Here is a 144,179-nt window from a genome sequence, read left to right as displayed (position 1 = left end):
TCAACCCTCCTCTGACAGTCCCCCCACCCTAGTTCTGCTCTCCACCAGTGAGCATGGTTACGAGTTTCTTATGTACCATTCCTAACATTTTTATGCATAGACAATACATATATACATATATATAGTGTTTTGATACCATACAAATCAAATTACAATATGCATTTTCGTCTTTTTTTAAATTTTCCAGATCACAAGTAAAGGGATCTTAGTTTTTTTCAAACACATGCATGTGCCATCATATTTATGTGACATAAAGAATACTGTGATCCTTGATAACTGACACACCAGCATTTCTGGTTTTCACCATAACAAATCCTGCTGTAGCAAACTTCCTTGCACAAGTATGTTTACACATTTGACTGAATATATCAAATTGTGAAATTGACATTGCCTGCCCCAAAGAGTACATAAGTTTGATTGCACCTTTTAAAGCATTGCTTCTGATCTGAATAATTGGGACACAGTGTGTTGACCAGATGCTGTGAAGCCACAGACAAGAAGGACTGCGTAGATACTGTGCTTACAGTGGTGAAGTTTGTTTCCCATGGAGATACCCTCCCATGGAGATACCGCTTAGATTCTGAAACTACTTTATGTACATTCTGGGGCTGAGCAAATAAATATATTATGAGAGTCAAGTTTTTGGAGAAAGAAGTTACAAATAGGCAAGGGTACAAGCTAGAATATATATGGATTACTGTTAGATATCAGTATAATTCAATTATCATCACCATCATCATCATCATCATTGAGGTTATGGATGGATAAACAGATAATAGATGGAAGTATTCATGGGTTCATTGGAGTTAATACACACACACACACACACATTCCTAGCTCCATCTGCTGAGAGGTCTTAGCATCAATGGCGTCCCAATAGCCAGGTGCACCCCTGGTAGGCAGATCTTTGTTTCTAAGCATCATTCTCCAATAAAAAGAAGCAGGGCTCCTTGGAGAAATGGCTGGGGTTAGGAGAATACATGATGAACTCAGAATATGTCACGGTACCCAAAAGTAAGGAAGTGCTCAAAAAAGTGCTGAGGGCATGTGAAAGGACATGTGCCGCCCTGAAAGTGTTCTCAATACAATTGCATTGAATTATAGCCCAATGAGCAAAATAAATATCTATCATTCCATGCCGCAGTCTCTGGCTGGGCACAAATCACGAGTCTCCACACAGCTTATAGATTCAAACAGCAATTCTTTATTCCCGAACTTACACCGGCAGTCTACAAACACGCTCTGGGGGAATCCACGTTCTCTGCCCAAATCCACACTCCCAAATCCACTACTCTGCCCAAATCCACTCCGCATGGGCTTCTGTCTCCCCAAATATACTGTCTGACCCTAAGAACTCAAGAGGAACTCAGCAGCAGGATACGCCCTATTCTAAAGGGGGAACACCCTAATCTCCTATTATGCTAAACTGCCCTATTCTAAAGGGGGAACACCCTAATCTCCTATTATGCTAAACTGCCCTATTCTAAAGGGGGAACACCCTAAACACGGATCCTGCCCTGGTCCTTGAGCAAGGTCACCTTTCAGAAGTCCTTCCACTAGACAGCATGGGAGTAAGCTGGCAAGGAGATTGTCATACCTACTTGGCTGATGGCTCCCAGCAATTCCAAACTGATATAAATAAACTATCAAATACATAAGATGGAACGACTCTTCCTAAGACTTCCAACCAATAAATGCAGAATGGCTGAGGGAGATAGAAGAACACTATTAGAGCATCACAAGAGCAATTTTTGTGGACAGGATCCACTAGTACATGCTCAAGTTCATGGGTAAAAGTTTAAGGAGAAATGGGAGACAGCTTCAAAACAGCTGCCTCAAAACATTCATCAATCAGCCTGGTGGAACATGTTCATGAATTCTCTGAGGCTTTTCTCTCCAGAGGATGGAATTTAATTCTCCTTCTTTTGAATGCCAGCTGGACTCGAGGACTGTCTTCTAACATACAGGGTAAAGAGAGAAAAACACTGGCTTTGTAGTGGAGAAACCTGGCAGACACCACCTTCACCAAGCCACCAAGACACACCAACATCACATACTCACTGATGAGAACCACTCATCGCCTCTGGTCTTCCTCCCCACATCTCTACCCACAGAAAGCATCTCAAGAACCCAAGTTGAGGATGGTACAAAATATCAGAGGAATATTCCTCGAAAATTCCTCGAATATTCCTTGAAAATTTCAAGGTCACAAAAGGCAAGAAAGATTGGGGAACTGTCACAGTTTGATGGCAACTAAGATAGAGGTGGAGGTTGAAGCAACATTGGTGCCCTGGACTGGATCCTGGAACAGAAAAAGGATGTTAGTACAGAACCTGGCAAAATCCAAATGAGGGCTACATTTCAACAAAATATTAACCAATGTCAAGCTCTTATTTTGGATCATTGCACAGTAGAAATGCAAGATGTCGGTGTTAACAGACACTAGACAAAGGCTATATTAGAAACTCCCTGTATTGTTTTAGTAACTCTTCTGTAAAAATAAATTATTTCACAATAAAAAATGTTTTTGTTAAGAGTTGCTCCAGTTTAGACCTCCACCAAGAGCAGACAGGAATGCTCATCTCCGCATATCCTCACCAACACTGAGAACCATCAAGCTTCCAATCTCTGCCCAGTGGGTGGGATTTTGATTCCCGATTAATTCATTGAGAGAGAACCTGAGCATCGTGTCATGTGCCCTTTACCCTTTTGCTTCTCTGTTTCTGGGAGCTGCCTTTTCAGTTCATTATTTCTCAATCTAGAGCATTCCTGCACGGTAAATATTTTAATTCCCATTTTACAGCTAGAAAACTGAAGCTCAAGATGGCTAGCGTGCCCACTAATGATGGAGTGAGCTCAAGCCAGCGAGGCCCAAAGCCCACACCTGTCCAACACCCAGGGCAAGCTGGGAATTTGTCAGGTAGCCAGCTCCTCTCTGCTTCCTGCTGCTTCCCAGATAAAAAGGAACCAAATGACAGAGAATCCTCAGGCTGGTCCCGTTATTTTGATTAAAGATGAGGAAATGAAAGAAGTGATTAAAGTCACCAGAGTCACCCAGGGTGGGGAGAAGCTAAAGCCCAAGTCCATTGGCTCCCAGCCCAGGGTTCTCTCCACCAAACCACGGGACCATTAGGGGGCATGGGTCTGTCCTCGAATGCCCAGAGGTGAAAATTCATAGATATGATATTCCCAGCCTCCTATTTCCTAGTCAGGCATCCAGTAGAATTGAAGCAAATCAGCGAGGTTTGTATTCATTTTATTTTTCCACGATGAAAGTGTTATAGTTAAAGCTTCGTCCCAGGGTTTCATAAACTGACTTCCAGATCACTCACCTATAATCGAATCAAGCCTTTCTTGAAGCACACCGGTGGCGGCTGACCAGAACATAAAGCTGTTCCCCTGATCAGCCCCAAACAATTGCAAGGGCACTCCCTATAAGCCTGAAAACCGCAAAAGGGATGTTCAGGGGGTCTAGCCAATGCAAGCAAGCCAGGTTACAGAAGCGGGACAGTGGGAAGCCTAACCAATCACAGTTAGCCCAGTCACCCCAGTTACAGAAACAGAGCCCCGTTACCCTAGTTACAGAAACAATACCCCATTAGGTAGTTCCATGTTCTTAAAGGTTTCTATAGCAAAAGGAAAAGAACATCTTGCTCCAGTCATGACTCTTCTACTTGGCATGGTTGTTTTACAGGATGAAGTCATAAAACAAAATGGAGTCACATTTGTTCCTACTATCACAAAAGTTATCTGTTTTGAGTCAAGTATTGGAGACAAAATATGATTTTAATGAAGGCCTTCATTAACCTCTGAATGTATGGGAAAATAGATGCAGTCGTTTCTGTCCCTCCCCTGGTCATGTGACGTCCTCCTCCTTGAGATGACAGTTCAAGGCCACCTGATGTAGGACAACTTCCATTTTCAACTTGCCAGTACGTGCCAGGACGGTCCTTGATTGGTTTGCATTTCCTCGTCGAGTATGGCTTCTGTGTCTGACAGAGTGCTGCCCAGGGGCACATGTCCCATTAAGACATGAAACTCTAGGGCGTCCATACAGTTACTCCTCTCCACAGAGCTCGGCACCAGGCTCTCAGCACTGCCCTGCTGTGTGCTCAAGTAAGACGTAACAAGAATAACGAAAGCCACCATTTATTGCACTTCATGTGCACCAGACAGGGTTCAGTACTTTATGTGTAATTTGCCATTGAATCCTCCCAACGACATCTTCAAACTCCATTTTACAGATGAGATTCTGAACTCAAGAGAGGTAGGGTAATTTGCCCAAGGTCACACAGCTAGTAATTGAAGGAGCCAGAAATTGAATCCAGGGAGTCTGGTTTCAGAGCTCATCATGCTATTTAACTGTGATGCTTGGTCTGTGGGAGTCTTTATTGAATTAGTGCTTTGAGGAGTCAGGAAGCCCCATTACAAGAATACTTTGAATCATCCAAAACAAGAGCCATAAATATTGGAGGGAGAAATGTTTAGATAGTTCCTTGTGAATCAGCACGATCTGTGGCCTTGTTTTCCAGCCTTTAGTCACCCTCCAGTCACCCTTGATGTCTGCTGTGGCTGACTTAACCTGAGCTCTTAGTCACTTAATATCTTTTAAATGGACTCAATTGTTTTTGCTTAAGCAGATTACTTAAAAAGGAAAGTGACCTCATGTCACTATTGTAAATGGAAAAGAAGTATCATTTACTTTAAGTAAATGGTAACCTAAAAATAAACACCATAGAAACAAAACAATGTCAATAAATTACAGTTAGATGCTGTTGCTACCCAAGACCCTGACACTGAGCAAGTCTAGTTTCTCTCTTTGCTAAAACAGGAGAGATTTATCAAGACTTAAGAGAAGTGCTCATGTCAAACCAAGGCCAAAATGTAATCAGAAGATTGCAAGAAAACTGAAAAAAAAAAAAAAAAAAAAGGAACACTCTTCTGTAATTTAGGATTAGGGCATAGAAACCCTAATGGAGCAGGGGTCTAAAAATATGGATAAACATGTATTTCTACCTTACACAAAAGCCCAGCGGGAGGTAGACCACAGTGTTGTGAAAAAGCACCCCCTATCATGGAGTGCCACCAAGTGTGGCTTACTTGGTCATTTCCAGGCCCAAGACGGATGCTCTAGTACCTGCCATCACATTAGCTTTCCAGAAAGCAGGCAGAAAAAAAAGGGAATATCTTTTCTCTTTTACAAGTTTTCTTACATTGACTTCCATGCCTGGTAGTAAGATAGCACTTAATCAGATGCAGGAGACCAGGAAATAAATGTAGACTTTATGCTGAGTGGACAAGTGGAGAGAGAGAGAGAGAGAGAGAGAGAGAGAGAGAGAGAGAGAGAGAGAGAGAGAGGAAGGAAAGAAAGGAAGGAGAAGGGGGAAATGAGATTTATAAAAAAAAAAAAAAAAAAAGAATTCTGTTACTAGAGAAGAAAAGGAAAAGGGACAGAAACTAGAACTCTCTGTGTTTTTAGGAATCCCTGTGCCATACTTGGGTGCCTCCAGGATTCACCCGTGGGGACCACCCAATCCTAGACCTTCTACGGACCCCTTCTCATGCCTCCAACCTTGGCCTTGACCCTGGCCTTGACCCCGGCCTTGACCCTGGCTCTGCAGGACATGGCTACTTCCCAGCTGGGGAAGCCCTTTCCCACCACACGCATGCTGTGGCATCAGGCCACCCACTGGCCACCCTGCCCTGTGTCCATGACCTCAGGGATGGGGGAACTCCAGCAGTGAGGCAGAGAAGCACGCCCGGGCTGGGGACGCCATCAGACCTGGGTCTGCCCTCCAGGCTGCTGCCCATCCACAGTCCACTGTCTGAGCTTCTTCCTCAGTGAACCTGATACCGCAGCCACAGGCTGGAGGAACCCACAATTCTGCTCTGGCCGGAGAACTCTGTCCCCCTAAGCCAGTGTCAACCTGGAGGTGAAAACGTAGGGCCAGGGATGGTCCCAGCCAAGGCCATCAAGCTGGTCAGGGAAACTGCCATCTCAGGTGACCTTGAATTACAGTCTATGGCTGGAGGGGAACAGCGTTGACAGCCTCAGAGGTGGGGCAGAGATGCTGGGTTACCAGCCAACGAGATCACTGAGATTACAGGGTGCCACCTCAGCGCCCAGCAAGAGTCAGGCTTGTGAGGCAGGAGGTAGGCTGGGCCCCGACTCAGTGGCTCCACCTTCCCTCAACCAAAGACACCAGGGTTGGGTTTCCAGCTCCGTCCATGGCAGAGTGCTTTCCCAGAATGCATGAGGCCCAGGGGTTGGCCAGTACCATAAAATAAATATAAAAATAGATCAAGGTATAGATGTGGCTTAGTGGTAGAGCACTTGGCTAGCATGCTCAAGGCCCTGGGTTTGGCCCCCAGCACGAAAGAAAGAAAGAAAGAAAGAAAGAAAGAAAGAAAGAAAGGAAGGAAGGAAGGAAGGAAGGAAGGAAGGAAGGAAGGAAGGAAGGAAGGGAGGAAGGAAGGAAGGAAGAAAGGAAGAGGAAGGAAGGAAGGAAGGAAGGAAGGAAGGAAGGAAGGAAGGAAGGAAGGAAGACATTTTAATCCATACCCTTCTTGGAGACTTCCATTTTAAGAGTTCCTTGTTGATTAATTACACAAATTAATGTGTTTCCTGTGGTTTTCACCTGAGACTGGCAGAGGCCTGATGTTGGGCAGCCTGCTCAGACACTTGCTGGAGGAAACCCAGCACTTCAGAGGATCTTTTAAAGCATCAAACACAAGCTCCACTCCGGACACACTTTACCATCTTTGCTGCTCTCCAGCTTCCTCCCAGCTCGGAAAGAGCTAATCTCCTCCTCCAAGCGCCTCCCTGTCCTGGTGAGAGATCAGGGTTCTAGAAGGGAGAGCGGCTTAGTCAAGGCCACACAGATGTGGATAGAGAGATGGAGACAGGACTGTGTCATGGTCCCCCACTGGGTGGCCACGGTCCCCTGCTGGTTCTACACACTGCCCACTTCTCAACTTCCAACCCACAGCCCCGACTGGACAGCGTGGAGGCCAGATTGGCACTGTCACAGGGAGGAGAGGGACACCTCCCAGAGAAAGGAGTTTAGACTCGTCCACACCCAAGGATGTAAGGCAAAGGGACTCCAGGATCAGAAGGCCAAGGCCGTGCCAAAATGCCACCGGTGTCATAAATTAAGCAGCCAAACGTGCCCGACTTGTTCTAATTACCCAGCAGGCCGAGAGTGTGTCTGAAGGCGGTAGTCTTTGTGGTGTGACGTGGCAGGGGGGAGTCGGGCTGTTCTGTGATCTCCTGCGGGGGGATAAGTGAAAGTATCGTCTCCCCAGATACCATCTAGGTGGAGTGCAGGCGCAGACCACCCAGGAAGCAGCTGTGACATGTCACATTTAATAGAATAAATTACATGTTTGGATTCCCAGCTCCTAATGAAACACAGACTCCCTCACAGACGGTGTCCAAACACCCTGCGACACTGGCAGAGAACCCAGGTGTTAGTTTGGTGTACTTAGGAGCTACGCGACCTTGAGCAGGCCCCGGTGGACCAGACCAAAGGGGCGGATGTGTCATGAGGCACAGAGGACAGGGCTCTGGAAGGCTGGGGTTCCCCACTCCTGGGCCTTGGCATTTTCCAACTTAGGGGGCCTGGAAGAAGAGGGACGGTGCCGGGGAGCAGAGGCTGGCACCCAGCACAGATGAGCCCCATGGAGTGGGAGGAATCCGTCAGGCCTCACCCTTAGGAGGGACTATGTCATTTTTTTTATTACTTGATTCATTTTATTGGAAAACTTACCAAACAGGCAGATGAGCATAGAAGATACAAATCTACCACCTACCTGGCTTCATCAAATTTCACACTAAGCCTTATTTGCTTTAGATGTTCACTTTTACAAAATGAAACCATGACGGACCTGAAGCCCCCTGCATATTGCTCTTGCCATCTCCCTTCTCCCCAGAAGAAACATTCGTAAGTTTGCTGTTTATCATTCTCAAGCAGGATTTAGAGTTTTAATACATCTTTGTGAATCTACTTTGCTTCATTTTGAAATTTAACTGTCATTTTATTGAGAGGTTGAACCCTTTAAAAGGAGTGTAAGTTATGATAAGAATATGATATGCTATAGATTGAGGCTATCATCCAGGGAGTAGGTTAGTTATGGAAGGAGTGTGTTCCTGAGAGAGGACGAGTGTGGCCTCCATTGTGTCTGATTCACTCGCGCTCAGTGGCCCTTCCTCCACGGTAGGAACCAGCAAGAAGGCCCTTCCAGGTGCAGCCCCTTGATCTTGGACTTCCCAGTCTCCAGAAACACAAGGCAAATAAATATCTGTTACTTGTGAAAGACCCAGTCTGCAATGATCTGTTCTAGCAGGAGAAAGCATCCTAAGAGAACATCCATACACATTTCACAATACTCACCTGTATGTTTTCAAACTATATACAAATGGCATCCTGCTGGTGATTTCTTCAGCAACTTGCTTTTCCCACTCCACATTACATCTTTGAGATACACACACGTTGGTTCGTGTGGCTGTAGTTCATTCATTTTAACTGCTCCATGGAAAAAAGTTTTATGATTATTTTCTGATTTTTTTTTTTTTTTTTTATGTTGCAGGAAGATTCTGTTTGTTCTCTGCAACATGGACATAGAAATGAGGTGACCGGACATGGGGTAGGAGCACCTTCTGCTTTTCCAGCTGTTGCCAAACTTCTCACAAAAATGGTTTCTGCTCATTTGTTCTCCCACCTGTATAAGGTGAGGTGCCACATCCCCGACTACACTTGGTATATTCAAGACTTTACCAAAAAAAAAGATTTTTGCTAAGCTAATGGGTCTGAAGTGGTAGGTTGCCGGGGGGGATTTGCCTTTTCCCGTTCAGCAGCGGAGGTAAACACCTCTCACGACTATTTGGATGACCACCTCCTGAGGTATGTCCCCTCGTGACAGTCACGGGGAGCGCAGACCAGCCACAGGCACTTTGTCCTGGTCCTCAGTGCCTCCCAGAATGCTCCTGAGCCTGGGAAAGAAGTTCGGCTCCCTGAATCGCCTGGGGGTAGAGACGGTGGAGGATGAAGGGAGAGCGGTAAGGCCCCAGCTGGGTTCTGTTGAAGACGGATGGGTGACAGCGAACTAGGAGGTCATTGTACTGTTCTTAATATGTTTGTATGTGTTTGAAATTTTCTAGACTAAAAAGATTTAAAGCAAAAGAGAGTTGCGACACTAGAGTCCCGTAGGCCTCCGGCATCCAGCCATTCGGTGGAGGAGGCAGGAGAAAACTGAAAAGTGGCCCAGGGGCCAAGGAAGAACCATGAAGGCAGGTCCCTGCAGCTAGTGAGAGGGACTGGAGGAGGGGAGGACCAGTGGATCTTTGGAATCTCGTTGGAAATGCCAGTGAAGGGAAGGGAACCATCTCTCTCAAAGCCAGAGGCCACCTCTGAGCGAAAACAAGGCTAGAAGGACTCCAGGCAGTGCCCCAGGGGTGATGAATGTCCCCGAGGCTTGGCAGAGGTGTGAGAATGCCCTAATTCCACAGTGACAAAACCGGAGAAAATTGAAGCCAAGGAGGACAGACACAACTTGACAATTCCACGGTTCATTTTCTGTTTGTTTTGCAAATAAGCATTTTTACCATGTTTTCTTTTTCCATTATATTAATACAATATGGCAGCAGGAAATGGCAGGTGACATTTTTGTTGACTGTTAGTACATATCTCTTACTTTTCTTCCCCTGCTCCCTTTGGTACTAAGGACTGAATCCAAGGGCACTTAACCACTGAGCCACATCCCTAGCCCTTTTTACTATTTTATTTAGAGACAGGATCTTGCTAAATTGCTTAGTCCTCACTAAGTGGCTGAGGCTGACCTTGAATTCATGATCCTCCTGTCTCAGCCTCCAGAACCACTGGGATTACAGGCATTTGCCACCACGCCCAGCTCTCTTGCTTTTTCTTGATTGCTTAAGAAAATTAATCTTGGCTTCACTATTTTTCATTATCTCCCCCATTTAAAGGCTGACATATGTCCTGGCTGGCTGTCTCTTCCCTGGGCTGGCATTGCCCACAGAAGCTCAGGGTTATAATATAAAACATAAATACAGCCACACCCTTGGAGCACCCAGCACTCCCAATGCTGTGTCTGCATCCTCAAGTAATCTGAGCATCACAACAGGCTCCTGCTCCTGGAAGCTGACATGGCATGGTGGCATTTTTAAATTTTTTAAAAATCCCATTTAATAGACAAAGAAACAAGGGGCCAGGGGGGTGTAGTTTGCAAAGACTACCCAGCTTGCAGAAGGCAAGTTCAAGTGGAATCCTCATCTCTGGCTCCCAGGTCAACCTCTGGGAGTCCAGGGTTGGAGTCCCAGGTCCAGAGCGGGGTATGGGAGGTCCAGAGGAGGCCAGCAGGACCCCAGGATGCCCAGCTCAGTCCAGGCCACACAGAAGATTCCTGGTGCGCCCTCTCCTGACATCAGGCCTTGTCAATAAGCACATGAGAGTGTGAACAGGAGGCTCTTCCTCCTGCAGTGACAGTGGCCTCTCTCAGGGCAGAAAGCTGTGAAAAGCACCAGCATTGCCAGAGAACACTGGGCGTGCCAAGCGGGGTCAGCGTTAGACGGGCTCCAGGCCCCAGCAGAACTTGGCTTTGACTAAGTTACAAGCAGAGAGCCAAGGAAAACAACAGTGAGACCCTCCCCCCATGCCCCAGCAACTAGCCCATGCCCCTCACCCGGATAGATAGACGGATGGATGGTGACCAGTCCTGGTGACTCGCTCCTCCCCAGGGAGCAGCCTTTGGAGGAAATGGCCACAGAGAAGCTTTGTATGGATGAACCTCAGGAAGGTCCCTGGTCTCCAGGAAGGAAAACAGCCAGGATTAAAATCACAACAGTTGGCAACAGGGATAGTCTCCAGGGCAGGGGGTGCCTGGTGAGCAACAGGCAGGAAACAGCAGGGAGGGAGGGCGCGTGCTCAACTGGACGCAGGAATCTGCTTTCCCCTGGTCATCCTGGGACACCTCCTTCAATCAGGTGGCAGGAACAAGGATGGAACTGGGGTCAGCTCTCCAGGAGAACAAGATCATACAACCAGTGTGGCCAGAGGTGCTGACCACGGCCACATCCTGAGTGAAGTGCAGTCCACAGGGATGGGTAGAATAATTAAGATATTGCTGTCCTAGGCTATAATTATTATTGTTTGCACCAGGGACTGAACCCAGGGCTGCTCAACCACTGAGCCCATCCACAGCCTTTTTAAATTTTATTTTGAGACAAGGTCTCAGGAAGTTTCTTAGGGCCTCACAAAATTGCTGAGGCTGGCTTTGAACTTGTGATCCTCCTGTCTCAGCCTCCTGAGCTGCTGGGATTACAGGCGTGCACCACCACGCCTGGCTATTTTAGACTTCTTACCAAAACACCAAGACCATCTTTGCAGAAAGTCACACGCTGTGACAACCTAAAGCCAGGAAAAAAATTCAGACATTACTGACAGAGCCCTCCAAACCTCAGTCCCAGGCCTCAAAATTTCTATCCAAACATTTTTGGCCTCTCAGCTCTGGTACAGTCAGGCAGGATGGCATCACGGGGCTCCCAGAAGCTCCCAGGTGGGCTGTTGATGGCAAGAGAGAGGAGAGTCACAGGTAGAGTCATAGAGACCCTTGCTCAGAACTTAAGACTCTGTCCACCTTCCTTGGGCAAGGGGACATTAGTGGACACCAGGCATCAGACACTAGGTGGTACCTTGCACAGGTGCAGAAGTTCACTCATCTCCCCCTTAGTCCACACGTCCCTTCATCCAGTCACTCTATATGTACATGCCAATTGCCTCTGGTGTCCAGTGTGTCGCCGGCAACAGACGTTGTCAGTCACTGTCACATACTATTAGTGCTGTCTTTTACCCAATCTCTCATTCGATATTTGTTGGACCCTCTGTCCAGACCAAGCACCATGCCAAGATGGGGATCCAGAGGCAAAGGAGACGTGGCCCTGTCCTCGAGGTGCTCCTGCGGTGGGTTACTGATCTCCATCTTTTGAGTTTGAATGGGTTGAGTCTGGGGAAATAATACAGGTTTTCTTGAATGAACAAGACACATCCATTCATTCGATATGTATTTCTGGAGAGCCAGCACGGTGTATTAGTCAGCTTCTCGTTGCTGTGATGACATTGCCCCCCCCCCCCCGGCAGGTCAACTTTATAAAGAAAGGAGCTTTATTTAGTTCACAGCTTGCAGGGGGAGGGGGGGTTCAAGGATGCAGAGTGGCATTGCCCAGCTCTGGGGAGGGCCCTCCTTGGCTGTATCACCTCAAGGGCAGGAACAGGTCTGCGAGAAAATGTTCACATCTCCAAACAGGAAGCCAGAGAGAGACAGGAGTCCCACAATCCCTGCTGAAGACACACCCCAATAACCTAAGGACCTCTTTCCAGGCCACCTCTCCTCAAGGTCCCCAGCACCTCCTAATACTGCCACCCAGGGGAATAACTCCCAACACATGACACTCTGGGGAGACATCCAACACCCAAACCATAGCACAGGGAAAGGCCCCTGACCTCTGGAAGTTTGTCCCTGGAGCAGGGAGAGAGATGGCAAAAACAGGCTTGTCCCAGTAGGCTTATCTGCTACATGAGAGCAGATTTAAAGAGACAGAGACACAAAGAGAGTTCCTTTTCATGGTGCTCACTAGAAAAACAAAAGTTCCTGGGAGGGACAGTCCCTGCTGGGTGCGTGGTGACAACACCCATGAGGAGAGCCAGGTTGGGGCTAAAGCAAAGCAGGCAGGATTGTAGCAGGTGGGGCCTGGGACAGAGGAGTGTTGTGGAGTATTCTTGGAGTAAATGAAAGGGGTCTGAGGGGCTGGCTGGTGCCGCAGTCTCTGGCTGGGCACAAATCACGAGTCTCCACACAGCTTGTAGATTCAAACAGCAATTCTTTATTCCCGAACTCACACCGGCCGTCTACAAACACGTTCTGGGGAAATCCACGTTCTCTGCCCAAATCCACACCGCATGGGCTTCTGTCTCCCAAAATATACTGTCTGACCCTAAGCACTCAAGAGGAACTCAGCAGCAGGATACGCCCTATTCTAAAGGGGGAACACCCTAATCTCCTATTATGCTGAACTGCCCTATTCTAAAGGGGGAATACCCTAAACACGGATCCTGCCCTGGTCCTTGAGCAAGGTCACCTTTCAGAAGTCCTTCCACTAGACAGCATGGGAGTAAGCTGGCAAGGAATTTGTCATACCTACTTGGCTGATGGCTCCCAGCAGGCTGGGCTTGAGCCTCACCCCAGATGAAGGGTGGAATCACCTGATTCTAAGACACCCCCTAAGAAAGCACCTGGGTGATCCAAACTAAGGCTTTTTAGAGTGTCACTTTATGTGCACCTCTGCTGGCATCACGGGGATCCCAGAAGCTGGGCAAAGGCTGGGCCTCTCCTTCTCTCTCCCCTCCTGCCCGCTGCTCCTGCTCCCACTCCTCTCCCGTGGCACAGGCGGGTGCTGCCCACTTTGGGCTGCCTGCACCATGCTGGGCTCCAGCGCAGATCCAGGGGGTGATGGGACACATCCTTATCCACAAGTGGCAGGAGAGGCTGTCCCTGCACTGCCAGTGACACCCAGCCTCAGCTCTGACCCTCAAGTCTCTCAGTCTCTGCTCCAACTCCCCGCTCTCCCCACACCCTGCTTGACGTTTCTTCTGCCCCATCTCCACTTGGCAGTGCCCTGAGTCCCTGCCTTGGCGGTTCCAGAAGGCAGAGGTTTCCTCCTGCCCACTGCAGAGTTCTCGGCTCCCTTACAGTGCTTGGCCTGAAGGGTGTTCGGGACCTGGCATCGCAAGAGGGAAGGAAGGGAGGGAAGGCGGGAGGCAGGCATCAGGCCAGGAGGCCAGGGCAGGGGGAGGGCCAGGGTGCTGTGGCCCACCAACATGGGCAGACTTGAGAAGGGCTTCCTGGCTGCCTTAGGGCTGGTCCGCTGGATTCCCAGGGTGGAGAATCGAGGAGCAAACGGTTCCGATGATTGGAAGCTACAAGTCCGGGTGGCTTGGGGCGGTCACAGTGCTGAGTAGGAAGCTTAGAGCAGAGATGCAGGAGGGGAGGCCAGAGAGGCCGGTGGAGACCATTTTTCGAGGGCCTTCAGGCCAGCACAGGTGTCAGGGCTTTGTCCTTGGCTGTGGGGAATCATCAAGAGTTGTTGAGTGGGGAGATGGAGAAGGGGCTGCCGGGCAGGAGGCCATGTGATTCAGCAGCTTTCAGACAGTGCCAGCAGCGCAGGGAGGCAAGGTGAGAGGCCAAGGGTCCCTGAGCACACGAGGGCAGCCCAGGGTGTGGCCTGAGAGACTCTGTGGACAAGGTGACCCCCTGTGCACTCACACAAGAAGGAGGGTGAGCTGGAGCTCAGGTGGGCCCTGGTGCTCTCCATCAGCAGGGGAGGGAGAGGCGACCAGCAGGCCAGCTCCTCCGTCTACACCTCCCCACTCCATGGGGAAACTTGTGTTCAGACAGGGCCCCATCTCCCCCAGGTCACGGCCAGAATGGCCTCCCAGCCACCCACCCCCATCAGCCTTGAGGGTTCTCCAACCCTCTGCCACTGCCTGGTACCATCCCAAGAGCAGAACTGCCCCAGACATGATCCAGTCCCGGCCCCCACCCAGGCTGGGCCCTGCTCCGCTCCTGTTACTTGAGGAGCACCAGGTTTGTTCTCTGGCTTAGCAGGGCCTGGTGGAGAGGAGGGTGCAGGGGCTGGGCCTCCTCCCATCTTCTGCAGCCCTGCCCCCCAGGTGGCATGGCCTTCTCCATTCCACCCCACACTGGAGACTCACCCCAATACTGGGACCACCCGACCCATCTTTTAGGGGGTAGGAGAGGTACGTTATACCTCCACAGCGGTATAATGCTCTTTATAGCCCCAAAGTCACTTTTTGGTGCCAAAATCTAAAATATTTATGTAAGATTTGGTAGCACATTGGACATATTTAGATAATGTTTCAAAAAAGCAAACCAGCCAAACCTTTCCTCCAAATTTCCCAGTTGTTTTCTGTGCCTTCGCGGACCCCGCCCCGCTCTGGGGAGAGGCTGGGTGCGCTCTCCCGCCCACCCCACTGTGGGATGTCAAATTGATTAACTTCATCATGGTCATGAGCTCCCTAATGTTTTTCTTTGAAATGTCTCGGCTCTAAACGATCGTGACCCAAGGCAATTTACAGTTACTTCCATTTTTTTTAATGAAGTCTGATTTAATAGTTGGAATGGTTAATGGCCTCGTCTGTCACACGTAATAAAACAGAGCCTAATTGTGTTTTAAAAAGGCCCTTTTGGTATGAACAGAGGCAACAACTTGATTGAATTGTGAGAGGGCTTTGGTGTGTGCTAAGATGGCTCCCCCAGGGTACCAGGCGCTCTCCCCACAAGTCACCATCCTGCACCCCTCACCCCCAGAGTCCTTTCTTCTAAAGAAATTTCATAACTCCCCGAGCCAGTTAAAGCTCATGACGCTGTGCCAGCTCCTGAGATGCCCCATCCACGGCTCCCAGGGCTCCACACGCCCTCCTGTAATTACAGGCCTCTCGGCCCTCCCACGGCCGCAGAAAGCCCAGATCCATTTCACATCTGGGAAAACTGAGGCTGGCCTGCCCCCAAGTCCCCAGGGCAGTGAGTCAGTGGCTCCGTAGACACTGTTGCCAGCTGACTCTTCCCACTCAGTCAGACGCCCTGCCACCCTCCTCCCTGGGATGGGAGGAGGCTCACGAACCAGGCCAGGCATCCGCGGGCTCCTGTCCTCTCAGAATCACTGTGGTCACTCACTGAATCCAAGTCCAGGGGGAGACTGAGGCACAGAGGAGCAACTCACCCAAGATCCCAGAGCTCCTTCAGAGGGAACTGAGGTTCAGTCTGGGGTCATTGAGCAGATGCCCCCTGTAGGATAACCTGGGAAACCCCCCAAAAGCTGAGCAGGGTCCCTGCCTGTCCCCATGGTCTGCTGACCCTGGCATCCCAGCTCTCCCGAGTGAGCCCAGCATGGAGCCTTGGTGAGCTTTGCCGTAAGCCAGGGCGTGTGACACAGGTGAGGGCCTGAGGCTCTGCTGCAGCTTGGTGAGGTGGCCTGGCTGGCACCACAGTGAAGGCCTACGTGGCTCTGCCTGGGAGTGAGAGACGGGGCTTGGTGTCACAAGGCCCCAGTATGGCCCCTGCCACCACCAGCCATGTGCCCTTGGTGGGCACTGCCGTCTCCAGGGGCCAGCTCTCTGCTGTAAGCACATCCTGGCCTTTCCTGCCACACTGGGCCTTTGTGAGGGTCACTTACCTCAACACTGGAGGAGTCACCTCATCGGATCATGGCGTCTCAGGGGATTGGCCCGCCCCTGCACACCCCCTGGCTGTGAGGTCACCTCATACATTTGGCTTCAGGAGCCTGACCGGGGGTGGGTGAGGGGGGGCCAGGCAAAGCACAGAGCCGGCCTGCAGTGAATCAGGCTCCTGTGGAAGAGAGGCCCAGGACACGGTGGCTCAGGCCCGGCTGGACACCCGCTCTGCAGTCTTGGGAACATGGGCCTCTCTGGATCCTCCCTCCCTTCATCGTGAGCCTTCTCTAAGCACAAGTGCCCTAAGTGGCAAGGGATGAAGGGGCACGAGGGCTGCCATCCAGTGTCTTTGGCCAGAGGCGAGGGTGACTGGGAGAGGCACCACCCCTGAGCCTGGCTGCACATGAGGCCCACAGGCCTGGCCAGGACCTGCAGATAGTCTCTCGGGCAGAGCCCACAGCTGTGCAGGGCTGTCCGGCTTCTCCAATAAGGGGGATGGTCACGAGGAAGGGACCCTTCCAGCCCAGGCAGTAAGGTACATGGGAAGAATCAGGCAGAGCTCCCGTAGTACATGAACTGAACCCTGTCCCTGTGTGGGTGGACATGGAGGATATGGGCAGACCACACAGACCGTCCATACCCAAGCAGGTGGGGGTTCTATAAGGAACAGAAATTCTGCCCCACATCTCTCTCCAAGACGCCCTGGCTGGGCTAGAGGCTTTCCTGATAAAGCAATTACATCATAGCCAAGTGACACACACCTGTAGTCCCAGCTTCTCAGGAGGCCCAGGCAGGAGGATCGTTTGAGCCCAGCCTGAGCAGCATAGAGAGATTCCATCTGAAAAACAAAAACAAGAAAAGTCCTTTTGAATAGAAACTTGGTAACTCTGTCACTAGAAGTTTCAACTGAACTCAGGAACACATTCTCCTCAGGGCGACAAGCAAGGAAATACTGCTCTTGATTGTCTCTGGCGGCCGTCTTACAACCATAAGGCAACTGAACCTCAGGAAGAATCTAGTATTTCCTTCTTCTCTTCTCCCCTAGATCAGCCTCCAGTAAATATACTCCCAATTCCCACCCACCCCCGCCAACCCTGTCCTTCAAAACTCCAGAGCTGGTTAAACCAAGAGTTCATCCTAATGGCTAAACTCCAAAACTCTTATCTTCATGCTGTCTCAAAGTCCTCAACTTCCACTATTTCTTGGCTTAAATCACTCAGGAATTGTATCCATCACCCACAGAAACTACTTTGTGAGTCACCAATGATCTTCATATTGTTAACCTAATGGAACATCAATTCTCATCTTTCCTACCCATCAATAGCACCTGACAGACCATCAGTCTGTCCTCCCTGAAACCAGTCTTAGAGACATCTCTCTCCCTTTGCTCTCTCATATTTCACTGCTCATTTCCACTCAGTCTCCTTACTAGTTTCAACTCATCTTTCCAACCCTCTCTTTGGAGAATCCAAGGCTTAGAGTTTAGACCTCTTTCGATCCAGACTCACTTCTCACTTGGTGCCTCAGTCATGGCATTGACCATCTCTTACCTGTTGATTCCAAACTTCCGTGTCTAACCCCATCATCTCACTGCACTTCCAATTTGTATATCTAGTTGCTGAATCAACAGCTCCACTAAACACATTTAAAACCAAACTTGATTTTAACCCCAAACCTACTAATGTCCTTTTTCTGTCCTCCACCCCCAGTCTCCTGACTCAGTTATTGAGTCCGAAGTTCAAGTCATTCAGGGAAAAAACCTTGTATTTCCAATTCATCGAATGCATCAGCAAGCACCGTGTGCCCATCTTCAAAGTATATCCCAAATCCAACTACTTCTCACTGCTTCACCCTGGTGCAAGACCCCCCTTATTCATTATCTTCCATTATCATCAGCCTTCTGGGATTGCCAGAACCTTTCAACTGAGCTCCCTGCTTCTGTCCTTGCCCTCCCCAAGGATGGAGTGATTCTTTAAAATTCACTTTAAATCAAAATACTCCTCTTCTCCAATGTCCTCTAAGGGCTGGCCATTGCCTGGTAAGATCTAGTATGCTCAAAATGACCCACAAGTCCATGTGATCTGGACCATGGCTGCTATTTCTATGAAAATAGAAATGCTAGTTCTTCTCCCTGGACTACTAAGAGCACCACCCCGATCCCTGGCTCATTCTGTTCCAGGGTCCGGGTCAATGTCAGCCTCCCTCTGGAGAAAAATGGGGAAAGAATAGTAACAGCCATTTCCAGAAGCCCAGCATTTTACCACTGAATCCCCACGTAGGAGAGTGGAGTTTATCTCCTAACACCAATTGTTCTTCTTTCCATTGTTGAACTTCTCTTATATTCATTCTGACTGGGCTTTCTCCCCCAGCCCTCCACCAGCTAAGGTTCTGTTGTGGTTACTGATGACCTCCATGTTGCTAAACCCAGTGATGACGTCTCAGTGGTCATCTAACATGACCTATCAGCATCAACGGTATTCAACAGATTGACCATTGTTTACCCAAAACACCACGCTCGACTGGTCCTCCTACCTCGATGACAGTCCCCTTGACGGGTTCCTCCTCACCTTCCCAACCTTTAGCTACAGGGAAATCCCAAGGCTCAGGCCTGTACCACTTCTCTCTCTACCCATAAGCACTTCCTTGAAGACCTCACCCCTCCCCGGACTTTATATTTACCCACTTACCAGTTCCAGTGTGTGTCATCCCTTTGGACCAGGTATTTTTCCTTTCAACCTGTAAAACCTCCCTGACCATCTTTTGTTGTGTGGGTCTGCTGGCAACAGGCTCTCAGCTTTTGTGCATCTGAAAATGTCTTCACTTCACCTTCATTTTTGAAAGACATTTTTGCAGAATATGGAATTCTAAGTTGACAGAGTTTTTTTTTTTCTTTCTTTCTTTTTCTCTTCCTTTCTTTCAGCATTTCAAAGATCCATGTTCATCGTTTGGTAATTTTCATTGTTCTGATGAGGAGTTAGCTGTCATTCTCACTGGCATGCCCCGCCTCCTGCCCTGACCCCAATGTAATTTGTCCTTTTTTTCCTCTTGTTTTAAAGATTTTTTTCCTTTATCTTTGCTATGTTGGTTTAATGATTTAACTATGTGTATAAGATTTTCTTTGCATTTATCCTGCCTAGGGTTCAGGGATATTCTTGGATCTGTGAGTTGCTATTTTTTGAGGAAACTTGGAAAGTTTTGAGTATTCCTTCAAAGACTTTTTTCTGTCTGATTTACTCTCTTCTCTTTCTGGAATTCCAGTCACACGTGGGTCATACTTCTTGGTATAGGTCAGCGAGGCTCTATTCATTTATTTCAGTGTTTTTTCCTCAGTGTTCTTCATTTGAATGATGACTTCAAGTTCACTGATCCTTTCTTTGATTTGTAACCAACCTATGAGTTTTTTTATGGAATATATTGCCTACTCCAATTCTAGATTTCCCATTGGGTTCTTTTTTACAGTTTCCACATTTCTCCTGAAATTTTTTTTTATATTTTCATTCATTAATAGACCATTCCTATTGATTCTTCAAAATATTTATCAAATATGTTTTAAAACCTAAAATCAAGCCTTCTTGCCTGCTAATCCCAACATTTGCATTACTTCTGTGTCTGATTCTGTGGAGACTGATTTTTCTTTGACTGTGGGTCACATATTCCCTGTAGTTTGCATTTCTTGTAATTCTAGATTGTACATTAGATATTCTGGAGGATCTGTTTTAAAGGCTCCAGATTCTGTTATCTACCTCTAAGGAGGATTATTGGAATAAGCTGTTAGATACTGGCAGACCATCTTGACCTTGAGATGGCTTGATTTTTGGTTCCATTATGATGAGTCTTTTTCAATTTGGTTCTTAATCCTGGGGGTGTGTCCTTACTTTCTCAAGTTTCAGTGGAAAGTCTGAAGTCCTTACTAAGTCCTTCTACCTTGGACTGCGGAGGGAACTAAAATCTCTGCTCAGTTTTTTCAGCGTATTCCAGTTGTTGATTTACCATAGGCCACTTGGAGTTTGACCCCCATGTGCACAGTGAAGGGGCCAGGCAGGGATACAAGGAGAATTTAGGCAGATTTCATGACTCTATGTTCCTTTCTTCCTCAATTTCCAGCTTCTCCTGGGGACTCAGCAGTGTGTTGCAGGGGCTGTGAGAATGCCCTTGGGAAAAAGTCTGCATAAACCTGGATCTCACCCAGGGTGGCTCCTTCCTCTGAGGGGTTGAGCCTCCTCCGGGATGTCTGCTTGAGCCTCCAGAGTTTGCAATTATTAGCGAAAGAATTCGTCTGCTATACACTACTCTATGATTACCAGAAACTGGAGTTTAATCTTTTGGCTGTAGATACTATCTATAATCTCACAGCTCCCAAATGTATATCAGCCCCAATTTCCCTGACATCCAGACTTGTCTACTCAGCAATTCTGGGATTTCAAACAAGGATTTCAGACTAGGTATCAACAGAAATAATGTCTCAATTATTTCTCTCACAAAATTATTCCACTTAAAGTCTTTCCCATCCTCATGAATTATACCTCCACCCTTCACAGCAAATTTGGAGGACATCCTTGATTTCCCCCTTTCTTCCCATCCTACATTCAACCCACCAGCAAATCCTTAAAGACATTTGCGTAAAATAAATGGCAGAAGAAAAAAGGCAGCCACAGAAATGAGACAAAACCAGCCCTGAGCTCACCGCTATTGCTGCTGGACGATGACTACATGGCTACATGTGTGTTCTTCTGTGCTGTTTTGATGTTTGAAATAAATTTCATGTATGTCATGTATCCCCACCCTAGTCCAAATCAACTCCATCTTACCTGGATTATTGCCATGGTCCTTCTTACTAGTCATGTGGCTCCTATCTTTGTCCTACATAGGATGTTCTCAATCTGGGTGTCAGGTTAAAGCAGTCGTTTAAAAATTAAGTCCCCTGGTGTGATTCTCAGCTCAAAACCCATGAATGGCTTCCCTGCTTATTTACTTAAAAAAGACCTTGGTGGTGCAGTCCTGTAATCTCAGGGTCTCGGGAGACTGAGGCAGCAGGATTGTGAGTTCAGAGCCAACCTTAGCAATTTAGCAAGGCCCTAAACAACTTAGTGACACCTTGTCACTATAAAAAATATTTTTTTAAAAAGGGCTGAGGATGTGGCTCAGTGGTTAAGTGCCCCTGGGTTCAATCCCTGATACTACAACAACAATAATTTAAAAAAAAAACCTATAATAGTCTATAAGACTTCTTGTCACATCTTTGCTTTTATCTTACTTATTCTGTATTCCATTATTCATAATAATTTTGTAGTGTAGGATGTCCCAGAATTTGGGTGTTTCTGATGTTTTATCAGGATTGGATTGAGGTCACGCATTTTGGCAGACAACTCACTAAAGTGATTGACATGTGCCCAGGATTTCACATCAGAAGGCACGTGATGTCTACTCATCTCATTGCTGGTGACATTAAATTTGATCACTTTGTGAGGAGGTTTTCAGTATGTCTCTCTACTGTTAAAATTCCCTTTCTCTTCTTTGTAATTGATAAATAATCTATGTGATATCTTGATCCCCGACTAACTTTCACCCACTGCTTTTAGTATCTGGTGATGATTGTTGCCTGAGTTGGTTGTTACCATGGTGCTGCATAGTGCTGATTTCCCCATATTTATTGGTTGGGATTGTCCATAAGGAAGTGTTCTTTTCTCTTCAGGTGGAAACTGTTCTGGGGATTGAGGTTAATGTCAGCTCCTACGAGGTCTGAGATAAGGAGTTTGGGGTAGGGACTAAAGAAGATGATAGACAGAGGGACGGGCAGATACTAACCCCCAGAGATAGGACAAAACTGGTGACTTCAAGGACAAACAAGAAGTTCAGGGAGAGTTGAGCACAGTGGACCCAAGGAGAAGGGTGGGAGGTAAAGTCAGAGATGGGGCTGGTCCACCTCTGATTTGCCTTTTTAAAAGGTTCAATTCTCTCATCATTCTTACCCTCTCAGATTAAATAGTTTGAACAAGTTTAGGAACAAAGAGGTATTTTTCCTAACTACAGGTAGTATACATTGACACAAACTTCATGGAAGGCAATTCTGTAAGAAGTCAAAATTGCAAACTTAATTAGGTTCAGCAATTCTACCCCTGAGAATTTGTCTCATCTGCCTATGTGCAAAATGACATAAGTCCAGAATGACTCATTGCAACATTATTTATAGTAGTAAAATCCTAGCAGTAATACCAGAGCCTACCAGCAGGGGACTAATAGAATATGTTACAGCACATCCATACAGTGGAGTATTATGTCGTTGGAAAAAGGAGAGTGTTCTTTACTAACATAGAATAATTTTCAGCAAATAATAAATGAGAAAATTAAGTCATAGAACAGTGGATTGAATACAGTACCATTTAAGGTGGGATAAATACACATAATTGCTTATATGATCATGAACTATATCCTGGGAGGATATAGGGGAAACCAATAATATCAATTTTCTCTGAAAAGAAAGACAGATACTCTAATAGCCCACGTTTTGAACTTTTTTCAATTTTATACCAAATCAATTTATTTCCTATTCAAAAGTAGGATAAAAAAGAAGAGACTTCTTGGCATCTATGTGGAAAGGGGCCTTTCGGGGGCACACACAGCTGGTGGTGGCAGAGGGAGAAGTGATGTGTCCTCCAGGACTATCCAAGTCCTTTCCACCCTCGCCCCCCTCAGTGTTACCTTCTGAAGAATAAACCATCTCGGGGAAATCGCTGGGCAGCCCAGAGGGACGGTGTGGTGATGAGTGGGCAGGAGACCCAGGCTTCTGAGTCCCTACTTGATGCAGGCCTAGTGCTACCAAGTCCCCTCCACCTGCTGCCCCTCTTTCCAAGCTGCTTTGTCCCCTCCTATGAGGCCACAGGCAGCAGCTGCGGCACAGGGTATGCAACCTGGGAGTCTTTCCTCTCTGCAGCCATTCTGCTTCCCCGCTTTGCCCAGGAACACAGAGATCCCATTTCTCTCAATCTGAGGTCTCTTCCACGCATGCCCACACACGCCTGGGCACACACAGCTAAGCTCTCTCAAGGATCTCCACCATAGTGTCCTGACCAACTGACCCCCAGAGGGACCCTTCAGACCCCAGCCTCTCTCTCATATAGCCACTAACATCCTGTCCCACAAATCAGGCTCAAAGCACACCCACGCGCTGCCCCCATTCCCTGAGTCCTATTGCCAGCTGACACATTATTCACATCAGTCCTACCCTCCCGTCTGCAGCAGCCCGCTGTGCCACCGCTCTGGGGAGCAGCAGCGAGGCACGGACATCAGGGCACAGCACAGGTGCTCCACACTCCTGCCACCGCGGCCCTCTGGACATCAGAGCAGGGCCCAGGTCCTCTGAGCCTGGGCTGGTCATGCTCCCCATTCTTTACTCATATCCAACATTCAAACTAAGAGATCAATGAGCTGCTCCTGCTCTGCCTACGGATATTTGTATGTGACCCGGAGATTTTGCAGGCACTGAAGAGAACAACTAATTGTGGAAATGACTGTCCCTTGGCAGGTAGTTTGGAGAATTTTTTTTTTTTCCTCCTGGGATAGCTTTTGTCTAACTCCAAGGTTACTGTATTCAACATCTCTCCACTCTGTGCCTGGAATGTTACAGGGCCAGAGAGTGGCTCGGGCCGGGGTTTGTACTCTGGGACTTCCTGTGTTGTCTTAGGCTGGCTCATGCACTGACCCCAGGGACAGCACACACAATGGTGAAGAAGTCAAGTGGACAGGCTCAGCGTCAGCAAGGAAGAAACCACAGACCTCAAGCTGGAAACGACTTCCTGTGTGCTCACGGGGGTGGGCCAGGCCCAATGTTTAGTCCTTCATAGGGGAGGGCGGGCCATAAAGTGACATAGGCCAACACACATGATAAATACTTTATTGATAACTCATCATGTGTTCAATGATATTCCATAATGTGCTTACTGTTTTGTTCTTCATCAGCGATGCATAGTTCAGTGTTCTGTGCCAAGAGGCACCAAACATGGCTCCCTAAGGGACCTCATCCACCCGTCCCTCACCACGCCTCTGGGATGCATTGCCTCAAATATCGCGCATTACTGTGCATTTCTGATTTTTACTGAATACACCTGTCCTACAGCATGTCCCAGAGGACATACTCTCAATCTGAAAAAAATGAATGAATAAATAAATATTATCCACACTTTTAAACTTCAGGTCAGTCTTGAGTGTGAGAAGTTCATTTGTAATCATTATCCATTGCTCCTGGTGTTCACCTCTTATCACCTACAGCCCAGGCAGAGAACCCAGGATTTACTACCAAGTGCCCTGAAGACATCAGGGCACACTAAGAACCATACAGACATTACTTCTTCCTCCTCTGAACAAAACCATGGCCAGCTGCTATCATCTCTCACCCGATTTCTTAAAAGGCCCACTAAACAACTCAGTGTTGGTTTGGTGACGTGGGTCCTTAGCATGAGTAATTCCACTTTGGTTTGGTCTACTGGGGCCTAGAGTGGGAGCTCAGTCCAAAGCAATGGCCTCCCATCAATTTTATTTAACAGGTTTTAACATGGTACCTGGCACACTGGCTACACACTTAAGACTACCTACATAGCTTTCTGTGCTCAAAATATTGCTAGACTTCTTCGTAAAGACTGATACCAGAGTTAATTTATGAATCATGTATGAAAAACGATCTCATTGCTTCATTTCCACCTTTATTGCCAACATCAAATAGTACTGGATATGATAATTAATTGAATAAGGTTGTTTCCAACAATCTACTCGCTGGTCCAAGTAAGGGACCAAAGGTGCCCTCCTTGGGGCTCCATTAACATTGTTGACAGCATCGCCAGAGCAAGCCCAGTGCTTGGCGTGCATCTGTGTCAGGATGGAGGTCAACTGGGCTATGATGGAAAGAGGCCGTCCCTGTACTTTGGGGTCAGACTGTCAGCCTCTAGTTTCTCCAGTTTGTTCCCCTCCCCCACTCTTTAAGAAGTTCTTTACGTGGCAGACGGCAGGTGGAGGTAAAGAAATGTCAGTTGCCCAGGCCAGAAGCAGGCAGGGTGAGGCAGGAGGTGGATGGTATTCTATGTCCCTCCATTCTGGAAAGGGAGCCAGATGGAGGTTAAGGAAACCCTCAAGGGGATTGGAAAGTGGACTGGCTGGTAAACATGTGCACACTCAGGAGGAATGGCCTCTCCACCCCCACCCCACCTTCTGCACAGCCACCTAAGGAGCACCCAGAACTGGAAAGAATGAAGCACTCTTGAGTTGGTGCCAGGTCTCCCAGACTCCTCTTCCCTCCAGGTCAGAGCCCAAGAACAGGGCAGTGACTCCAATCTTTTGAGAGCTTCGCTGGATGACAGCCAATGCTCAGCCCTGTCTGTAATTCTCTTTCAGTCTTCCAAGGTTTCCCCATCCCTGAGCTCACCTGCCCTCGCCTTCCATGATGATTAAGCTTGTAGGAAGATGTCACTTTTTTCTTACCACATACCTGTTACTTGGGTGGAGATCGCTTTTCAATTCTCCAAACAAAAAGAGCAAACTACCCACTTCCTTTTGACTCACGGTCTGGGACACACTTGGATATGAAGTTGGGTGGACTTGCTAAGGAAACCTTCTAAAGAGAAGGTAGAGTGTGATTTGAATGTATAATAAGTGTCTACCCCATTTGAAAAGCCATCCCAAAGAGGGCTGATGTGGTCTGTTTGCAAATGCTGATAATTAGAGAGCGGAAACACAGATTCTTTCAGACATGAAGTCAGAGGTTCTGCCATCCTGCTGCCCAGACCGGCTGACCTGGGCATGATCACCAAAGAGCCCTGGCAAATGCTCCAGCCCAGGTAAACAGGGTCTGTGAAATGGCGTCCCATCCTGGAAAGAAATCTCCTGACTCAGGAATACTAAGAACCGTACAAATGTGAGAACAGGTGTTCACCAACCAAGTAAATTTTCCCACTCCAGAACCTTCTGGGCTTTTCTCTTGCCCCTCTGGACTCTTTCCTACTCTTAACTCTTCCTTCTCCTCCTCCCTCCCCACTGTGCTCCTGCTCAGGCTAAGCTCTCAAAGTCAGATGCTGCCCACCCTCCCTGCCCATGCAACTGCTTCCCTTAGGAGACTGTTTTGAACCCTATAATTCCACATGGCCTTGTAATCTGCATTGGTGGCACCCATGAAGCAAATCAAGGTCCTCCCAGTAGAGAAGGCCTTTCTCTTACAGCACACACAGTGCTCAACACTGCTTAAAAAGGCTGACAGACCGACTACCACATTTGGTCTAGAAATGTAATCTTCGTGCATCAGCAAGAATAGCTAGGATCAAACACTCACTCTTGCTCCACCTCGGAACTCATCATCCTTCTCCTTCCACTGTAGGGTGCAAACCCTGCTCTCCTCAGACCCAAACACTTCTGTGTTTATCTTGATGTCTAAGGACAGTAATTATTGACCTACAGGTTTTTCTGTTGGAGTGAGCACTACCGTGTCCCAGGGGAGGAGCGCTGTGGGGCATCCTCAGTACCACACTGCAGTGTCTACAGCTTTTACTGAGACGTTCAGACCTCCAGCCTCTAGCCCTGATGCACAAGGAAGGAGGCAAGAACTACTTGCTGTCTACTTGGTTTCCAGGGACAGGGTGAGAGCCTCAGAGGTCTTGGCCTCCCACATCGAAGGTCAAAGCTGCCTTAAAGAAGCTGACTCTGAAATCCACAGCAGCACCTTAGGGCTCCTCAGCAACTGCTGGACATCTGAGCACTGGATTAGGTGGATTGGCCCCCAACCCCACCTACCCACCCCATCTCTGCTCCAAACACACACACACATTTCTTTATTTAAAAAAAATTAAAATTTTTAGATGGACACAATACCTTTATTTTATTTATTTATGTGGTGCTGAGGATCGAACCCAGTACGCCACACGTGGAAGGCAAGTGTTTTACCAATGAGCCACAACTCCAGCCCCATGTACACACATTGCAAAGTTCAAAGCTCATCAGAACCTTCAATCACAAAAGACAAAAGAGAAAAACGACAGCCATAGATCAAGATGGAATCCTGCAGAAAGGGAAAAAAAAAAAAAAAAAGCAGAGCGAGGTCGGGAGAGAATGCTCTAAGTATTCCAAGCATTTTGAGATTTTTGAGGAAAACAAAAGAAAACTGAGTAAAAAATGAAAAATAAATCCTTTCTCAGGAAAGGAAGGCATTCCAAGAGAATCAATCAATCAGGTCTTTAGAGCACCTGACAGTGGATCAAGAAGTATTTCCGGCATGCCTACTGTGTGTAGGGCCCTGGTGGAGATGGTTTGAAGGAGACCCAAAAATGTAAAAAGAAATGGGGTTGGGGGTGTAACTCAGTGGTAGAGCACATGCTTACCATGAATCAGGCCCCCCAAAAAGCTTGAGAAAAAATGATTTTAGTATCTGACCATCTGACCTTAAGGGGCTTGTTGCCGATGTGGTGCTACTCCATCCTAAAGCCCTCTCCTGAAGGTGCCACACCTAGGAAACCATGGTGCGGCAATGAACTCACTGCATCAAGCCTTCTTTCATATGCCCATCACTGTCTCCCAGAACCTCTTGCACGTGTATCCCATGAATTTCTGAGAGCTGCCCCCAGCCTTTGTTAAGAAAGAGGTGACATTTTCAGCAGTTGACTACAGAAGGCTTCACAGAGATCAAATTTAAACTGGGACTTGAACGTGGGGGAATTTGAAATGCAGAGCAAAGAGCTTCCCAAGGCTTGAAGGAGCTCTGGATTTAGCAAGGAACTTAGAGGCACAACATCCCGATTATAATGTGATGGATGCTCTCACCAGCATGAGCAAGTAACGGTGCTGAGAAGGGGCAGGGAGTCTGGGCAGAATGGGAACAGTTCTTGACAGAGGGCATCACTGAACTGGGCTTTGGGGGGTGAAATTTTCTCTCGGGCCCTGAGAAAAAAGGACACTCAAGGTACTTACAACCAGGAGAGGCAAAGGCCCTGGATCCAGCCCTTATTTGTATTTTATTTAGAGATAAGATCTCACTGAGTTGCTTAGGACTTCACTAGAAGTCTGGAACAAGGCTGTCTAGGTTGGGTCAGTTTGACAATATTGAAGATTTCATTTTCCTTGTATATGTTCCCACGGGAGCTTTCCAAAACAAACAAACAAACAAACAAACAAAAAACATACTATGAGGCTTCACAGGGAAGGATAGGAGTAATAACATTACTTCCCTGTGACCTTCAGAGACTTTTATTATTTTGTGCAATCAGCTTTTGGCATCTCTAGGAAAAATAGTAGTTTTGTTTTTGCCGGGTTGGCGGGCGTGCCAGGGCCTCAGGTGTGCTAGGCAAGCGCCCTACTGCTGAGCTACACCCCCAGCTCATAAGTAGTTTTTCAAGTCAGGCTTTGTTGAGAAGGAGTAAGGGATTTCTAGATTCTAAGAGCTCTATCACATGCCAAAAGCCAAGCTTGGGTGATTGAACATGAGTTTTACTCTAAGCTATAGAGAGGAGAAGCTCAGGATATGGTGTGAGAGGAGACCCTTCATTAGGGAGATGGAGTGATCCCCAGTAATGAGGAGAGAGGCTCAGAGAAAAAGTCTAGGTTGTAAACAACTGCAGTGGTCAAGTCTCAATTATATGTGCACGTGCGTACACGTGGAGCCGGGTGGGAAGGAGGCAGAACTTGCAGGACAGGAATGTGAGTCTTAGCATCAGGGTTAGTGAACTTCTTGCCTAGGTACAATCCAGGGAAGGTCACAAGATGCTCAGAGAGAGCCTGCTTCTGATTTAGAGGCATCCTGGATATGACGGAAACTCTAGTTCAGTGCTAGTGAGGGGAGGTGTACCCTAGTCTGAGAAAGCACTGTTGGCTTCTCAAAGCTTGAGGAAGATGTTAAGGACATCACAAAGTTCCAACATCCTTCTTGCCCCATCCTCAATGCCAAGCGTTTTCAAGGCCCTTATAGAATAACAGAGGCTGCTCAAGTTGGACCAAAGGCAGTGACAGAGTTGTGGACAATAGGGCATGCCGACACGTGAACAAGGGCCAGGGATCCACTTATATCCATAAGCAGATGCAGCAAGAACTGGGGTGCCCAACGGGATCAGCAGGAGGAACGCCAGCTAGAGAACTGCCAAGAACCGGATTACAGGCAACCTGCTTACCATGCCCCTCCCCCAAGGTGACCTCTACCTCCCTTCTCAAGCCACTAAATACCATCTCAGATGGGAAAATAGGAAGAGCCTTTTAAAAAGCTGAACGTTTATTCAAAGATGCAGTTTTGAAGCCTGAATCACAAACATGTTAGCGAGTTTAAAGCCAGGCACCTCCTCCAACACAGAGATAGGGTTCATGAGGCATTTCAAATCATTAATATGAAAGCAAGATAACTAACACTTTCTTTGCATTGTCTGGGTTTTGATGGAGAGGTGGCAAGAGGGAAGAACACTGGTGGGTGTGGCAGGGAGGCCCACGGAGAATATTGTCCTCAATAGTGGTTTAAGTTCTGGCTGGTCATCACCCTGGGTTTCTGAAAATGCAGATCCCTGAGCTCCCATTCCAGGTCAGAGGGTCTGCATTTTAAAAGCTCTCCTTGTGACTCCAATTAGACTTGGACATGACTTTCTCCAAGTTGGAGGAAAGGACAAGGGCAACAGTAGCAACCGGAGAGGTAACAGCAGTAAGGAGGGGTGGACAGAGCGCCCACATGGTTGGTATCAAGCAGTCTTAACATGCTTAGCTTGAACAGCGGCGATGGTCATAGTTATCTGAACTTTGCTGTTGTTCTTATAAAGGGGAATTAGTGAGCCCAAGGAGAAGGTTGGAAGATGCCTACAGAGGGAGGATGTAGTGACAGAATTGAAAATCTCTGTGAAACTGACGGAGCTCTAAAGTTTCGCTGAACTAGCTAGGGTTGGGAGCACATGACTGAATGGCAGGAGACTGTCACAAGGCTATGCCATGACGGAGGGGCTGGAGGGTGGAGGTGTTTGCAGAGTCGTCACCTAAGGGAGAGTAAAGGCACACTGCACCACGGATTTCTTAGGGCCTGGAGAGCAGATCAGCTTTCCTTGAAAATTTCAGGTCCCATTCTACATGTAGACAATACTACCAAAAGGCTTTCTTCAGGGAGGGCAGTGGAAGGGGGCTGAGATGGAAGAAAAAAAAAAAATTAAACAACTGTTCTTATATATTGTTCACAAGTGTTTTTTTTTTTTTTCTTTAAATGAGAGAATGCTGCTCTTAGGTAATCATGTAGCTTTAAAAAATGTATAGTGATTTCTCTAAAAATACTTTTGGATATTTATAAATGGAAAATCTTAAAAGAGCCACATTATGGCCCAATAGCTGTCTAAACAATATATTGAAATATGAACAAGGACATGATCAAAAATGTTTTAATGTAATATCACTAATAGATTAACTTGAGATGTTGGAATATATACATATCCAAAGAATTTTCTGTTTATTATAGCTGAACACTTATTGCTAGTTGATCAATATAATTCTTTGGTTCATTGTACACTTTTATTTTGGGGTACTTGCAATAGACAAGATGTTTGGTCACATACATACTAATTAAGAATACTCAATTTAGGGCATCTAAAAAATCACACATGAAATTCTTATATTTAATTTCAAACACCATATTTAAATAGATCAGCACAGATCTTTTGTGGTCTTCAACACAAATTAATTACATTTCTACATATCCATTATTGCCAACTGAATGGCCTACTGCATTTTAGATTTTTATTTGTAGTAACTTTTTTTATAAGATTGTGTATATGTCATGTAATTTTTTTAATGTCTTTGTTTATTTTTATGTGGTGCTAAGGATGGAACCCAGTGCCTCACATGTGCAAGGAAAGCACTCTATCTTTGAGCCACAACTCCAGCCCCGATTTGTAAAAACTTTGTCTGATTGTGCTGGAAGGGAAGCCTCAAACATTTTCAATTGGATATACAGATATATTTAAAGTAAAGACTTTAAAAACAAACAGTGATTTTCTCTGGCTGTTGGAATCTAGGTGATTTTTTTTTTTTTTTTGGTGCTTTTACATTTCACAAAAATAATGGGTGTATTAGAAAGTTCGGAACCATAAAAATAAAGTTTATAAAAAATGTCCCATCCAACGGCTGCTGGTGAAACACCACAGAATATTTTTGTGTATTTACAGGAATGTGATTATCAGAATTTGTACCTCCATGCAAGATGAGTAGGGGAGCAGGGAAGCCCATTTAAACCTACACCCAAGAATGGTGCTCAGTCCTCTGAAGTCTGCTAAAGGATGCGGGGTGATTCCACACCATAGCTCCACCAAGCGCCTGAAAAGTCTCACCAGTGAGTTCTTACATATCTGTACCTCCTCAGAAGCACTGCTTTATTGACTCTCTAGGCATTTTTGATACTGGTAACACAGAAACAGGATACAGATAATTGTGGACTTAAAAAAAATTCTATGTCAGAGTCAGAATATATCTAGATCAAATTATTGGCCAAAACATTGTGGGTAGAACCGCCTAAAGCACACCTTGCTTCTCAAAGGGGCTAGTGAAGTAAAGCAGGGAGACAGCATCTTGCATTTAAGAAATCCCAGAAAGGTTTTGGAAGGGGTAAAAATGTGTTTATCGCGAAGAAGTTTCTATGAATGACTCATTCTTCCTACCTTGGTTATGAGGCATAACCTAATTCTGTAGAGGCCAGGCTTACAACTCAGAGGTCATCAACACCCATCCATAACATTACAGGGACCTTTCAACAGAAAACATACTGCTTTGGTTTTATCTCCTTTGCTGGATATGTTAAAATAGGCATCTACTCAATGCTCTATGAGGTAAATACACTGAACCAAGTGGCCACTCTATATAGATCCAGCTTGCAATCTCTTGGGTCGCTCCCCATCTTCCTGTTTGCTGGTGAAGAGTAACCCCTCAACACAAAGCAAGGGCATGGCAGGTGGATTCACCCAAGGTGCCAACATTTCATCCTCCTGGTGTCCTCCCCATCTGCTTAACTCTGGGGCTCTCCACTGTGCTAGTCATGTGGCTCTGCTTCTGGCGCATGTTGGTCAGCATGAAGCAATCAGATTTGAAAGGAACTGTGGGATCAGGCATGGTTGTTGCTCGTTGCCACCTTCATGAAAATACTGGGTTAGTGTGATGCAGGGAAAAAAGTCCCTGGAAAAATGTTCTCTCTTCCAGTGTAGGCCAACTCCCCAGAGAGCCAGGCAAGACTAGAACCTCCCTGGATACACCCAGCTGCAATCAGTGGTTGACCTTGGAAACTAAACATTATTGCTCAATAAACATTGTCCCTTTGTGTTTTTTCTGCATTACTTTTGTGGCATTAGACAACTGCCCTATTAGGTCTTAATTTGACATTTCTGAGTTTGAAATCTATTTTGCAACTTTTCTGAGAGCATTTGTTAGGAAAGAAGGTGGCCATCTCCTATTATTTTGGAGACTGCAGCTATCTAATACTGAGCATCTCCTTTGTGCTGAAGGCTCTCAAGTACTCTATCTTCTTAACCACCCTGAAAACTAATTTCCTCATTTTGGAGAATTTGAGAAAATGAGGCACTTTGAAGCTGACTGATGAAATGATTTATCCAAAGTCACACAAATGGGCATAATCAGGGTCCAAGCCCCTAGACCTCTGCGTCCAAGTCCAATTGTAAATTCCATTACATCAGAAATGATAACCAAAGCTTAAAGCTGGTAGGATGTTATTCTGTCCACATCACTGAATAGTGAAAAAAAGTTTGTTTAAAGAAGGCAATTGAGTTACAGTGCTGTTTATTCAAGCTTTCTATCCTTATCACTCTTGGTTAAATAGCTTTTAAGGTATTTTTTCCTGTTGAGAAACAGTCACAAAAACAAGGAGACCAAGTCATGTGTCTCCTCCCCCACTTCCAAGTTTAAATGATTTTAAGTTCGAAACCCCTTCTAGCCAATCACAGATTATATATAAATTGTGAATCTAAAGACTATTCCTTGGTGGCAATACAGGTTAGAAAAGAAAGCACACTGTATAACAGATATAAAATGGAAGATGATGGATACATCATTCTTGTTTAAGGATAATCTTTAAAAAACGAAAGCAAGGGGCTGGGGCTGAGGTAGAGCACTCGCCTAGCATGTGTGAGGCACTGGGTTTGATCCTCAGAACCACAAAAATAATAAAAGATCGTGTCCACCTATAACTAAAAAAACGAAAGCAAGGCAGATTCTTGGGTATTGAATTTCACTGCATAATCCAGGTTTTATGCCAAATTTATTTATTTATTTTGGGCAAAAAAGCGGGGTACTACCCATTATGTGAAGCTTTTATTTAAAAATGTGCTTAAAATCACTTATTACTTAACTGTCTTTGGTGCCATACTAGGATGCATGCTAGTGAATGGATGTTAATGCTGTGGCAAGGGTTATGTGGTGAAATACCGGCTCTTTTTTTGAAAGTTCAGTTCTTAAAAATATAGAAACAAATCAATTCAGTATCCTAAGATAAGGGAGCTTTCTAAAGGTTTAATTGCAGGAGGTTAGGAGTAGACTAGAAAACGGGGGAGAGACATAAGTTGACATTTTGGCAGATAAAAATTGTGCCATATCTTACAAAGAAACTGTTAGAAACTCTGAACACCAAAATCTGCCAAATCTAGCTATACTTTATTAAGTATATTTGATTTTAAGTATCTGGTTATTGGAATAAAAATCAGGAAATTAATGCTTTAGTAAAAAGGTTAAACTTTTACGTGTCACACTTACCTGGGGTTTTCATTTTAGAATTAAAAAAAAAATGTCCCCTTTGCCTCTTACTTCCTTTATGTGTGTAGCTTTTTGCAGAAAATACTTCCTTTAACAACTTCAGGGCAGAGCAAGAAACCACAGTGCTTTGCAGGCCACTAATTCTGTTACAGATGAAAGCATTCAATTATCTCTATAAAATTCAGTTCCTTAGAAAATGTGTTTGTGATTGACTAAGTATGTTCTTAAAATGCGGGTATACCACATTATTCAAGATCTTAATTTAAAAGTTGGAATGAAGTAGTTTGTGGTTCTTGGGTAAAGCAAAGACACTAATCTGCTTTTTTAATATAAAAGGGCAACCTAGACATTCCTATAAAATACTTTATTCCAGATGGTAATCGAGGCTTGTTTAAATCTACATTTGTACCACCGCAACCAAACAATATTTTAAAAATACAACCAGTTAAAAGTGAGCAATCACTTATATTAAAATGTTATTTACATGGCACTGATGTGATCAAATACTGCCAATATCAAGAGTCAATATAGATCTCTCATGCAAAGAACCTTAAGATTTAAAATCAGAGTAAGTGAATTGCCAGTGTAGTTCAAGATGGGTGGTCTCAATACAGAATCCCTATTGGGCAGCTGCTGCAGCCTCTGAAGATTTGCAGCCTCTATCAGAATGACCACTCTGCTTAAAATTTCAGGAGGTTCTCTAGATGAATAAACTTCAGCTGTTATATAGAGTCCATTTATATAGAGTCCAGTATGCTGCAGGTTGCACCTTCCCCACCCTCCCCCCCATCCTCGCCTGGGTCATGGCTGGCACTCTCACTATTGCTGCCAACTGAAAGTTCAGGAGACCAATCTCACTGTAGATTGCAAAACCCAAGGTACAACAATCTACAGCATTTACCTCCCACTCTCTGGCTTTACTCTAAGTGGGCTTAACAGTAGCATCTGCTTGGCTTGTGGTAGTCAGTTTTCTGTTCATCATAGTTCAGTTATGTCTGTTTTTCATGCACCTTCATTCCAAAATCTTTTTTACCACTTCAGAAAGTCCTCTCCACACCTCCAAACTGAATGCATCTTTGTATACTTAACTTACTTTGTCCATGTTCTTCCTGGACTACATTGTTCAGAAGCACCTTCTCCTTCCTCTAATCACATCTCTTCCCTAAACTACTTAAATTTTACAGTAGTCTTATTACCACATAGCATTAAGAAAGGCAGAGACAGCCAATATTAACCACTGAAGACACATTGTAAAAACTGGCAAACAACTTTGTCAAATTTCATTTATGCTATAACCAGCAAGATAATGCAGCTTAACCCGGAGCAGAGTAAGAGTCTACTTTTGGGAAACTCTCCAAGAAGCACACTTGGCCCATTGCTGACTTCTCCTTGAACTTGTTCCTCTGATTCAGTGTTCTTGCCTTCTATTAATGTGGTTGATTTTATGAATAAAACTATCAGTTTAAACTGATTCTCCAAGTATTTAAATACCTACTCATTGCAGCTGCAGAATTTTCATTGTGTGTGTGACATCCCCATTTTTATTCCGTGTCTTATACTGTGAGCTTCTAGTTTTTAGATTGGTCTCACTGGATATTGTGATGAAAAGGACAAGTAGCTCAAAAAGAAAGGTGAACAAGTACGTGGTGAAAGCATGCTTTTGAATAGTAGATGAACACAGTCTTTAGCTCCTGGACATACCTGGTGTTAAAATGCTACTGGATTCCATCAATTTGATATTATGCCTGCTTCCCACACCAAAGGCTTTCAAACTATTGGGAAGCAAATAGGGGGAAAAAGACATACCAAGTAGGGAAACTGCCGAAGAAAGACCTTAGTTGTCATCCCCTACTCTTCCAGCCACTTGATGAGCATGTGGGATGGTAAGACACCAGGGTCATTCGTCTCCCACTGCAGGTAACCAGTGTCCCCAAAGAAAGACACCTAGCAGACGCACTCCCAAGGTAAGGAAACAGTAAAGAAGGATCTCCAGTAGTGGGTTAACTGAAGGGATGTTGTAGCTCAATGTTGAAAAGTGCCTTTTTGGACTATTAACAGTTACCTATTGCAGCAATTTTAGAACTTAGGTTTTTTTTTTTTTCCAAATAAAAAACTGATGAAACTATGCTCATCTCTGGGCTGCTCAATGCCAAACAGGACAATGTGTTTTAGTTTTCTGAGGTCCCCTTTTCATTGTACCCTAAAGCAAGTTTTGTCTAAAATTATTTGAAGGAGCAGCCTGCTAACCGGAAAAACACTCATCTACTCACAACCTGAGCTCTTTTAAAGTACAGAGAGATTCTAGCTGATCTAAAAAGTTCCCTGAGTTTTTCAATTATCTTATTACTAGTTATGAGATTATGTCCACTATTTTTCAATGGGGCCTTTGAAAAACAGGATTTGCGCTTTTTTTTTTTCTTGTGCTGAGTGTATTTTGACAGTAAACCTGAAGTTCACCTTCTAATTTGTGTACAACTAGATCTTGTCTATTAGAACACTCATTTGGCACAAGCAAGCTATGAAATAAGCTAAAAATGCATAACTAGGACTGTGTGGCGTGTGCGGTGTTTGTTCTTATAAAGCAGTACCTACCTGAGAGAGAGAAGGGACAGTCTTTTTGTGTTAACACTGAATTTAAAAAACAAAAAAGATCCACTCTTAAAGAGCATACATATACGAAGTACATACAACAACAATTTTGTATTCATATAGTTTAGGCAGTGGATACGAAAATGTAATACCCTTTGTAAAAAGATCATTTTAAACCAAAATCAATTAAAACATTAAAAACCAGTCCCATAACATGATCAACAACTCAAATGGCTTTCTTTTTAATGCTAGGATAACCGTCCACCTTTCAATGGCAACAGTACTGTTAACACAGGTAAAAGTAAACAACGTAAAAAGTGAAAGCACACACAGTTGCACACAAATATATATATAAAAACTGACCAGAAATCACAGGACATTTAAGCAATGTATTCTTAAGCAGAACTATTTTTTTAATACTTTAAATAGACTAAAATATTTGGTGTGGGCGGGGGAAGGAAATCAGTATGTCACAATTTCAACTTGAAAACCAGATGTAATAAAGCCTCAGCTCATTGTGTTCAATTAAAAAAAAAAAAAAAAAAAAAAAAAAAAAGGAACCACATCATTTTTCTGACAACCATAGGAGAAAAGCTTACAAAGAACACACTTAAGTCTCCATCGCGGTGCACGGAGGATGCAGCCAGAGGACCAGCAGAGAGGAGCAAGGAGTTCACATCCATCGTACTGCAGCACAGTGATGCTGCCTCAGAAAACCTCAGCTCACATGCTCAGAGTTCAGCTGGGAAGCACCTAAGGAGTCGGAGGACTTATGATTGGAGAGCAGATAGGTCAGTCTACAACCAGGACACCCAATCCTTCGCCTGTCATTTGCTGATGGTGTTTAATAATTTCAATACACAACATTCACCAAAAATAAAATACCACATTCTGGTTTCATGAGAGGAGACTACAAGATGTGAGAGAGGTCAGAGCATCAAAGGCCATATATTCCCTCTGAGAGAAATCCACAACCACACGCAAGTTTTTGTTTACTGTGAAAAATTTAAATTTCACATTAAATTTAACCCCCGAAAGAAACATGATTTGTACTGAATATACACATATTCTCAAGAACTTGGCTGTCTAGTTGTCCCCTCTATATACCACTTTTCACCCAGTTACCATTCCTGGGTCACCCTTATCTCATCATTTTGGTGCTTTTAGCTATTATTGGTTATAAATCTCAAGTTCCATTCACAATAAATAATAAGTGCCTAGAGAATACATACCTTAGAATTAGAAACATTGACAACCATAGTAGCAACCATAACTAGGTCAGGGAGTAAGGGTTCATCACAGGAACACCTGAGGTAGTCACCTCTTTCTGGGTCTTGCCTAGGTCTAGTACTGAGAGTCCTGCATCCAGGAAACCCCTCAGTCCAGGCACATGAGGGCAGCTGGTCACCCTAAGGATACCTCCCTTAACATCACTAACAAAAAGTTAAGAATTTCTCAAAGTATAAGGCTACTTTTAAGGACATCAGCCCCCCAAATGTTTTTAGCTCACTTGCTAAAATGGCTAGTTCCTCAAACTTACTAAAAGGTTAGAAGTTCAGAATTGCCTTACTTAATTAATGGTGTGAAATATAAAAACATTTGTGAGTACCCAATTTAGTGAGCAGTTTAATCAAAATTCACCCATGAAAACTGTTTCCAGACAAACCTTCCAAAGGTTCTTCTGGCTTTGTCCAGTTATATAGTATTTGACTGTATGTTTTCTAGATTTTTCAGAGCTAAGTGCATAATCCAGTTCTGTATGCCTTTTCATACTCTTTTTAGGTGAAAACATTCAATGCCAGCTATTGCCCACATTCTTGCTTTACAGATTGAAAAGAAGACTGCCAACTGCAGGGTATTTCCAAAAACCCAGAATTATGTTACTTTTAACTGTGCTCTACCAGAAAATCTGGCCTCAGGGCAAAATTGCAAAAAATATACTCGGATATGAACATTTTTATTTTGCCTACAATGCTGTGACTGCAGTTCAAAGACTGCAGAAGTGCTTTCAACTTAATCTCTGCAGTTTTTCTTGTATTACCCTCTTACACAAAATGTTTAGTGTCACAGCATCACTATCACCAATAAAGACACATAAATATTTATGCCTTAAAGTCAGGGTCAAAAAAAGCAAACATGAAGCCTGAGGTAATGTGGCCTAAAAAAAAATGCCCAATCAGAATTCTGCATTTTGCCAAGAAATATTTGATTAAAAATGCATGCATGTTACTTAATTGCTACATATAATTATTTCTCCTGATTTAAAGTAGTCTGTGAGCATATGAGTTATATAAAGCAACAAAATGACTACATTCTTAAGGCAATGACATAAATTTACAAGGAAAGAACCCTATCCTTTCTCCCCAAATTTCTTTTCAGCTTGAACAATCCAATGTGAATAAGAAAGACAAACGGCTATTTTCTGAGGAAAAACACTGGAAGAAGTAAGACTCTTGTTCCTATAGACAAACGGTAAGAACCAACTTTTTGCTACAACACTGTGAAGGGCAGAACTTAATATAGAACTAGAAATATGGCAAGTTACCTAGTGACTAACATTGTAAAATAGCCAAAAATGTAAAAGCCATAGGGAGAAAGAATAGTCAATTGTGAAATGGAAAATATATAATACTTAAGTATTTTTATAATTCTAAAATTTGTCCTTAAAAATCAATATATTATGAATTTTGTTGTTTAATAACTTATCTTTAATTACAAATAAAAGCAAATCCCTGCTTCCCATCCCAAAAGAGCAAACTGGGAAGTTTGGAAAAGAATTCTTATTTTTCTGGAAGATAGACTAATGTCCTATTTCTTGAAATTTTATTAAAACAAACAAACAAAAAAAAAAAACCTCAAAGCCCTCCGTGTGGAGTTAATGAATCCTTGTCACCTCTATCATCAGCTGCATTATTTTTCCAAGGAATCTTTACATCTCAATAGTGAAATTTTGGTACTATTCTGGACCTCATGGCAGCAAGCCAACTAATATTGATGTTAATGTGGGTTAATACACCCTGGCCAGGTCCTCTCTGGTCAGGGACAGTCCCAAGAAACATCCAAAAATCCATTTCTGTGAGTACAGCTAAGAAAATAGGCCAGAACCACCTTCAAGCTATCACTAGATAACGGAAGGTCTTTCTCATGGTGGTACCTTCCAGGCATCTCAGGCAGCAATCTTTTGATTGCTGAGCCATATCCCTAGCCCTATTTTGTATTTTATTTAGACATAGGGTCTCTCACTGAGTTGCTCAGAGCGTTGCTTTGCTGAGGCTGGCTTTGAACTCGCCATCCTCCTGCCTCAGCCTCCCGAGCCACTGGGATTACAGGTGTGCGCCACCATGCCCGGTTCAAGCAGAATCTAAAGGGGACAGAAAGGAACTAAGTGGGGAGCAACTTAACAAAAAAGTTAATACTAGGTCCGTACATTCCAGAGACTACTAGATGTATAATAACTTGGTGAAGGGGTATATGACAAAGCTTTATTTGACATTAATGAATTCCATTTATTACTGTTGTCAAGCTGCCTAAAAAATGACGTGCTAAGCTGCCAAATTAGGACTTTGGCAGGTATGGTGGTATGGGCCTGCAATGCCAGCACCTCAGGCGGCTAAGGCAGCAGGATTTCAAGTTCAAGGTCAGCTTCAGCAAGTTAGCAAGACTCGGTGTCAATAAAAGAGCTGGGAACATCTCTCAGTGGTACAGCACTCCGGGGTTCAATCCTCAGTATTGCCTGACTCCCACCTCTAATTATGCTAATGAAAACTACACTGATGGTTATCCATGGAATGAAAATGTCTACAAGCAAGTGAAGAACTTTTTCCTGGGATCTGAGATTTAAACAGTGAATCACTCATCATTGTTAAAATGACCCCAACTGATAATTTTTCTTTGAGTGTATGTGTATTTAAATTTGTATGCTTTACTTCCTACTAAAAAGTGTGAGGCAGTTCTGCTATAATGTAAAGGTAGCTATAATATCCAAGATAGAACATTCCCTACTCAAGAAATTACATGAACACTTGAGAGAAGTTCCTATTATAAAGGCAGTCACAAGACTAGTATAGCTCACATTTCCCAGCTGTTGAGGCTCAAAACTCAGCGATTGTACTCCCAAAAGATAATTTGCCCCTCAATCCCAGCACACAAAAGGTAGTCCAAACAGAATATTCATGAAAATTTGAATAGGAAGGTAGAGAAGGAACTCAATAGCAGGATTCTGACTCTGGAGACCACACACCATTGTCTTCCTGATCCGTACTAAATAACAACAATCCAGTGCTCTGAGATAGAAGAAGGCTGGTATGAAAGGGAAATTACTGGCTGCAAGTGGCAGAAAAGTCCATAATCTTAAATATAACTTAAAATAGAATCTGATAATTTGCTACTTGACAGTCACAAAGGCATTTAACTGGACAGAATTTCAGAGTCATTTGTAAGATTAAAGCAGTGTACCAATTTTAGTACTAACATTCTTGGTTTAAAAAAAAAATGAAGACAGCATATGAAAGCACCCTCCTTTTCTGGATTACAGTAAAATTCAAAGGAGAGAGACATTCTGATTTTGCAGATAAATACAAATTGACAGGGGAAAGAACAATCAGCAAGTACCACTTGGATACATGTTGTCAGAGGGTAAAAAAAATAAAATTCAGTTGAGGAATATAAAGGATTTAGCAAAGTAAAGCACATGAAGAAAATGGGCAATAATTTGATGGATTTAAACATCAATGCCTTAGATCAGAGTTAGGAAAGATCCCTGGTTGCTTATACCCATGGATTAGTGAGTTATCTAGAGATACTCTGGAGGCTGGGGCTCAGTGGTAGAGTGCTTACCTAGTGTGCAAAAGGCCCTGGGTCTCTCCCCCACTGGGGTGGCGGGGGGGTGGGGGAATACTTGGGGAGATGGCTCAGAAGGGGATAAACAGGAATGTTCATCTTTAAACCAAAGACTGTACATAAAGACAAATTTTAAGCATAGTGAAGATTGTCTTGTGTTACTTTGTATCTATAAGATCAAAAGGATGCCTAATACAGAATAAATGCTCAAACTATTTAGTAATTTTTTAAAATGATAGATTTTCAAGATCTATATGGGCAGCTTTTGGAAGAGGTAGAAAATCAACTGGGTATATACTTTCTTTTATTTGATTTCAACCAGCAAGAGACTAGACTGATTGTTTTTCACTTTCAAAGTCTTAGTCTTAACCAAAACTTACAACAAAGGTATAAATAAAGTGAAATTAAAATAATTTTAACAAAGGAGAAAATTTGAAGATGTTCAAAGATGGATCAAATAAAATAGCATATGGTTTAAGGTAAAAAATATAACTAGATATTAAATAATTTGCAAATATAGACTCAGAATACAGAGTAAGAGTACATAAATGGAATACTTAGCATTTAAGAAAAATCAGGCAGATTTTTTTCTGGCAAAGTGACAGGTCCTGAGAGCAACTAAGCCCCACACATTAAGCCCAATTGGAGGCCAGAACCATATCCTAATTATCTTTTTATTATTCAATATCTGTCACAGTGGCTGGATAAACATAGGTATCAATAAGTGTTCACTGACTGAATGTATACTATAATTGGCATGGTTTAGACCTTACCAGGAAAGCTTCTTTAAACAGGATGAAAGAGCACAATTCAGTGGTATTCCAAAAGACTGGCCCAAATCCAGATTTATTTTCTAACTTGGGTATAAAGACTTTTCAAATTTTATTCTTAAAAAAGCAATCAAACTCTTTTTTGAAATCTCAGACAGAACTCCAATATAAAATAAGCTGCCACTGATTGAACCAAAGTCAGTGGGAACAGCATTAGCCTCTACACCCTAAGCCAGCCTCACAGCGTCTTTGTGGAGCTGCTGGGAAAATCCCAACTCATTTTAGAACTGGGTTAGCAGCATGGCGATCCAGTTCCCAGGGTGTTACAGTGCAGATACCACCAGTACCATGGAGAATAAATTCTAAATAATATTGCTGATTAAATAAGGACAATTCAAAAGAGGAGACCCTATCATTTGGAATAAAAACCATCACTATAAAGTGAAAAAAAAAAAGCAACAAAAATTAGGCCACAGTAGAAAAAATATAATGCAAAAATCAGTATCTCATTAAAAAGCAAATATGATCATTAAACATTCATACAAAAGAAATCACTGTGCTGAAGTTGAATGCTCAATAGTATAACTGCTCAATACAATAGGTGTCTCTAGAGTTCAGTCCCAGTTCCATGCTGTACAGAAAAAAATCCCACCTGAAATATGGAGATGTGCCCCACTATTGAAATGCCATAGTTGGCACTACTTCATTTTACTACACATCAATGCAAGATCAACTGTCAGGACCTTCTACCACATTCAAAGTTGTTCTCAGCTTCCAGATCTGTTGCCTAACATTAGTACAAGTCCTCCTGCATGTAAAAACTTCCCAAAAGGGTAGACGCTCCACAGACATTACCTCCAGCAGGCCTGACAGTGGTTAATAACTGGGACATTTACTCTAATCACAAGATAGGCCAAAGTAATAATTAGCTGGCAGTTGGAAGTCTGAAAACAAGCAGCAGGTCACTATGTTGGTGAAAATTGCAAAGAAAGCATTGGTGGATTAAGTGGTATTGACCTGATGCAAACAAGATTTTTATAGCAAGATTTGAGAAAGCAGATGTAAGTGATAATGACACAAAGCAGTCTATCACAAAATAAGGCCACCTTCAACATATTATAAACTGTAGAACCATTCTGATCTTCAAGTTTGGATTTGTGTAGAGGTTTCTGTATAAAGAATTAACACCTAAGAGTGAGTCTCCTTTAGAATGAGCCTTTGCACTTGATGGTGTTCTCTTCACCAGGAGTGCTTATCTCCCTTGATTCTTCACATGGTTTGGTCCTTCTAGGTCAGGTGCTAGCTTGAACATCACTTCCTTAGAGGCCTTCCCGATGTCCTACCTGAAGCATCCCATCTGTTATTCTCTAGCACAGTACCCTGTTTATCTCCTTCATAGACAGGATGATTACAGGTTAGAATAACTGCTGTCTCAGCAAAGGCAGGAACTGTAGCTGTCTTGTTCACCTTTACTCAAAGGCTAAGAAAGTTCCTGGCACATAACAGGTGAACAATAAATATTTGTTGAATGAATAAAAAAATTACTATAGCAAATTTTACATGAACACATACATATACACAAATATATAGGAAAATGGGGGAGTATCCAATAGAAAACAACCAAATGCTGAAAGTATCGAAAACAATACCTGTACATACAGGTGAATATGGTCTCAAAGAACAAGTACCAAAGGTATCTATCTTCAAAAATATGAAAATTTACGAAAAAAGGATCAGGAGTGGTATTTTCCATTTCTATTAAGATGCAAACAAGAAGAAATGTTTACATTGCAATGAGTCAACATTAGACATAATAATAACTTGCTGCAGAATGGACTCCCAACAGAGCTGCTGGAATCTCCTCTCACTGTAGAGCATAAAATATGGTCAACCACATACCCAGGATTAGTTAAGATCAGCTCAGACTGCAGGTAATTATAAGCTAAAAAACTTGCTAAACAGTTTCTCCCCCAATTTTAAAAATTCTGAATTTGTAATTATGTAAAATAACATTCAATTTATAAATTGAATACAACATACTTTAAAAACAGATGGCCCTTAACTGCTGATCATACCTCAGCATCACTTTTCTAGGTATTTTGCAGAAGCAATTACATTTACAAAAGGTCCGTTTCATAATACAATCTGGTAAGTAAGTCAAATGAAGCTACTTAAATCAAAGAGCAGAAGGCCTGCTGCTGAAATATTTTAAAATACCTTTTAAAAAATGGTATTTATATTTATAGATTGGCTTTAAAAAGGATAAATATACTGAAGTAATTCTAGCATATCCCTGAAAACAATTATACTGCCACTTGTGCATTCGTTATGAGAATACGGAAGGTTAAATCAATACACTGATAGGTTACACAAGTCAATTATTATCTGTTGAAATCTGGTTCTAAGACAAGGGAACTTACTCTGCGTGAACTTTTACTGGACCCAGAATTAACTGGTGCCAGCAGTGTCAGCACAATTGGCAATGATGTCACGCTGCACTGTTTTGGTATCAGAACAAAAGTGGGATGAAGAAAAGAGGCTTGGAAAGGTTTTCAGTATGGTTTCCTTATAATGAGATTTAGCAGAAAATAAACAAACATAAAAAGAATGACTGTTAAGCCCCACTAAACATATTAAAATCATGGATTTCAAAAGTTAATCCACTTTTCTTCCCCCAAGAGTTTATTTTTGGTAAAAGGCAGAAAAATTAGTTTTTCCACAAGGAAAATCTGCTTCTACATGATAATTTGAAAATCTTGATATATATTATATATTAAAAAAGACACAAAAATAACGGAGAAGTGGGAATAACAGATTAGGTACTGTAACTTTATAAAGGCTTGCCTAGATCATGAAGCAGCACACACACACCTCATTTATGCAAACTAAAATGTATATAAACGGCACAATACTGCGATACTGGGTCATGATACATTACCTGTACACATAACTACTACTGTTATTAATAAACCTTTGGGACACTCAGTCTTATGCCCAACAAGATACCATTAAGTCTTTAAATCTTCTTTTCCCCCTTAATGGGAAGACACTTCTAGACACTAATTTTCCCATCTAATATTCAAATATAGGAAACAGATTTCCACAAGGTGCTTTAACTGATGAGACCTCAAGTGCTGTTTTCTCTCTGGAATTTTTGGATAGCAAACAGTTCATCGGAACCATACACAAATACTATGACAGAAGAGTTGTTACATTAAGTCTTTTGATGGGACTCAGTTGGTGATGAGCTTTATGACATGCTTGAGCAACGCACTGAAGGGGATCCCATCTGAGTTAATACTTTGTCCAACCACTGTAGAGGTCCATTCAGATGAAGTTCAATCCAGCAAGGAGTACTTGTTACCGTCTGTCTTCTGTTTGAAAGAATACAAGAAAATAATCATGAAATTAAGAGAACAACATGGCTATATTTAGGAATCTGCATTAAGAATTCAGAGAAATTTAAATGCTGTATTAGCCAGGTATGGTGGTACACACTTATAGTCCCAGAAAGCTGAAGTGGGTGTGGTCACTTAAACCCAGGACTTAAGACCAACCTGGGCAACATAATGAGACCCTGTCCCCACCCATGACATGCCCCTCCCCCCCCCAAAAAAACACAAAAATAACCCTCTATATACTAAAATCTAACTCCTTTTTTGGATGATTTTGAATATGATTATTATTTGGAAAAATGGATGATTTTCAAAGTATTGCAATGATTTTTTTTCTTTTTGAGAGATTTTTAAAAAACATTCTTTTCTGAAATTAAAATTAGTATGTTGTTTGCAGGCACCTGGATGAAGCTGGAGAATATCATGCTAAGCAAAATAAGCCAATCTCCCAAATCAAAAGGCCAAATGTTTTCTCCGATATGTGGATGCTAATTCACAATAAGGGGAGGGTAGAGGAAAACAGAGGTACTTTGTATTGGGCAGAGGGGAGTGAAGGGAGGGGAGGAAGTGTGGGGTAATAAAAGATAGTAGAATGAATCAGACATTACTATCTTATTTACATAAATGATGACACAACTGATGTGATTCTACATCACGTACAATCAGAAAAATGAAAAATTATACTCCATGTTAGAACAACAAAAAATTTAACATAGTGACTTCCCAAGAGGAGAGATATGAATTAGGAAAGACTTCCCCAAACTAAGAAATGTGGAAACCTTATACATTAAATCAATCAGACTAGTAGACACTCAAATATTGAATGGAGTTTAAATGAAACAGGGTTCAAATTTAAAATATATCAAAACAAAACAGATTTCCCACCTTTTGGTATCAGGGATTGAACCCAGGGTGCTTACTCACTGAGCCACATCCCCAGCCCTTTTTATTTTGAGATAGGATCTTACTAAGTTGCTGAGGCTGGCTTTGAATTCTCAATCTTCCTGCCTCATTTCAAGTCATGGGATTATAGGCATGAACCACCATGCCCAGTATCAAAATAGAATTTTGACCCAAACAAAATTCTCACCACAGAAGACTAAGTTCAACTTTCTCTCAAAGAGCCAGTGAACAACATCCCTTTAGCAACATCACTGAGGCTTTTGCTTAAACACCACCTCTAGTACTTCAACAAAAAGGGCTACTCCCTGGGAATCACAAATTATTCAATGACATCCTGTCTCTTCTAAAGAACTCATTTTAGTTCTTTCTTATTCACTATATAGAATAAGTCAACAAATCTACTTTTGCTTTTTTAACATAATGGCCCTTTAAACATGACACAAGTCCATTATCAACTCTTCATCTCCAAACTCTAAAGTCAGATTCACTCAACATTGATTTGGTATTCTCATTCTGGTACATATGCTGGTGGGAAAAGTATACAAACTATGCCTTTAAGCTTTCCAAAGTGGAATTTGAAAAAATTTTTAAATGTTTACATTTTAATGAGTTCATTCATAGAAAGGAAAGACGAAGGCAGTGCTTCTAGGCACCAGAGTAAACACATTGTCAATCTGTCATTCTGAAAAAGAAATATGCCTAACATTGTTGAAAACTATTTCCAAGGATGTGACTTTCTGTAGCAGATGGCATCAGTGCCCCACTCTACCTTCAGATTTCCAGTATGCTCTAGCCAATTTCCAACTGCAGGTTTCTGAATTTCTATGCCTGAGAACTTCCATGCTATGCCTGTAGTGCCAGGAAACTGGCATCAGCAGACATGGGTAACTAATGAGAACTACTTATTCAAATGGTCTCAACTAATTTGTCCAGTTTTATTTTTCTCTACTCTCTAAACTCCAGGCCAAACTGCTACTCTGTTGTCAGGATTATAGTTTTCCACACCACCCATTCCCATGTACTGAAATCTTATGCACCTTCTATGAGCCCCACAATTCTCCTTTTATGAACTGAAACAATCCTTCAGGTATACCCCTTTTGTAATATTTAACTCTCTGTATTATGTTAAAATGCATGTCTACATATTTTAATCATATCTTCTCTATAATGCCAGCATACTAATTTGCAACAGTTTTGATCTAGAAGCCCTCAACTTTCACTGTTTTACAAAAAGATGATGACTCCACACCTCAATGAAAATAGATATGGAATAAAAAAATAATTACTTTATAGAAATGTAGGAAACAAATATGTATTTCTTACCGATATTCTGCTCCCCATCCTTTCACAAAACTCATTCTTATGGTGCACATTCTAGTTAATTGGTACACGGCTTCAAAACCCTGATTAACAGACTGAGCCAGAAGAGCAGCAAATTCCTGGTTGTTGAAGATCTTCAGGTTACAGCCTAGGATTGAGAAAAAGTATAACTATAAAAACTGTATTGTTCTTAGAAAACAATTTTAAAAGGACAATAAGGTTTTATTTAGAACATAAGCATGCAAAGCATCACCTGATTCCTAAAATTATTAGCAACTACAAAAACTAAGCAAGTTGACGTGACAGGTTTATTTACATTGTTGAGTCCATACCTGGTGGAATTTTACACACTGTTGCAGGGTGCCAGCCGTATCTCTGATTACAATTGGGGCTCTGCACAAAGATTGCACTATCACTTAGGCACTCAGCAAAAACTTCCCCACCTATGTAATATAAGCGCACTCCTCTTCCTAAAACAAAATACATACGGGGTTAGTCTTATAACACTTAACTATTTCAGTGTGACTTTGGGAGAGTCTTCTTGGAAAAATTCCGAAATGATATAAGGTATTGCATGACTTTTTTTTCACAGCCATGTTTTTCTGAATTCTAACTTTGAAATATACCACTGTATATTTTTTTATTTTTTAACAATGTTTTTAAAATATGTATTTATAAAAAATACATAAACTATGTAAAAAAAAGTACAAGGATAATTCAATAGTTTCATACAAATTATGCATTATTTTGAAATCAGTAAAAGTAACTGAGTTAAATTCAAAGGAATTAACATACTTGGACAAATATTTCTTTATTATTAGTAGTATTTCCTTATAGATCCCACTAAGGTTTAAAAAGAAGATTTAAAAAAAAAAAAATCAAAGTTAAAAATATATATATTATGGTGGCAACCAAATCTCTAAATATATAAGCAGAATTAGGTAAGAAAAATTATATTGGCTATTTTAATAATTCTTTCTGAATTTGACCAAAGACACGGCTGCTATTGAGAGATTTTGTCAGATATAATTAAGGCAGAAATCACTGACTTTAAGAAATGGAGATTATCTTTGTTATACAGCAAGAAAACTAATAAGATAACCAACAAACCAGATTTAACAGACAAATGCAAAAATTAGTATTTATTCTATTAAGAGACTATTCTATTATTAATAAGACTATGGAATATTTGTGAAGCAGTCAATCATGTTTTCAGGAAACATTAAATCTCCAAAGTGGATTTTTCAGGCTATATTCTCCGATATATATGCATTCTCTGGTCATATGATAAGTTAGAAATCAAAAGTAAAAAGATGATCTGAAATTGAAGCAAAAATTTTATTTGGAGAAAAGAAAAGGGTAGATGCAAATAAAAGTATAGGTGGGAACTAAGGGCTCCTCATTTGCAATGACACCTGGATACTTTAACAAGAATATCCAAATTTATATGTCAAACAAGATTTGTCACGTTAAGTCAAGTAACAGAATCCCTAGGCACTACCATTTTACAGTTATCAATCACTATGGTAAATCAGCATTATTTCTTTAAGGATGTGATTTAATTCAAACAAAACAAAAATAAACTGCCTTTTGTCAACAGAAACTACCTTAAGGTAATATGAATACTTCTCAATTATTAGTGGCTTTCAATTTTTTTGACCTTATTATTAAAAAAAAAATACTGAGGACCCCACAGGGTTTTTGTACGTGTGGATTATATTTGTAGAAACTTATCACATTATATGTTAAAATAAGATTTTTTTAAGTACTCATTTAAAAATCAATCCTATAACTTATTAATGTAAATAATAAGTATATAAAAAAGAACTATATTTCCAAAACCGCAAAACAAATATGAGAACTATGTTTGAAGCAGCAATGTTTCACAGTTTTGCAAATTTCTTTAATGTTTGACTTAACAGAAGAGATGAATTCTCATAACATATCTCATATCTTGCAAAACTTTATACCTTGAAGCCTCTGGGATAATTCAGTGTACATTTCTGAGAAGATGAGAGTGAAAAATGGCAAGTAACATCTAGGCACCATTATGAAACACTTGTTACCTCACAAACTTACTGAAAGAGTGTCTGGTACTGCTAGACCCCCAGACCACATTTTAAGACACTCTTAATAATATTTTGAACCATATTAAATGTCAGTTCTTGTCTTAGAGATCTAGCTTCAGATTAATAGTGAGAAAGATCTGGTTTGATATATGAAGTCATAGAAGGAGCAAAAACAAAACAAGACACCAACAATTAAAACCCAGGAGATACAAATTGGAGGGAAAAAATCATGATTTATAAAAATCAGAACCCAAAAATCTGAACATAACAATTTCATGACTGGCGAAGATTCAGAAAGTTACAATTATTTTAACACATGTTTAATGAAGGACTTCCTCGTATCAAGGCTGCCAAATAAAGAGAAAGTCAAAGCAGAGTTTGTAGAATGAAGACTCAACCAAGACTAATAGAAGTGAGGCATATGGAGAGAAGGATGGCATTTTCACACTCAGGTTCTTGATGTTGTAACCACATAAGGTCCATATGAACATACAGCACTTTTTTCACACAAGGAAAATAAAACATACCTATATGCCTTCTTGTCATTTCTACTGTAGCATTTCGGTTAACATTAGAGAGCAAACCTAAGCAGAACCTCTCTGAATTTGATGGGTCTGTAAAGCCATCTACAGTGAGCGAGGGCTGTGATGCATGGAAAGTCTCTCCAACCCTCTGGTTTAATTCATAATATGCTATTGAACACCAAAACGCAGGTTCTGAGTAAGTAACTGGCTGCAAATCTGGGGGAAAAAAGAAAAAAAGCAAAAGGAAGAAATGTTGTACCAACAATTCAAACATAAACTTCATCATCACCTTCATATGCTCTATGCCAGTTCAAGAAGTAGAAGTGCTATCTCTATTGGTTTTCATACCAGATTTTCCATTTTTCAAATTTCCCCATCTCATGAGGTCACTTATGTTAGATTATTTATTAGTAGTTTTAGCCTATTTCCTGTTCAAACATAAAACAACCACAGTCAAAAGTAAGTTAACTCACCATACTTGGTGCATTTCTGATAATGCACAATGAAGGTAATTTTTGGTAGACTAAGTAGAATAAAGCTGGTGCAACATTAATGAATCAAGAGCCACAAGAAAATGTGTCATAACAAAAGGATACAAAGTATGACATTTTTAGACATTTGTCTATTTTCACACAAGGTTCTTGACAAGTTATCTTTGTTACAATAGAAAACTCATGCAGCACATATAAGAATAAGAAAGTAATAAAACAGTATTCAAGTGGAAACAGAATATGCCTGCAAGAGTCCACTTTTCACAAGAAAATGTAATTTTGACTAAAACGTATCACAAGAAATACTATGAAAAAAAATGACAATTTTGTAGAATAAATTCCAAACATTAGCAGCTGGAGAGGAACTGTCAAGTGGCAAGGCAAAATGGAGGCCAAAAATAAAGACATGTATTCACACTCTCACTCATATATACCCTTCCATATGTTTTATGTACTCATCACACACACTCTTATATTAGTTGCTGCTACAAGATATATCATAAACATATCCATAGAAATATATCCATAACAGGCTAAAAATTTTTCCATAAAGAACATTTCCATGAATAAAACAATATTTGATATTCTTATACATTTTCAGTAATATTAAGACCCATTATCAATTTTTTAAAGCAGTCTTTAAAACCATTTGCCTAATTATTTTATTCATTGGTATTCTTATACATGAAAAATAATTTTCAGAGTGAACTTTTCTTAAGTGATAAAACAGAGGGGGAAAGAACTGGTAACTTACCCAGGCTATGATTAACAGGGGAGAGAGTAGTAGGAGACAGTTCTGCTGGAGAGCCTAAAACAAAAAGGAGTCAATTTAAAAATAGATATTTAAGTGTTCCTAGAACTGCTGATTCTGATCAACAACAAAAACCCCAGTTGTATCTGGCTGTAATTATCACCAATAATACACAGATAATTAAATCCCCAGAATTCAAAATATATTAACGATTTTATTTTAGTTTAATTTGGGAGCTTCAATATATAAAAGACACAAAATCATATAAACACTATTGGCTTATTATCTGGTTTCCCCTTCCAGAAGAATCCACTATTAACAATTTGTGTACTTTGCAAAAATAGTCTATGAGTCATAAGTAAATTTATTTTTCTTCTGTGCCTCCTCTTTTCATACACAAATAGCTCAGTTCTGAACTTTTAGACTACTCTCAGAAACTTCATATTAGTGTTTCCTTGTCATTTAGTTGTCTATTTACCTATGCATCAGCACTATAAAATTACATCATGATCCTATATTTAGAGATATTCAGGCTACTCTTGATTTTTCGAACATTTTGTGTACTTCCAATCACATCTGAAGTATACTCTGGTTTAAACATTTTTGTCTTTGATAATATTTTGTAAAATTATCATTCACAGAATTTATACCAAATTACATTTCCAGTAAAAATACAAATGATGAGGAGATATCATGATGATACTGTTGATACATGAAAACATGGTTTTTAACTACAATTTTAATTCACATAATTCTTCTTATTAACACTGAGGAGCATTATGCTTATTTATATTGTATTTCCTTTCTGTGAACAGTCTTTTTTTTTAGCTCATTTTTCTGTAGATATTGGTCATTTTTCTTACTTATTATTACAGGCTCTTCAAGTATTAGAGATATTAGTCTCTTCATGGTAAGGTTTGCAAATATTTGGTCACCTGTTTCATGACTCAATTCTAATTTTGAGCATGCAGCATTAAAAAAGTCCTTTTACATATGATTTGCCAATCATTTGGGTGTTTGTCTTACTTTTGACTTTAAGGTACTGCTTTTAGTATTTTCCAACTAAGCATGATACAAGACTTGATGCTAAGAAAGATAATTACTCAGGATTTTGGTATCGATAGCCTCAAGCAATACAGGTGTAGATTGCCATATCTGTAAGGTTTTGTAATCATTATTTTGACAATCTACAAGTTTTGTCTTTTTCTATGCTCTGCAACAGTTTAAAAATTGTGTTATAAAATCACATTCTTTAAAAGTTTGGTAAATTCCCTCATGAAACTGTTTGCAGTTAACAATTTTCTGGAAATTACTCTGAGACATTTCTCTATTTCTCCCATGGACATTGGTTTAAGATAGCTGTTTCTTGGAATTACTTTTGTTAAATTACATTTTCTGAGGAAATTATCTGATTCTTTGTGTTTTAACAAGTTAGATCTAATCAAAAAGAGGGCACAAATACACAAAATAAGAAAAAAAGAATGAACAAACTCTAGATAAGAAAAAAAAATCACTGAAATGACATACTCAATTTCATGTGACTTTTAAAACATATTTGTTGAAAATGCTAAATAATGCTATTATGATTATAAATATAGAATCAATTTCGTTTATGATCATCATTCTCTATATTTAGGCAAAGTTACCTTGAAGAACATGAGATCTCCCAAGCTTAAAATGCATGTGGGAGATGGTAGCTTCACTCCACCACACACCACCATAACCACAACACAAAGGGCAGGCCACAAAGGAGAAATGGCAGCCCCCAAATAAAGAGACACATCAGAAGAACAGATGATGACAGTATTTTAGAACCCAGAATAGCCTTCCTCCATAAGTTACATTCTTTATTATTCCTCAGTCTGAAAAATCTGCTGGCAAGTCACAACAGGTACAACTAAGAAAGGTCAAAATATATTTAGAACAATGAACTAAAATTTAGTGCTATTTCCTGAAGCAGACATAAGATAAACAAACTATCAGAATGGAGGAAATTGCCCATTATTCATATTTCTTAACTGTTTACTCTTCTATTAAATACTTATTTGAAATGACCAGTAGCGTCACAGCTCATTAATTTGAACTAATTAAGAGTTTAGTCAGATTCTTTACAGAACTAGGAAAAGTGGTCCTAAAATTCAGATAGAAAAATAAAAAGCCCAGACTAGCCAAAGCAGTATTGAGCAAACAGAACAGTACTGGAGGCATTACAATACCTGATCTCAAATGATTCTACAGAGCTACAGTAACAGAGACAGCATGATATTGACCACAAAACAGACAGGAAGACCAATGGAGTAGAAGACAGAGACAAACCCACACAGATACAGTTATCTGATATTTGACAAAGATATCAAAAACATACACTGGAGAAAAGACAGCCTTTCAGCAAAAAGTGCTGGAAAAACTGTATATACATACGTAGAAGAATAAAACTAGATCCCAACTTTCACCCAGCACAAAAGTCAACTCAAATCAAAGACCTAAAAATTTGTAACTGCTAGAAGAAAACATAGGCTCAACAGCATGGCAGTTTCCTCTGTTCTAATAGTTCCTTCCATTTCTAATAGTTAGGGAACCTCTTTAAGACCTCTAAAGCTCAAGAAATAAAATTAAGGCTCAATAAGTGGGACAACATCAAATTAAAAAGCTTTTGCACAGCAAAGGCATTAAGAGTATGAAGAGAGAGCCCATAGAACGGGAAGAAATTTTTGACAGCTAAACAAAGAAATTTTTGACAGCTGACTCCTCTAACAGGGAATCAACATCCAGAATATATCAAGAATTCAAAAAACACCAGAGCAGCAAATAATCCAATCAATAAACAGGCGAAAGAACTAAACATACATTTCTCAAAGGACTAAATACAAATGGCCAACAAATAAATGAAAAAATGTTCAACATTCCTAACAATCAGGGAAATACAAATCAAAACTAGAGTGAGATTTCATCTCATTCCAGTTAGAATAACCATCATCAAGAATACAATTAATGGGGCTGGAGATGTGGCTCAAGCGGTAGCGCGCTCGCCTTGCATGCGTGCGGCCCGGGTTCGATCCTCAGCACCACATACAAACAAAGATGTTGTGTCCGCCGATAACTGAAAAATAAATATGAAAATTCTCTCTCTCTCTCACTCTCTCTTTAAAAAAAAAAAAATCCAAGTGGTAGGAAAGAGTTTCTTAAAATTAAAAAAAAAAATACAATTAATAATAAATGCTGGTGAGGATGTGAGGAAAAGGTACATTCATACATTATTGGTAAGACTGCAAATTTATACAACCACTTTGGAAAGCAGTATGAAGAGTCCTCAAAAGACCAGAACTGCCACCATCTGTCCCACTCCTTAATATTTACCCAAAAGAACTAAAATCAGCATACCATAGTGACAAAACCACATCAATGTTTATAGCAGTGCAATACAGCAGACAAATTATGGAACCAGCCCACCAACAGATGAATGGATAAGAAAATATGGTACATGTACACAGTGCAATTTAACACAGCCATGAAGAAGAATGAAATTATGGCATTTTCTGGTAAATGAGATAGAACTGGAGAACATCATACTAAATAAAATAGGCCAGACTCAGAAAGTCAGAGACTGAAAGTTTTCTGTCATATGCAGAATTTAGATGGGGGGGGGGGGAACACAAGGGGGATAGGGGTCCCATGAAAACAGAAGGTAGATTAGTGGAGTAGAGAAAAGAATTGAGGTGAAGGAAGGAGTGATGGGAAATAAAGGGAAGAAGTGTGCAATGAAATTCACCAAATTATGCTATACACATAAACGAATATACTACAGTGATTCCACCTTTATGTGTATCTATAAAGCATCAATGAAAAATATAATAAACAGAAGGAAGACCAGCAAAGGAAGGTGAACAGGAGGAGGGAAGAGAAGAAGGAAAGAGGAAGCACTAGGGATTTAAATGAAGCAAATGATATTCCATGTGTGTATGAACTGTCAAAATGAACCCACTATTATATATGTAACTACGACGCACTATCATAAAAGAGTTCAGTCAGATGTGACAAGTTAGTTTCACATTTTATAAAAAAGAATCGCTCATTATAAAATTTTAAATTGATTAGCTAACAGAAGCTATCAGAAAAACTTAAAGACAAATAATCAATAATTAGCCTATGGATTATTCATACATACATGTTGCTACTTAATTCTGGCCTACCAACAGACTTACTAGGTATGCAAGTACTATGTAGTCTATTTTAGCCAGTTTCAATCAGCAGTGCCTATGATTTGCAGCTAAAACATCTAGCAAAATGCTTGTGTACCCTTTGGATACAAGTTCACATATATTTTGAAGGATACATTTTTCAGAGAGAAATGTTAAAGATATTAATATAAGTAAGTGCCCAAAGAGGTAGTCCTCATGTGACTTACCCCCTAAATTTTTTCTTCTGTCTCCCCAGTCACAGTGCAGGATCTTTCATGGTCACCTTCACCTTCAAGCAAACTTAGTACCGATGCTGCCTCAGTGACATAAGCCCCCCCCACCCCCCGCCGCCACCACTAAGGCCTTTGCATGTAAGGTCATGTATGTAGTATGCTTGCATACAAGTTCATATATATTTGTAGGGCACATTTTCAAAGAGGGAATATTAGATAGTTTCTTAAGTGCTAAAGTAATCTCTTGGTGTTTAGTTTCCCCAAGAATTTCTGAGCTAGTATTTCATTGCACTGTCACTCCATATTGACATCTACCAATTTAACAAGTTTGAAGGAGGAACTCTTAACAAAAAATTTTGCAGAGACACTGGGGATTTAACCTAGGGGTGCTTTACCACTGAACTACACCCCCAGTCCTTTTTATTTTTTTTATTTTGAGATAGTGTTGCTAAGTTGCTTATGGCCTCCCAAAGTTGCTGAGGCTAGCTAGCCTCCCGAGTTGCAGGAATTGCAGGAATGTTCCACCAAACCCAGCATGTATCAATTTCTGATTTTTGGTTTTTGTTGTAAATATCACACATTCTTTTTTGTCCATTTTTCTATTAACTACTATATTTTCCCTCTTGATTTGCAAATTTTTAAAATTTAGAATCAGTTCATAGAACTGCCTTTATAAATGTTTCCCCCAGTCTTTGGATCTGGTTTGGTGATTTTGTTGTTGTTGTGCTGGGGATTGAACCCAGGGCCTTGTGCATGTGAGGTAAGCACTCTACCAACTAAGCTATTTCCCCAGCCTTGAATTGGTGTTTCTTTCAAAGTGACATTTTTTTTTCTTACTCTTAAAAACAAAAACAAGAAGAAAACACACACACATAAACACGAAACAAAAATACCCATTTTTTTTTTTTTTTAAAACCAGGGACCGAAAGCAGGGGAGCTTTATCACTGAGCTACATTTCTAGTCTTCTTTTAAGTCAGGGTCTTGCTAAGCTGAGTCTAGTCTCAAACTTACAATTCTGCTTCAACCTTCAGAGTTGCTGGGATTACAAGCGTGCGCCACCACACCTGTCAATACTTTATTTTTTACAGTAATTTGAGGTTCACAGCAAAACTGAGTGGAAAATACAAAAAGATCCCATATACCCCTACAACCACCATTCCCACAATCTTTCTACCAATATTCTCACACAGTGGTACATTTATTACAATCAATGATCCTACACTGATACATCATTACCATCAAGGTTCCCAGTTTTCATTAGGGTTCAATCTTTGTGTTACTCTGTGCATGGGTTTTGATATGTATCTATCATCTGTAGTATCACATGAAATAGCTTCACTTTACTAAAAATGTCTTATATTTCATATATTTAATACTCCCTTCTCTGTAACTCCTGACTTTTAACTGCCTCCAAAGTTTTGCCTTTCCCAGAAAATCATATAGTTGGAATCATATACTATGTAGCCTTTGAGACTGACCATTCTCAGGTAAATATGCACTTAATGTTCCTCCATGTCTTTTCATGACTTGATAGCTCCTTTCTTTTTCACTGAATAATACCACTTATCTGGATGTGCCACAGATGGTTTACCCATTCATTTATTAAGAGCACCTTGGTTGCAAATTATGAATAAAGTTGCCATAAAGATCCATGTTCAGATTTTTGTGTGGCCTATGTGTTAAATTCACATGGGCAAATACCAAGAAGTAAAACTGCAAAATTATATGTTAAGAATATGGTTAGTTTTGTAAGAAATTGCCATGCTGTCTTCCAAAGTGGTAATATATCAAGTCAGGACATAGGCAGATGCAAAATGGGGCCTGCTAAAAGGGAAACAAACTAAAACTTTAATGGCCCTCATGGGTAATTGGAATTAAGAAGGCCAAAGAACAAAGCCAGTTCAATTCATCAGCCTGTTCTAATGTGTCATTAGCTGAGTACATGCAGCAAAGAGAAATCCTGGGCAAGGCCAGAAAGCAAAAAGATAATCCTGTAGTCTTGCCATTCTCTTATCCAAAAGCCCTGCCAAGGAAGGGCACTGACTTTCTCTGAAACCTGAGATAATCTGCTAATAACTGAAGCACCAAATCATCACCCATCCAACTCAACATCTAATTAGAGGGGAGGGATCAGCTTTTCAACTTAGCAACTAGAAAGAGAAAGGGATGGAAGTGAAAACATGTACCTATAATACTCCAGTATTATTTTATATACAACACCAATTATCCAATTAAAAATCATGAAACATACAAAGTAGAAAAATCTGATCCATAGTCAAAAGATGCACCAGATAAATGAGCAGACCTATATATTAACCAGACACTGGAATTACCAAATAAAGACCAAAGTGGAAACTGCAAAACTGTAAGAGTATATGAAATGAAGACTTAATTGGCTTAAAAGCAGGCCAAATATTGGACCCAGGTGTATATGATCATTTGTTTGTCATATGACCACTAGATAAAGAAGCCAAACCAAATCAATGAAGAAAGGGAAGAATGAAGAGCAGGAATAAAAAGCAAAAAAGGTAAATATAAAGTATTACTTATTTTCATTTAAAAATGTTATAAGGCAACAGTAACACTGTATTTTGTGGTTTAAATATATTTATTAGGTAAAATATATGACATAGCACAAACAATGGGAATGATGAATAGAATTAGTGTTATAAAGTTCTTATATTTTACATGAATCTGTAAAACCTTACACGTAAAGTAACCTTCTCGGTAAAAGGCGGTAAACACAATGTAATCACTAGAATACCTATAGAGAAAATAATACTAAGTGCTGGCCAGGTATACTGGTGCACGCCTGTAATCCCAGAAATTTAGGAGGCCAAGGGAGGAGGACTGCAAGTTCAAAACCAGCCTCAGCAACTGAGCAAAGCCCTAAACAACTTGAGGAGACCCTATCTCAAAAAAATAAAAAGAGCTAGGGATGTGGCTCAATGGTAAAGTGCCCCTGGGTTAAATCCCCAGTACCAAAGAAAAAAGAATGCTGAGGTGCTGTTGATAAAAAGCTGAAAGAGAATTAATAGAATGGAATAAATATATTGTATTAGTCTATAAAATGACAAAACGGGAACAGAGCAACAAAAACTATATATATAAGACAAAGTTAAAAAAAAAGTAAATTCCCATCATAACCATAATCACTTTAAACATAAATGGCTTAATTTTCCCAATTTAAAGACATAGATTCTTAGGTTGACTAAGGGACAAAATGATAACCACTATAAACCATCATAAATATAAAGATGTAGGTAGACTGAAAGTAAAAGGATAAAAAATATACTATGCAACCCCCAAGAAAAAAGATACAGTGATGCTAATGAGGCAGATTTTATAATTTGTTTCAATTAATCAGGAAGATATAGTAACTCTAAATGTGTACCACCCAATTACAGATATTAAAAATACATGAAGCAAAATAGAAATACAGGAAGCAAAACCTGACAGGACTAAGGTTTGAAACAACAAATACAAAATTAGAGTTGAAGTACACTCCTTTTCACGACTGACAGAAGAAGTTAAATCAGAAAGCATTAAGAAGATTTAACCCAGGCATGGTGGCAAACACCTGTAATTCCAGCGGCTTGGGAGGCTGAGGATTCTGAGTTCAAAGCAGCCTCAGCGAAAGAGAGGCTGTAAGTAATTCAGTGAGATCCTGTCTCAAAATAAAATACAAAATAGGGCTGGGGATGTAGCTTGGTGGTTGAGTGCCCCTGAGTTCAATCCCTCCTACCTACCCCCCACCCCCAAAAAGAAGATTTAAAACACCATCAACCACCCTGATCTAAAAGACATTCAGAGAACACTATAACTGCAAAATACACATTATTTCCAATTTCAAAGGGCTGATGTTATATGGCATATATTGGACCATAACAAAACTAAATCATAAATCAATGAATCAAACTTTTAAATAACTAATGTCAAAGAAAAATTTTAAAAAGGATCTATTAAAAATGATTGCATGATAATGAAAAACAACATGAAGATTTGTAGTATTAAGCTAAAATAAGGCTTAGAAGGAAACACAGCTTTAAAAGCTTTTTTAGGAAAGAATCGACACTCTCAACGTATGCCACAACAAGCAAGAAAGGAGATTAACTGCAATGCAGCTAGAAAAAAATAATGAAATAGGCAACAGAAAATATTAACAAAAGCTGGTTCTTTGAAACAATCAATTGATAAATCCCATGTGAGACTTTAAGAGAAAAGCAAATTACCAATATTGCAATTTAAAATAGGACATTACTACAAATCTCACAAACATTAATGGAATAGTGAACATTAGAAAAACTTTACTATAAATAATCAATTTTGCAGCCGAGATGAAATTAACAAATTTATTACAAAAGACAAAGTACTAAACACAACAAGCTGAACATTCAAATAATCCTTGATTTAAATAACCAACCTTATATATTCTCTTTCATAAAACAAGAAAACACCCTTTCCAATGTATTTTATATTAAAACTAAGAGAAGCAATACAAGAAAACTAAAAAACAATCTCTCACAACAGATGAAACAAATCCTTAAAATTAGCAATATTAAATCCATAAACAGGGCTGGGGCTCAGCGGTAGAGCACTTGCCCAGCACGTGCCAGGGTTTGATCCTCAGCACCACATAAAAATAAATAAATAAAATAAAGGTATTGTGTCCAATTACCACTAAAAATAATAATAATAATAATAAATATTTAAAAATCCATAAACATTTTAAAGGGTTAATTCATCATAACCTAATAAAGTCAAGGTTGGCTTTTCATTAGAAAACTCACTTCGTAAAATTCACCTAATAAAGAATTAAGGAGTTGGGGATTGGGCTGGAGCTCAGTGGTGGAGTGCTTGCCTAGAGCATGCGAGATTTGGCCCCACCACTATGAATGTAATTAAGTAAAAGAATGAATAGGAGTAATTCTGTTTAATCCTGTTAACGGCTACAGAAAAAGCAATGGAGAAAATTTAACAGCCATTAATAAAACATACACAAAACATTAAGAACAGAAGGGAACGTCTCAATTAGATTTAAAAAAAATCTATAAAATATCCATAATTAACATCCTACTTAAAAAAGAATTATAGAAGGTATTTCAGCAATAATGAAAAATGTCTATTCTTACCACTTCTATTCAACATATTACTAGATCTTAGATCTTAAATATTGGAAAAAAAGAAGGAAAACTGTCCTTATGACATGGATGTACATCAAGAATCTACAGAATTCTAGAACCAAAAGGTGAATTTAGCAAGGATTTGGGAAAATAAATCAATATACAAAACCCAAATATCTTTTTTTAATCCTAGGAATAATTGGAGATTTTTAATAATTAAAAAACAATATATTCATAATAGCCCTCAAGTGTAGCAAGGAACATATCTAATGAAAGATATTAATCTCCACTAAAATCTATAAAACATGGCAGAAAAATGGCATAGCCAATAAGACCACTATCCTCAAGTTCTTAAACTTGACCCCTCATTCTTCACTAAGAGTCTTACTTTCCAATTTCATAGAGAAGATCTTAACCATGAACATGAACTGCTTGTGCCTCTGGATCTCAATTCCTTATTCTTCTTCAAATCTTTGAACAACCAACTTGCTTCCTTTTTCTTAAAGATTAATTCCTCCTTTAATATTTTCTTTAAATACACTTCCATAGTGCTTATGATGCACTAGTAACACTGTAACTGCTTTACAAATATTAACCCTATAAGTTAGGTCTAATATTCCTTAGGATACAATATCCTTATTTATTTATTTTTTAATGTGGTGCTGAGGATCGAATCCAGTGCCTCACATGTGTGAAGCAGGCACTCTACCACTGAGCTACAGCCCCAGCCCTGAACAAATAAAGTTTTAAAAATTCACTGACTTGGAAAGAGACTTATTTCAGAATACAACAAAATGTAATCAAACTTTGAGATTTCTTGTGATATCTGATGTAATCTTTAAAATCCACAGACACTAATGGAGGAATAAAGGCTTGACCAGAGAAATTTTTTTAAAGATTGGGGGGGGGACCATGTAAAAAAGTAATTCATATAGCTCCTGATTATTATTATTATTATTAGTGCTGGGAATTGAACTCAGGGCTTTGTGCATGCGAGACAAGTACTCTACCAACTGAGCTACATCCCCAGCCCTATAGCTCCTTATTCTTGTTTTCTGTTTGCCCTTTTAAAAATAGTAATTTATTCTATCCCAGAAGGGTATGAAAATGAATTTAATTATGTCCTTCTATGAAAGGTATGAACCAGAGTTGAGGTGGGGTCAAATTTTATCTAAATTGAGACTTGTCATTTGCAGGTAAATGGATGGAGTTAGAGAAGAATGCTAAGTGAAGTTAGCCAATCCCAAAAAATCAAATGCTGAATGTTTTCTCTGATATAAGAAAGCTAATTCATAGTGGGATAGGGAGAGGGAGCATGGGAGGAGTAGATGAACTCAGGAAGGGAGGGGGCACAGGGTTAGAAATGATGGTGGAATGTGATGGTCATCATTATCCAAAGTACATGTATGAAGACACGAATTGGTGTGAATATACTTGGTATACAACCAGAGATATGAAAAATTGTGCTCTATATGTGTAATAAGAATTATAATGCATTCCACTGTCATATATAAATAAAAAAGAAAAAGATTGTTATGTTTTCTCTCATATATGGAAGATAAGGGAGAAAAGACACATCATAAAAGTAGAAAGGTGACTGTATTATAGAGGAAGGGGGTCATGGGGAGGAAGGAGGGAATAGTGGGGGCAAAACTGATCAAGTTGTATTTCTATATATGCGGGAATATGTCACAATGAAAACCACCATTCTGCAGAGTTGAGATGAGCTAATGGAAACAATAATTTTTAAATGTTTAAAGATGAAATAAAATAATAAAAATAAAAACAGTCAAACTATTAAAAAATAAAATAAATAAATTGAGACTTGTCTATTTCTTTTTTTCTTTCTTTCTTTTTCCCCAGTGGGATCTCATTATGTTGCCAGGCTGGCCTTCAACTCCTGTGCTCAGTCTCTCTAGCAGCTGGGACTACAGGCATGCACTACACCCTGCTAGAACCGTGCTGTGGCACTGACAGAAACTGATGGTGGCCAAAAGACTTAAGTGAAATGATCTTTGTGAATCTCATGAATGAGATATTCACATCGTCATTATAGGAAGTAATTTTAAATGTGTCATTCCTTAAGTCAATAACAGTGCCCCAATGAAACAGATTAGAACTATTAAGTGAGGTTCAGAGCTAGCTCCAATGTTGAATTCACTTGAGATGAGTGAGTTACTCTCCATTTTAATTTATTTATTTGTTTTTTGGGTACCAGAGATTGAACCCTGGGGTGCTTAACCACCAGGCCACATCCCCAGCCCTTTTTTAAATATTTTATTTGAAAACTGAGCCTCACTGGTGAGGCTAGCTTTGAACCTAGGATACTCCTGCCTCAGCCTCTCAAGCAGCTGGGATGATAGGCATGCACCATGCCTGGTTCATTTTAAAATTTTGACTCATTCACCACGGGCAGTTATTATATTCATCTAATTGTTCCTTCTGTGTTTCAGTTGTACTGTCAAACATATTTATGCACCAATAGAGTACCTGCGGCCTTTTTCTGTCTGGTTTCTTTCATAAACACGATGCTTTCAGGGTACATACATACATGTTGTAGCACTTCATGCTGTACTAGCATTCTTATAGTTGAATAATAGTCTATTGTAGAAAGACACACCTCATTTATTTACCCATTCATCATCTGATGGATGTGGGTTATTTACACTTCTGGAATGTTATAAACAATGCTTATATGAAATATTTATGTACAAGTTTATTTAAATTTTCTTGGATATAGACCTAGGAGTGAAATTGCTGAGCTATACAGTAACTGATTTTATCGTTTAGAATAGCAAAATATTCCCAAGTGGTTGAACCACTTTTTATTTCTAGCAGTTTATGAGGATTCTAGTTTTTCTATATCCTCACCAACACTTGTTAAGTGTTCTTATCAGGGGCAAAAAAGAATACTGCTGATGGAAAAATAGAAGTCACTGGCATCTAGACATGTTACAACATTTGGAAAGCCAAGTATCATAACATTAAGATGTGTAATGTGTTATTTCCAGTGATAATGAGATTATTTCTTTCTACTATCCTAACAGTCATAAAAATGGTAGCAATTTCACTGGTAACGTACTAGATCATATAAGTAATTATGTAACAACTGGTTTAAAACTTTGATGTGTATAATATTTATTATAATAGTTAAAAATTTTTGTTTATCCTTGTTTAGGCATGATAGCTAAATACCAGAAATTTATCAAATTAGGTCAGCTAGAAGGTATTCTGTGTAAATAATGGACTGTAACTCAGAACTATTAAGTTAAAAAAGAGCCCTGAAAAGCTGATCCTTATCCCTTACACCCCAAATCCCTCTGAAAATTTTATACTAATCAAAACAGAAGCATAGAATCCTTAAAAAGAATATTCTCAAATTTTCATCCTACCAAGAGAATTTGTGCAAATAGTTTGTTAAATTTTTAGTAAGAACATGGACATCTTTGATGTTTCAGATACAGTTAAATCAATATAGAAGATTCCCGTTTTTTGACATATTTCTCAACTTCTCTAAATTTGAGAGGAATGTATCTATCGTCTTTTGAGTTTCAGAAATGCAAGAAATGTATAGTTTTAGGAACCCCTGTAGACACCAAAAAAAGTGCAGATTTTAAAGTCCCTTATACACAATGACATGGTAAATGCTATATAGGTAGTTTTTACACTGTACTGTTTAGGGAATAATGACAAAGTAAAGTCAAGTCTGTATATATTCAGTACAGATATAACTGACCCCTTGCCCACCCATATTTTTAATCCGTGATTGGCTTAATTCAGGGATGTGAAACCTGTGGATTCAGAGCACTAACTGTGTATCTGATAATTTTGCAATTTTGAAAGACATTTTTTACCTGTGTCCATACTTTGGTTCAATTGTTGATCACTTGTTTCTCCATCTTCACTGATATATCCAGGAGGTGGTGTTTCTATAAAATTTAGAACAAATCGAGTATAGCTGCAATTTAATTTCACCACTTTCTACCATCTACCAAATTTAACCAAAGAATCACTCCAAAGAACAAATAATAAATGTATATAACATTATTACAAAAACCAACATTGGATACTAAGGACTTATGATTCAGGTTTTGATCCAAATCTTGCAGGTGAATCCTTAAAAACTAGTTTTAATACAATCTAGCTCTCTTGGCATATTTGCTTTGACATTATTGTCTGGCCTCGCTTTCATATGTACACAATCTGGGGCAAGAAGCAGATGCCTCGATTCTAACTCAGTATGGATCAAAGACATTATTACCTGCAATTTTTTGTTTTTACACTAATACACATCATTGATAGATACTTATAGGCCACTGCATAAAACACAGGCAAAATGCTTCCTGAAAATAAATATTAGGATTCTACTGTGTCGTATCCAACATGTTTTCTGAACAAAATGTTTATGTTCAGGATAACATTTATTCAGCATAACATAACATTTATTCAGTATCTGAATAGCTGAATAAGCTTCAAAGAAAATAAAAACATTTACACGACTTTTACTTTATAATGTTAAATAGGAAAAACAAATTCGTAAGATTTTCAAAAGTTTAACCTTTGTGTTGGTGAACAGTGACTCAAACGGAGAAAATGCGAACACATACCTAAAAAGGATTTTGTGATTATCCAAAGGAGGAGAAGTAAGATATAGTTAAGGGTCTTCACTTCACTAACCCTTAATAATGTGGCTCAATAAGCAACCATATAAGTTTAAAAGAAATAGTAAATTTTTCATTCAAGAATATGCATCCCAAAATCTTAAATATTGAAATTTTAAGAATAAAATATCTTCATATACTCAATAAAGAACATGAAAATAAGAATACTTCATTAAGATTATGCACTATTTAAAGGTTAAAACTAATAAAATCTTTGCCAGTTTAACCACCAGTGTCTCAAAGATCTAAGTAGGAAGTAAAACTGAACCTTAAGATACTTCATCTTAGGGGGTTGACTCAAAATGGGATAGGGAGGAAGAGCATGAGAAGACGACTACCACTAAACAGGGAAGAGAGGTGGGAGGGAAAAAGAGGGAGAAGTGGAGTTGCACGAAAGATGGAAGGAGAACCTCATTGTTATACAGAATACATATATGATGTTGTGATGAGAAAAAGAAAATAAAAGTGTGTCACATTAGATTGGATAGAGAGAAAGGATGGGATAGGAGGGAAGGAGTAGGAGGGATAGGAAGGGCAGCAGAATAGAATAGACAATATGATTGATGAATGTACATTCCATGTATATATTATATGTCAAAATACATTCTGCTGTCATATATGACAAAAAATAAATAAAAATAAATCGTATGGTTAAAAAGAAATTTTTTAAAAAAGATACTTCATCTTCCTGTATTTCTTTACCTTTTTCCTTTATTATTTATCTAATAACTGATATTAAAGCTAGAAGCATTTAAGAGAAAATGTCAAAATTTCTTTAAAAATGAGATAAACAGTAATTCTTTAGCTTTGCTATCACTTCGAGCCAGACAAAGTCTCACTGTCTGGAAAAGTGAGTAGGTGTAAATCACTTCTGATTTCCTACTTTATATACTATTAACACCTGAAGAATTAAAGTAATAAAGAAGAACAAAAATAAAAAATAGATAAGGTCAAACATCTTCACATGTGAAGGCCACTTTATGTTTTGATTAACATTCTTGGAAATAATTACTCGGTACCTATCTTATAAAACTGTATGCTTACAACTTAATTGCCAAATCAAAGACTTAAAATGCCTCCCTTCCTCCTATCACTTGCACATGCCAAATTTATGAAAGACTGAATTTTTCTACCTAGGAGAAGTCCTGCTTTATAGTTCTGCTATTCCCTTCCTATCCTACTCTATCGTACTGTGCCCCACCCTTTGCTCTTACCTCCCAATTTCTCAGAAAGCAGACTTGCCAGCAATAAAAAAAGCAGTGTTAAATCCTCTTTTGGAATGTGAAGAAATGTACATTAAAACAAACTACGTCCCATGTGTAAAACTACCTTTTTAAAAAATTTTTTAACAAAAGGTTTTTTTAAAAAAAATTTTAGAAGTCTTCAACAAACAAGGACTGTTCCTATGATAAAATATATTAGAGAAACATTTTTACTATACTTGGGTTAAGTTTATTATATATTTTTAGTTGTATAAAATGAAAATAAAGGATAAATAAATAATAATAATAATAATAAATAAATAAATAATAAAAAAAAGAAAGGAAGGAAGGATAAATAAAGGAAGAGAGGAATATTTTTAAAAGAAGGAAAAACTGAAGAGACTAAAATTCCAGTATGTAGTTTAATCCTCATTCTAATATCTTCAGTTTCTGCTAGGGAAAAAACAAAGGGAAACACGAGAAAAGAAATAAGGTAGTAGTTTTCTCCTTAAAAACAAATAAACAAACAAAAAAACAGTAAAAACTAAAAGGGCAAGTACTGTACTGTGAAATATTAAAGAGATCACACAAGAAATTTAACCAGAGTTAGAATAGAATTTGAGAACTATGTAAATTTTTTCATTTCATCACTACTGAGGTCCATGAAAAATAACCCAAATAGGAGGTTGGAAGTTACATTTACATCAAAAATTATCAAATTATTTAAGAAAAAGTGATTATTTGGTAAAGTTTTTTAGTTATATTTGTTCAGGAGTACTCTTTTCTTATACCACTTATTTTGTTTACATTCTGCATTTCTTTCAGCTTCAACAACTAAGAAGAACTTACTAAGATCTTTTCTTTGCTTTGATTAAAGTCCCCTCAAAAGAAAATTAAATATAAAGTAAAACTTTTCTCCAAACAAAACTAAGCTTATACATTCTGCAAAACAATCACTGTCAAATCAAACTTTAATATCCCAAACGCTAGACAATTTTTAAAGTGAAACCACAATTTATTAATACCTGAATGCTTATGACAAAATTTTTATCTTTCTAAGTTTAAAGAGATTCGGAAGGTAAAAATACCTGGAATATAATTACTCTGTGGCTCAATTCCCGCTGGGAAGTTAGTGTTTTCTGGAATGGAGTGGGTATAATCATCCAGAGGCGGTAATTCTGTTAGAATTTCAGTGTGTCGTGGCACTAACACCGGAGGCAAAACTGCAAAAGTTAAAGAAATCTAAGTTAATGGCAAGAAGCAAAAGCATGGAGATGAATGGCTTTATTAAAATGTTTCACAAGGAAGGATAAGGAGGCAGTCTTATTTTTAAAAGTTAGGATCTACCTACTTAGTATTAGTGACTAAGAAATTGATAAATCTAAGTGTGGCTTTAACTTATCATTTAGGCCACTATTTAAATTTCTAAGTTTACATTTATTTCATACTTTGGGGCAAAATATAAATCAGCAGAAAAAGTTCACAAACCTCCACTGAAAAAGGTGAGGAAAGATGTGCTTGGATATATAAAGTCAGATTTAAGAAATTTCCTTAAAAAAAAAAAGTTGTTTTTTTTTTTTTAAAGTAAGTTTCAAGCACATAGCCAATGAAATAAAAAGTCTTACTACAAACTTCATTCAACAACTTTTATAAAAATATTGCCATTAAAGTACTTCCAAAAGTAGAGTAAAATGCTTGAAGCACAGAATGCAGAGGTAAGTCAGTTCTAACGGCAAATCTGTGGGATTTCCTGAATAAGTATTTCGATGTCAAAGAGTATAACAGTCCAAGAAACTGGCAGACCTAACATGTTTTTCTATAAAAACTGGGGAAAAAAATATTTAACTACTGATATATAACATGCTGAATTTAGGATAAATTATTAGACTTTTTACCCTAAAATGTCCCTGGGTCACAAGAATACCTAAATAAACTTAAGTTTAGGCACTTAATTCAAAGCCAGGAAAACCCTGTAATTTTCCTACCTGGTGTCTCGACTCTCTGATAGTGGTAAGGATTTACACATACTTCATCCTTTTTTAAATTAAACGCATATTCGCAGTTTTCAATTGCCTTGAGTTCATGATGACTGTGAAGATCAGGCCAGCGCCATAACCGGCAATAGATAACATGTGGTAACCCTTTTCGATGAGAAACTTGAAGGCGACCATCAAGAGATCTGTTGGGAAGTAAGGGGGAAAAGAAGGAGGAAACTTTAAAAAACAAACTAACAAAAACAAAACATAGGTGTAGGCAAATGGGCTAATTAATACACTAAGAGCATAAAGAAAGGAATGACAGCCACTTAGTTAGTTTTAGTGAGAACCAGGAAGAAAAGTGTACTCTGTGATGGATCTGACAAAGTAAGCAGCAGCACTAGCAGATGTTTCCTAACAATATGCCACGCCAATGACTCAAATGCCAAAGAAAGGCTAACAATTTGGGGAATACTGATCTTTTAAAAGACTATCATGTAGTTATACTTGAAAATCTTTTCATCAACATCTACCTTTAATAAGTCAAACTCTATTTAATGATGCTTCAAGGGCATTAATTCTGTATGTAAATAGTCACAAAAAAGAATGATAATACCAACAATGATGTGACAGCAACTTACTCAGACTAATATAACTCACTATTCAGTTGTGAATGCTTTAATAACTGAGGAATATTTATATAGCTCACACATAAATGCAGATGGTGATGAATATGAGATGAAATGGAAAATATCAATATACTTAAAAAAAGAGAATGAGGTGATTTTAAAAAGATAACATAAAAACAAGTTAGCCTACTGTTAATTGTGATGTAAGGGGTTCATTAAATAACTATGTATTAGTATAAAGATGAGATTTAGATGGTAACAAGAAATTTAGCAAAAACTGATCACGTATATGCTTAAAAATTAGGCCAACAACAGATCAATTTAATCTTGAACTAAAATGAGTATATGGCTATCAAAATTCTTATTCTTTAGGGGATACAATAATTTAAAAAAGATTCAAAACCAGAATTGCATCGATCAAAACATTAGCTGAAACATTTAATATCTTTTTAATACTGGCAAGCAGATAATATTTTAAATGCTATGCCTTATTTTACATGAAGGAAACATCCTAAGCAAAATTATACTAAGCAACCCAAACAGGTCTTCCAAAACACCCCCCCTCCCACAAGATGTCTAAGATTCCATAGAGGGCAGAATATTCACCTGGTTTGTTCAGAGAAGCTGTAAAGGCCTGTTGTATCCCACTGATCTATCGTATTTGGTGTACTCAGTCCCCAAATTTCAGAGCAAGTGCTGTGCATAAATTGAAAAACAAAAAATTGATGTGAACATGGAAGCATGGTTATTCAAAATACCATGATGTAAAACATGGAGAATGTACAGAATACTTCCTTCACCCAGAAAATATACATTGCTTCACTTTTTCACAGACATATAGTAGTGTTCATTACTATATTTTCTATATGAAGGAAGCCAATAAAATGGAACATGTGACTCCAGATAAGTTATGATTATGTTTTTAAAATGTGAACACCAATCCTCTCTAGTTTAATGACATCACACCTATAACACATCCTTTCCAATTTCCTTTACTCAAAATAAAAGATCTAATACCTATGCATTGGCCTTACTAACAGTGCTTCATTTTATCAGACCTTTTGGAAAAAAGTTTACCAAAAAATAGATGTTAATTATTTTTAAATTTACTGATATTGGCAAAACACTGGTATTTTTAAAATAGAAAATAATTTCAATTAAAAGATACTAGCCACAGTTAAGATTTTTCAGGTTATTTGATTGCAATAATTATAAACAGTATAACTGAAAATTATTACTGCTCTATCACTATTTAAAAAGGACAGGTAGATTTTGAAGTCTTTCTAACACAGCATACAACTTTAAAATTTTTTTCGACATTTCTTTCTAAAGAAAGAAATAACACAAGCAGCCCAGAGATAATTCTTAATATTTTCCCTGCCACCACTAAGCTGTGGGAGAAGGGAAGTTTAAAAGGAAGTTTTGCCACGAAACATTTGACTGCTGTGTCTCTCAGGTTCTAATTTGTACTTTTTAAATTAGTCACAAGGTAAATTTCTAAAATTTAGTTCCATTTCTCAAATACTACAAAGTCTTCAAAATTTCAAGGAAGCAGAAGGTATATTTCAGAGCACTTAAAAATAAATCAAACAACTGATTAAATCCCAAATTTATACACTGCTAGTAAGCTAACTGGATCAACATTTCAAAGTACATCAACGGTGAGATGTGCTGATATTCTGTGCCAACACACACGACCTGTCATGCCCTCCCTTCCTATACTGTAGCCCCTATACTACTCAACAGTTTATTAAGGGATGTTCAGAAATTTTTCTGCACTGCCTTGAGACATTTTTGTTTCTCTCTCTCTCTTTTTCTTTAAGGATACAAAATTTACCAGACTTAAAAAAGACATTTCCTTGCCACCTAAAGATATACTAATTTTAAAACCATGACATAAATGGTTTCTTTATTTAAAAGCTATTTATCAAATATATACTAAAAATATACAGCCCAGTGCAGTTTAAATCACAACCAAATCACCTAAATTCTAATCATTTGACTGAGTTAAGGAAGGAATAGTAGTATACAGCTGAAAATAATTAAAGGAAAATGATTAACAGTGTAGATCAGAGGCTATTCTGTTATTATGGAGCTAAAAAGAATACTTCACTCAAGTTACTCCAGAATTGACATGAGAACAAGAATCTTAAAAGAGAGCACGAAGAACTTAAGTTGTGCTTTATTTAAGCCTTGAAAAAAATCAAAAAATAATAGTCGTTAAGAACATGCACTCAATCTAAAAGCTGACAGACTCAGACCCCAGGTCTAACTCAGCCACGTTCAGTCTGCCATCAGAGGGTATATTTAAATGTTTTAACATGTATTACATTACTTTCTTTATAAAATTGGAAGACATTTCTAAGAATATTAAATTTGCATTTAGCTAGTTGGTAAAAATCTGTTTATTTGTATCAGGTAAAGTATTTTCAAAAAGAATCCAACTTATAACAAAATATTTATAAAGTTTATAAAATAAATTATGAAACTGTCAAAATTATGTAAAGGAACATTTTAAACACAAAAGTACATTGAGAAAAGACAAAAATACACACATCCCTAGATAAGATAGTAGTATAGGGTTATCAAGTCTAACAAATTTATATATTTGATGCAAACTCAATGAAAATAACAATTCAAGATCCAGACAATATCATTCCAAATATAACACACCAAAATAAACAAAACTAACTAGGAACACTCTCAGAAAAAAGAGAGAATGGTCCTCCCAGATTCTAAAAATTCTCAATAATGAAAGAAGTATCAATCAGCAAAAGTATACACAAATAAAACAATAGAGGTTTTTTCCTTCCAATAATGGTAGAGTAGCCTCAATTAGGCTAACTTTTCTTCAGATAACAATAATAAACTCCAAACCAAATAATCAACTATTTGAAAACTATTTCTCTTTTTTGGAGAAAGACAAGAAACAGACAAAATCTGAAGAGATAAGACATCAACTTATGGAATACAAAAAACTGCGATAAATGAGAACTGTGCTCCTGTGGCTTTGTACCCAAGGGAACTTTCCAGCTGGAGTTAAGACAGGGCAGCTAGAACATCAGAAAAACCTGGAGTTTTTCTGTTAAGAACACACAGGGAGAAAAACATCCAACTGTGAATTGCCCTACACTATACATACAGATAGTTTATGAGGCTGTGCTGAAGCCAGCACTTGGAAGGCTGAAAGAACAGAAATTTTAGCTGTGGCCTACATCAGAGGAAAACCATTTGGATTTTGAGATCATTTCAAACAACTTGTGAGAACAAAAGAGAACAGAATTCACAGTTAACAATGTTTCACTCAAATATCCAGTACTGATTGTCAGAGTTTGGATCTAGAATATCCCCCAGTCTCATGAGTTCAGAGGTGGAAAAGTAATTGGATCATGAGAACTCTGACCTCATCAATGAATTAATCCATTAATGGCTGAATGGACTACTTGGGGGGGGGGCTACTTGGTGGGGGGGCTACTTGGAAGGAGGAGGTCACTGGGGCATGCCCTGGGAGAGTTTCTCACCTTACCCCAATCCTTCTCTCCCTATCTGCCTCTACTGTGCCCTTCTGCCTTGATGTTACACCTCACTTCTGGCCCACAATGCTGGAGCAGGCTGACCACAGACTAAAATCTTGAGCTAAAATAAATCTTTTCTCTGCTCGTGGTTCTTATTGGGTATTCTGATCACAAAAATGAAAAACTAACAACAATAACCAAGAATAACTAAACATGAAGAAATAGAAGAGTTACCCCTAATCAAAATTTAAAAGTCGACAGAAGCAGATCTCAAGATGAACAAGAATTTTTCAGAAATTATAATAAATATGTGCAGGGACTCCCTAACTCCCTTGTTCTCCCTTTAATGCCTAGTCACCTCTATGTAAATCAGATTGTGAATCTTTGCATAATAAAAATAGAAAAATAAATCAAATAGAAATATTAAAACTGGGTATTATAAAATGGGAAATTTAAAAAATAAACCTGATGATTAGGAGACAAATAAGTAAATCTTAAGTTAGATTATTAGAAATTACCTAAAAAGAACTAAAATAAGACTGATAAGCAAAACGGAATTTCAGTAATACAGCTTCAGAAAAAGATTAAGTCAGAAAAAAAATTTGAAAAAAATAGCCAGAAAAAAATTTTCACTGTTAGTAAAAACACTAAATTTATACACCCAAGAAGCTCAATGAACACCAAGGAGTTTAAAAAGAAGAATTATATAGTCAGGTACATCATTTATCAAACTCCTAAATACAAAACTGCTGAAGCTGTGAGAAATGCAAAAACTCTTGGCAAAAATAACTCTATTCAAACCCTCCAACTAAGAGATTTGACCAATTTTTAGCATGGTTTCTAGCAGCCTAAGATGTCTTTGGAGCAATCCAATCCCACTTAGTGTTCCTGTCAGTAAAGGATCAAGGCTGTCAAGAAAACTTATCACTTATTCCACCTAACACTTGATGATAGGCAAACAGTTTCCTCTCCTTAAGAATATTTATACTGTAAATCCTTCTCATCTCTTTGAGAGAGATTTTATTTCCAACAAATCACTAGAATTATTCCTCATGGACCTGAAAGCCATTTTTCTGATATGTGATGATCAGCAAGTCCTCTATGAATTTAAATTCAATAAATGTTAGTTAGAAATTACCTAATCAGAAAAAAATGTCTGATTAGCAAAATGAATAATCTTAGTAATAGATAAGTCTAATCATATTCTCATTAAATAGCCCTCTTATTGCCTTTTATAATTTTCACTTCCCTAACTGTACCTGAGTTAACAACAGCTCAGTGCCCCTTCCCCGCTCCCTCCTTTTCCCTACAATGCCTAGCCAACTCTATGTAAATCAGCACTGGACTCAACTCTTCCCCCACTGTGGTAGTTACTAAATAAAATCCATCTTACTCTCTTTAAATCATGTCTGCTTTATCTTTAGCAAGAGCCAGGAGAGAACAATGCATTACATGTAGAGGCATAAACACCAACTATTTATCATCAGAAACAATGGAAGTTAGGAGACAATGGAACACCCACAAAAAACTGAAAGAAAAAAAACTATCAACCTAAAAGTTCATAACTGACAAGAGTATCCTTAAAATACGTCAAAGTGAGACTAAAGTTGTGGCTCAGTGGAAGAGCACTTGCCTAGCATGTGTGAGGTACTGGGTTCGATTCTCAGCACACTATATAAAATAAATGTCCAACAACAACTAAAATAAATAAATTTAAAAAAAAAAGTCAAAGCAAGAAGTGTTGAGATGAACAAAACCTGAGAAAAACTTGTTTCTATCAGTCTGTGCACAACAAAAATGCTAAAGGAAAATTCTTCAGCATGAAAAGAAATGACAACTGATGGAAACTCAAAATCATGGGGAAAAAAATTAGAAGAATTGGAAAGTATTAAGAATATGGGTATGGGGCTGGGGCTATGGCTCAGAGGTAGCGCACTCGCCTGGCATGTGTAGGGCAATGGGTTCGATTCTCAGCACCGCATATAAATAAATAAAATAAAAGTCTATCAACATCTAAAAAATATATATATTAAAAAAAGAATACGAGTAAATATAAAAAGTGATGTCCTTTTCTCTCTATTTCTATAAACGGGAGATGACAACTTATAGCAAAATAATAACCCAAAAAGTATGTTTTCTAACAGTATAGTTACTTTTAATACCTCCTGTTGCTTAAGCGCAATCAACAGATGGTGTTAAATGTAATTATATTGTTAAAAAACTAAGGACTCATACTGTGATCAAAAAACCCCCAATATTTAAAAGCCAGAGACATTAATTAAAAGCCACATTAGAAATAAAAAAATGAAATATTAAAAAATAACTCACAAAAAGGAAGGAAAGAAAAGGGAAAACAACAAACAGATGGTAATAGAAACAAACAGTAAAATGATAGACTTAAATCCAATCACAGCAATAGTAATATTAAATACACCACATGCTCCAATAAAAGAAATGTCAGAATGAACACAAGATGCAAAATGTCCACAAAATATGCAATTTAAATAAAGACAGAAACCAAATATATAAGAAATCATCCATAAAAGCATTAAGTTTAATAAAGCAGATGATCTTCTACTATCAGAAATAATAACAATTCAAGACTATTACAAGAGATAAAAATACATTTCATAAAAGAGTCAATTCATCAGATGACATTAACTATCTTGCATGTATCTAAAAACAAAGTTTCAAAGTAGATGAATGCTGGATCAGGAGGATCACAAGTTCGAAGCCAGCCTCAGCAACAGTGAGGTGCTAAGCAACTCAGGGAGACCTTTCTCTAAATAAAATACAAAATGGCTGGGGAAATGGCTCAGTGGTCGAGTACCCCTGAGTTCAATCCCTGATAATAAAAAAAAAAAGGAACTATTGATACACTGATGAGTCTCAGAAACATTCTGTTGATCAAAAGAATCTGAAAACAGACTAAATAATGAGTGATTCTTTGACATGAAACTCTACAAGGGGTAAAACATTGAAAATGAAGATAAGAAACATTGGTTGCAATCAGAACCACTGAGAAAGAATATGAAAGAATTTTCTAGGTAATTGAAAAGTTCTAGCATATGCAATATCAAATCTAATTCAATTGAACACCTGATATGTGTACTTTATCATATGAAGATTTTACCACCACAGGGAGATGAGCACAAAAGAACTCAAAGAACGGGAAAAAAAAAAAAAAAACCACAGAATAGAAAGTACCAACATTAAATAACTTCCATGGTAATTTAACATATGATAAAGAAGGTTCTCTATGAATTGATACGGAAAGGTTTCTAAAATATCGTACTAATTCCTAGTCACACTAAAATTATAACATTTGAAATTCATTGTTGGGTGGGGAATGGATCTCTCAGCTTTTCCAGTTTGTTAATAGTTGTAAATTCTGTTATGGCTAATTCCTAAAATACACTTAAATATATATATATTTTATATATATTAAAAGAAACAAATGCAGGAAAATTTTAGAGAAGTAGCACTATATAAAAAGTCTTTTACACATTCAATAACTCTTAAGCTGTTGTCTATTTAAAAACACATTATTTTTTATTAACACTTAAAAAGAAAAGTCATTTCCAATTTTATTTATATGCAGTATCTCAAAAATGAAAAATGCACATCTAAGAATCAATGAAACATATAAAAACAATTACCTTTATAAGTTAGTTATTACATATCAAGCTATGTTTAAGACTTTAAATATATGATAGGTCTCACTCCTGCAAAGCTATGTAAGCAGTACATATCATTCAGCAAATTGTTAGAATTTTGGTGGCTACGTAACTGAGTATAAATTAGTCTTTTAATATGCATAAGTTCCTACTACATTATGTTTTTATACATTTAAACAATAGTAAGGGAAGTCCACAAGAAATGTCTTTACAGTACTCAAACTGTGAAAAGCATGAACCTGTACAACAGCAAGCTACTTACAAGTACTACAGAGAGAGTAGATCTAAATGTTAAACTAATAAAACTACTTGCTATGTGAAATCAACACTATATCAAAAAAAATGTTAAATATTTGTTTTATGATGATGGTGATTGGAAAGATGATTAGCAATATACCAAATATATCAGTTCAATATTTCCTAAGTTTATTTAGCTAACCTCAGGACACAGGTAAAACTCCTCAAGTACTAATAAGTCTGCAAAAATTGACCTCATAAATTTTGCCTGATCAAAATTTTATGTTTACCAATACAATTAACACAGACTATTACAATGTCAAAATAGGATGTAATATACCATAAACCATTAAAATGATGTCCCTGCTTCAATATGTAGACAAATAACCAAGCATACCTATGTCAGTATCCCACACAAAGTTAAAGTTCTTTGTATACAATACAATTTCTCAAAGGCAGATTATCCCCTATTAATTATGTAACTTTCTTGCTTACATATGGAGACCGAGTAAAAAAAGATGTGAAGAAAAAAGCTGGGACAGTTATTAATAGTCCAAAGATACTAATTACCAATGATAATTTGGCATACAAAATATTAGTTGAGTACTGGATTAAACCAATCACTTGGCTATAAACCTAGAGGAAGTCCTTATCAAATTTCCCTAGTAATCACACTTATATAAGTATCAGTAAAATTAACACATTAAACATTTAATTTAAATTAAAATCTTTGAACACTGAAGTTAAAACAAAATCTATGTACAATATTCAAAGTACATCCTAACAAAAACACTTTATACATTAACATTTTGCACTTTGGTCAATCAGCCAGAGATTATGGCTGTGTTAATTAATATACTTTTTTACATTAAGGATATGTATACTTATTTACATACTTGTTATTGGGAAATAAAAGAGAAGCAATAAGAACTAAATTCAAGAAAACCCTGACTTTGGGCAAAAGAAGGTACATTTCACAGAATCTGATAAACATTCATAGTTTTATTACTCTTGTGTGTATCATTTACTGCAATAACTAACCAAACTCAAAAGTAATAAACCTCACTGGTTAACTAATTTATTATTTTTCATGACCCTCTTGCCCAAAAATGTTTCTTCTACAAACCAAAAGGGGTTAAGAATTTAGGCTGCCCTTGTGGAAAAATTAAAGAATATTAAACACCGAGACAAACTAAAGGGTATAAATCAGCAGAATGCCATCAGTAATAGAAGCTTCACTATCTATAACCAAGTACATATCATAATTAATCCTACTTGAATAATCCTTTATTTTTATATATTATTAGCAAGGCTAAAGTTTATATTTTAAATAGCTCAGGAATGAAAAGATGATCATTATAATAAAGAGAAGTCTTCACATCTGCACACATTGTGTCTGTGTCTACGCCATCATCACTACAGATTGGGATGGTGAATGGAAAACAAGAAAACCTACCTCCACTGCTTTTTAGCTTTCCCTCGACCACCAAGAAAGTTGTCTCAGGAGCAACCTTGTTCTTGTTAAAGTAGCAAAGAATACATGTGAACAATTAAATATTCATTCACTTCAGAAAACCTGCCCAAAGTTGCTGATATTTAAGCATTTGATAAGTACTAGCATTACTCACGTACTTTACACAATCTATCTAATTTATAGTCATTATCAACCCTGTAACATGAATTAACATTATAATTGATTTTCAAAAAGGTGAAAGAAACCCAAGCAGTTAAATAACTCAAATATCCAGAGCTAATGTGGTAAGAGCCAGGATTGTTCTATTTCTCCCTGGCTTAAGTCTTAAGTTCTTTAGGGCACACTCGTACAGAATTAAGGTTTAAATCATGGTATCAAATTTCTGCCAAGAGTGAAAATATTTTCTTAAGAAATGTAAATATTATTGAAAGATATAAAATACATTAAAGTATCTAATTATAAATGTTTCAGTATTATTTACTTATTATCTTATCATTGAAAACATGATTGTTTTGATTAAACCAATAATTTTAATTGATAATTAATAACAAATAGCCTGTTACTTGCTTCAGAATTCACTTTTCCCCCTCTGTTTTGTTTGCAAGATGTAGACAATTCTGATTAAGAAAAAAGTACCTGCAAATACTATTTTAAAATACAACTTAAAAGTTGCTGTTTGGGGTTGGGAATATAACTTAGTTGGTAGAGTGCTTGTCTTGCATGCACGGCCCTGGGTTCAATAGCCAGCACCACCAAAAAAAAAAAAAAAGGTTGCTGTTTTGCTCATACTAATAACTATTTCTTGAAAATTTGGGATATTATTGAATAAAAATAACATAAATATAAAAGCAAGGTGATAGGAAATTTGTTTCAAAAAGGTGAATTACCACCAACAGCTAGCATGCTTTACATTCCTTCATAATTAAGGCATAATTTAGCAGTAATTAAATCTGGAGACAGTTTAATAGGATCCTTAACTGGCTTCAACCTTCACCCTTTCTAGAAAGTTTTCCATCTTTATCCTGCAGCCTTATTAAACAGTCATTCAAAAACAAACTCAGTCACCAAATGTGCATCCTAGGATGCCGGGGTTTCTATTTCAAAATAGAACAGAGAAAGCCTAGATTCCAAGTACTTGAGCTATACCTGGCTTTTGACAGAGCTCACCACATGGTGCTATAGCACTCTTCTTACATGATTTTACAAGAAAACACACAAAATGGAATTTTAAAGAATATGCAAAGCTGAATCTCCCTAATCAATAATAACACAATGAAAAAAGTTCAAATCTATGTCCAGATGTGTCAGGAATACCTTTATTCTAATGTCTTCAATATTCATGAAAAAAAGAGACCTATGTAAGAATTTTAACAACCCATTCTATCATAAAACACCAAGTAAAGCCTCACAGAGTTTATTTCTAAGAATCAAACAAACATTTTTTTTGAGGGGGGGCTCAAAAAAAGTTCCAACCATCTCAAAATATTTATGTCAACTTCCTGGATGGCTAGAGAAATAAGTATCTTGTGCCCATTTTTGCAATTCAAAACTTTTCAAACATCTGTAAAAAGTTGTAAAAGATGTAAAAGCACACATACTCATCAGCAAGATTCTATAATTAATATTTGTTTTATTTGCTTTACTGTACATCGAACTTTCCCTCTATGTATCCAACAACCTTAGTTTTGATACATTAAAAATAACATTGTAGACACTTCAAAGGCCTATTAATTGGAGTTCATTGTTCTCTTGAGGTATGTTTTACAATATGAAACATAAATCTTACCTTTTAAAATTATATCAAGTGTATAAACTGTGTAACTATCAATCCTGTTAAGATCCTCATCACCCATGCCCTTTTCGGTCATCCTGCCATCTATCCGCAAAAGTAACCACTGGCCTGATTTTTTTTTTTTTTTACTATAGGTTTAGCATCTTATAGAATGTCACAGAAATGGAATTATGTACTATATATTCTTTGGAGTCTGTTTGACTCGGCATGGTGTTTGAGATTCATCCATGCTAATGTATATCACAGTAGTTCATTCCTTTTAGTGCACGGTTATCCATTATATGAACAGACCACAATTTGTTTAGTCATTCTTTAATTGATGGACGTCTAACCTGTTACCAGGCTATAACTATAGTGAATAAATTTGTTATAAATATTCAAGTAAATACATGTCTTCTTGTGGACATATGCTTTCATTTCTCTTGGGTAAATATCTGTATTCTAAGTAAAATTCTTGAGACACCGGGTAGAAGCCTGTTTTGTGTTAAAATAAGCAAACAGATCTTTCTCCAGAGTGGAAGCACTTTTTATATTCCCTCCCTCACTATGCAAGAACTCCTACTTTGTCAACATCTTACCAACATTTGATGTAATCAGTCCATTTAACTAGATTCTAGGGGTTATGCAATGCTATTTCCATGTGGTTTCAATTTGCATTTTCCTGATGGCTAATACTACTGCACACTTCTCCATTTCCTTACTGTATTTTCTTACACAAGCTTTATAGTTCTAGCTTCTGCATGAGAACTGATCCATCTGGAATAAATTCTTTGGATTGGTGGGGACAGGATCATTCCTTACAGATATCCAACTATTCTAGTACTCTTTGTTCAAACCTTTCCCTATATCTCTGTTGAAAAAAATTAAATACCCATAAGTTTCATCTATTTTATGTCATATCTACTTGTTTTAATGCCAGTATCACACTGGATGTCTTGAAGTCAAGTATTTAACACTCTAACCTACTGAGTTTCCCAACTCACAAAAATTATGTATCATTTTGCCAATTTTTTATCTGATAGTTTCGACATGTGGGTTGTATTATGGTTGGTTCTCCACTGACCTCCTCCTAAGAAAGGATCATATTTTCATTTTTCTTCATATGCTGGCTGAGTAATTGACCTTGTGAATTTTGTGATAAAGGGCTTTTGTTAAATTCTTACAATAAGTTTTGATTTTTGGCTTAAATTAGTAATTAGCTTAGTAGGACTCAAATCACAAACTTGTCTTTGGGTAATTTAAACCAGTTTTTTTTGAATCAGTCTTAGTAGGGCTATCCTAAGTTTACCCCAAACGCGTGAGTTTAGAGGTCAGCCAGTGATTCCAAAATTTCTAAGTAGAATCTAGGACTCTCCTTCTGTAGCTCTCTCTTGACTGAAATTCTCTTACTGTTCAGTAGCAGTGGTTATCCCAAACTGTAACCTCTGGTTCTTCAGGCCAGAATGTCAGTGGGTTTTGAACTGAACTTTCAGTTACCAGGGACACTGTGGATAAAAGCCATAAAAACAAAATCCACCATGCCATTCCCTTCTTCTAGTTGTCAAATCCCTCTAAAATATGCTATTTTTATTTCTTTGGTACCTTATGCCTTTTAAACTTAGTGCAGTTTGTTATTTGAGTGTCAGTTTGGTGAAAAGATGCCTATCTGTACAAAAATCAGAACTCCCTCTTAGTTTTGTCTTAAATTTCTTTTAGCAAGGGTTTGGGATTTCATATAGAGATTTTGAATATTTAAAAAAAGGTTTATTCCTAGATATTTTAGCTGTATTAATGCTACTATTCCTAGAAATGTTTTCTCAGTATTGCTTCCATTTGTTTGCCAGTACTAATAAAAATAGTATTGACTTTCAGACATTTAACCTATAAAGTATGGTCTTTCTAAATTTGCTCATTTGCTTTAGTGTTGTATTAATAGATTCCTTAGGATTTCCTACATAAATAATCATGTCATCACAAACAGAATTTTGATAGATTCTTTCAGATCTTTATGCTTTCTACATTTTATTTTCTTCACTTACTGCACTAGTTAAGTCCTACACTATAATAATGAACTAAAGACAAGAGAGTGAATCCTTATCTTATTTCTTATTCTTAGGGAAAACATGGTATTTTTTTAGGTAAGTATATTCTTATTTGTTGGTTTTTTTTTTATCCTTTTGTCAGAGGAGGAAGTCTGAACATATCACATTTGCTGAGTTTATCACGAATGGATGTGGAATTTTCTCAAATTGTATGGTGCTCTCATGGTTTTTCTCCACTAATCCAATTTGTTAAATTAATTTTTAAAAGTTATAAACTAACTGCATTGTTGGGATAAACCCCAATCATAATGTACTTCTCTCTTCGTACATCACTAGAGCATATTTTAACAATTTTTCATCTATGTTCATGACAAATATTAAACTGTGATTTTTCTTCTTTTAAAGCCATCATTGTCAAGTTTTGCTATCAGGCTATTTTGACCTCATAAAACAGCTTTCATTTTTCCCTGAACGTCTATGTGACTGCTGGCATTTCTTTTTAACTATCTGTTTTGTTTGCTTTTGTTCTCATTTGAGATGGGGTCTATACGTTCATCAGGCAGGCCTCCAAATCCTGGGGCTCATGGCTGCCTCAGCCTCCTGAAGTAGCTGAAGACTACAGACAAGGCACCGACATCCAGGAGATATGTGCCTGTGTATCTATCTGAAGTAGAGTAAATCTTTTTTTTTTTTTTTTTTGGTAGTGTTGGGGATTGAACCCAGGACCTCACCTATGCTAAGCAAATGCTCTACCACTGAGTTCTGACCCCAGTCCCTCAAGTCTGAATCTACCAGTAAAAATGCTTGGGCCTAAAATTTTCTTTGTGGGAAAGATTCTGATTAATAATTCACTTCTTTAACTCTTATAAGGTCATACAGATTTTCCACTTCTTCTTGCATACACTAGTTTAGCCACATAATTTCATCATTACATGTAGTCATCAAATTTCATGATTTACAGATATTTATAAATAACTTGTCATCCTTTTAATGCCTATAGGACCCAACGTGAAAACCCTTCCTTCATGGCTGATACAGGTAATTTGTGCTTGAGGGCTCTTTTGCTTTGTTTTTCTTGATCAATCTAATTGGGTTTAGCTTCCCAAAGAACCTACATAAATAATCATGCCATCACAAACAGAATTTTGGCTTTGTTAATTATTCTAACTGTCCCTCATCTGTTCACTATTTTTGCTATTACTTTTGTTTTTTCTTCCTTCTACTTTTCACTTCTTTTCCCCAAGTTACTTACATGAAATCTTAGGTAAACTTTTTTTCTTTTCTAGTAAAATTTTTAAAGGTGTAAATTTCTTGTTCATCACTGTTTTAGTTGCATTGCACATGTTTGATATGTTTTATTTTCATTATCACTTAGTTTGAAATGTACTCTAATTTCCTTCGTGATTTTCTTCCTAAATACCATGAGTCAAACAACTGTGTTAATTTCCAACTCTTTACCGATGTCTTATTGACATTAATTTCTAATTTCACTCTATTGTTGGCAGAGAACATACCCAGTGCACTTGGATCTAAAACTCAAGATTTGAGCCTCATCAAGTCTTTCTTGGTGAGTTTACCATGAACACTTAAAAAGATTGTGTCTGCTTAGTATTCCATAAATATCAAATGAATGGTTAATAATGTTAACTTAGAACTTCTATGTCTGTATTAATTTTTTTTTTAGAGGGGAGGTCTAATTGAACTCTCTAACTTGAACATGAATTTGAGATTGTATCCCATTAACTGTACCAAGTTTCACTGCATGTATTTTGAACATCTTTAATTAAGTAGATACACATTTATTGTGATGACTTTTCCAAGTCAGCATTTTAGAGATGTCATTCTACAATCTCCTGGCTTCACTTCTTTTAATGAAGCCACAAGTCAATCATTTCTTTGTTCTTCTGTAGGTTACATGTCATTCTGTACTGGCTGCTCTAAGATTTTCTCTTCATTAACTAAGTAAGTGTGGTTTTCTTTCTATTTATCCTGCTTCAATTTAACAAGAAATCTCACTGTATTTTTGATATATGATTGCTGATAGCTTTCAAATTAAACCATTCCCTCTTCTGCCTCAAATTTGGGCAAGTTAATAAGAAAAGGAAGGCATTACCTCTGGTCCTGGTAAGCCTTGGCACATGTACAAGTGCAAGAACAGTAACCCCGGCCTCCAAATCCATTCCCTAATTAACATCCAACCCAAGCCACTGTCCTATTACTGATCCCTCAATTCATATTTGGAACAACTTGGGAGCCTGTCCTGCTCTTCCCAGAAAGCCTTATTATGTGATTAATGAACCTTTTCTGAACTCTCAGTGCATGTGTGGATGGCAACTTCAGTCTCCCATCAAAATTAAATCTTGAGGGTAGGAGGAGTCCTTCCCACATACAGTTCAAAATTACTAAATATTTATAATGTCCGAAGCACAGGTTTCAAATCATTTCATCTACCAACAATCCCATGATCTGATACATGAGGTACTAGAAGCACGGAGATAAAGTAACATGTTTAAGGTCATACAGCTAGCAAAAGGCAGGAACAGAGGGTGCATTCTTAAGTACTAATACTGTTCTATCCGTTGTGTAGCTTCTAAAAAGAAAAAGCAAACATAAACACAGAAAGTCAAAACTAAAACAATGATATTGGTCTAGTAAACCAGATATGTAAAACATTTATGAAATATGCTTAATTATAAAAACTAAAGATTTCACTATAAGAGGTATTGTCTCATAAAAGAATATTTCTTTGCATAAGTTAGTGGGTGGCACCTATTCCAAATTAAAACAGGGGAGAAAACTTCCAGTCACAGTCCTCTCATACTCCTCTTTGGTTTGGACACAGCCCTTCACAGAAGGAAAATGGGTACATGAGGGATGATTGGAAAAACCTTTCCTGGTAATTTTCACCTCTACTTTCACATGTTACATTGAAAACACTACCTGAGATCCTGCTAAATATTTTTATCAACTCAACAAATATATTCCATGAACATAAAACACTCCCTGCATTGAAAAGATTAAAATATCAATTCTAAAAGTGGTTGGTAAGACTTGAGAAAAATAGTAATTTTTACTTTAAAAAAAAAAAAAGCTAACACTAAAAAAGAATCAAAGACATTTATTTAATAATATAGCTTGTGGAATTCTAAACTTATTTTCATATATATATTTTAACAATTAAAAAATAGCACCCTAAATGACAAAAATCCTGATAGAAATGCATAAAAATCTGGAATATACATAAAATACAAATGAGGATTGTAATATAGAATGCGATCCTATAAAATTCAAGGGTTTATTTATTTTTTTCTTTAAGTGCTATGATGTGAACCCAAGGCCTCATATATGCTAAGCAAGTGCTCTACCAATGAACTACATCACCAGTCCTTCATCATTTTAAGTTATACATTTTTGTAATGCTTGAATTTGGTTGTAAAGAAATGGTTTTATAATATGAAAATAATTTTTTAACTTAGCACCCCACAAAATAAAAACTAACTTGTGTAGTGCCTTGAAATAAACAAAATGCTTTTACAAATAGAAATTTCATAAATTACATATGTAATGTACACTAACATATTACATGAGTAAAACCCCTTTTTAAATTACTTAAATTATTTTTCATTATAAACTTCTGTTCAGTATACAACTCCAGACTTTCATATCATCAACAGAAAAATAACCTTCCTTCACAACCCCTGCTCCCTACAGGCCTAGCAAACTAGAGAAATTTTATTCTCTTACATACATATAAAGCCATAAAGATAAAAAAAAAAAAAAAAAAGTTCTAAAAAAAAAGACTAGGTGGGGAATTTAATCAGAAACCTTACCTTTTTCAGATCTAATTTAAGCATTATTAATGAGCAAAGCTTCCTAAGAACCTCAAGATAACCATTTCACAGTGCTTCCTGTAATAACCCAAAGGCAGAGCTAAAAGTCAGGCTGGATTTTGAGAATAAAGACTAACCTAACACTTTCAGGAGGAAAAATGATAGCAATGGAAGAAAATTCTAGTTTAAAATAGTCTTTTTGAAAATAAGCCACCACTGGATAACAGGTAATCGTAGTCAAATATTCTGGGTTAAGGAAAAAACGATTTTGTTTTATAAAACAGCATAGATTTCAGGCAGGTGCACACCACATCCCTCCATTCCCCTAATACATTCTCCCTGTCTCTAGCAGTCACTAAATTTGAAATCATAAATTTTCAAAAGGAGTATGTAGACAACACATGAAGCAAGCTGGGCCCAAAGCATTCTCTCCCTCCGCTGTCCCATATCACTGCTTTCCTCCTTTCTGCATAAAAATCTCAAAGATCACAAAGGTTTTTCCAGTCATGTCCAGATATATTTATTTACAATAAATCTCCCTTCAGAAATTAAAAATTCAGCTTAATCTAAGTCAAAACTTTATTGTCTCATTTAATTTCACTCATTCCACTCTACCCCTCTAGGTGTTGGGGGGGAAAAAAAAAAAAAACTAGGTTCCTGCGTAGCAGGAAGAGGGGGTCTGATATGACAAGAACATAGGGATGGAGTACCGCGGAGGTCAAACGCCCAGATGTTGATTCCTTCCAGTTCACTCCAGATGCAGTAACTTCTTAGGCTGCTCTGTCTGGATCAATATGACCTGCAAACCAGATTCAGCCTCTTGTTCCTCTCAAGACAACTATCATACTAACATGGGATAATTCATCTTTGATCCATAAACTCTGATAAGGCAAACCTTCCCCATCGTGCCTTTTTTTCACTCTATTGATACTGGGCTCCAGGCGGTCTTTTGCTTTTTAAGACAGAATTCAGTTCGTCTATGTAAAATCTCTCAAACCTCCTAAAACACATGTCAAACCTGAGACGTTTTCCCAAAGACCTTCCACTTGGATGAAGGAAAAGGGAAATGGCATGAATATACTACTCTCTTCAAGGAAGTTCTCACTATAGGGTTCTCCTCATATCTTGATTTCATATTTTATTTATACAGTCTAAATATGATGGATTTAAATGCAGCAATGCTTGTCTCAGAAAATCCTTTCTCCAAGTCCTGAGGAATCACCATTCCTTTTTTGGGGGGGCGGGGGGCAGGGATTGAACTCAGGGGCACTCAACCACTGAGCCATATCCTCAGCCCTATTTTGTATTTTATTTAGAGACAAGGTCTCATCTCACTAAGTTGCTTAGCACCTTGCTTTTTGCTGAGGCTGGCTTTGAACCCTTGATGCTCCTGTCTCAGCCTCCCAAGCCACTGGGATTACAGGCGTGCACCACCGCACCTGGCTCACCATTCCTTTTAAAAGTAGGTTACAAGTAACCAACTGTTCTCAGATTTGGGGTCTCTGAGTAAATACCAAGAGGACTTCCCATTTTAACATTGTGTTACAGTTCTATTTCCAGGTAAGACACAGCAGGTCACAACAGGCCAACACAGATGGAAAAGAAGAAGAAAACTGTATGAAGACAACAGTGAACAATCCAAGTTTAGTTCAGATGAACTATAACTGAAATGAAAGAAGAGTTTCTGGATGAACAAACAACCGCCTACCATTTCCTCCCCTGTGGTCATTTGCAAATTTTAGGTACAGGCTAAGAATCACAAGAGGTCTGGAAGGAATAAACCCACTGAGGAAAAGAACACAATGGAACCACTGACAATCACATGAGTCTCTCCCTCTTCAAGATGTTTATCAGATTTCAAAGGTAAGGCTATAGAGTCAAACTCAAACTATGAAAAGGGTAATAGTATATTTCCCCAGTGTTTGAGGGATTAGGTGTTAATCTGCCAGGTTTTCAACCAAAATCCAATAAGAGCACTGTTTGCAGAAGAGGCATAAGCCAGTGTTAGACTCAGTCAAATTAAAATGGTAACCCAGCCTCACCCTAATTCAATCCCTGATTAGATTAAGGTGACCAAAAGACTCTTGAAAAAGCATCATTTGCAGCATTTATCATTCCTTTATATGTGAGCTTTATATACTGTATGCAATATACAGCATTCACTCAAACGACATATGAAGAGGAAGGAAAATATAACTGATAATCAAAAGAAGGAACCAATAATAATAGAAGTAGACCAAAAATAATCCAGATTATTACAGTTGACACACAGACTAAACAGTAATTACCACAAATATACTAAAGAAAATTCAGGAAAGTAGACAAAATGGACAGAGAATTAAGAGAGATCTATTTATTATCAGAGAAACAAACTAAAATTGAAAAAAAAAATCTGAAATTAAGGACTTACTAAGTGGATTTGACAGCAGACTGGATAAAGTACAAAGAATCAATACATTCAAAGACAGGTCAACAAATATATGAACCATAAACTTAAAGGTAGGTCAACAGAAAATACCCATATTTAAAGAGGGGGGAAAAAAGGAATTCACAGAACAGAGCAAAAGAGACATTTTAATTTTAGGCCAAGAATACGAGGAAATTTAAAGACTGTAGGATATCCCAAATTAATATTTTACTATTACGTCACCTCTCTACAGTCCACGTATGGTACTACTTCAGGGGCTGTGAATGCTGGTACAATTACTGGTGTTGTCAGTGGCTCATGTCAGACCACAAGGGCCTGGAAATACTTCATTACGAGATGGGAAGGAGTAAACAGCATGGTTAAATGTTGTCCAGAATACAGTCACATAGGAATGGTGTGGGCAAGTTGTAATGGTCCCAGTCAAAGATGGAAACAGATTGAAGATACTGAGAAAACAAAAACTGGTTGTGACTCTTATTTTAGGTAGGTTGAGTTATCTTCCCCAAAGCCAGGGCATTAAATTAACGGAACAAGAAAAGTAAAAACATAACATTTTGAATCAGGTGTTCAAAATTAAAATTGGAGAGATTGTATAATTTGGGTATAAATCAGTAATTTTATAAAGAAACAAAGATCCTAGGCAGGTAGATATTTTTACCAACAAGGTGAGTGAGAAAAATGTTCCTTATAAGAATGTAACATATACACAAAATAGGTTTGAATACCAGGCTCCTGGAGCAGGACCCACCTCAAAGAGCCTAATAACTATAAATGTAGATTCCACATAAAGGTCAAGGGTCTCAAAGTGCCTTTCAAAGGACTCCTGACCTAATCAGAGGTGTTCTCACCACTTACAAAGCATACAGAACATAAAAAATCGGATGCCAAGGTAATAAAAGGTACCCATTACTCAAACCTCAAAGTTCTGATCTGCATTTATGAAGTGTCATTGCTGACTTTGTAAGTAAATGTTCTATATCTGAATAAACCCAATTATGCATAACACAATGCTGCCTGGCAGAAACTTGTTCTAAAGCAAGGTAGACAATACAATTTAATGCCTACAAGTTAACATGCATTCTCTTGGGAAAAATGAAAGGAAAATGAAGACATGAATTATCTATGAATATTTCAAATAGTCTATTCATGGTGACACTGCTTTATAGCTTATAAATGTGATTTGCATTATTTCAATGGACCTAAAAGTAGTACTGTGCAAGTACTCATATAACACTGCCTTGTACATATGAGGAAATGGTAAGTAGTTCAGTCACATCCCTAGGATCTACTCATCAGTACTGAGGAAGCTGACTCAAAGCAGATTTTCAAATTTCAGATTCCAAGCTTCCACCATCATAACTCTCCATATATGTATATTCATTCTCTCTCTCTCTCTCTCTCTCTAACACACACACACACACACACACACACACACACACTCACACCCCACATCTATGCATGAAAGACAGGGAGACAGAATGAACCTCTTTTCAAAATGAAAACTAGCTTAAGAGAATCTGAAGAATATCATAGTTTAAGTTCAAAAAAAATTCTCTGTAACTATTTCTTTTTATCTTGCTAAGTAAAAGGATAAAAATATAAAGTCAGAAATAAAAAAGTTGACTATCTGCATAAAGTTACTATAATCTTGCAGTTTTGAAGTTTAGGAGACACAAAACAACATCCAAATGTCAACGACAGTATTAAAAAGAATCATCCTGGGGGCTGGGGCTGGGGCTCAGTGGTAGCGCACGTTCCTAGTTTGTGTGAGCACTGGGTTTGATTCTCAGCACCACGTATTAAAAAAATAAAGATCTATTAGCAACTAAAAAATATTTTTAAAAAAATCATCCTGGAAGGGCACATGAGACATCAGTAATACTACAAGCTAGCTATGACTGAGAAGAAAAAACTGGGTGACAAGAGAACAGGGATAAGAACAATACTTATTTTCCTACTATATCTTCTGTGGCTGATTTTCCCATCATGTACACACACTATTTTATATTTTTAAGTAAATAATTTTTTTGAAGGCAAAAATACTCATACGTATTTTTTAAAATGACACTAAGAAAATGGAAACAGAATTGTCCTTTAACAGAAAAACTGACTTCAAAGAATATAAGAATTAAAAAGCTTTATCTTAAGTTGACAAAAATCAAAATGCCCCTAATTCTATATAAAAATTTAATTGTGCTGGAATTAAAACAAGACATGCTTTTACATATAAATATTAGGGGAAAACTATAGGCTATCACTTTCTGAGGTGATCCATAAATAACCACTGTTAACAATTTGGCATATTTCTCACTCAAGTTCCATGATTAAGAGTAATATTTTTAGATGTATCTTTATCAAACTAAGAAAATTCCTATTTCTGATTTTTAACATGAATAATGATTAAAACCTTCTAGATTCAAGATCATTATGTTCTAAAATATGAATACAGCACCTTATATTAATAGATTTCTTGCAGTTGAATCAACTTTGAAAGCTGGCAATAAACTTCATCTAGTTATGTTTTTGGTTTTTTCATAAACCACCAAATCACAGCTTCTGACAGTTAAAACTTTTGCATCTATTTATACAAGTGAGATTGGTAGAAATTTTTCTTTTACTATTCTTGTTTAACCGTGGTATTAAATGAATTGGGCTAAGTTTTCCTTATTATTAGTTAAGAAAACTAAGGGTCAGGATTGGGTGAAGAGTTTGTTTGGTAATAATTTGCTATTGCATACAATACTGAAAGAATATCAGAAATCGTCGACCAATATGTCTGATTCCTTAAGATAAAAGATAAAAAGTGTCTACATGCTCAAAGAATCACCTTAGGAAAGCCCCTGTAATAGTTTATGAAAATGATAAACTCTATATTTCTATAATGTACAGTAATTATAAAACTGTATTTAGGCCCCAGAGTAACATGCTTTAAATTTTTATACAACTCCATCCCTAACAAGTTTTGATTTTGCATTATTGTAACTAATATGTTTTGAAAGGCATTTTTTTTTCTTATGTCTGATTCTTTACTAAATATCAACTACCATTCTGATTTTATAAATAAGTTGGCTCCCTTTTCCTCAGTCTTAAAAATACTGAAATGGAAAAGCTTCATGAAACCTTATGTTATTGAGTCCACTGCACCTTACATAGTTAGCTAAGTTCTACCACTGAAATGCTTTGTGTCACCAAACACAATGGCAGGAAGGAAGCAGTAGTGATATATATCTAACTACAGCTTCCAAACCTCCAGAGGCAGCAGAGTAATTAGGTAAGGGGAATGGGGGGAGCTTAAAGTTAATAGCAAGATCTCTGGGCTCTACCTTTAATCCCACCCTAATATTAGTGGGGCAGAGGGCACAAGGGAGGAAACCACTAAAAGAGTATTTAGTACCACTAAACAAGTATTTTAGCTGAAAACACTTGTTATTTTTTAAATCCATTAATTGATTTCTTGTGTTCTTCATCAACTGAATATATTTTTAGACTTATACAATTTTAATGAATTTTATAATCACCTTGTAATTTTAAGTAAATGAGCTTCACCAAATCCATTTTTGTAATCCATTTTAAATAGTTTTGTTTAAACTAAGGTTTGGACTTACCCATAAAAAAAAAATTTTCCCCCTCCCACTACCCATCTTTTTTATATTCTACATATGTAAGAGTTGCCTAAAAGTCATCTAAAAATGTATTCTGTTTAAGAATATTATTTAGTGGTTAAGAAATAAATAATAACTGTTCTATTAAAAAGTTGTAAGACACAGCAATTAACGGGATGGAAAGGAGGAAAAGCAGTTCAATCACCAGAATGCAAGGCCTCCCACATGCCAGGCAAGTTCTCTACCACCGAGTTCCATCCTCAGCCTATTTATTTTGACACAAGGTCTAAGTTGCCTAGGCTGGCTTTGAACTTGTGATTCTCTTGCCTTGGCATCCCAAGAAGCTGGAATTATAGACGTGAATGACTACACCTTAGGGCAAGCTAACAGTTTTTGACAGACTACAATTAACTCTAACAAATCTACATTTTAAAAAACACCAACACACATCAAAGGAGATAAACAAGCTTCTAAATTTCAAAAAAAAAAAAAAAAAGCTTTTTGGTAATGAACAGCCATCACTTCACTTTCATTTATCAGATAAAAGGCTAGAGGGAAAAAAAAAGTCTAATAATAAAGAAGGTATAAAAATATGAAAAGATGGGCTTGGGGCTGAAGCTCAGTGGTAGAGCACTTCCCTTGCACGTGAGGCACTGGGTTCAATCCTCAGCACCACATAAAAATACAGAAAGCTACTGGGTCCATCTACAACTAAAAACTATTTTTAAAAAATATGAAAAGAAATCCCCAGAGCTATAAAAAGAACAGAAAATAAGAAAACTTAATGAACCTAGAGTGATTTCCATAGCATATATACACCTATAGTCACTTGTAACCATCAGGCCACTCACGACCTGCTGTATCTCCTTAAAAAAAGCTCTATTCTCGAGCTCCTCTGTGAAACTCATCACACAATGGCAATACAAGCCTTGGATGAAGATGTGCAAAACCACACTCCATCTCCTTTTGATGAGGTGACAATCCACTTACTGGGCTCCTATCACTTCCCCTTGTGACTGTATCAGAATCCATTTTTTCACTACAGTCTGATGCTGTATTAAATTAATCTGACTTCTGGGCTTTCTGGACCTAAGATTCCAATGACTCCACCCCCACCAATCCCATTCAGATTGAGTGTAAACTTCCTAGCACGCCTGCTGGGATTCCTAACTATCTTTTAGAGTCATCTCTGCCATCTGCTGCTCCTCACTGACATTCTAAGGACACCTGTTTGCTGAGAAACTTTCACCAACTCCCCCTACTTCCACAATTACAGTGACACACTTGAGCCAAAAGGCTTCTCCTGACTAATTCTGCCTCTACACCATATAGATTCAACTCAGGCACAATATTCTCCCAGAAGGCAAGCTTCCCAAGCCTCCTCTGTACATAACTCCCTGAGCATTTTTCTTTTATGACACCTACCAAAACTCAGAAGATTTCTTTTTTAAAGTTTATTTCCCTTACCAGAAGGCAAGCAATTCAAGAGCAAATTTGAGTTTGGTGAGGAAAATGATATCAGTCATGAAGTGGGCATTTAATATGTGAATGGTGAATGACCATCACCTACGCAATGAACACTGAGCAAATACAACCAGATTCATTCTTAGGCAATTCACCATCAAGTCCTGTCAGCTCGGCTTCCAAATTACCTGCCAAATCCATTCATTTAGTGGTAGTACAGCCATGCCAGTCCAGCCTCCACCATCATCCTAATTGCCTGCTTCCATCCACCTCACTACACATATCCCACCCCCAGCATTTATCTCCAGGGATCAGTGATTTTGGTTAAAAAGGAACTGCTAACTGCTGAAATTCTTTAAAAAAAGATTAAAATCTATTAAGAAATTTTTAGTTGCCTTCTCTATTTAGACCAACATCTGAACTCCCTATATGATCAAACTCTTTCCAAGTTTTACACTCCACTTCCTTTTAAAATCTTTAATACAAAAAGCTATTTCCCACAAGAGGGTCTTTACTCAGGCTCTTTCCTCTGCCTAGAAGACTTCCTCAAGGAGCGGCTGCTCCTCAGAGCTCAGCTTACGCACCACCATCCAGCCAAGGCAGTTTTACAATCCCTTAGGCATTCTCTATCATATCACATTGCACATACTGTCTTCTTTGCCCTCATTACCATGTTCAAATTATATTAATTTGTTCACTCGTTTAGTGTGTGTATCTGTCCCCTAGGAGGGAAGGGATGTGTTTTGTTCATTACTGTATCCCCAGTGACTGGAAACAGTGCCTTGCATTCAGCAGACTATCCATAAGCATTTGTAAAACAGAAGAATAAACCAAGACCAATGACTTATATAAGATATACATGAAACAAGTAAAGAAGAAGCAATGGACAGTTAGTCAACCAAACAAGGCAGGAAAATAGTCTACCGTGAGCATCTGCAAGCAGACAGGCTGGTGTTACTGGGATTTATTATCTACAAGCATCAGGAGTATATTTCTCAAAGCTCACTGGAAGCAAGTCAAGTAGAAAAGTTTCACACACTATATGCTCACGCATGACACTGAAAACAATCATTTTAGAAAATTTTATATTTTTGACACACACAAAAAAACTATATAAAGTATTGAAACATTTTTAAAATACCTGCCACTTAATTAAAACAACAACAACAACAACAACTTCTAACAGTGGTACTTATTTGTAAATGATTAAATTTACATTCAAAACCTCAACCTTTTAAGTAATAGGTTTTTCCAATATAAAAGACTTCAAGACGAAGTCTTATTATTACATACAACATTTAAGGAGCTGCCTCATACACTGTTCTTTCTTGGCAGGAATGTTGCAACTCAAGCAAAAACTATATAAAATTCATTTAAAAAGTCAGCAGCCTCCTTTAACTCTTTACTGACTAAAGTTTTGACCAAGGGAGGAGAAAACTATCAGTTATCATTTGCTAGAAATACAAAGAGCTTTGAATCTTTATTCAAATATCCAACCACAGAAATGAGGATATCACACAAATTTAGGCAATGAAAATTTACTACATATCTTAAGTCTTGTATGACTAAACCTCACTGTTCAAGAAAATGATTTGTAAAATAAAGAGACTTCACAAGTAAAATAAAATATGACAGGTTAAAAACAGTCATATTTTAATAATCACTATTTAGAGGTGACTTGACAAAAATTCAGTAACTTGAATGAAAATTCAATAACTTTCCTTCAGGTTCCCAAAAGCAATTTTCAACAAGAGACCATCAAACTTCAGATCTACAACACTTACCTTGGTATGGTAACACATTTAGTATTACAATTTTGAGTGGTGATAGCTTTCTCAAGCTCATCTAATCGTCCTGTTTTCTTTAGCTTCTTCACCAGACTTTTCACTGCTTTCTCACACCACTTTTCTTCCTGTCCATTCTGCTCTCCTCCTCCTGCTCCTCCAGACCCACCAGCAGATTTCTTCCATCCCAGCAGTCTCTTCACCACTGGCGGAGTGAAAGGCAAGATGGACGACATACTCTTACCCAAGGTAGCTCCACACTAGGAAAATAGTCTTGTGAATCTATCCTAGAAAAAGACATTGAAAGGACAATTTCAAGATCAACTTTAAAATCAAGAAATGATTACAATGTATTTTAGCAAACTACAAAGAGATACAAATTCAGATTATTACTTTTCACACAGATTTCCTTAAGTTTTCTTCACTGTCCATGAAAATGTTGTCTTTACTAATTTAAATGAATTGTGGTGACAAACAAGACAATGTTACAAGGACTCAAGTCTCAGGCAAATGTAATTTTGCAAGTAAAACCTATCAGTGCTTTGAACAATTTTATCATTATTATCACTACTTTACTCATAACTCTTAATAATGTCAATTATTAAAAGATGTTCACCAAAAACAAGCCTTTTCACTTTTAGGATTTCAATCTGGTTTTGTTTTTGTTTTTTTAAAATGTTTTTTTAGTTGTCAATGGACCTTTATTTTACTTATATGTGGTGCTGAGAATCGAACCCAGTGCCCCACGCATGCTAGGCAAGTACTCTACCACTGAGCAATAGCCCCAGCCCCTTCAATCTATTTTTAAAGAACTTAACAACATACATTAAAAATGTACAACCCCACTTTCCCCAAAGCTTTAAATTTTCATAAATATTATAAAAAAACCCCTAAAAGTGTAAGAAAAAAATTCATCATGTAATGCATGTGAAATAAATCAAAAGAAAGAAAGGTAGTCTATGAAGAAAAAAAAATCCCTTGATAGGACCTTTAATTCAGTCTCAGTCTTTTCTAATTGGGTTTTTTTATGAATGACCGTAGAATCTATTTTTATAGATTCTACGGTCATTCATAAAAAAATATATTTTGATATATTTACACAAGTGTGGAATATATCTTATTCCAATTAAGATTCCCAGTTTTGTAGATATACACAGTGGTGAGATTCACCGTAGTACACTCATGAGTTATGTCAGATTCATTCCAGAGAGATTTCCAACTTCCTTCTCTTCCCTTCATTCCCCTTGGCCTGATTCACTGAATTTCTATTCTCTCCCTACCCGCTTACTGTGGGTTAGCATCCACATATCAGAGAAAACATTCAACCTTTTATTTTGGGGGATTGGCTTTTTTCACTTAGCATGATAGTCTCCAGATCCATCCATTAACTGGCATATGTCATGAAGTCATTCTTTTTTATGTGTAATATTCCATTGTGTATATATACCACATTTTTTTATCCATTCATCTGTTGATGGGCAACTAGGTTGGTTCCATAACTTAGTTACTGTGAACTGTGCTGCTATGAACATTGATGTGGCTGCATCACTGTAGGATGCTGATTTTAACTCCTTTGGATAGACACTGAGGAGTGGTATAACTAGATCAAATGGTGGTTTCATTCCTAGTTTTTTGAGGCATCTCCATCATACTGCTTTCCAGAGTGACTGCATTAATTTACAGTCCCACCAACAATGTATGAGTATACCCTTCCCCCTACAACCTCACCAACATCTGTTTACTTGTATATAACCGACTTCCTTAACAAGACCCCTAAAGTGCAAGAGGTAAAATCAAAAATCAATAAAAGGGATGGTATCAAACTAAAAAGCTTCATAATAGCAAAGAAACAATCAAGAGCGTGAACAAACAGCCTACAAGATGGGTGAAAATCCTTGCTACCTGTACCTCAGTCTTTTTATAACATATATTTTCATTTTCATCTAACTAACAATGTACAAAGTGATTAAAGTCAAATATAGTTTGACATCACAAATATAGTTTCTCTTTACATCAAAGTGAATTCTTTAAAATCTTTCAGCTTTCACTCTACTTTTGATATTACATTTAAGTAACAGTCTTAAAATATCAAGTTTAGGTATTATCTAGTGATTTTCCTATAAAAAATAACTTAGCTCCCTTATACCACGTTCCTTTCTCCTATCATGAAAACAATTATCTTACAAATGTAATTATATAATCATGCATATAATATTGTAACTTGATATCATACAACTTTTTTCTCCATAATTAACTCATTTTGTTTTCTATACACCTACCACAAATTCTTCCCACTCTTCCAGTCCCTCAAATTTTCCAGTCATAATGCATCAAAAATTGACTAGCTTTCTTATATTCACATAGCCCTCTCTCACACTTAGAGTCCTATATCTTCCCACTGCAAACTGAACTGACAGTCCTCTGACCTGTGGTATTACTGTTCTAGGAACTTCCTTCACCTCTCTCAGGGCCGAAATCCCCCTCCCCTCTTTCTTTGGGATTGAAAACAAGGGCACTTAACTATGAGCCACTCCCCAGCCCTTTTTAATTTATTATTTTTTTTTATTTTGAGACAGGGTCTTCTTAAGTTGCTTAGGGCCTAAGTTGCTGAGGCTGGCTTTGAACTGTGATCCTCCTGCCTCAGCCTCCCAAGTCACTGGGATTACAGACATGGGCCACCACAATAGTCTTGAAGCTTCTATTTATTTTCTTTTATTGGGGGGGTGGGCAGGAGGGGCGAGGGAGAGTAGGGGAGGCAGTGATTGAACTCAGGGACACTTAACCATGGAGCCATATCCCCAGCCCTATTTTGTATTTTATTTAGAGACAGGGTCTTACTGAGTTGCTTAGCACCTCACTTTTGCTTTGCGGAGGATGGCTGTGAATTCTCGATCCTCCTGCCTCAAGCCTCTCCAGCCTCTGGGATTACAGGCATGCGCCACGACACCTGGCAAAGCTCCTATTTCTTAATACCTCATCTTCATCTTTCTTGGTTCACGGACTATACTTTTTTAACTGAGTATGTCATTCCTGAAAAAGATGTATGGAAGTTAAAATAATGTAAAAGTCTTTAAAAAGACTATGCTGGGGGCTGTGGCTCAGTAGTAGAGTGCTTGCCTAGCATGTGTGAGGCACTGGGTTCAATTCTCAGAACAACATGTGAACAAATAAAATAAAGGTCCATCAATAACTAAAAAAATTATTTTAAAAAAGAGACTATGTTGGAAATCATTTTTACACATAATATTATATACTTTTTCAAACAGCACTGCTTCTCTCTCTTATTAAAATGGTTAAAATGTGGTTCTATCATAATTTTATTAAACAAAGCAAATCTCAGATACCGTCATTTTACCTCTGTATAAATAGTACCCATCTACTAAGAATTTCTTCCCTAATCATTATCATTGCCTGGAATCATCTATAACCCCAAATTTGCCTGTTTCAAAACTTTTATTTTACAATTGGTTGGAGTAAGAATCCAAAATGAAACCCACAAAGTACTAAACCACAGGGAATGAATAATAATAACCCCTCTGCAGGGGATGGTCAAGAACAGTGAAGAAGATTACCGTGATTAAAGTACACATGATAACCTAAGAGAATGTAATGTAATGCCAATTACAGGTACACAAAGAAACAACTCAATTTTTTGTTTCTTTTCTGAAACAGCATCTCAATATTTCCCAGACTGGCCTCAAACCTCCTGGGCCCAAGTAGTCCTCCTGCCTCAGACTCCCAAGCTGCTGGAACAAAAGACATGAACCACCACACCTGGTAAATACCTAACTTTTGCCACAGGCATCAGAAAACATTTCCCAGATGACTGATGAGACACCTGAACTTCCTTTAAGTCTGCTTGGCCATTTATTCATTCCTTTTTAAACTCAACAAATTTTTATTTTGCACATTTATTATGCCTGTATTTACCTATTTGTTCCCAAATCTGCTATGTGTTTTTTACCTATACTTTTGTGCTATGGGCTGGGAAGAATGCAAGGAAGAGAAGTCCTTTATGGCAAAAAAACTGGCCCAGCAAGGATGGGGGAGAAAGGGCAGAAGAGATCAACCTTCAGAGAATGATAATAAACAAAAGGAAAGAACAGATACTGGGAAAATAAAATTACCTAATGTGGAAGAAAAAGTTAAAAACTGCAGATTCTTGCTTGAACAAAAGTTTAAATGAAAATACAACTGAGGGACTCGGGTTGTTGCTCAGAGGTAGAGTGCCCACCTAGTATACATGAGGAGCTGGGTTCGATCCTCAGCACCACATAAATATAGATATCGTGTCAATCTAAAACCAAGAAATAAATTAAAAAAAAAAAAATACAACTGAACAAGATACAAATGCTAGAACACTAAATTTAATTTTAGTTAAACTAAGTTTGGTGTACCAATGAAACTTCCTGATAGTTATGCCCAATAAGCAAGTAGAAACAAAGATCTCAAGATCTAACAGCTAAGCGGTAACACAGAGAGTGTTCAGGGAAAGTTACACTCAGGAAAAAATAATATGTATGAAGGAGTTATCAACCAGATGGTAGAAGCTGTAAGTGATTAGAGAGAAACAAAGGTGTCAGAAGTTCAAGGGACAATTTGGCTAACACATCAGGATCACACAACTCTTCAGTACCAATGCTAGGATTTGAATCAAACAGTATGATGTCAGAGGAATAAGTTCTTAATCACCATGATATTCTGCACTGCTCATTATATGTAGATAATGAATGTAGAGACCTAAAAATAACCACCATGAAAGCTTAAGGTCCTTACAAAGTTAACAAGGCCAGTTGCACCTGACAATAAGTCCATTAGACAGGATCAAAATGATTCACTAGCTCTAACCCCGTTTTCGGCTAAATTATCTACAAATTTAAAATCTGCTCAGTACTTACCACCTATAAGACAACTCAACTCATAGTAGCCACCTTTCAAAGGACTCAACAAACCTTAAGGACAGTGTCTCTTACTATTGATTGGTTAAGACTTGACTACTCAATACTCCTGCTTTAGTCTCCCTATCCCATATTACTGATAGAAAATTGTTCATAAATTCCTTGCATTAATTAATGACTACAGGATCTATAGACATGTATCCTTTATCATTCCTAATATTTGAAAATTTTATTCTCTCCCCCGATTTCTTCCCTTCTAATCAGTATTGCTAGTTTATTATCAATTACACTAATAACACTTTTTTTAGCTTTGTTATTTTTTATGGTAGGATTATTTTCTATTCATTAATTTCTGCTTATCTTCATTATTCCCTTACTTCTACTGTCTTTAAGTTTGTTGTGCTATTCTTTTTCTATAAACTTTAAGAAAGCATTTTCTTTTCTACTGCATAAATTTAAGGCTACATATTTTTCTAGTATTATATACTTTCTTCAAAGAACACAATTATTAAAATTCAATGAAACTTGTTGAGGTTTTGTTAATGATCCATGATACTGTAAATTCTGGTACTATGTCCACTACAAGAGTAAAGAGTATTAATTCATCATTAACTCTTCTAGTGTTCTACATTACGATTACATCAAGTCTATCGACCACAATGTATATATCTTCTATGTACCTGCTTCTTGTATCAACTTTTGAGAAATATACTCAAAATTCTCACAAATACATCATTGTGTACTTGTCTGTTTCTCCTTCTAATGCAGTCAAAAAAATTACTTCGGTTTATAGATGTTCAAACTGTTATTGGATACAGATTTAGGATTGTGGTAACTCTCTGATAAATCAACACCCTAATGTTATAAAATGTGATTTTCTTTAATGACTACTGCTTCTAGTATTAGATCTTGCCTAATTTGTATAACTACAACTTCTTTCCTTCAGTTAGCATTTCAATGGTTTATCTTTTCCTACTACTTTCTCTTAACCTTTCCGAGTACTTAAAAGATGTGCCTCTCATAAAAAGCAACAGTTGGTGTGTTGCTATTTGTTAAGTCTGGTAATTTTTGCCATTTACTTGGAATATTTAGCCTATTTGCATTTTATTTAAGTTCTAATTTGATTGTATGTTTAATGATGCATTTTTCTAGTCTTCTTTTGAATTTATCAAAATTATTCATATTATTCAATCTCTCTATTCTCTTATTACACATTCTTCTTTTAGTGGTTACTTTTGATTAATTTCTTTATTCATCCTTCACTTTTTGCAATCTCACGCATATATTTTTATTATTTCCTCTATAATGCTAGAATCATAGAATACTGCTAGGTTATAGTATTGTTATGAACACCACCTCTGGTTGGCTTCTGTTATTGGGTGAGGTTCTGCAGAACTTTCATCTCAAAGAATAGCAGCAGGTCCTTATCTTCTTACCACTTAGATACAAGACTTTTGGTTTAGATGTTCAGTTTCTTTGTCTAAGCAGCTTCAGAATTTGACAGGGATTTTGAGGGGGAAGAAAGTAGTGGGTAAGATGAAAATCATTAGTGTGTATTTACCTCTTTCTCAAGGGTTTCCAATTCTCACCTATTGCTCTCAAGGTCCCTCCCATAGCGAATCTTTATCTCAAAAGTCAAAGGACTAAAAGAAATCTCAATTTTCTTTTCTGAGATTTGATTCATCTTTTCTGCACAGTTGAACTATTGAATTCAGCAACTATATTTCAAGGTTTTCCCTTTTTTTAAAGGTCCGTCACATTTCAATTTACTACTTAAGCCCCAGGTTCCAGCCCAAAGGCCCCCTTCATCCTGTGTCCATAAAAAAAGAATGCAGAATTTTACTTACTTTAATCATTTTTATTTCCAGTTTTCTATCTTTAAATGCTTACTTTTTGTAAATTACATGGCTTTTCTAGCTGTTTTATTAAGAATCTTGAACTACAAAGAATTACTGCAATCTATCTAGAAAAATTCCTTAATTTTATTTCAATGGTAAATATTCCACATGAGGAATCTACAAGTTCAAATAATTTAACATGCATGAGTTTAATTTTGAAGTTAAAGATAAAACCACTTACTACTTGAAGACAATATTGGAGAATTAAGATTTAAAAATCTAACTCTTGAGAAATACTATAGAAAACGACTAGAGTGAAAAAACAAAAATTGTATCAGGTACATATTATCAGAGTATATATTTTAAAATATTCCAAAGAGTGGAGTTTCACTCCTCTGATCAGGATGTAAAGAAAATTACAACAGATTGTCACTTTCATTCTAACAACCAAAACCAGCCTGATATGTCACAAAATCTTGGTTTCTTTGAACCATCAAACAGCTAAGGAGGCAAAGTAATCTGAATGGAACTAAATTCTATGACACCTCGACAGAAGAGAGGCCCATGAATGGTCTCTTTCCTGGTGAACTGACTAAAAAGAGGAATAACCTTTCCACAGAGAGCAAGGAACAACCAGTCTACACTGTAATGAATTTTGGCGGCAACATGTACACTGACACATTAGAATTCCAAGATCTCAAAGAGCAAACTTCATCTACCCCTTCACTCCCACAGGCCGTCACTAAGTGCTTGCCAAAGTATGCCAAAGGTTGAAGAACAGGGCTAGAAAGCTGCAGGAGCTCCTTTTTAAAGCTTAAGGTCCCCCAAAATGTAAGGAATCTGCCCTCTGGAGAAGAAAGAGAGAAATCAATCCAATAAACTCCTCACATTCAACTCTCAAAGGTTGAGGTAGGCCAGTACAGAAAGGAGAAAAAAACCTCACCCAGATACCCTGAATTTTGAACTGCCAAACCCTTGGGAAGGTATTACTTGTAGAAAAATACCTCACTAGTCATGATAGCTTGCCTGAAAAAGACCAAGTAACAGACAGCTGGAATACAAAGCAAGCAATTCTCCCATAGTCCAGAAAGCTGGTGGCTCAGAAACTGAGTAACCAAACCAAAAAAAAAAAAAAAAAAAGGTTTTAAAAATCACACACAGACAGCAAACCTTGCAGAAAATAAAGTCTTCTCAAACTAAATTTAACTAAAGTTGCAACAAAGGCCAAAACGAGTTCAACTACACACCTTATCCACTTAGCCCATGTTCTATCAGACTAACCTGAGAAACACAGGGCTATTTTCTAGAGGTAATATTTACTTTAATCGCTGCTGTTTTTATATAAATGTTCAACATTCAATGAAAAATTATAACATAGGAAGTAATAAACATAGTCAAAAATGAAATTATTAATACACTCAGATCAGAGAAGGCACAGATGTGGGAATTATCAGACACAGACTTTAAGATAACTATAATAAAAGCACTAAAAGATTCAATGAAAGTGATGGACAACATGCACAGCGAAAGAGAATTTCGTCACAGACAGTAAAGCTATAATATAAGTCCACAGGAAAATGCTAGAAATGAAAAATATAGTATAAGAAATTAAAGATTTCATTAAGTAGGTTTAACTATTGAAAGAAATGAGCAGTGAACTTGAAAATAGAACAAATTAAGGTATTTAAGTTGAAGTACAAAGAGGAAAAAAAAATGACTGGGAAAAATTCAGAATATCCAGGATCAAATGTCAACTGGGTTTATGTGACCATTTGTCTCAATTTGAGATATGGATTTAATGTAATCCTTATCAAAATCCCAACAAAGGTTTTTCTTTTTTTAAGGAAAAAAATTCAAAAGTTAAAAAACAATCTAGAATAAATAACTAAACCCATCTTGAAAAAGGAAAAGGAAACTGGAAGACCTATACACCATATTCTTAAGACTTACTATAAAGCCTTAATAATAAGAAGTATAAGTGACATAAGAAAAAAGGACATTATAAGAACTAAAAAATATATATATTTTTTCAACCATTCTCCATTAAGAAAATAAGTCAGTCTGTTCTTCAACAACTTTTCAATAATATGTAAAATCATAAGCCTTAACCACTCTCTCATGCCATCATCAGAAAAAGAAAATTTTTAAATTTTATTTATTTATTTATAGTATTGGAGATTGAACGCAGAAGTGCTCTACCACCAAGCTATATCCCCAGTCTTTTTTTTGGGGGGGCGGGGAGGCAGGGGGGGGACAAGGTCTTATTTAGTTGCTCAGGGTCTCACTAAATTGCTAAGGCTGGCCTCAAATTTACAATCCTCCAGCCTCAACCTCCTAAGCCGCTGCCATTATAGGCATGCACCACCATGCCCAGCTAGGAAAATGCAAATTAAAACCACAATGCAGGTCTGGGGTTATGGCTCAGTGGTAGAGCACTTGCCTAGCATGCATGAGGCACTGGGTTTGATCCCCAGCACCACATTTAAAAAAAAAAAAAAAACTAAACTAACCGCAATGCAATACTATTTCACACAATCTAGATTAGTTTAAAAATTTTATGATACTGTCTAATATCAATAAGGATGTGGACTTTATTACTATCTTACTACTATAACAAATTAACAAAAACTTGGTACCTTAAGACAACACATAGACTGGGGCTGTACATATCTCAATAGTAGAGCGCTTACCTCATACATGGGAGGTACTAGGTTCGATCCTCAGAACCACATAAAAATAAATGCATAAAAAGATACTGTGTCCATTTACAACTAAATACACACACACACACACAACACAAATTTACCAAAATTAGTCTCAATGGACTAAAATCAAGGTGTCAGCAGGGCCAGTTCCTTCTGGAAGGTCCGAGGGGAACGTTCACTTAGTTTATTCCTGCCCTCTTTAGCTTTGAGTGGCTGCCTGCTTTCCTTGACCTGTGTTCCATTCCATATCCTCTTCTGTCATCAAATTTCCCTCCACTCCCTTCTAATAAGGACACTTGTGATTACACTTAGGGCCTGTCCAGTTGATCTCCAGATCTCAAGATCCTTAATAAGATTCAGTTTCTGGGAACTAGGACCGGGATATCTTTGGGCACTATTATTTAGCCTACCACATGGAACAACTAGAAAACTGATAGAAATTAAATAATATAATGCCTTTAATGGAAAACTGACAAGTTCCTAAAATACTGAACATACATCTACCTATATCACAATTTCACTGCTAGATACATGTTCAAGAAAAAATTAAAACATGTTCACAACGAGAGACCTATACAAAATGTTCAAAGTGGGCCCAGTACACCTTTAATCCCAACAGCTCAGGAGGGTAAGGGAGGCTGAGGAAGGAGGATCCACAGATTCAAAGCCAGCCTCAGCATCTTTTATCTCAAAATAAAAAATAAACAGCACCTTTTATCTCAAAATAAAAACTAAAAAGGGCTGGGGACGTGGCTCAGAGTTAAACACCTCTGGGTTCAATCCCTGGTACCTCCAAAAAAAACCAGAATGTTCAAAGTGGCCACAATCATAATAATCCCAAACTAGAAATATGCAAAACAGCAAGAAAACAAAACAAAAAAGGTATATTCATACAAAGGAATACTACTTAGAAACAAAATGAATGAGCTACTTATATACTGTACAACATTAATGAATCTCACAAATATCATGGCTAGCCATGATATATATATATATATATATATATATATATATATATATATATATATATTTATGACTTAATGGGCAAAACTATTCCAATGAAGAAGTCAAAATGACTGTCTCACAGGGACTGGGAAAGGTATTGGAAATATGTGAACACAGGCTGAAGTACTTTTCTGATGGAACCTTTCTGGAGTGTTAACACTGTCCTCTACCCTGCTTTGAGAGGTAGTCATAAGTGAGTTATTAAAATTCATAGAAGTCAATATTTAAAGTTTGTGCATTTCATCAGATATAAATTACAATTTAAAAAATGAAAAAGAAATCTGGAAAAATAAATGAAAAAGTTCCTAAATAAAGTTAAATAGATTACTTAACAATTTCTCAAAACCTTCAATATGCCAATGCATACTAAAAACTTCAAAGGGAAGGAGGCTGAAATTTTCTCAAAGATGTAAACCTGGCCAGGCTCAATGGTGCACACCTGTAATCCCAGTGCCTCAGGAGGCTGGGAGAGGAGGACTGCAAGTTCAAAGCCAGTCTCAGCAACTTAGTAAAACCCTGTCTCTAAATAAAATATAAAAAATGGGGGGATGTAGCTCAGTAGTTAAGTGCCCCTGGGCTCAATCCCCAGTGCGGAAAAACAAAATTTAAAACCCCAAACATGTAAGCCTAGAGGCATCTGCCCACAACATGTAGGTAGGCTCTGCAAACACATGGAAGCAAAATTTTGCTGGGAGAGAGGTACTGATTTGAAGACAAAATCTGAGAACCCAAATGACAACCAATAATAAACTTAACTGAACCATGACAGTGTAGTTGCTGTTAACAGTTATGCATTTATTTTAAAAAGTGTTAAGTATGCTATCAAAAAAAAGGACTGAACTCTCAAAGACCATTCTTAAAGTCTTACAACTGAAGATACTCAGTCCTTGGAGTAATTTGCTAGAAAACAATGGTCAGTATCTAATTAATAATCATACTCGCTCCCCTCCAAAGGGAAAAATAATCAACGGTTCCTCCAACTCAATTCAGGAGACAACCCCCAAAGGTTTCCCAAAAGAGGTAATATTATGCCCAGTTTCATCAACTTGGCTGAAGGCCCCATTTTCAAGACATAAGAAATACATATAACAATCCTGTACTGGCAGCACTGAGTATCCTGCTATAGTCAGACACTGAAAATATGAAAGAACTTTAAGAAATACAGCAGAAATGGTGAGCAAGTAAGGTTCGCTCAGTTAGGGAATGTTAAGTCAATTAAAGGAGCAATAATGAGAAACTGACAGGAGCCTCTTACAGTAGTCTAATGGTAGACTCTATCGTAAAGCACACAATAAGCACTTAAGTATATAAAGCTTCAACTTGACAAAACAAAGCCACACACAACTCCATCAGACACATGTGATAATCTACTAGCAGGCAGCTAAAGGTACACCTAGATACCTTTGGCCCCTGATGAATTTCTACTCAATGCCACAAAGTATGCTCTAAGGAAGCCAACAATACAACACCATGTGATAGTCCTATCCTAGTACAGAGAACATGACTAATTCAACCTTTGGAAGAGAGAAGTATCACTAAAGTAGCAGTAGAGCAGAAGTCTGAAGAGAAAGATAACACAGGAGGCAAAAAGTTCGGCATATTTTCTAAGGACAGGAAACATTTTAGGAGGTACAAAAATGTCAGATTGTCACTAGAACAGAATACAGGAAGCACTGTGGTAGAGATGAGGGAGAAATAAGGCCAGTACAGATTTAAATGCCAAAAACAGAAGTTAGCGCTCTTGATAGGAATATTGTTATTTCAGAGATAATTCACACATCTTATTGACCAAATGGATGTGGCAGTTTAGGGAGAAGAACTCAGGCATCTGATGCAGCTACCTACTGTAACTGAGCAATATAGAATGGGTCATTAGTCACCATGTGGACCATGGACAGAGGAACAAAACTAAAGGCGAAGGCTCTAGGGTTAGTTTTGTACAAGCTTTTATCTAGGGGGCTGTGTCCATCCCATGGCTAGAAGGCATGAACTACAACAGACTCAGGAAAAGACGCTAGTCAGTGCAAAGAGGGTGCCCAAGTCAGACAGAGGCAACTGAATCTTGAAGAAAAGCAGAGCAGCCAGCCTGGGCTTTGTTTCTCAGACTGTTCTGGCCTGTTCCCTGCTCCATGTCAACTTTATCCTTAGAATTGATACTCTTGGGGAGCTAGTGTGAGTGATCTCTGCTTCTTGTGAAAAACTGATAGAAAGCAAAATATAAAAAGAATCCACCTAAAAGTGCCTATATTTTTGGTTCAATTATTCCAGCCACAAGAATTTAACCTAACAAAATGAATGAAAATTAAATGTTTGTATCATCAATAAAAATAAAGGGACTCCCAGCATCAGAAAGAATTTAATTTCTGATATACTTTTGTTTGAAGAAATGGTTCTTAGAAGTCGAGTCACATTTTTAGGGATCTAAAACTTTTCTATTAAACCTTTAAAAATTTTCTTCATGGAAATGAAAAAAGTTTAAGCTTACACTAGATCATCTGAATGACCACATGACCCACCACACCATGTGATTTCAATGTACTATGTCTTAACATCAGTTTTAACCAATTTGGAACTAAGTAAACACATAGTTTAGATTCTTAAATTTTCCTATCTTAGTAATCATTGCTGCTTTACATCCAATTATCTCTAGACAATTTATAAATTATCATAAAATAACTTGTCAATAAAGCTAATACTTTTCAACTGCTATGAACATTCATTTTAAATAAGAATTATATTTAGCCAATGTTTAAAATGTAAATAGACTGGATGTAGGTTGACAAGGAAGAGCAAACAATATGTTGAAGACAAATGGAATAAGAAAATTAGATTTATATTAAAAGTAAATTGTTACAAAAATGTGAACGAGTCATTAATAGAAGATACAGTTTTCCTGCAATAGTGTGGCAGGAAAACTCACTTGAGTTATTTTTTTTCAACTTCTGCAGTAACGAAGTTCAGATGCTAATTATTTCTACTTCCAGCAATAAATGACTTATATAATGCAGGTTTCAAAAGAACAGGAAGACTTTAATCTTTACTGCTGAATCAGAAAGCTTATCAAACAACACCTTAGTAAAACTGGGATTCTCAGATTACTCACTGGAAAGTTTCATTTAGGTAAGAGGTCTCACTATACTGATTTTCTAAAGCCTTCAAGTTATTAACAACTTTTAACAGTTTCATATATAGTTTTCTCTTCATGTTTTATTAAACAGTTTTGTACATGCTTTTATCCAGGAGGATAAAACAGTTTTTTAAACAGTTCATATTCTTTGCAGTCTTCAACTGTGGTACTTTTGATACCACAACACTGAATATGTTATAAAAACTCTTCAAATTCTTAGAATGATTTTCCATTTTCTGGTGTTTTTTGTAATACTGAAATTTATATTTTAATTTAAATGTTTTATGATACCACTTTGATTTTAAATAGGAACAAAATCCCATTTTGACCCCCAATGTAGCAATAAACATTTATTCCTCTAGTATAAAGGTCCAGTAAACAAACTCACTGCAATGTCCCAAGCACCAAGGGGGGGTAGGTTACTATTCTTTTTTTTTTTTTTTTTTTAATATTTATTTTTTAGTTGTAGTTGTCAATACCTTTATTTATTTGTTTTTATGTGGTGCTGAGGATCAAACCCAGGGCCTTGCAGTGTGCTAGATGAGCGCTCTACCACTGAGCCACAAACCCAGTCTAGGTTACTATTCTTGACAAATAACTCTGAGGCACAAAGGATACTTTGACTTTATAAAGAGAATTCACTCTAGATATTATTGTTCACATGTAGATTTCTTGTATGACATTTGGTTTTCAGAAATAAACGGTGATCTAACCAAATCCCATAAGAATAGCCTATTTTACTAGCACTGTTAATAAAGGTTACTTGCAATAATGAATAGTCATTTCTGTCACTTATCAAATCCCTATTAAATAAAGGTCTGATTGTGGGCTTTCTGTTCTGTTCATTGATGTACTCACACTTAACACCAGTATCACAGAATTTTAATTAGTACTGCTTTCTAGTTAGCCTTAACATATGTCAGAGTGAGCCCCCCTCAGTTTTCAAAATATGTATTATTGGTTAAGTTTAGCAAGTTAAGTGCCCTCCCCCCCAAAAATCTATAGAACTTTCATTGGAAATGCCATTAATTTACATTAATTTGTAGAGAACTAAATATTTGTGACATCTAACATTTATATTACAAAAAAGTGATGTGTCCATTTATTTTGGACTTAATATTAATTAATTATATAACTTTTCCATGAAGTTCTCACACACCTGGTTAAATCTATTTCTCCAGGAACCTTTGTACTATGAATGAGAGGTTTATTAAAACAAACTAAGGGTTGGAGGCATAGCTCAGTGGTAGAACATTTGTTCAGCATGCTCGAAGCCTTGGGTTCAATCCCCAGCACCCAAAATAAATAAATATTAGGTATTTCAATAATAATTATGTTGAATATACATGATGTTCCACCCAGCTGTCAAATCTTAGTATTTTGTGGTATTTGATCAGATGTCAGAAGTAAAGACACAGCTAAAGTCCCCCTATGTATGTATACTTTTCTGATCCCATTTCCCTCTGGCTTACTTCCCAGAGATAACCACTATCCTGATGTTTTGCTATGGTTAGCATTTTGTACATGGTATATTAAAGTTTTGCACAGTTTGTAAATTTTTTTTAAAGAGAGAGTGGGGGGGGAGGGGGAGAGAGAGAGGGGGGGGGGAGAGAGGGAGAGAGAGGGAGGGAGGGGGAGAGAGAGAGGGAGGGAGGGGGAGAGAGAGAGAGAGAGAGGGGGAGAGAGAGGGAGAGAGAGGGAGGGAGGGGGAGGGAGAGAAAGAGAGAGAGAGAGAGAGAGAGAGGGAGAGAGAGAGAGAGAGAGAATTTTTTAATATTTATTTTTTAGTTCTCGGCGGACAAAACATCTTTGTTTGTATGTGGTGCTGAGGATCGAACCCGGGCCGCACGCACGCCAGGCCAGCATGCTACCGCTTGAGCCACATCCCCAGCCCCACACACTTTGTAAATTTAAATGAACATTTAATAATGTTGATGTCAATTTGTGCTCTCTTCACTCAGTATTATAACAATCCATGCTGATATCTATATGATCCTAAATCCTGGTCATACATTTTAGCTAACATACAGCATTCCATCATAAGACTATGTCATAGCCCTCTGTCCCTTCTCCTCTTGATGACTATTAGATTTCCAGTTTTCCACTTTCACAAGCTGTCAAGAACAGTCTTGTATATAGTTTTAAACACTGTGTGAAAGCTGTTCTAATGCAGAAACTTTCCAATTTCTATCCAAAAGAGCCCCATAATGAGAAATATGTTTTAGATGGCAACCTAGTACACACACACACACACACCCCCTCTTTAAAAAAGACATTTACCCAAATGTAGTACACTATTTCTCTAAACTAAGGATCTTGAAACACTAGTGAGCACGAAATCAATGTAGTTGACCCTAAGACATATCTGTAAAAAATAAAATAAAATAAAGCAAAAAATAGAAAGTAGGGCCTTTGGGGGGGGGGGGGGGCATGGGAGTTGGGACACGGTCTATGTTGCCCAGGCTGCTGCACTTGAAACTTCTGAGCTCAAATGATACTCCCACTTCAACCTAACTACAGGCATGTGCCCCCATACCCAGTTAGAAAAGAGAACACTTTAATTAGTTCAGATTTTGTCACATGTCAATTATACATGCTACATATAGTTTCAGTCAGCAAGTGACTTTTGGTGGCCTTTTGTATATTTAGTATTTCCTCTTAATGCTGAAATTATTTTAATCTTGTTATGAACATTTGCATCTTCATAAACAATCCTTTTATATGCTGTGATATTCTACAAGTCACAGGCTAACATTTTGCTTTTTTACCTTTAGTTATCTAACCTACTTGAGAATTTTTTTTTCATGTATAGTGTGAGGTTATCTTTCTTCTCCCCAACACCTATATCACAGTGCATCAGCACCATGTATTGAAACTTTCCCCTATTGATATATGATACTACTAAGTTCATTTTACTCTATTCATATATCTGAGGCAGATACATACCATCATGTCTTTTTTTTTTTTTTTTTTGAGTTGTAGAAGGACATGATACCTTTATTTAACTTATTTTTATGTAGTGCTGAGGGTCAAACCCAGGGCTTCAAACATGCGAGGCAAGTACTCTACCACTGAGCAACAACCCCAGCCTACCATCATGTCTTCACCACTAAAGCTATATACTATGACTGACATCTAACAAAGTGAATTCCCTTTCACCTGCTTGCATTTTAATTGGAATGACAATGAATTTATAAATAAATAGAGGAAAACAGACATCTTTATGATATAGTCTTCCCATGAACACAAGCATCTATGAGTCTGAAAATTTTCTCCATTAAGGTCCCATGCATGTTTTGGTTTTCTTCTAAATATTTTCTAGTTTGAATTGTCACTTTAAATCACTTACATTTTAAATTTAAATTTTATTAGTTGCATGCACACAGATGCATTGATTCATACACTGGCTTTTTAAAAATTAATTTTATTGTGGTATAACTTACATACTGTAAAATGCAAAGATGTTAAGTTTGCAGCTTGATGAATTCTGACAAATATTTCTATCCATTCCAATCAAGACAGAAAACATTCCCATCATCCTACAAAGTCCCCTTGCATCTTTTTTCAACCAAACTTTCCTATCCTATGTACTACTGATACCATTTTTAACACATCTTAATTTTACCAGTCACAGAAATTCATAAGTGGAATTCCACCATTTGTAATCTTCTGTTTTCTTAACTTTCTTTCATACTTTTATATTTCTAGTTTTCTAAGAATTTCTGTCATCAACAAATTCTGTTTTATCATATGCTTTTCTTCCATCAAGATTATCAAATGGATTTTCTTGTGTGTTAATGTGATAAATTTCATTTACAGGTTTTCTGTTTAATCATCCTTACCTTCCTAAAACAAAATCTAATTAATCATAATACTTTTGAGTTAATGCTAACAGTTACATACAATTTTCATTACTGAGATCTGACCTCTAGGTACCTGAAACCTATGTGCCCCCTGTGACTATCTGGTTGGAGAATCAAGATTATGGTAGCCTGGAAAAAATGACTTTTTTCTATTATTTTCTATAACATTTTATATAAGATTGGAATGACTAAATCCTGCTTGACACTTCTTACCCATCTGGAGTTTTCAATTAGTGTTTGGTGTTTTGTTTTGAGATATTTTAGAATATTTCTAACAAAGAATTTAAGTTCTTAAACCACACAAATTTCTAATTCTTATTAAAATATTATTTTGCTAGAAGTTGTTTCCAAATTGAAAGAAATTTAAAGCTGTACTCAGTATTCTTTGTCTGCAAGAATACCTCTTTTCATTTCTAACAATTTGTACCTTCTTCTCTATAACCTTGGAAAATTAAGTCTTTTAAATTTAGCACTTTTGGTCTAGTTGATCTATTGTCTGTTTTATTAACTGCTTTCAACATTATTATTTCTTTTCTTTTCCTAACTCATTACATTCTAAATTTTTTTCTAATTCATCATATGGTCAGTCATTAATTTTCAGTTACTTACTTACAAAATACTTCAGGTCCTAAGTTTTTCATACAGGCAACTGCATTGTTGCCACATCCCAAAGTCCTTTTCGTTTTTTTTGTTTTTGTAGTGCTGGGGATTGAACTCAAGGCCTTATGTCCAGTAGGCAAGCACTCAATCATTCAGCTTCATCTCCAGCCCTATTCCAATTTTGATGGGGATAACATTTTCATCATTCTATTCTAAGTATTTATTTTATTTTCACTGAGTTGCTCCTCATCCCATAAATATACATAGCATGTGTATTTACTACAACTAGAAATTTGGAGATTTCATTGCTAGCCTCCGATTATGTTACTTACCTTTTCTGCACTGGGATTCAAGGAAATAATTTGTAAGGTATTTTCAAATGTCAGCACTTGAAGTGTCTAGAACATAATCAATTTTTGTAAAATTCTATGAGTACTTCAAAGAATACATCTTCTCAATTACTGGGTGCCTGCTAACTGTACAGTCTTGTATACCTTATTGTGTTTTTGTTTTGTTTTGGATGATGAGGATTGAATCCAGAACTTCAGAAACACTGAGCTATACTCCCAGTTCTCATGTAATTTTTCTAACCTATTTTAATTTACTTGGAGTTACATTAAAATGTCCTACTATGATTTGTATATTTATCCTTAAAATTCTGTCAATTTGAACTTATGATCACACCTATTATATCTTTTCTATTTCTCTACTCTTTGAGGGGTCTTTACAAATAGAGTATCTTTGATCCAAAAATCCAAAATGCTCCAATCTTCTGGCCAATGTGATGCCACAAAAAAGTTTCACACCTGACCTCATATTTTGTCATAATCAAAATGCAAGCACACTGAAAACAGTATATAACATTAACTTCAGACTATGTGTATAGGGCATATATGAAAAAGAAATGAATTTTGTATTTAGATCTGGGTTTCATTCCCCAAGAAATCTACATATATAAAAACATTCCAAACTCTGTAAAAAATTCTTATATACTATGGTTCCAACCATTTCAGATAAGGGATATCCAACCTGTACTAACAAAAAGCATTTAGTTGAATTTTGAAATTTTTTAATTTAATAAATGTAATCTAAGTTATTTACATATAATTTTTGTAATTACAGAATTATATATGGGGCATATGGAGATACCTGCTTATTTTCTATCTTATTTTGTGTTTTCTAATTCTTATGCATCTTTTTTCTCCTTCCCTACCTTATAATAAAAATTTCCCTCCTTTCCATCCCCTCACCCTCAATGATGTGGAATTATACATTCTATTTCAATTCTTCAGAAGGTTACTCATCATTTTCCTAATGGAAAACCTGAACTTAACAGTGGGTTGTAGGTGAAGATATGAGCCTATTTAAAAACCATAATAAATAAAATAAAAGTCATAATAAAGGAACCAGGCAGAAGGTAAAACAGTATCCCTGGAATGGGAGGTTATCTGGCTATCATCAATTCCAGCTACTCCAGAGCCTGAGATGGGAGGACAACTTGAGTCCACAAACTCGAGACCAGCCTGGACAGTCCAGCAAGAACCACACAGTAAAGAAACTTTTAAAAAAAAAAAAAAAAACAATCTCCTGAAGATAAGAAAAAGAGGTAAGGAAAAAAACTAAAATAAAATTCAGATAGCTGGAAAAATGAATAAACAGTAACTGCAAACAAATCAGAGAATATTAACTCCTCTAGGCAAGCTGTTGGGAAAGCTGAGAAACATCCTGATTAACAGAATCCTCAAAATGTTTGAACTGAAAAACCCAGTTATAACAGAACTAGGAGTCAAGAGGCAGGAGGAGATAAAATGGGCAGAACTGATTAAGAGCTATTTGAAAAGGAATTGTATCTTTAGATCCACACCCCCACTCCCCGCCCACTCTCTCTGAGTGACCGCCCCTAGCCTAATGTTTATTCCCTGCAGAAGGAACAAATAGTATCCCTGGACTAGAAGGTTGCCTAGCCATCATTAGGAAGAGAAACAAGAGTAAAAGAATATAAGCATACGGTATACAATGCAGTTTCCCAACCCTCTTCTCCTGCTGGGTTCTGTTTCCCAAATACCAGCAGCCAGACCTCTACCTAGTCAGACCAAGACTAGGGTACCTGAGTAACCCAGGAGAAATAATACAGATACTAATATTGAGAGTTTACCAACAAACAGCCCACTAAGATCCTGCTACAATGAAAATGAAAGGAGACAGCCTCACCCACATCTCCAGTTCCTGCTTAGTTTAACTCCTAATTAAAGATTCAAGTTATCTTGAGGAAAAATCACAAACAAAAACAGAAAAACCAATTTCAAGAAATGAGACTACAGAAAGGGGGTACTTTTTTTTTTTTATCATCCATACAGTCAGTACAATAAGAAAAAGAAAGCAACATTGAAACAAGAGCAGTATGCTCCAAGAAGCATCATAGACTAAAGAACAGCTTCTTAGGAAGCCAGATAGCTCATGACAGCAGAAATAGTACTTAAAAAAAAAAAAAAAAAGCAATATTAGAGGCAAAAAATTAAGTATAGAAAACCTCCCAGAAAGTAGAAAAGAAAAAAGAAAAACAGTAAAGAAAGGTGAAGAAAACTGGAGGATCAGTTTGAGCTATCAAGTGTCCAGATAGGAGTACCAAAAAGACATCAAGAGATAAAGAAGAGTAGGGGAGTCTAATTGAGAAAAAAACATCCTGAACTTAAAAGACATAAGTTTCCAAAAGAAAAGGCCCATCAAGCCCCTGGTACAAGGGAAGAAAGCCCACCTGTATCAAGGCAAGTAGCAGTGAAACCTCAGAAAGCTGAGGACAAAGGCAGAACCTGACGTTTTCAGGGAGAAAAAATAGGTCATATAGAAAAGAATCAGAATGGCTTTGGTTTTTCTCAACAGTAACACTGTAAGTGAAGTCAATATAGCAATGTCTTCATAATCCTGAGAAGAAAAAAAGAAGTTACTTCTAAACTCCTATGACCCAGTTAGGGTGGAATAAGTCACTTTCAACCATGTGATATCTCCAAATATTTAACCCCACACTCTCTAGAAAGGAAAAGTCCTGAAAAAATGTGTTTCATGAGGGGAAAAAAAGGAGTAAACCAAAAAGATTACGAGGTTTAACAAAGGTGAAAACTGAAGAAAATCTATGCTACAAAGCGAAGGGTTCCCAGGATGACTGCTGTCTATCAGATGCACAGGCAACCAGTAAAAAATCTCTCAGACGAAAGAGAAGACTTTACATATATTTTATCTAATATTTATATGTATATGCAGAAGGAGGAATGGGCCTAATCTATGTCTGTTCTAGCACATTTGTTTGTGTCACTTTAGAAATTTAGTCAATGCTAGATATGGTGATGTAGGCCTATAATCCAGCCAAGAGGATCACAAGTTCAAGGCCAGCCTTAACACCTCAGTGAGGCCCTAAGAACTTGGTGAAAGCCTGTCTCAAAAAATAAAAAGGACTGGGGATGTGACTCAGTGGTAAAGCACTCCTGGGTTAAATCCCCAATACAAAAAAAAAAAAAAAAAAAAAAAAAAAGAAAGAAAGAAAGAAAAAAAATTTAGTCAATAATGACAAACACTGATCCAAGTAGTACTGTCATTGAGAAAAGACTGCTAAACCTGGCAGCTGATCTGGAACAGCAGTGGGAAGAGGAGCATGAAAAAGACTAGCAAAAATGCCTCACAAAGTTGAAATTACAAACAGAAAATACAGAAAGTAAATACCTTTGAAAACGGATAGAGGGAAAAGAAGTTTCAAATATATTCAAGTTGTACAAAAATAACAAAATATTCCCCAAATAACTACGGGAATTTTCGTTTCAGGGGAAAAAAAATTAAATAATTCATAGTCAACATAAAATACTTGAAAATATGATGGTACTGCCTCACAGAACATCTACAGTTTCCCTGGAAAGAATATAAAGTTACTATATTAGATTATTGACAATCTATGTCCAAACACACAGAGATAAAATGCATCAGTGAAGACCTGAAATTCCACAACTATTAGTCAAAAAATCATAGGTAATCGGGACAATAAGCAGCATTAAAAAAAAAATCACAACACATAAAGTCTAATAAAAAAAAAAAAAACAGATTTCTCAATTCTCACTGTAACTATGTTCTTTCCAAAGTTGTAAGCTAGTAAGGAAAGACACTGCCAACTGGAAAACTAAGTTGGCCCCATGGTGAACAATGGATAATGTGTGCCTTTTAAACAAAAGCAAACAGAAAACATTCATGTGCTCAACTTTATGAACTGTCAAAATCTAATGTGAGTTTGTATTTAACCATAGAAGCCAAGTAGTTCAGACTACCTGTTCTATGCTCAAGTTATTAAAGGTCTTTCAACTTTAATGAGCTCAGCGGCATCTGTAGCTCTATGATCAGCTTGTAAACATACAACTTACATATTGATTTATCATTCCCAGATTATAAATAATCATCCATCACAAGACTACCCAGGTCCAGACTCAAATCAACAGGAGTATTAAGCACCCCAATGGCCCTTTGAACTCCCAGTCATCTTGCCTCTCTAAACAGAACTGGCACCCGCATCAAGTCATGTGAGTTAGGTCCTCAGGCTGTAAAAATTTCATTAAGTCTAGAGTAGCACTGTCCAACAGAACTTTCTGATGATGGAAATGTCCTTTAACTGTGCTGTTACAGCACCCATTAGCCACATATGGCTCTCTAAACTTAGATTAAAATGAATTAAAACTTAATAAAATTTAACATCAGTTCCTGAGTCACAGTAGCTGCATGTCAAGAGTGAAATAGCCACATGTGGCCAGCAGTCCCGGTTAGATACAGCAGACTTCTCTAAGGCCTAATGCTCCCCAGTGGTGCTTCAAACACTTCCTCCGTGCTAGAACGAGAAAACTATCACGATCACCCACCCAGTGCTACTGCAACGGCCCATTTCCCCTCCCAAAAAAGCTTTATATCCTCCCACAAAAAAGTTTTATTTTTTATCTTTTTATATTTTGCAGTTCTGCATAACATTTCTCTTAAAGCTTTCTGGTTGCTGCTATATGCACAGATGTGCATGTGCTTAAAAATATGAAAATTATTACTTTAGAGCAGAAGTAGCCAATGCACAAACCTCAAGCCACAGACGGACCCTGCTGATACTAATAACATTTTTTTTAAAAGAAAGTTGAGGGGCTGGGATTGTGGCTCAGCGGTAGAGCGCTCGCCTAGCACGTCGGAGGCCCTGGGCCCTGGGTTCGATCCTCAGCACCACATAAATAAATAAATAAATAAATAAAATAAAAAATAAAGATACTTTAAAAAAATAAAAAGGAAAAAGAAAATTGGTCAATTAACCAACTAACATGAACAAGGGGAAAGGCGTGGGCACAGCTTCCATTGTACATTCATAAGCCTGATATAGTGGACTGCACATCAGATTCACCACCCCACATCCTGAAATGAAAGATGTTATTAAGATGGAACACTTTCTTAATACTTACAAGACCTTAAACATTATCTCTTTAGAGAATTTTAGAAAGTAGTTGCACATGAAAAATGAAGTTCACTTTTAAGCAAACTATGAGATCACAGACTTACTATGCTACTTCCTCCAATCAAGTCCTCTGTGACTTAAGAGACTCAGGGTAATGAACACATGCATGTCCAATGGTTCACTCAAAATTATTCTTCCTTACTAATTAAATATCTTAAACCTGACACTATCCTCTTTTCCCCAAAAAGGAAGGATGTTGAGCATTGTAGATTATTCAAAGAAATCCCAAGTTTTCAGATGCAAACTAGACAAAAGTCTATACTCACTTTCCACTGGTCCACAGTGCTGAGGCCAATATAATCTCAGATTTTGAAAAATTACAGATGGGGAAGAATTAGTGACAATTTCACAGTAAATTCACAAATTTTAATGAGAATAAAACATGTCAGGATTTAAGAGTACAAACATAGATATATATCTAAATTACCAAGCACCTGTCTTAACAGTATGGCTCAGTTTTAACTAAACAGAATCACTCACACTCCAGAATGTGAGCCAAGCAGTGAAGTCACAGAATTACCCTAATGTCTAGCTAATGTGACCAAACTAGAGACATTGTCTAAATCCACCTGGTTTGGAAAAATTACATTCTCTCTACATCAAATTGCTGAATAGATGTTGAAAGCTACCTTTGAGATGTAAATCTAGAATCAGCACTGAAATATATCCTAACTGAATGCCTCATAATTATACCAAAATCATGTACAACCACAAGAATGGGAAGTTATACTCCATGTATGTATAATACATCAAAATACACTGTCATGTATACCTAAAAAGAATTTAAAATTTTAGAGAGTTCTTCATATAAGAAAAAAGTAACTATACCAATCTTTAGAAATAATCGAAATTGATCAGTGATAAGCAATAAGCCTCTGTGCATTCTTCAATGGAAAAGGTTGTCTGCTTCTGTACTACTGCTAAAAATTAATTTTTTTTTTAATTAACCAAGACTACCTATTTCAAGGTCACTAGTAATTATTTGATTAAGTAGATGAGCTAGAAAATAACTCTGAGGTAAGAAAAAGGAGGATCCAAATAAATTATCAAAACTACTAATGGGCAAAAGACACAACACAGACTATGGCCAACTGTTCCCACTTACTCTACCCTGGAAATCTCTAGCACATTCTGTCTAAATGTGCAAGTGACACTGCTGCACACTGACAAAAAGAATGATTTACTATGAAGAAAAGTTATGGCACAGGGGTTTGTACCACTAAGGTCATCCTTCTACTAGAAGCTGGCATGAAGACTTTTCAGTCTGGAACCATGGTTCTCTGAATGGCAAAACAAAGGTGAAACATCTTGGTCACAGTATACTGTGGATCTTTCATGAAATAAGTCCTTTGCTATAGTACAATGCTCTAACCTCTTAAGAACTTCGGTTAATCATCCTGAATAACAACCTGAAATATGTTGCGTAGATTACTGCACTCTTAAAAAGGTTTTCCCAAACATGACTTAAGCTAATTGATGAACATTCATTACTAGAGTTTCAGGTCTGGTCCTGCACTGCATGGCCCCAGACATGCTAGTCAAGCTTTGAATATTTTTGTCTTGTAGATTACTTCTATTATCCTTACCAGGCTGTTATTTGTTTTTGTTTTTCCCCTTACACTAGGCAGTAAGCTAACAGTTCCCCATTCTCCTATCTACTCCCCACCACACCTCTGTTAAAAGTTCCCACATTACCCATAATCTACTGGTTTCTAATCTACTGTGGGTTTAGAAGCCAGATAAACTTTGCTTGTTGGGAACATTTTAATAAATGCCAACAAGTTCTGACTAAGGATCTCAAGGGCTCTCCTATAATTTAAGGTAAGACTGGGACAGTCTAGCTACCCCAGGCCTTTGATGCTTAGTGTCTGCTTCTCAACAGCCTTTTACAATAGGTCAAGGATAAGAGTGTAGGCAAATCGTTTAGATCAGAAAGGGTCTAAATTACAAAAACCCACAACTAGAAGAGAGGAAGAGATTATCTGGGAAGGCCCTATGTCTCAGGCAATGTTCTAGGTACTTTAACCGAATTCTGAACCTTCATAATAACCATAAGAAAAAGACATCATTACCTCCATTTTCAGTCAGAAAATCAAGACTCTGGAGTTAAGTAATTTACTCATTATTGTAACCAAGAAGCCACATATTAGCCTAAGATTCAAAATCCAAGGCATTTCCCCTACATCAGATCGATACCCAATTAGTCTTGATTTAATTATTTTTACGTATTACTCCTCATCCTTTCACTGGAACCTGACTAACTGAAGTTTGCTTTCTTTCCTTTACCATTTTCTGTAACTAAAGGGCAATGGTTAACCAAACGGAGGCTTTATCAAACTTAGCTCCACCATTGTACATATGTTCACCAACAAACACCTTTCTGAAAAACTGGCCCTATCTTCAGTATATAGACTGCAAAAATGGTGACAGGTGTAACACAAATTGTTCCCAGTGATACTGTTAACATTTCAAATCTTCCCCACTTCTGTACATTTGACAGAAAGCAGTTCATTTTAGGAATTGGCCCAATAATGAATTTACTGCATGCTTCTCTAATCTGTACACTAATACAAATAATTATCTTATGCTAACCACTGGGGACTAAAGCAAGAGATGTGAGAAGTTACTACTTTCCTAATTCCATTAAGAACAGAGGTTGTACTTGTTTACTGTCAGAAGCTTTATTACTTAGACCAGGGCCTGACACAGAAAAAGCTGTTTCATTGAATAAATGCTATTTGTCCAATAACTACAAATTACTTGTTAAATAAATATGTAACCTCTCCTGAACTTGTTTTGAAATCCTTAAATTTCACATTTTCTGATATACCTTTTAATGCTTAGTGGAAAGCATCTTTCCCCTTACAGAAATAAAGGGCCTTAAAAAAACAAAACAAAAAAAAACCTCTCCTACCAAAAGGCAAAGAATCTAAAAACACATGCCCCTTTCCACCCACTAAAAATGATTCTTGTCCCAAGAGTATGAACAAACCTCCATCTGCCAGACTCCACTATATACAGCCTTTATATACATTACATAAACACCTGTACAAAAATGCTGCTACAAAACAGTTTCTGGAGTTCTAAAGCACAATACCAACAAAATCAAAAGCAAACAATAAGGAAAACTTTCACACCTAAAATTTAAAATTGACAATATTTACAAAACATAAAAATTCAAAAGGTCCTTAACCAGCAGTTTATGCAGCTAAATTGTTTTACTTACAATATAAAAGCTTCAATCTCAATGTGAAGTAATAAGACTATGACATTATTCTAATATTTAGAATATGAAAATGTAAAAGGCACCTATTGCTCTTTTGAGTAGAAGCAACCTTTGTTTCTGTTAAGGAGAACTGTTGAAATACACTGAACCATCCCCACTCTTCTAACTTCAGAGTTAAAATATGTACCACACCTGACAAACCACAATCAGGATATTACCCTGCAGTTTCTTATGAGACTATTACTTCACAAACCTTACAGGTTGTATAGAGTTAGATACAGGTAAGTTACAACCTTGATAAAACAAATTTTGTTGAAGAACCATACTGTTAAATCACAGGTGTAGCTACAAAGTACAAAAAACACGCAATTCTACAAATATATATAAGTGGGTGTTTACAACCACACTACATCAATTAAACCTGGCCAATGAATTTCCCTAAACTCAAATAAATCCACAAGATTTTAACATTAAGCCTTTAAGTGGGCACCTTAGAAAAGCCCAAATAAGTGAACTATTTATATTTACCACTACCACAGCTAAATTATAGCAAAAACTAAGGAACTTTAAAAATAAAATCAGTGTTATTTTCTCAATTTAATGTGAACATTTGCTAAATGATCTTTTGAGAGAAAATTATTTAAACATTCTATATCATTTCTTAAAGCAAACGAAAAAATTCTCAAACTGATACTTTCATGAAATCCATTTTACATTCCTCCCATCTCTGCTACTTTTGCTGTACTGACTCTCACATCAAAAACTTTCACACTTCATTTAACTGTTGGCCAACACGTCTCTTTAAGAAGGAAACTTCTAAAACAAAGGGATCAAAAGTTAAATAACAGCAAATACATGTTTACCATAACAGCAAATTTATGCTCCTATTAAATGGCTTTCTTTGAGCTTATCAGTGGTATACATTCAATTCACATGAAATCATGTGAGAAAATGAAAAGGAATTTTGGAAATCAATTCATATTTCAGGAACCATTTTTGAAAATGACTCCACGTAAGTTTACACTGTTTTACACACATAGTTTTAAAATTTTTAAATGTCACAATTTAGGATGATCCAAACTGTTTAGCAAGCAATTTTTTTACATTACTGACAAAAAAAAAAAAAAAAAAAAGCTGCTTCCAAATTCGTTTTACCTGGATTTTTAAAATAAAGCTTTGACTGACAACCAAATGAGTAACACTTAGCTTTTATGTCAAAAGGAATAACAAAACCAACCTAGGTGTTGTTTTCCTTTTGTTTAAGGATCAGAAGGAAATCGTAACCACGAAAGGGTAAGTAAAAGACAAAAGTACCTGACCTAAAGGCAGTGTTCCTCAGAAGAAAACAAAGTAATTCAAGCTGCAATTCTGAAAACCAAGTTTGAAATTGGTGAAATCAATCAGCGTGCTTTCTAAAGGCATGTGATTTAAAAAAAAAAAAAAAAAAAAAACTAATAGGCTGCACCCACCGAGCAACTTTCACAAGTGCGTTAAGGATGGTCCCCGCAGAGTATCAGCGTGAGCGCGTCTGTGTGAGTGTACACAAACTATTCAGCACCCACGACTATTATGGTTAACAAAGGTTACAGGACGGGGAAAAGTGGAAGCAAAGTAGCACACGCTCCAAACTCGGCTTCCCAACTCCTGCAACAAGAGCTCTGGCCCTTCGGCTTTGGAAACCAGAACCAGAAAGTGCCGAGCGTGAGAGCCGCGCAAGGGAAGGGAAGAGGGAGTCCGCCGGGCCGGGCTAGGCTGGGGCGCAGAGCCCCTTCCCCCGGCGCCGACCCCGGCCCGCGCGCCCACGGCCCCGCCACACCCAGCCCCCACCCGCCGTGGCCATGTGACACGCCGGCCGCGGCCGCACACAAACACACCCCTGCGAGGCCAGCGGGCGCCCAGGGTTTACCTGCACCGAGGCGCCAGGTCCCGCCCCGTCAGATCCGGGGGGCCCGGGACCTTTTGTTCCTTCCTCTTCCGAAGGGATGGAGGGGGCTGGGAGGGGAAGAGGGGAATGGGCGATTGAAGGCGGAACTGACAACACTCTCGGCCGAAGAGCCCCCGCCCCCCGGCCCGTGCCCGGCGGGCGGCCCCGGCGCACAGGGAAAGGAGGGAGGGCGGGCGCGCGGGGAAGGGGCCCGGCCGCCGCCCGCGGAGGAGGGGGTGGGGACGCCCGCCGCCCCTCCTCCCCTCAGGCGCGCGCCCGCCGCCCCTCCGGGCGCCCGCACGGCCGCGCCCTCGCCCGCCGGCCCACCTCCGCTTCCGCTCTCCGCCTCGCCCGCCGGCCGCAGCGCACCCACCTCCGGGCGGCTCGCTCGGCGCTCGCGGGCTGCAAGCTCGCTGCTCCTCCGCCGCCGCTGCCGCGCGGTAGACCCGCCTCCCACCCCGGGCCGCGAGCCCCGCCGATTCGCCGGCGCAGCCCCGGGGCTGGCACCCTGCCGCCCGCTGATTGGCGCCCCCAGCCGCCCGTTAGGGCGCGAGGCACGCCGGCCGAGCGCTGCGCGGAGCGCGCACGGAAGACGGAGGGAGCGGAGGAGGGAAGGAAGGAGGCCGGGCGCCGCGGGAAGGGCCGGGGGCCGAGCGGTGCGCGGGGAGTCGCGGGCCACCGCCTCCCCACCTCCCTTTGCCTTCGGCCCGCTCCGCCTCCCAGCCGGACCGGCGGCGCGCGCAGCCAATCGGCGCGCGGGGGAGCTCGGGGTGTGAGCCGCGCGTCGGGGGCCTCGAATCGGAAGGGAGACGTAGCTCGCTGATTGGTCCCGCCTCCCCCGTCGAACGTGAGGCGAGGCGCGGCCGCGCGGGGTGGGACGCCCGCGGTTTCGCTTGAGTTGGTCTTCGGCGCGCTCCCATAGGGGTTGGGGAGAGAAGCGGGGATTTAGGAGGACTGAGAGCATGACGCCTCTTCACCACCTGACCCCGAACCCCCTATGGCTATTAGCGCCATTGGGTGGGGCCTTCCCGGGACAGCCGCTTCGTCTGTTATCCGTCGTGAAGCCGGAATGAACACGTGCTTAGTCCCCTGGGAGACCTCGCGTCCACTCGAGAACTAGACGCGCCTGGAGCAGAAAGGGTTCTGGAGAAGCCCGGTGCCCGGCGCGTGCAGGGCGCGCCCTTTGCAAATGAGTGGGCGGGATCCTCGTGCTGGAGACGGGGGTGGGGCCAGGTTGTAAATAAGCCAGGACCCGGGGTCTTTTATGCGCGTTCCGAGACTAGTGTACGGGAGATGCCAGGTAATTTTCTTCAGCCTGAATCTTGGTCGCCGCACAAGTAAAAGTACTATTAACAGTGCATGCTCCAAGTGGTCATCGTGAAGTCTAAAAGATGAGCGCCTTGCTGTATTGCCTTAATTGCTTATCTTCTCTAACGTGTCTACTGTTCAGAGGATGTTCCCAGGCCCCAACTTCGTATGTTTGCCCTACAGGAGGCAGGCAGCAAGGCCCGAAAATTACAGCTGCGCCAGGGAGGTTGTTGCTTTTTAAACAGTTAGGGACACCCAACCCCCTGCTGACAGAACTTTAAGCCCAACTAATCATATCAGGTATTAAGCACCTACTGTGTCAGGCAGAACTAAGGAGGTCTCATACAGGTAGTTGGTGACTCAGACGGGCCTAGAGTACAGTTTTCTTAGCTGCCCATTCAGCACTTATTCCTAGGTACTTGATAAATTGCCTAGGAGAGTCTAATTAAGCCGGAAAGCAGCATGGACAATACAAGTCTGTAATCAGGAAGTACTGAATGAGTATTCATAGCAGTAAGAGTTTTTGAAGTCTATTCCTTCTCAGATATGAAGATATTCCAGAGGAGGGTGTCTTCAAATGGACCTTGAAAAATATTTGGCTATTCCCCGAGTTACAGATTTTCCAGGTGTTCTTTCAAAATCTTCATTTCTACTGTGTGTCTTCAAACACAGAAGTACTACTTGTGGGGAGGTTGTGATAAAGAGCACCAACCCTGGACCTAAGCCAATTGTAGTTTTGAATGGAGCTCTGTTTCAGATCTTTAGCCAAGTGGAGCTCACTTGAAGTGATAACTACTTAAATATAGTTGTGTGATGATGAAATAAAGTGAAAATGCATAGCACAGGACTTTGAAATTAAAGGAACATCAACATCATTAACTTTCCTCCATTTCTGTTGCATACAGACATGCCGAGATGAATCCACTCAGCAGAAATTTCCTTGAAAAGTTTTCTTCCAGGGTATTTTCCTCTCTTGTCACTTTAGAGGCAGGCCTAATAATCCTTTCTAACTAACAGTTTGTGACAGGGTCCCAGGAAGCTAAAGGGTGCAGCTGAGTCACCTCCAGTCACCACCTTCCAAAGCCACTGAGGAGAACAGAATCAAGTCTGTTCCTAGAAGTAGGAAACTGGTTCAGGCTTTAGGTCCTTTTTCATACTGATGATAAGTCGTCAGGTTCAATATGAAATGGACTATTAAAAGCTACCTTGAGTCACAAATATTTTCCACTGTGTGGATTCGTGTGTCCATCTTATTGGTAGGAATAGAAACAAAAGCAAGGTTAGATGAAATTTCAGAAGAATCTGCTCCTAGAATGAGAATTAGTTACTTTGGGGTATATTAATTCAGTGTGTAATATGCCTGAGGTCTTTCTTAGACCATCCCTCAAAAGTTTCAGATTTTGTGTCTAACTTCCATGTAGGAAAACTTCCAAGATCTAGAAGATTGAAGAAGAGGGGCAGTCTGGCTACTAATACACTCCCCCAAAGGGTATAGAAATGGGAACATGCCTACTGTCCCTCAGCTGGAATGCATCTAACCCAAAGTGGGTCAAGACAGAAGCTGAAGGCACATAGAGCAGGGATTGCCATGGCAACAATCAGCTTGGAAATCCACCAAGGTACCTGAAGATCTATCAGTAGGTCCCTATTGTATAAATTATATTGAGTGAGTCTGGTTTTTGTATGGATAAACAACAAATTTAACCCTTTATTACTCTTGCCACTGAAAAATCAGTTAAGCTGAATCAAGTCAGAATCATTTAAAGGTAGTTAAATGCACTAGAAAGACATAAGAAAAATGGTAATCCTGATTGCTTCTGGAAAGAGCCTGAGAATCATGAGTATAAAACTTAAATTTTATAATTAGCTCTCCTGTTGTTTGGTGTTTTTTTTAATTTTTTTCAATATTTATTTTTTAGTTTTAGGTGGACACAATATCTATATTTTATTTTTATGTGGTGCTTAGAATCGATGCCCATGTCTCACGCATGCTAGGCGAGCACGCTACCACTTGAGCCACATCCCCAGCCCCTGTAGTTTGGTTTTAAAAAAATATTCATATATTGATTTTTCAAAAGGCAACTCATCTTCTATCTCCTGGTAAAACTAAATCCCTTCTGGCTACCCCATCCCAAATCTATATCACTTTATCTATGCCTTTTTTTTTTAAATATACTTTTGCAATGACTTTGCTTTGATAATTTTTTGACCCATTAGTTTAGTCCTGAGCAGTTTCTTAGCTTCTCGTGTGTATAGTTTGTCTCCACATCTAGATTGTAAGTTCCTGAAGGCCAAGAACACCTTATTCTTGGTTGCCTTTTTACACCCTTACCAAAATATTAAGGAACTGAAGAAAGGTAAAATACAGCATTTGTACTGTGGAGAGAGGGAGGGCAGGGATATGGTATGTGCAAGTATTCTGCACCCCATCCTTCCAGTTTGTAATTAATACAGCTCCTGGGTCTCCGTGCTCTGTTTGCCCATCCTGGTGGAACTAAGTTGCAGTGAGCATTATTACTTCTCACAGGAAGATTCAGTTATTTCCAACTGAAAGGACAACCATTACATGAGATAACCTGAGTAAACAGAGAACAACTTAGGTAATTACTTTTATTGTAAATGATAATGAAGAAATCCAGCACCGACTGGATTTATTCATCAATACAATGAAATTTCATATTTTTTATGAATTTATGTAGAGAATGTGGGCAAAGGCCTCTCTCTACACAGTACACACACTCCTTATATGCAAGCTTCTGCTAAAAATAGTATTTAACATCTGATGGGAATGCTGGAGACAACAACAAGGCATGTCCAAGAAGAAACATTAAATTCAAGAGGTATTCATTTGGTATCTGTAATGTGTCTACCACAAAAGTATTGGTTGATCATAGTGTAAAACTCATTCTTTGGCCAAAGTCAATCAAGAAAATGAGACATACTAGTAGGGTTTTGTTTTTTTTTTTTTTTTTTAAGAATTAAAAAGGACTGAAAGAGAAGTTATTCCAGGTGAAATAAAAATATATGATAAAGCAAGTTCTATATCTCATTATTCTCCAAGTGTCTGTTGATGTGTTTCTTGTCTGTACATTTAAATGATCATTGGTAAATTTCTTGTCTATGCATAAATGATCATTGGATAACTAATCCAATGATTATTGATATATTACTTAGAAAATGTATAATTCCAATGTAACGAGCACTCCCAAGATGACATCTAAATATTATCTGAGACCTACATATTTTGGAAAAAGACTAAACTAGGTTCAATATCTAAATCCTTAAAGAACAGTATACAAACTATTAAAAGTTCTGTTGTGAGGGAAGATAATATGGTAGTCATATGTCAACAAAAGGGTCTTAATGCCTTGATAATAATCGCCTGTGTGTGATAATATTGACCGAGCTAGGCTGCTGCTAGGCAGAATAAGTGTATGAAGGTCTAATACTCTTGGAAAATTTTAAGCATATTAGCATAATTGCTCTGATGAAGACTGAAGAGCTTATTTAACATAGCTGATTACAGTAGACAATAGATGCATAATCAGTGCCCTAATAATTGAATTAATGAGCCCCAATTGTTTATCCTTACTATAAACAGTCCTTAGCTATGAAAAAGACCTTGCTGAAGTAGTCTGACAATTGTGTTAGCTGAGGAGTGGCCAGAATATAATTAATAGTGGGAGAGAGCCAATTACTATTGGGTCTTAAAGACTTCAATGGTGGGTTTCAAGGGACAAATTGTTTCCCGACACAGAGGTTTCTTATCAGCTCCTTTTGCCTTCATATAATCATGGAGCCTGATTCAATATTGTTTTACAGTTACGGAAACAGAAGCTGGGGCTTCCCCAAAGTCCTATGACGACATAGTGCCTGGGATTATGAACATAATATCTTCTTTATCTGCTCTGGCAATGTCCACTAACTCGTCTCCCTGTCACTTGTCTACACCCAACTGTTCTGAATCTTTGACACTTTTCAGTATCCCAGTTCCTTTTACTTTTATGTCCGTGTCCTCACTAGCTATTTCACAGTGAAAATAGAGGAAGATTTCCTCCTCTAATGATAACCCTCTAGTGATAGAGAAATGGATCTGTTTCCAGATATATCCTTTCAGCCACTTCTGTGAAGCCTTCTGGAGACAGTTTTTTCCTCTGTTCCTTTGACCCTCCCCCTAGTGTATATTAGCATCCCCCCAACACACACATGTAATTTGAAAATTTTTTTCAAAACTCTTTGATCACTATCCAGAATCATCATCATATATAGATATATATGTATATATGTATACAAATAATTTTTCATTCCTCCCCACTAAATATAAGCTTTGGAAGAGCAGGAAGCACGTCTGCTTTGTTCCCCACAGTATCCCTAATAAGCACCTCTGGTTGGTTCACCACAGTATCCTTAATTCAAACCTACGTGGTGTGATGGCGTTCAATACTTTTTTTTTTTTTTTTTTTTAATGAATGGGTAATTTTTACTCAAATTCACTCAGATTCAGCTTGTAAAGACTGAACTAATCATTTCCTTCTGTTTTCCTATCTGGGTGTGTCTTAGCCTGTTTCCCAGAGCCTGGGGCAAGGATTGATTGCTGGTGTCTTATTGGGACACCAAGCAGCAGTAGTAAGAATAAAGAAGGAAGAATGGGGGACCATGCATAGTGGTATACTGTTTCAGGACAGGCCTTGAAGAAATATGGCCTGCCTCTTGGCAGATACACACACTTGGCCTTACGGGACATCTTGGGGTAGGCAGTATGGAGAAATCATGCCTTGGAACAATCTACAGAGTAAAGAATGTTATCACCATGTCTGCAATCTCCTTTCGGTTAAAGTTCATCTTCAGAGTTAAGTTTCCCTCATTTTCCATTGTGTTATCCATATTCTTTCATAGCCACTCAGAAAGCCAGGTTCTATGTCCTAGAGTCCAGAATGGGCAAAAGAGGAAAATTGTGGGCATGTGAATGGTTGGTCTCAGGCAGTCAAAACAGAAGAGACTTAAAATTAAGTCCCATGGTAGCAGGTGACACAGAACAGTAGGACAAGGTCCCAGAAAATCTGCAAAGACACATAAACTGAGCCTGATATAATGGCACTGTTTTCATAGCAAAGTTAGGAACAGATTTGTTTTGTTCACTGCATGATACCCAGCATTCACCACAATAAGCGCTAATTAAATTTTTTTGTTAAATTCCTTCATGCACACATAAAGAACATTACCACCTACCCAATCAACCTAAACAGAAACCTTGGAATCATCATCTTTCTTTGTCCTTAATTCCTATATAGTAAAATAAGGGCAAAATTCCTTTTGGCTCTACCTCCCCAGCATATATCAGATTCAATGGCTCCTTGCTAAGCTCACTGAACTGATTTAGACAATCATCTTTCATTGGAATTATTACTATATCTCCTTAACCTATCTTCCTAGCAGTTCTTGCTCCCCTCCAATTTATTCTTCCAATTGCCAGAATTTTCTTTTCATAATAGCATATTTTCTAAATACAAATCTGATATCACTATCTTAAGTTAATCAATTTCCTTTTTTGTCCCAGGATAGAACCCAGAACCTTTAGCATAATCTAAAAGATTTGTCTCAGGCCACTCTCTGTAGATTCACATCTCAATATCTTTCACCTTGCTCTTCATACCCCAGCCAGACTGAACTCTGGACAATTTCCCCCAAAAAAGCCATTATTTGTTTCCCTAGGGTCTATTCTATGCTCTTAGTTCAGCTGGAATGCACCCCTTAATACCTGACCAACCTCTTCTAATCGTGCAAAACCATGTTTCCATGTTGCACCATTCATCTCTTGATCTCACACACATACACACACGTTCAGTATTCATTATAAGAGGCAATGTTCTCCCTTCTGAGCAACAGAGGAAACTGATGTTGCCTGACTTCAGGAGAAAGAGAATTTGTAGAAAGGGTATTGAACACTTGACACATTTTCTGGGAAGGCTGTAGAAACAGACTTGGTAACAAGCAAGAAGGCTGGAAAGCCCCCAGGAACAGCCAAAATGCATCACAGCCTGTGGGGAGAGAGAGTCACCCCCAATTCACACAGACACCTCAGTTTTCACTTCTGATTCTGTGGCACTGGACACACACCACCCATCTCTCACATTACCATCTGGGACCCAGCTCCTAGAATCCAGATGTCACTGCAGTGCCTGCTATTGCCTCCAGAATGGATTCTCCACCAAACCTACTTTACATTCCTCGAGCTCCCACTTTGGAACCTGGAGCAGATCCGTTACATTGACCAAGTTTAGCATATGCCCCGGGTTCTTCTTTGCAAGCAGGCTGGGAAAGTAAGCAGCTGATATTTTTGGCTTCCATATTACAACTGGGATCTGCTTCTCTCCAGTAGCCATTAGGGAACTCTCCAAAGGAAGAAACTGGGTGCTAGAGAACCCCCAAGTGATAAATATCCACCATGTTCTCAAATGTATTCAATAAATAAATTGGGCTTCAACCTATATAATGTTGTCTTTGGGGCACTAGGGATACAAAAATGAACAAAATGATGGCTTCATTCTCACTGGGATTGGTGTGGTCAAAAAGGTAGAAAATATCATCAAAAAGATGGAGAAATTGGAACCATCATATGCTACTGATGGGAATGTAAAATGGAGCAGTCATTTTGAGAAAAAAATTTCATCAGTTCCTCAAAAGATGAAGCAGAGTGACCATATAACCTAGCAATTAACTCCTAGTTATATACCCAAGAGAAATAGACATGCACATCCATACAAACACTTGCACACATGAGCTGGGGTTGTGCTCAGTGGTAGGGCACTTTGCCTGGATGCATGAGGCCCTGGGTTCAATCCTTAATGCCACATAAAAATAAATAAATAAATAAATATCCATCAACTAAAAACAACAACAACAACGACAACAAAAAACTTGCACACAAATGTTCACAGCAACATTATTCCTAAGAGCCCAAAAATGGAAACAACCAAATATGTACCATGAATGAATGGGTAAGCAGAAGTGGCAATCTATAGGATGGAATGTGAACCACCCAGGAGAAGGAATGAGGTACTGAGACTTGCTCCCATATGGATGCATCCAGAAATACTCTGCTAAGAGGAGGAAGCCAGTCACACAAGGCCACAGGCCATTGTCACACAAGGCCACACACCATAAAACTCGATTAACATGAAACAGACAAATCAATAACAACAGGAAGTGGATGAGTAATTGGCGAGGGGTGCAAGATGGGGGGCAACTGCTCACAGGTACAGTTTTTCTTTCTGGGATAATGAAAGCCTTTTAAAATTAGATGGTGGCAATGACTTCACAGCTTTGTGAAAGTGGTAGAAACCACTAAATTGTACACTTAAAATGAATGAGTTGTGTGGTATATGAATCCTGTCTCAATAAAGCCGTTTATTTAAAAAATGAATATTTTGCAGTACTAGGTAAATATGATTTTTTGAAATGGTTTCATTTCCTCACAGAGCTGACATGCTTGCGGGAAAGCAAAGAGATAACAAGGAAACAATGTGACTTCATGACTTTTCATGGTGGCAAACCCTGCCTCCCTCCATGGAAGAGGTCCCTTTATATCTCTCTCTCTCTCTCTCTCTCTCTCTCTCTCTCTCTCTCTCTCTCTCTCTTTGTCTTTTTAAATTCTTGCCCTGAACACTGAGATCTTGAGGTGGGATCTCTCTCTACCTTTGAACTTTGGGTCACCAGAGACAGTGCAGTGCCTGGCATACAGAAGGCTAACAATTGTTGTTTGTTGAAAGGTGACCAAATGAGAGAGCCAGAACTGAAGGCTGGTGTCCTAAACCCCATTTCAGATTCTGTTCAGCCACACCCACCTGCACTGGTGCTGCAAACAGATTCCCCCTGTGAGACAGTAGCCAGAGAGATGTCTTCGCTAAACACGGTCCTTTTTTCTACCAGCTGTCAGATTCCAGGTACAGGTTGAGGTTTCACACCGTAAATGTGATTTTGTTGTTTCCATCTTAATTGTGTCATGTCCCTCAAATAATCTTTCTACTGGCCTCATGTACAGCCTTCTCCCTTGAGTTCATCTGCTTTACTGGCCTCTTTAGCATCTTGTAATGGTGACTTGTCAGCCATTGGTGGCCAGTACTAACCAGGGCTTCCTGGTCTATGCACATACAATTTCAAAGGCCCAAATTGTAGAGATTGTGGTTTTTCATTGATTGGGAAGCACATTATGAATAAAAATTATATACAGAATTTTTTTTCTCACAGCCCACTCAGGTTTAACTTTGCAACAAATGTTCTCTGCAACTTTTTAAAAATAGCTTTATTGAGATATAACTTATATACCATTAAATTTAATCATTCAAATTGTACAAGTCAATTATTTTGAGTATATTTACACAGCTGTAGGACCATCACCACAGTCTAATCTCAGAACATTTTCATCACCCCCAAAAGAAACTACATACTGTTAGCATTTCTTCCTCTGCCTTAGTCAATGACTGATCTACTTCTCTATTTTTATAAAGTTGCCCATTCTGAATGTTTTATATAGGTAAAAACATATAGTTTGTGATCTTTTGCTAAAGGCTTTTTTTGCTTAGCATATTTTCAAAGCTCATCCATTTTGTAACATGTGTCAGTACTTCATTACTTTTGCTAGCTGAATAATATTTGCTTATATGGACGTACCACATTGTGCTTATCCACTCGTCAGTCAATGGGCATTTGAGTTGTTTTCACTCTTTGCCTCTGATGAAAAATGCTACTCTGAGCATTCGTGTTTTTTCTCTATTGCTTTTAAAGTCATAATTTTGTTCTTAAATTTCCTCTATCTTGATGATCTAGGTATGCAGCTCAACTGTTTATAAAATTCTGCCAGGCTTTTTATAACAGATTATTAGTGGATATTGACATCATAAGGCTTACCTGGCAAATATACAGCCTTACTGCTATTGTGATTGCTTGTCAACATATAAAATATTTCACTGAATTAATGAAACAATTGTCTCCCGAATGACATTTTGTGACGTTAGTCTTCTATTCTGACAGAGGAGACAGCCTACCTGGTCTTGGTGGTCCGGCAAGCAACTACAGTTAAGAGGATACTGCTAGAAGCAGCTGGGCAAAAAGCCAAGAAAGCAAAGGAAAACACATGTGCAAAGGCCGGGCTGAGAATGTCTGGATGGGAGGAGGGAGAAAGGAAAGGAGAGAGGAGGGGGTCTCAGGGCGCTGGACACAGAGCAGCCATATTGTTCGGGGCTTTGAATGCCAAGCTGAGGGAAGGACCCTCTCCTGAAGGGAAAGGATGCAAACTTCCCCAAAATTAAACATTCACTGAATGCACGACCCTCTAAAAACAAAACAAACGCAAAAGCTTGTTGAAAATGGACAATTTGAAAGGAACTCATGAATTATTCCTTTGCAGTCTTTGCTTTAGGAGCAAAGATGTTTCTCTTTTCATCAAAATCTTCAAAATTTGATATTGACCTGTAATGATCATGTTTTAAATGATTTAATTTTTTTTTACTTAACAAATATATGTTTAGCCCCTTCTATGTGTAACAGATCACTCTGATATCTGAGACTATCAGGTGAGATGAGAAGAAAGAAAAAAATATTTTCGATATTATACATATTTACTGAATTATTTCTTTTGAAGAATGGATACTACAAATTCAGAGTAGCAGCACTAGCGTGTCTCATTAGTACAATTATAGTTAATACCATACATACATATATTTGTATACACACACACATATATGTTCACTTTGATGTGTGTGTGTGTGTGTGTGTGTGTGTGTGTGTGTGTGATGCCGGGGATCAAAGCCAGGGCCTTGCATATGCTAGGCAAACACTCTACCACTGAGGTACACCACCAGCTCTTAATATTACGTTTTTTAAAAGCCTTATACCAAAGGGTCTTTGACTAAGAAGGCTTTTAATTATTTTTTACCTTGGAAATTTCTGGTTTAATTCAGGGCAAAACATTGAGTATAAAAATAATCATTTATTTAAAGTACCATCCTGTTGGGCAAGAAGAACATAAAGGAGTGGTAGGTATTGCTCTTCCTCTAGATGAAATTCAAGTGCAACTGGGAACATGAGGTGAAGGAGGTTCAGGAGAGGAAGACCAGCAACATATATTGCCTCTTGTTATTGTTTGAGGTTCTTAGGGCTCACTTTATCTCATTTAATCTTCCTATAATCCCATAAATAAGATATATTTTTCATAAACAAAACAAGTCCCAATAGAGGTCAAATAAACCTGCCCAAGATCAACAAGTCATAGCAAACATTTCTAAATGAAGTGAAAACAAGGAAATAGACATCAACTGTTGACACACTGGCCACCACCCAGTTCAGCTGAGCAGGCAGGGGTTGAATTCTCCTACAACTGATCTTCAGAGGTCTTTCTTATATAACCCTTCTTTGGCTCGGGGGAAGGTAACCTGGGGCATCTAAAAACTGGGGCATCTTCACTCACATGTCTGGTGGGGGTGATGATGGCTGTTGTGAGGTTTTTATAAAGGGGAACAGAAATTGAGAAATAGGACAGACCAGTTAAGAGAGATGCAGGTGTAAGGGAGGATTTTAACAAGATGGAACATACGCACTCCCATCCTGTGTGATCTACTAGGAAGGGGGAAATGACAGTATAGGAGAAAGAGTAGATCATGGTGAGAATGATGTCCTTGAGAGAGTGAAAGGAGAGGGGACAGTGGAGGGGCTAACCTAAGATGGGGACACGCATGGTTCACCTACTGCAAGCATTCTCAATGAGAGCAAAAACTGGCTTTTACTCTTCTGATGTATAGAGCACAGAGACACACGCTATACATGAACAGGTATTCAGTGTATCTATGGCATTCAACTTTCAGTGGAGGGGAGCAATTAGGAAAAAGATACCTAGCAAGTCTCTTTAAGGGACAGTAATAAAAAAAGTTTGCAAAACACTGATCTATGTTCACTGAAGAGAGGCAGAGAGTGGCTGAGTAAATGTCAGCAGGTATTTGGACTGTAATCAGAAATAAGCAGAAGCTGTCTTTTTTTCCCCACTGTTTTATTGCTTTATGGTTGTACATAATGATGGGATTTGTCATTACATATTTCTACATGCACACAATATAACAAGACAATTTGGCCAATATCACTCCCCAGTACTTCCCCCTTCCTCCCTGCCTCCCACCTCTGGAAGCTATCTTCTGGTAGCATTTATTTCCTTAGGGAAATAAAGAGGAAGAGGAATCAAATACAGAAGGAGAGAGGGAATTTTGCAGGTTTCACAAGAGATGAGCAAAGTTTAGTATTGATGTCTTGCAGGATAAGGTAGGGAATTAACTGAAGACTCACTTGATGTTGATGGACATTTTAATCCCAGATGACCAACGTGTGTGCGCCCGCGCACCTTCCTCCAACCACATTCAGCTGCTCAGGTTAGGCAGAGATTGGGTTCAACAGGATTAGGACTTTACTAGGGAGTAGAGTGGATGGAGATATGGGTAAGGGTGAATCCCAAAGAGTGCCTGTAACAGTCATCAGTACCCCATGCTGTCCCAGTGTCCTTCATACCAGTACAGGTGGCCACTTTCTTACACCCAGCACCTACAAGTCTCCGTTTGTGGGTCTTCTGTTGGCCTGTGTTCAGAACAGGACCGAAGTGCTGGGAGGTTCATGCCCCCGCCTTCAGCCAGCTGTAGATGGGATACCCTGAGAGGTGTTCTATACATCTGATCAACTCAATGCCCTGCACTCACCTCCTTCCCTTACCTGTGGGACGCCCCCATGCCCCACCAATACTTCCTGGGATCACCTCGTGGATCATAAATTGCATTCAAATCTTTGTCTCAGGGTCAGCTTCGGAGGGACTCAAACTAGGACAATAAAGAACCAGAGTTTAAAGCCAGATTTGGAGAGAATTAAGAGCATGACAAGTTGATAGTGAAAAGTGGTAGAATCAATGCTTCAGAGGCCCAACCCAATAAGGTCTCAGAAGGCAGGAGTTCGGGAACTGGAAATTGTTATCAGAGTGGAACATTTTAAACTGGGATCATGCAGGTATTGTTGAAGACAACGGTTAGGGGATGGCTGTAGGTGTGTGTGACTTGGGAAAGTGGAGGGTGAGATCATTGCAGGCAAAGGTCCAGGGGCTGAGAGGCCAAGGCCAGAGCAAAACCACCTTCAGAAGCGTAACCAGTACCCACCCCCAAGCTTTGTTATAACTCCATCCACTGAAGAAGTGCTCTTTTTTTCCTTGGTTGTGAGATTATAAAGCCATAGGTACTTATGGCCAGCTGTCCCACTGAGAGCAAGAAGAAGTTGGAGCAACACAAAGACAGAAGTTGACGCAGGACAGACGGAGGATCCCATTGGTGTTAGCAGCCCTTGATTCAAGATCTCAACTTCCAAATCTCTCCCTTCTCTGTAATTACTCAGGTGGTTTCAAACTTAATAACTTGGGTGAAATTTTTAATTTTGTTTTGCTTAAGCTGGTTTAAGTTGAGTTCCTGTCATTTAGAGCATCAATTTAAAAAATGATGGAACCCAGGGCCTCACACATGCTAGGCAAGTGCTCTACCACTGAGCTAAAGCCCCAGCCCTCAAAGTGTTCTAATACAAGGTTCTGATGTGGACCCACAGAGAGGAAGGAGAACTGTGAGATTTAAAGAACATCTGGCTGAGACTCCAGCTGAGTTTGTCTCAGTTCTGCCGTTTGCTCATTTGCTAGTGGAGTGGGCATTGTGTCTTGGGGCTTCATTAGGAGAACCTCTAAGAGTCAGTCTTGCTAACTTATCCTGTAGCCGAGTTAGGGAAGTCATCCTCTACCTAACCTTCCAGCATCCTCCACTGAGGACATGCTATTGATGCACCTAGGAGAAATTTACTTCAGGATTTGTTGCCAGAAACACTTTATTTCTCTCAAGGAAGTAGGAAGGGTTTTCTTTATGGAACGAGAGAACTAAATACTAAATTGTGTATTTTGGCTATCTGGAAATTAGGAGGCAAATATATAACCAAACCCATGGAACCTTATAATCTGCATATGTGAATATGGAATTTTATGTTTCTCTCCAGATCTTAGTATTTTAATATCTTGTTTATATTTGGCTATATTATGATGTATTATTTAAAAACCCCTCAAATCACTTATAAAATAAAGCAAATATAAATAAACAAATATATAACACTGGTATTCAACCTGAGGAATATCCCTTCTCCTCTCTGGGTGATTCATTACTGTAATAATGATGGAGATAGATTTTCCAGTGGACATGGATTGTGAAGCATTCTCTTTATTCCAAACCATGGCAATGATAGGAGATGATAAAAAGAAAACAAAAATAATACAACTGGGTTCAAAAACAAGATGAAAAAAAAAAAAAAAAAAAAACAACAACAAACAACTCCATGACCTAAAACAAAATAGAAACATCAAGAAGAAAATTGGGCTGAAGTCCTGGCTGGCTGGGCTTCTGGTCTACAGGCAGCAACTGCCATTAGGAGTTTGGCTCCTGCAGATAATGGGGACAACTGGATCCCAGGTTAAGTGAGGTTTTGAAGCCAGGAACACTTACCTGAGCATGAAAGGAATCTGAAAAAAATGTTGACTTGTGTGCGAGTGTACAGCTTTGATAAAGGCAGAAGGGCCCGGAGGCTGGAAACAGGCGCATTCCAACCAGGAATTGCAACACAGTGCCCACCGGGCTGGTGCTGCCGCCTGCATCTGAAGCACCCTGAGCATCTTGCAAGGCATAACCACACCCCAACAAATAGAAGACCTGGTTCCAGACGGAGATACTGGGGCGAGGTTGGGGAGAGCTAACAAGAAACTCTCACAACCCTATTATACAGGGGAAAGAGGCAGAAACAAACTCTCTCTCAAAACGAGCTTACAAATTAAAATTATTACAAGATATTTGAAGAAAGCTAGTGCTAACATAGACCCCCAATCCAATTATTAAAATAGGAATTTTCTCCATTGGAAAAAAAATCTTAGAGATTGTGCTAAAAAAGAATAAAACGTAAGTAAGTTTAATGTGCTAAAATTCACTTAAGAGAAAAGCACACAAGCAGAAATAAGAACTATACGTACAATAGAATTTTTTATCAGAATTTTTTACGTAAACACTTAAGTTTTGAAATTCACCACTGAACTACATCTCCAGTTGACAGGGTCTCGCTGAATTGCCGATCCTCGTAACTCAGCCTCCTGAGTTGCTGGGATTACAGGTGTGCACCACCACGCCCAGCTGGAATTAAATTCTTAATAGGTCAGAACTAGACACCTTTAAAGAGTATATTAGTGAACTGGATCATAGTATCACCCCATTCACTCAGGATACAGCACAAGGTACATTAGAAGTTTTAAAGAATAATTAAGAAACATGAAGATAGATTAATTTGAGAAACTTTATATTTAGTAAGAGTTCCAGAAGAAAATAATTTAAAAAAATAAAGGAAAAGTAATAATTATAGGGGTTATAGTCGCAAATTTGCCAAAAGTAAGCAATGAGGAAGACCACAAGTTCAAGGCCTGCTTGAACCATTCAGGGAGACTCAAAAAACTAAAATAAAAAATAAAAAGTGCTGGGGGTATAACTCAGTGGTGAAATGCCCCTGGATTCAAGCCCCAGTACCATAAAAAAGAAAACAAATCAATAGAAAGCATCTGTAATTGTTGGGTTTGTTTGTATGTTAGTTTTGCTTTGCTTTGCTTTGTTTTGTTTATTTTTGTTTTTGTTTTTGTTTTTGGTACTGGGGATTGAACCCAGGGGTGCTTTACCACTGAGCTACACCCACAGTCCTTTTTGTTTTTTATGTATTTTAATTTAGAGACAGGGTCTTGCAAAGTTGCTGAGGCTGGCCTCAAACTTGTAATTCTCCTGACTCAGCCTCCCATGTTGCTGGAATTACACCACATGCAGCTGCCTGGGAGTCATGTTATTAAACTATGCCAGAAAATCAGCCCTGATTTTCTAATGCAAATGATTCCATTTCCTGTGTTACCAAACATATTCATTAATTTTGCTCTTTAGTATTTCACAATACCCTTCTGAGACAGGTCCAGTGACAGATGATTTCTCCACATTTCAGAAGATGAACAGAAATACAGAGCTGAAGTACCCAACCTAAGGTAGCTGTCTAATTAGAGATGGAGCTAGGACTAGAATTCAACTGCCTGCCCAAGTCCCTTAACTAAGGTGTGTTTCCAAAAGAAACCACTTGGGTCAGAGAACCTTGCATGGATACCATAGAAGTCAAGGAAAATAGGCCCATCAGTTCAGCAAAGATGAACTCAGACCAACCATCTAATGAATTGATGGATCCTGTTAACTATTTGTTACCAATTCAAACACTATTTGTATTTGCTCTGGCTCTGGGAACATGTGGATTCACAGTTTAAATGTAGCAAAGAAGAGCAAAAGCAAGACATTTTTTCAAAGAAAATGTACAACTGGCTCCCTAATCAGCTAGAGTGGACTAGTGAAGAAGTGGTATTCTGTCTGTCCCGCTGTCCCTCCTCTTCAAACTGCTCTTTCACACATAAGGATCCCATAGGGATTCCCAGATGCTTAGATCACCTCAACCCCATGGGTCCCTGACCCAACTTGTGGCAATCAGAAAGCTCCTTACTTGGGGCCATCAAAAGCCCATAGGGCACCTTTGTACAGTTTGGAAAAAGTGACCCTTCCTTGAGACCCCTTATACCCATCTAGAAGGCAGTTGTTGAAATCTGCATTGTTTATGGTGTCAAGGACACTCTGGAGCTTGTACAGTGACACTGGCAGCAGGATTTTTGAAATTTGGATTAAAAAAATATGATAGGGGGGTGGTTCTCTCCAGTCCAGAGATCATAAAATTCAGGAGCTTCGGATAGACGCCCACTCTGACATGGCAAAGGCTGGTCTGCGGAGAGACAGGATGAAGTCAATGTGTGGAAAGAAGCTAAATTACGAACAGAGGAAGATGGGTCGGTTCCAATTGTCCTGGAGAGTCAACGACATCCCTGCCTCTCCCATCGTTGGGTGCTTGACCCTTTCCTTTTCTCCCATAAGCCAAAACATTCCTCATTTTTGCTTGCGCAAGATCAAGTAGAAAATTTTTTGTTGTTGTTATTTATAACTAAAGCAAATTAATTTCACTAATTTCTGCATCCCTCAATTTTAAAAGCAACTAGAGGGGGGCACATTAGCTTTAATCTCAACTTGATCAAGTATGATTTTTACACAAAGGGAAACAGCTCTGTTCCTATCTATTCCAACCCAGTAAGTGGTTTCTTATTCTAAGTCCGTGCCTAAAAAGAAAATTACATGTTGGCTGCCCACTTTAATTGTTTGTAATCACTGAAATTTGCAATCCTCTCCTGGGGTGTGTTCTGAGACCTCGCCCCATGGGGCATTCTTTCAGTGTGCTTTGTTGGCAGTAGCTGTAGCAATTAGAAAATTGGGAAATGTATAAAATCCAGAGGGATATCAATTTTGGCATTTTATTTGCTTTAGTCAGTGTTGTTGTTAGAAATGTGTAAGGACCTTGGAAAAAATTAAACCGTCCTAAGGACTCTACTTCTGAAATACAGAGATTACCGCTATCTCTATTGGTGAGTCCAGCTGTCAGACCACCAGGGTCCAATGAGTATCTTCCTGGAGGCAGAGGGGAGGAGTCCCTCTCCCCTCATCCCAAGACGGTTTAGAGGCCAATATCTTTAGAAAACCATCTTCCTTCAGAACATGACTTTTTTTTTTTTTTTTTTTTTTTTTTTAATGCTTGTATTTGCCATGTTGGACTTTTAATTTGTAGTTACAGTCATATACATAGATCAGGAAGACTGGGCCTTATTTGGGTGTGTGTACACACACACACACACACACACACACACACACACATACAAACACCTCTGATCAAATGCAGCTATAAAGTCATAAGACTGGTTTTTACACACACACAGAAGAATGGAGGTTCAGCCTACTTCTCATCTTTAATGCACTTTGAAAGTGAATTTTCTCTTTGGAAACAGGAAGGAATTGTTTGAGCCACATTACCTGGTAGAGTGGGTATAATCAAGCTGCAGGTTGTAATTTTGGGTCTAAAAAAGTACTATTAACTTACAAGGCTGGTTTTGTATATGGCTCAAAAGCTGCTTCCAAAGACAATTTCCAAAGGAAATCAGCAAATAACTTTCCAACAATGGAAGCATCCTTAGAATAACTGCATAGCCTTTAAAGAGATTGCCCAGAAGGGAAAGCACTCCTTTGGATATAAGAGGTTGAATAGGCTTGGGATTCAAAAAAATTGAGACAAAAAGCACAAACTAATTCATCTGCACCAGATACAGCCACATAAAGATTATGTTTCTAAAAAAAAAATTATGTTTCTAGAATTTTCATCAAATGATACAGGGAAAATTGGCAGTTTGGAAGTAATCAAGCTAGATCCTAAAACAAATTCCCAGTATATAAAAGGAAAAAAATAAATTCATGAAATTTTACTGATTAACAAAATATGAAAGAAAATAAGAACAAATATATATGTTAAATGGTCTTGGAATAGAGTTTCTAAATATAAAATTATGAAAGAAATAGAAATGTAAGAATGAGATGTCTATCTATTTAATATATGTTACAAAGAACAAAACATTATATACTGTGCATTAAATAAGGCAAATAGTTAATAGCCTTACTATCAATAGAGCTATTATAAAGTAATAAGAGAATGTTATATATTTATGTAAACATGAGACATGTCTTTAGAATTGTTTAATCTTATTAGTTGCACCTCCCAAATTTGCACATTAAAATTGTTCTAACTACCTGGGTGAGGTGGGCCAGGCATGCCTGTAATCCCAACAACTCAGGAGGCTGAGGCAGGAGGATCTCAAGTTCAAAGCCAGCCTCAGCAAATTAGCAAGGCCCTAAGCAATTCAGCAAGACCCTATCTCTAATAAAATGTAAAAAAGGGCTGGGGATGTGGCTCAGTGTTTAAGTGTCCCCAGGTTTCTATCCCTGGTACCAAAAAAAAAAAAAAAGTTCTAACTAGAGAAACACTTCTAAGCATATTAATATGTTCTTTTGCTTAATAGTTCTGTGCATTTGACCTTATATTAATCTACCTATGAAATTGTGAAAGGGAAAAAGAGGAGTTGATGGAGTGGGGAGGGGAAACAGGTGGAGCAGACAGAGTTCTTACTATAGCAAAAGCATTTGATAATTTGCTTCTGGTATCCAGAATATAGTTTTTAAAGCAAATCTCTCTTTCTTTCATGACTTTTATTTTTCTATCATATATTTCTGTATTTTTCAAATGTTTTCTATAAAAAGCATATAAACTAAAATTATCTTTTTGTAAAAGCATGCAATACCTTTGAAATAAAAAAATACATATTTTTTTAATGTCTGTTTATTAAACAAAACCATAATCTGGGGTGGTATTTTGGTTGAAAATATTTTCTGGCCAGGCTTGGTGGCACATTCCTATAATCCCAGCGACTCCAGAGGCTGAGACAAGACAATTGTAAATTTGAGGTCAGCTTCAGCAATTTAGGGAAGCCCTAAGTAACTTGGGCAGTCCCTGTCTCAAAATAAAAAGGGCTGAGAATGTGGCTCCGTGGTAGAGCACCCCGGAGTTTAATCTCCAATACCAAAAAATAAATAAATAAATAAATGAAAATGAAAGTTAAAAAAAAAAAACCCACTATTTTCTCTAAAGTGCAGCA

The 144,179-nt window shown here is 38.4% G+C and overlaps 1 protein-coding gene across 7 annotated transcripts; it reads right to left on the bottom strand.

The window, feature by feature from the left end:
- Window positions 1–36,682: 36,682 nt before the first annotated feature.
- On the bottom strand, window positions 36,683–124,730 carry Smad2 (SMAD family member 2). Of its 7 annotated transcripts, XM_076837339.2 has the most exons (12): window positions 124,511–124,571; window positions 124,166–124,251; window positions 95,480–95,766; window positions 70,262–70,351; window positions 69,036–69,229; window positions 68,139–68,273; window positions 65,042–65,116; window positions 51,656–51,709; window positions 50,414–50,626; window positions 48,150–48,287; window positions 47,821–47,965; window positions 36,683–45,573 (listed from the first exon to the last, which is right to left on the bottom strand). In XM_076837339.2, the coding sequence occupies exons 3-12, from the start codon at window positions 95,713–95,715 to the stop codon at window positions 45,450–45,452; spliced, it is 1,404 nt and encodes a 467-aa protein (XP_076693454.1). In that variant the 5' UTR covers window positions 95,716–95,766; window positions 124,166–124,251; window positions 124,511–124,571; the 3' UTR covers window positions 36,683–45,449. The 7 variants fall into 7 exon arrangements, with proteins under 7 accessions (XP_076693454.1, XP_076693455.1, XP_076693456.1 ...); XM_076837340.2 differs by lacking the exon at window positions 124,166–124,251 and having other exon boundaries at window positions 124,557–124,730; XM_076837341.2 differs by lacking the exon at window positions 124,166–124,251 and having other exon boundaries at window positions 124,511–124,583.
- Window positions 124,731–144,179: the final 19,449 nt, after the last annotated feature.

Source organism: Callospermophilus lateralis, chromosome 17 (assembly GCF_048772815.1).
Source record: "Callospermophilus lateralis isolate mCalLat2 chromosome 17, mCalLat2.hap1, whole genome shotgun sequence".
Lineage (NCBI taxonomy): Eukaryota > Metazoa > Chordata > Mammalia > Rodentia > Sciuridae > Callospermophilus > Callospermophilus lateralis.
The sequence above is the reverse complement of the archived record's forward strand: the minus strand, read 5'-3'. Positions and strand labels throughout refer to the sequence as shown.

Coding starts and splice junctions, on each gene's coding strand:
- Smad2 (XM_076837340.2), bottom strand. CDS start 95,715: ATGTCGTCCATCTTGCCTTTCACTCCGCCAGTGGTGAAGAGACTGCTG. Junction 69,230..70,261: donor AGCTTCTCTGAACAAACCAG/GTGAATATTCTG, acceptor ACTTCCCAACAG/ATCTCTTGATGGTCGCCTTC. Junction 65,117..68,138: donor ACAGAGTAATTATATTCCAG/GTATTTTTACCT, acceptor TAAATTTTATAG/AAACACCACCTCCTGGATAT.